Genomic DNA, 144,179 nt, shown 5'->3' with positions numbered 1-144,179 from the left:
GGACTAGGGCACGAACCCGTGCCCCCTGCATCGGCAGGCGGACTCTCAACCACTGTGCCACCAGGGAAGCCCCCCCCCCATAATTTTTAAATTATTGAATGTGGAAGAGAAAATCAACCTTAGTAGTTGAAAATTATTTTCAGAGCTTTAGACGGCCATCATGCAGCAAATGTCAGTCATTTTTATTGTTTATACGTGCCTTCAAAATTTTATTTACAACTTCTTTAATTATCTTTATGCCCATTATTTGATTCTTTTTTTTTTTTTTTTTTTTTTTTGGTCATACGCGGGCCTCTCACTGTTGTGGTCTCTCCCGTTGCGGAGCACAGGCTCCGGACGCGCAAGCTCAGTGGCCATGGCTCACGGGCCCAGCCGCTCTGCGGCATGTGGGATCTTCCCAGACCGGGGCACAAACCCGTGTCCCCTGCATCGGCAGGCGGACTCTCAACCACTGCACCACCAGGGAAGCCCCTGATTCATCTTTTTTTATTCATTTTTAAACTTAAGAATATTTTATATTTGTTGATTTGACTTTGCCCTGACAAATCATGTGTATATTTGTATATATTTATGTAATAGCATATAATACAATAGAAAACGTGCACATATTTACATACAAAAAAAAAGAAAGGATGAGTAGAATAAAACTGTCATTATTTGCGGATAAATGATTGGCTACATAGAAACCCCCTAATGATATGCAAATACAGTGTCTGAACTCATAAAGGAGGTGTACAAGATTGCTGGATACAAAAAGCATTTGCATTTAACTATATACCAGCAAGAATCACTTAGAAAATGTAATTTTATTAAAAAGATACCCATTTCTAAAGGCCACCAAAAAAAATTAAAGTACCTAGGAATAAATCTAGAAAAGATATGTAAACCCTTTGTGGAAAATGATCAAACTTTAAATGTCATTCAAAAAGATCTAAAGAGATGGAAAGAAATACAATGTTCTTAGATAAGAAAAATTTAAATCATAATTCTGTTAATTCCAGCCAAACTCATCTATACCTTTAATCCTTTAATGCAATGTCTATAAAAACTTCTCAACAGTTATTTTCAAGGGACTTGAAAAGCTGCTTCAAAAATGTATGTGGGGGGCTTCCCTGGTGGCACAGGGGTTGAGAGTCCGCCTGCCGATGCAGGGGACACAGGTTCATGCCCCGGTCCGGGAAGATCCCACATGCCTTGGAGCGGCTGGGCCCGTGAGCCATGGCCGCTGAGCCTGCGTGTCCGGAGCCTGTGCTCCGCAATGGGAGAGGCCACAACAGTGAGAGGCCCGCGTTCAGCAAGAAAAAAAAAAAAAAAGTATGTGGGGACTTCCCTGGTGGCGCAGTGGTTAAGAATCCACCTGCCAATGCAGGTGACAGGGGTTCGAGCCCTGGTCCAGGAAGATCCCACATGTCGCGGAGCAACTAAGCCTGTGCGCCACAACTACTGAGCCTGCACTCTAGAGCCCATGAGCCACAACTACTGAAGCCTGAGTGCCTAGAGCCTATGCTCCGCAACAAGAGAAGCCACTGCAATAAGAAGCCTGCTCACTGCAATGAAGAGTAGCCCCCACTTGCCACAATTAGAGAACAGCCTGCGTGCAGCAATGAAGACCCAATGCAGCCAAAAAAAAAAAAAAAAAAAAAAAAAGGCATGTGGTAGAACAACTGTCCAAGACAGCTAAGACACTTCTGAAAAAGAGTTAGTAGGAGCATGGGGTGCAGCAGTGGTGGGGGGAGCTACCCAGCCAGATACTATGACTTACTGTTAAAGCTGTAGTAATGAAGACTGTTCATTGAAACAAAGACAGAAGATGGACCAATGGAACACAATAGAGGACCTTGGACAATATTCATGTATATGCAGAAGTTTGATTTATGACCAAGAGGACATTTCAGATAGTGATTAAAGCCTGAACTCTTTGAGAAATGGTGTCGAGACAGTTGGCGAATTAAATACAAATAGGTGAAATTGCATCCCTGCCTCACACCATATATCAAAAAAAAAAAAAAAAAAAAAGGCCCATCCATTCTGGGACTTAAATATGAAATACAAAAGTGTAAAATTTTGGGACTTCCTTGGTGATGCAGTGCATAGGACTCTGTGCTCCCAATGCAGGGGGCCTGGGTTCGATCTCTGGTCAGGGCACTAGAGCCCACATGCATGCCACAACTAAGAGTTCACATGCCACAACTAAGGAGCCCACCTGCCGCAACTAAGACCCAGCGCAACCAAAAAAAAAAAAAAAGTGTAAAATCTTTATAAGGTGACTAGCGAAATATTTTACATGCTCAAGGATAGGGAGGATTTTGTAATCAAGATGAAAAAGCCTAAATGATAAAGGAAACAACTGATAAATTCAACTACATTTTATAAAGAGTGCAAAAAGACAACTTGCTGGGGAAAGATATTTGGGACATATTTCACTAACAGAGGATTAATATAGAGAATATATAAAGTACTTTCATAAATCAAAAAGAAAAAGTAAAAATAAATTGTAAACATGAGCAAAAGACTTACGGAAGCATTTCACAGAAGAGGAAACACAAAGGGCCCACCGACATGTGAAAAGATGCTCAATCTCATTAGTCATCAGAGAAATGCACACTGAAAACCTTGATGAGATACCCTTTCACACCTAGTCTTAGCACACGTACTCCTTCACACCTACCAGACTGACTATAATTAGAAAGTCGCTCAGCCCAGGGCTTGGAGACGATGTGAAGCAATGGGAACTGCCATTCACCACTGATGGTAACATAACTTGGTACAACCATTTTGAAAAAAGCTAGACCTTTTCTAATAAAGATTAACATGCACACTTTCTACCACCCAGCAATTCCACTCCTGTGCTATGTACCCTAGACAGACTCCTGCCCAAGGGTTCCAGGTGACATGCACAGAGCTTCATTGCAGGGATTTTTAGTAGAGCCAGGACCTGAGGGAGGAAGAGAGGCTCCTGGGGCACAAAAGGTAAGGTGCCATTCACCCCAAGGGTTGTGTAGGTCGTTGACTCTAATATCACACCCTTGGTGTCTACAGTGGGTTGAATGGTAGCTCCCCAAAAGGGGGCCTGAAATATATGAATGTGACCATATTTGGATAAAGGGTCTTTGAAGATGTAATGAAGATAAGGATCTAGAGATGAGATCATTCTGGATAATCTGGGTGGGCCCTAAACTGAATGACAAGTGTCCTTATAAGAGACACAGAGAGGAGAGACACAGAGGGAAGAGGGACAGTCAAGTGAAGGTGGCAGAGATTGGAGTGACGCTGCCACAAGCCATAAACCAAGCAACACTTGGAGCCACCAGAAGCTAGAAGAGGCAAAGGCTCTCTCCTTCAAAGGGAGTGTAGCCCTGCCGACATCATGATGACAGATTCCTGGCCTCCAGAACTGTGAGAGAATACATTTTGTTTGTTTCAAGCCACCCCATGTGTGGTCATTTGTTATGGCAGCCAAGGAAACTAATATAGGGTCTCTCCGCCTCACTGTAGCCCCAGCTCTGTTGCTCAGAAGAGTAAAAAAAAGGAAACCATCCTACTGTCCAACAACAGTAGAATACAGGAATAAATTCTGGTGTTATCTCACAAGGGAACACTACAGCCCAGTGAATGAACTACAGCTACATGGGTCAATTTGAAAGGACCTCCAAACAAAAATGTTGAGTGAAAGAACTCAGGGAAAACTACAAATATATGCTTCCATTTATATAAATTTCAAAAATAGGCAAAAGGAAACAATGTATTGTTTAGGTTTTCATGCACAGGTAGTAAAACTATAGAAAATAGCAAGTGACTGACTAACACAAAATAGTGACTACGATTATTTCTGGGAGGGAAGAGGCACTCACAGCTTGCAAAGTTATGGGATTTCAGCTGGATGCTGGGGGACTTCCCTGCCGGTCCAGTGGTTAAGACTTCACACTTCCACTTCAGGGGGCGTGGGTTTGATCCCTGGCCCTGCATACCACGCAGTGTGGCCAAAAAAAAAAAAAAAAAAAAAAAAGCTGGAGGCTGGGTACAACAGTATTTCTTATTTCTCTCTACACTCTACGTGTACCTTTTATAGACTTTTTGATACCTTTGATATTATTATTATTATTTTTTTTTTTTTTGCGGTATGCGGGCCTCTCACTGTTGTGGCCTCCCCCGTCGCGGAGCACAGGCTCCGGACGCGCAGGCTCAGCGGCCATGGCTCACGGGCCCAGCCGCTCCGCGGCATATGGGATCCTCCCAGACCGGGGCACGAACCCGTATCCCCTGCATCGGCAGGCGGACTCTCAACCACTTGCGCCACCAGGGAGGCCCTGATATTATTTATAACAAAAATGAATTAACAAAGAAAGTATAGGCTTATGGAAATTAATCTTGTCGGTATGCTGAGTGTCTCTCCTCAGATGAAAGATGCCACAGGACATGGGCTAGTTAGATCATAAGTCATTTAGTCCATCACCTGACACATAGGCACAAAGCTCCGAGAAGGGCTGATACTGTGCTAGGCTCTGACCTCCAAAATGAGGGCACAGATTTGCAGGGAAAAGTCTTGGGAGCTTGGAGAAGAGAGAGAAAACACACTGACTTATTTGCAAAATTAATTTGCAAATTGAAACGTGTGTGTGTTCTTTTTAAACATCTTTATTGGAGTATAATTGCTTTACAATAGTGTGTTAGTTTCTGCTTTATAACAAAGTGAATCAGCTATACATATACATATATCCTCATATCTCCTCCCTCTTGTGTCTCCCTCCCTCCCACCCTCCCTTTCCCACCCCTCTAGGTGGTCACAAAGCACCAAGCTGATCTCCCTGTGCTATGCGGCTGCTTCCCACTAGCTATCTATTTTACATTTGGTAGTGTATATACGTCCATGCCACTCTCTCACTTTGTCCCAGCTTACCCTTCCCCCTCCCCATGTCCTCAAGTCCATTCTCTAGTAGGTCTGTGTCTTTATTTCCGTCTTGCCCCTAGGTTCTTCATGACCTTTTTTTTTTTTTTAGATTCCATATATATGTGTTAGCATACGGTATTTGTTTTTCTCTTTCTGACGTACTTCACTCTTTATGATGGACTCTAGGTCCATCCACCTCACTACAAATAACTCAATTTCGTTTCTTGCAAATTGAAATGTGTTTAAGGGTCACGACTTACAACGTTTTCTGTTACCCCAAAGCCTAAAAGCTTTCAGTGTTTTTTTTTTTTTTTTCCTTTTTGCGGTATGTGGGCCTCTCACTGTTGTGGCCTCTCCCGTTGCGGAGCACAGGCTCCGGACGCGCAGGCCCAGCGGCCATGGCTCACGGGCCCAGCCGCTCCGCGGCATATGGGATCCTCCCAGACCGGGGCACGAACCCGTATCCCCTGCATCGGCAGGCGGACTCTCAACCACTGCGCCACCAGGGAGGCCCAAGCTTTCAGTGTTTGATAAAGGGATAAATCTACTGACTGGATAAATTCCATCCAGTTAAAAACGGAAGAAAGAACATACGTACTTAACACCCCAAAGCTCACTAAAATAAGATGAAGGGATTTTTTTTTTTTTAAGAAAGACATAAACCCAGAAGGACAACATGAATAGGAGAAGAAGAGACGGCAAAAAAAAAAGAAAGAAAGAAAACAAAGCAAACCAAAATAAACAAAAAGCCAGCAACAACAAGAAAAAGAAAGCTGGAAAGCAGATGGATGAGTGGTTTCCAATTTAGCAGGCCCCGCAAAGCTGACTCCTAAGCCAGAGCCAGGCAGGCCGAGTTGCCATATAATTTGCACGCAGATCCCTGCAGAGGACTCAGGGTTGACAGCCCCAAGTATCCCTAGAAGTGGGGGCGAAGGTGGAGCCTATGAGCTGGAGAACGCGCTCAAAGGCTGTTTAAGTGGAAGCCGGACTCCTTCCGTCCCGCTCAATGCAGTCCCCGGTCTGCCTCTCCCTGAGGCTGGTGGACCCCGGGAGGTTTATTCTCTGAAGAGGGATACACAGAGGGTCTCTTTCCTGGGGGCAGCAGCTCAATAGACAACAGTGGGATTAAGTGAATGTCTGCCTACAGTGGCAGAGACACCCCAGCCCTCTGCCTCCATCTGTTCCCCAGGAGGTTGGCAGCCAGGGGAGCTAAGGATGGTGACTGGTACCCTGAAGAGCTCAGGGCTTGCCAGCCCTCATCACTGTGTCATCAGTATGTCTCTCTCCCCTGGTTCCACAGCAGAGTGGTGGGACTAGAACCCAGACACCCAACCAAGCCTTCCAAGCCCATGTACTTTCACCTTTTTCTGCTGGCTCCCCCAACTCAGACAGATACTCCCCTCTGACCTCCACCCCCAGCCCACTGTCCCCAACTCCAATATACTTGTAGAAAGAATTAGCTGGCATTCCGTCAGACACGTCGAGGGCCTGGCCACCCTTCCCTGACCTTGGTAAGCTCAGCCCTCACATTCCCACACCCATGGTACCCTGGTCCACAGTGGATTCCTCTGGATTTTCAGGAGGTTTTCTGAAAATCCGGAGGAGATCTGAAGAGTCCCCAAGGGTCCTGGGCCCTGGAGTGAGAGATGATAACAGAGGGCAGAATCTGGTCCTCGAGGGCTGTGCTTGAGAGCTTCCTGGTCAGACTCACAGTCAGTGGGTGAATGGGTGCCCTCTTCCCCAAGTGAGGGAGGGGTTAAACAAGTGCTTCGAGATCATCACATGCAGGGAAAGAGGAGAAGCGGCAGCTTCTGTGCCTTCCAGACCTGCAATGAAAACCCCAGTCTCCCCGCTCCTGCCACCCCACTGCTGCCAGCACTGGCAGAGATGAAGGGTAAATCACAACTGTGTAAGAGCCTTCTGAGAAGGGTGGCAATGAAGCCGTTTCCACACAAAAGGCAGCAGCTTCTAGACTATCGGGAGGACAGGGATCAAGAGTTCAGATGATTCGCAGCCCTGCCCAGGATGGGAAGCTCTCAGGCACAGCTGGCCTGTCTCCAAGGGCTGGCGCTCTTTGGCTCCATCTCTCATTCACAGATCCGCCTGACTGGTCTGCTCCAGAGCGGAGACCCCATAACGAGTCAGGAAAAAGAGCAGAAATACTCGCAAGAAACCCAAGAGGAATTCTGAAAAGATCCTCCACACCCACTCCCTCCCTGCTCCAACCCCAACTGTCACAAAGCCTTCCATCCCTGGGGAGCCCCCAGCGCCATTCCTGCCTGCGGGTACCACACAGCCAGGACAAGAAAGCATTCCTTTCGGTGGGGCGAGGAGGAAGCGGGCCAGGCCCTGCCAGGCGGGAGGGGAAGAGGGATTCCATTCCCATTGTTCTCACTCAGACCAACCAACAATGGGAGAAGGTGCAGGAGGAAGGAGGTGCCTTGGGAGTCTGTCTGACCTGCTGGAGCAGCAACAACCAGGGCATTCCAACCTCCCTACTGGTGTTTTCTCCCCCCTCCCTCCCCTAGAGTTTCCCACACCATCCCTTCTTCTTCCTCTCCCTGCCCCCACCCTCCACTTCACCTTCAATCTGCAGGAACCTCAGGGCAGGGGGCCCAGCCCTGGTGCCAGTCACCTGTTGCCAGCCCCTGCTTGCCTTTAAGCTCTCTGCAACATTCCTTCTTGCAGACCTGCAGCCTCGACCCACAGAGCTAAAACCCAAACATCTCCCCAGTCTGTAGACCCCACACCACAGTCCCAGGGCCACAACCACGTGGGGTAGAGATTGCTAATCAAAATCAGTTTCTTCCATTGTAGTCATCACTGTTTTTCATGAATACGTGCCAGGTACTGGGGATACAGCAGCGAACCAAAGAAAGATTCCCGTCCTTATGAAGCTTATGTCCTCATTTTCTGCTCTCACCTGTGTGCCAGGTCTATGTGGCAAGAAAGTGTCTCCTCAGCAACCTGGCCGGGGGTGTGGCAGTGTGGTGCAGTGGTTAGGGGTAGGGTTTGTTTGTTTTTTTTTTTTTTTTTTTTTTTTTGACGCGAACTAGACCTGGGTTCAAGGCCTGTTTCTACCCATGTGCAAATTATATAACCTTAGGAGGATTTTTCTTAGCCTTCTACGTCTCAATTTCCTCATTTGTAAAGTAGGGGTTTAGTATGGAGATAATAAGCATTATTGTTAAAAAAAAATTTAGTTATCACAGGGGTTGTTGTGAGGATCCAGTGAGGAGATGCATGTCAAGGGCTTGGCCCAGTGTCCGGCATGTAATAAATAAATGCTCAGTTAACATCGGGTGATCTCATGGGACCATTCCTCCATGGGGAAGCTGTCTTAGGGAAGGAATCTTTGCTCTGGTTTACTGTGTACTTGCTAAAGTTCCACTTGCTCTGACTGCTCCCTTTTCTGCAACATCTTATTGTGAGCCAGCTCCCACCCCAGAAATTCACTGGGTTGTTTATTTTCCATTTGTCCATATGCTCACCACAAACACAGAGGAGCTTCTCGGAGAGGCTTACACTGAGGAGTTATAATCGCAACCTTGCAGCCAATGCATGGAGCCAGGGGACAGGATCCAAATGAAAACACTCTCCATATGGTTCAGATTTCTGGGGTCCTTGAGAAGTACAACCCAAGAAGGTTTTTAATTATGTCATTGGGCTGTTTGAGAGAAAAGAGTACCTTCTGAGAGGACCCTTTCTGAGCTACCAAACTGGAAGATGACTCAGTCTCATCAGCTATCTCCTTTGGTGTTGGGACAAAAAGGCAGGTCCCATCCTCCTGAAGACCTTCCTTCCCAAGAGGGTGAACACAAGAAGGTTTGAAATCATTCACTGAACACAGTAGGGGCAGGGCCAGGTTGGGGACTGGTGACCATATTGTCACAAATAAATCTTGCCCACAAATGATGTCTACCTGTTCATGTTTGCAGTGAGGGTGGAAAACCATTCTCAGAGTAGATATAAAACAAGGCCCTGAACTCATGAAACCCAGCTTCCCCAAAGATGTTAAATCCTAGTTTCATTTGGGGGCCATTTATGAAGATATTGAAAGACTCAAGGAAACATCCGAGGAGAGCGTGATCTAATCCTATTGTCTTAGACGAACGTGCTTTCCGAGTTCTTCTCACCATGAACTTGACTTACTGGAGCCTCACACTGCACACAGCCTCCTCATAAGTGTTACCACATTTGCTTGCCTGTTGTCAGTGTGCCTCAGATACCTAAGGAGTTTCCACTGAGCTCTTTGGCTTCTAGACACACAGGGCCGAGAGGAAGTGGGCACAGCCATCATGTCCCTGTTGACCTGAAGATCTGGGATTGGCCAAGGGAATCCCAGGATCCACACTGGATTTCTCTGTGAGCGTGTTAGGGGGTGGAGGTGAATTAGGGGTGCTAGCTTGTCCTTCTGTGTACACTAGTCCATTGGGATAGGGAATCTGGTGTCAGCTCAGAAAACCCCAAGGGGACAGGCCTGAAATGAAGACATTATAAGTGGCAGAAGGGATGGGACTCCGTTTACTAATTGTGACATCCCTCAGGGTCTGCCTGGCAAAGTGGATGGCACGTGGAAGACCCTGCATCAGTCAGAGTTATGGTAGGAAATAGGGGTCCACTCCAACCAGAGGAATGAGAAGTTTCATAAAAGTTCAATTTACAAACTTGAAGGAAAGAAACAAGGGATAGTGCAGTGTCCCAGGGTGAGTCATAGTGGGGGAGCCTGAAGAGGCAGGGGGAGGGGAGAGTGCCCACCAAGGCAACCCAGCTCATTCTCCCTTCTCCCCCCAGCCTCCAGCTGGTGCTCCCATTGGCCAAACCCAACTAGAAACCAGAGGAAAATGAGCCCAAAGTGCAGACCGCCCCAGTCCATCCCCCACGTCACACGGCAAGGTAGAGAAGGGAGACACTGGTTCTGGAGGGGCAAGCAAAAGGACATCCAGCCCAGCCCTCAGTAAGGATTTGCTGGTTGACTGAGAAGTCAGCATCTGACCCAGGATGAAGCTAGAAGGGAAAGAGGCCTCTTGGTGCTCCTTTGTGTTATTGCTGTGTGGGGATAAAGTCAACGCACTGAACACTTATTCACCAAGCACGGTATTAAGGGCATTACGTAAATGGTCTCAATCTTCACAACGGCCCCAGGAGGTGGGTGCTGCTATGATCCCCATTTTACAGGTAAAAAAACTGAGTCTCAAAAGGGTTATGTAATTGGCTTGAGACACATACTTATTAAATGGATTCAAGTTTAATCTCACTGCTTTATTTTTATTTCCCCACTTTTCATTATGAACATTTTTAAATATAGAGAAAAGTGGAAAGAATAAAACAGTGAACATCCTTATATCAACCACCCAGACTCAATAACTGTAAGTACTTTGTCATATTCATTTTGTCTATAAGTATATGTAAATATGTAGATTTTTATTCAGAAAAAATATAAGATAATTTGCAAATATTCCCTCATGCACCTTCTAAAATACTGACACCCTCCTCCTAATCACTCTACTACTATTACACCAGAGAACATTAACACCAATTTCCTAATAACAAGCAAACCAGTTTCGAATCAAATTTCTCTTGCATTCCCTAAAACATCTTTTAACTTATTTCTTTATTTGACCCAGGAGCCAGTTAAAGGTCATGCAGTGCATGCAGTTGTTATTTATTTTTGTTTTCTTATGTTTTTGTTTAATGTCTCTTAGCCCCTTTTAATCTGGAACTGTCCTCTCAACTTTTTAAAAAAATTATATCAGCTTGGTGAAGAGTCCAGGCCTGCTGTCTTATGGAATACTCTGTATTCTTGATTCATCTGATTGTTTCCTCATGGTGTTATTTATCTTATTTCTGTATTCCTTTTATTTCTGTACATAGGAAGTAGAGGCTGGATTAGAGTCAAGTTAAACATTTTTGGTAAGAATCCTTTACAAGTGATGCTGGCCCCTCCTACTGCATCTCCTCAGGAGGGCTGTGATGCCAAGTGACTCTCAGAGCCTGCACTCTGACCTGCCAATCAGAGGCCAGTTCCCCAGCCAGGTAGGAGGGGTGGTGGAGGGCTGGAGACAAGCTCGCTGACCATTAGAAAAATCCAGACTGAGGAATTCCTTACTGAGAGCTGTCTGGTTGGGAGAATGGAAAATCCATGGGAAAGAATAGGGTAAGATGGGGGAGCGACAGATGACCCTGCCTTCAGAGAGCCTTCGGTCTTCTCTAAGCAGTTGTGAAAAAGGCCAACAGCTCCGAGAAAAAGGACAACTCCCCACCGTGAAGCACACAGAGAGACTTGTGCCCCATTCACATTTGAGCTGCCCCAATCTGCAGCGTGACCCTATTTACCACCAAAGATGTTTGCCTTTCTTTTTGTTCCATACATTTATGTATCATTTTATTCTTTTTTTTTTTTTCTTTTTGCGGTATGCGGGCCTCTCACTGTTGTGGCCTCTCCCGTTGCGGAGCACAGGCTCCGGATGCGCAGGCCCAGCGGCCATGGCTCACGGGCCCAGCCGCTCCGCGGCATATGGGATCCTCCCAGACCGGGGCACGAACCCGTATCCCCTGCATCGGCAGGCGGACTCTCAACCACTGCGCCACCAGGGAGGCCCTCATTTTATTCTTTTACAGCCACAATCAAACCTGAAATATGAGGTAACTCTCCAGGGATTCAGTAAAGTTTATATTATCTCCATAGATAGAAAATTATAGAAAGAGTGATTTGGTAAAATTGTACAGTATCCTCACTTCATTTGTTTTCAAAAGTATTAAATTGCTTGTTCTTTTTTTTTTTAATTGAAGTTGATTTACAATGTTATAAAATATCTATTTTATATATAGTGGTGTATAACTGTTAATCCCAAACTCTTGATTTATCCCTCCTTCCCTCCCCTTTCCCCTTTGGTAACCGTAAGTTTTTCTGTCTATGAGTCTGTTTCTGTTTTATAAATAAGTTCATTTGTATCATTTTTTTAGATTCCACATATAAGTGATATATGATATGTGTCTTTCTTTGTCTGATTTACTTCACTTAGTATGATCATCTCTAGGTCCATCTATGCTGCTGCAAATGGCATTATTTCATTCTTTTTAATGGCTGAGTAATATTCCATTGAAAATATGTACCACATTTTCTTTATCCATTCCTCTGTTGATGGACACTTATGTCGCTTGCATATCTTGTCTATTGTAAATACTGCTGGTATGAATATTGGGGTGCGTGTATCTTTTCGAATTAGAGTTTTCATCTTTTCCGGATATATGCCCAGGAGTGGGATTCCTGGATCATACATTAACTCTACTTTTAGTTTTTGGGGGAGCCTCCATATTGTCCTCCATAGTGGCTACAACAATTTACATTCCCACCAACAGTGTAGGAGGGTTCCCTTTTTTCCACACCCTCTCCAGCATTTATTATTTGTAGACTGGATGTTTGTTTTTCTTATGTGGTCCCTTTTGCCCATCAACTTATGTGGGTTTTGTTTTGGTTTGGTTAAGGATTGTCCTGTTGCAAGAAACAAAAATCCACCTCAGGTAACTTAGTGAAAAAGTATATATATTATAAGGAAATGGATATATTTAAAAACAGACAGACTCATAGGGGTCTCAAACCAAGAGCTGTCCTACTCCTCTCAAACCACATCCAGATGAATACTTAGACATGTTTTGGGGTGTCTGGCCAGCACACAATCCCGCATGGGTCCTAAAAGCCCTGGTTTTCAGGACCTCATCCTTTGGTCATTAGATTAGGATCCGTGATCTAATCAGGATCCACCCTGGTCCCATTGGATTTCTGCCTCCCAGGAATTCAGCACTAGAACTAAGACAGGCAGGTCAGTCTCTGCTGGCTGCTGAAATTGAGGACGTGTCACTTTAGTGAAGCTGAGAAAGCCAGCGTGTAGAGAGGGAACAGTGAGGCCAACACAGAGAGGCCGGAGGTGTGTCTCAGGGTCCCGGAGGAAAAAGAGAGGCATCCCCACTGGTTTCTCCACGAGGGAGCCCAGTTCCTTATACTATATGACCCTTTTGGCTTAAGCCAGTTTGTAATGAGTCTGTGTAACCTGCCACTGAATCAATGTGACCAGGCAGTAGCATACCAGGGCAGGGCAGAGGAGCAGGTTGCCCCGTGGGAAGGGACAATTTATCACGGACATTGTTTAGAATTGCTGGTGTATGGCGAGCAGTCCACTGCTTCAGTTTCGTTCTTGACTTTTCATTCTCTGCAGAAAACACAGCCCCTTAGTGCCTGCACCGGCGGCCGCTCCCAACCACCCTGCTCTTTGAACACCACAGAGACTAAGTCGGTGAGGACCAGACCAGAAGGGGTTTGGAAAGGTTTCTTAAAGCCTTTGTTTCCCTCTGCTTTCCCAGCCATAATTCAAATACACTTCTGCAAGGAGCCCCCATGAAAGAATTCCCAAGGGGACTGAAATTTTCCCTCTTGCCAGCCTGTGCAGGGGCAGAGGACAGGTTCTGCCTGTGGGAAACTCAGCCCTGGATGTCAGCGGGCCTGAACCTGAGTCTTCAGCCTGTTGCCAGCTCCAGCTAAGCACCCTGCCCCAGAGGCCGTATTAGTACCCAACATGGATTTCCTCATGCCAGGAAGATGGCGGGTGTCATTCTCCTCTTTCTGTGACATTCCCTCTTCTGTTTACTCAGTGAGATCCAGCTTTTAAGAGGAAGTGAGGGTCAAAGATGGGAGCCCAGAAGGCTTCCTGGTAGAGAAGATGAACTTGTACACAAGACTTCAAGACCCAACCCAACTGTTACTACCTTCTCCAGAAACACTTCAAGAATGCCTGCCTCTTCCCAGGCCTGTGTGAGCTTCCCCCTGCAAGGCCGAGATAAACGCTATCTCAGGGAAGCAACACTGTCCAGTGGTTAAGAATGTGGTCTCTGTAACCCGGCTGCCTGGGTTTGAATTCCGGCTTCACCGTTTCACAGCCAGTCACTTTAGACAGGTTACATGATCTTACTGAGCCTCAATTTTTAAAAAACAAGTTTAGTGAAGTATAATTTACATATCATAAAATTCACAATTTGATGACTGTGCAATTTAATAATTTTTAGTAAATTTACTGAGTTGTGCAACCATCACCATAATGGAGTTTTAGGATATCTCTATGACCCCATAAAATCCCTTGTGCCCCTTTACAGTTAATCCTCATTTCAACCCTCAGCCCCAGGCAACCATTAATCTACTTTCTGTCTCCATAGATTTGCCTTTTCTGGATGTTTCCTATAAATGAAATCATACAACACGTGGCCTTTTGTGTCTAGTTTATTTCACTGAGCATAATGTTTTTGAGGTTTATCTACATTATAATATGTATCAGTACTTCATTCCTTTTTTTTTTTTTTTGTGGTATGCGGGCCTCTCACTGTTGCGGCCTCTCCCGTTGCGGAGCACAGGCTCCGGACGCGCAGGCTCAGCGGCCATGGCTCACGGGCCCAGCCGCTCCGTGGCATGTGGGATCCTCCCAGACCGGGGCACGAACCCGTGTCCCCTGCATCGGCAGGCGGACTCTCAACCACTGCGCCACTAGGGAAGCCCCCTTCATTCCTTTTTATTGCCAAATAATATTCCACTGTATGGAGTAGATAGATTTTTTTTTAATCCATTCATCAACTGATAGATACTTGAATTATTTCCAGCTTTGGGCTATTATAAATAGTGCTGCTATAAACATTAGTGTCTAAGTTTTTGTGTAGACATCTGTTCTCAATTCTCTTGGGTATATAACTAGGAGTGGAATTGCTGGGTTATATGGTAAACTGATGTCTAACTCTCTAAGAAACTGCCACACAGTTTTCCAGAGTGGCTCAGCCTTGATTTTATTATTGCAGACTCAGCATACTGAGTCCCTACCTTGTCTGGGTATAGTGAGTCAATGCATAAATGAGTCAATGCCTCAGGGCCTGGCTCGCAGTAAGCGCTCAGGAAATGCTACTTATTATAGCTGGTGTAATTAGCTCCTGATTACTTGACTCAGGGAGTGTGTCTGATTTGAGTCTTTATCCCCAGACCTAGCAGAGTCTCAGAAACTTGAATACAGGGCCGGTTACAGGCAGAAGAGGGTCGAGCTGTCCCAGAGGCATGCAGTGCCATAGGGATTGAGAGGGAGGGTCCTGCGGAGCGCGTGTGGCAGGACTTCCCGGAGGCAGCGGCCATTGAACTGGAAGGCTGCCTTCTGCAGGGGCACAGGATGGATCCCTAAAGAGATACCCCTCACACCTCAGGTAAAGCATCCAAAATACCTCACCTTAGACTGAATCCTGGAGCCCTCTATTTTCCCTTTTGGCACAGAGGAAGAATAATGGGGGGTACTTTCTGCCTACTTTCTCCGTTGCCCAGCAAAAGTTGGGAGAAGGACTTCCAAAGGCATACAACCTGACAGCTCTCGCCAGCATCAAATTCTTTTCCCCATCCTCCACCCTCGACCACTGAGGCTAGGAGCAGGCTCTGGGGTGCCCTTCCAGGAGGCTGGGCCACGGGCTTTGGAACTCGCTGCTCGCCCCTCCTTAGGATGCCCCTCCAGCTCCTTCCCACCCATCCTCCACAGCCCCAGGTCCCAGCCTCTGTCCCACTCATTGTTGTATGGTGAACTCCCCACACACCCACTCTGTTCCCCAGGTCCCCATTCTAGCCAGGCCTGTGTGCATGACAGTGTGTGCGTGGTGGTGGCGGGTTAGCAAGGAGAATCAGGGTTCATTAGGGCACTTACTCTCTGCCTGCCTCCCCCTCACTTTTCCCCCCGTGCCCCTAACAAGAGCTGGAGGTACAGCAGATTGGTGAGCAGAGATCTGTGCCCCCACCCCTGCCCTGGACAGCCTCCAGCCTGATTTATCTGAGGCTTTGGTTCTAATGCACTGTAGAAGTTCTCCACTGCGGGACCTGCAGCAGTCACACCTGCTGCTCACCTCCACCTCTCACATCTGCCAGAAGCCCCCTCCCCAGAGCCCCACCTGGCCCAGGCAGCTCAGGCTGGGGGAAGGGTGTAAGGGAGGGAACACTTCCCATCCCAGAGGGCAATTTCAAAATCAATGCATTGCGGACCCAACAGCAAGCCAACTGCAGGTTTAAGGAAATCAGTGGAATGTATGCAATTAATTAAAGGGTAGGACTCAAGGCAGACTAAATACTGGAAATCAGGAACTGGAGTCCAAGTCCCTTCATGATCAGAAGGGGGAACTTCCCCATTTGATTGCAGAAAGCAATTTACTTCAATTAGCAGTGACATAAACAGGGTGATTGCTTAATAGGAGTGCCAAATCTCTAAAAAATAAACAGCCTGAATTGTATCCCTTACCATTACATTAGTGGAGTGGGATAGCTTCTCCCCAGACAGGTTGGATTAACCCTTTAGGAGCCACCCCACTCCCAAGCGGAGAGCTGCATGCCTCCACAAGGTCTTTACATGGTGGTCCTAACATTTTTTGTGCATTTAATATGTGTGAATCAATTTGCTTGTTGCTTTCATGTCTTTTAATCCCCTCAGTAATCTTATGAGATATGTATTACTATGCCCATTTTAACAGATGGGGAGAATGAAGCTCAGAAAGTTCAAGGGGGTGAGCTTTTCAAATACAAATCCAATGATGTCATTCCCCTGCTTACCTTAAAATCATCCCATGGCCTGTAAACTCTTGATTGTAGCCTGAAAACCCCACAAGATTGATCTCCTACCTGATTCTCCCACCTCTACTCAAAACACTCTCCCACTAGCTCACTACGTCATACATTTTGTGGCCACTGCCTGTTCCTGAAACATATCAAGATCGATCCCACCTCAAGGCCTTTGCACCTGCTGTTCCCTCTGCCTGGAATGTTCTTCCTCCATTTCTGGGTAGAACTGACTTCTCTCTTCCAGATCTCAGGTCAAACATCACCTCCTCAGAGAGGCCTGCCTCGCTGTTCCCACTCCCTTTTGGCTTTTGACCTGACACTGAGAATTACCCAAAATTATCTTGTGTGTTTATTGTGGATGTATTCCTTGTTTGCTTCCCTCCCTACCCCCTGACCCCCAGCCCCAAGCTCCACGAGGGCAGAGATCCTGTCTCCTGTCTGTCTTATTCACCGCACAGGGTCAAGCACACAGGAGGCACACAGAAGTTACCTACTTAATAAAGGAAGTGTTATCCCTGCTTTTATATAAAGGAAGAAATTGAGGTCCAGCGAAGTTAAGCCACTTCATAACGCTGTCAAACAGCCAGTGAATGGCAGAGCTGGGGTTCAGACACCTTCCTCCCATGTAGTTACACTACACAGCCCTTTGGACTTTTTTTGAGAAGCTTCCCTTCCCCCCATCCACTTTGCTCCGCCACCTTCTCACCCTACCCACCCGAGCCCTAAGAAGCAGGCACCCATCCAACCAGCTGGGAGAGCATTAAAACGCCAGCCCCAGGGCTTCCCTGGTGGCGCAGTGGTTGAGAGTCCGCTTGCCGATGCAGGGGACACGGGTTTGAGCCCCGGTCCGGGAGGATCCCACATGCCGCGGAGCAGCTGGGCCCGTGAGTCATGGCCGCTGAGCCTGCGCGTCCGGAGCCTGTGCTCCGCGACGGGAGAGGCCACAACAGTGAGAGGCCCGCGTACCGCAAAAAAGAAAAAAAAAAAAAAAAAAAAAAGTCAGCCCCAGAGCAAAATCTCTCCTTCCCACTGAACCCCCCTCCATCACGGGTATCGGTGGTACTGTTACTCCTTAGCTGGGCAAGGTCCTCATTCCAAGAATGCAAATTCCGGAAGTTAAATACCTGAAGACCGTCTTCCTTTGGCTCTCCACCTGGAAGAAACTGGGCTCCACTTAGGAAAAGCACCCCTGGCCCCGGGGAATGTGGAAGATGTGGAAAAGCTGTTTGAAGGAGCTTATGCTGCCCAGTGACTGGCACACCACCCACAGCCAAATCCCACCGTTGGCCCAAGCTCCCCATACTGCCAGTTGGGTAGGGGCTGCCTGGCTTATCCTGGGCTGATTAAACTGGAAAGAGAAGGCTGGGGAAGCCATGATCAGTGGCAAGACAGGTGGCCGGGAGAAGATCAGAGAGAGGGTGAAAGTTGTGGAAAATGGGACGCAAGAACCTGAGGTTTGGGTTGCAGGGGAGTGGGACTCTGAGCTTCTCCCTGCAGCCAGGAAGATGGGCTGCGGCTGACCTGAAAGCAAAGCTCTTCCCTGCCTGTGCCTGCTAGATGCTGGCTGGCTGGGCCTCACCATCTTCCTCTGGCCCCTCCACATTGTCACCCTCAGGTCAAGTATGGCTGTCATCACCGTCCCAGATTCACGGTCCTTTCCCTGTGTGACCTTGAGCAGGGCTTTAACCTCTCTGAGGCCACTTCCCAGTTGATAAGGAGATCACAGTACTCACCCAACCTAAAGGCCGGGTTTCAACAACTGTAAATAAGGTAATGAATGGGAAAATGCCCTCGAAAGTGTAAAGTATAAAGAACATCAAGAACACTCTTGTTTCAGCCTAAGTAGGAAAGAGACTTTACCATTTACTAAACATCTACTGCCAAAGGTAGTTTTTTAATGCCCCGTGTTTAGAGGAAACTGAGACTCACAGAGCACCTTGCCTCCAACTACTGAGCACTGAAGCCTAGGCGTCCATCACTGTCTCTGTTGCATGCATCCAGCTGGGATGTGACACTGGCACGCAGACCTGATCTAATCAGACAAAATCCTGGGGAGAGGGGAGCAGCCTAGGTGCAGGCCCTGAATGTAGGTGAAGAGCATTGCAGGGTGAGGGGGCACAGGGTACAAGATGAAGATGGAGAGGGGGCAGGGTCAGATCATGGGGCCTCCCAGGCCGTGGAAAGGGGTTTTCATTATTTGGTTCCAAATTGCATTAAGAAAGAGATTAAAAAAAAAACAAAATCAACATCTTTAAAAGCAACCCTGGCAGCACATGGAGATGGCCCTGTGGACAATAGGGGCCAGGATGGGGTGGGAGGAATGATGGAGCTCGAAACAAGAGATATTTAAGAGATACTTTGAATTTAAGAGATACTTTGGAGGTAGAACCCACAGGACATGTTGGATGTGGGTAGGGATGGTCAAGAGAGAGCACTAGAAGTTGAAAATAGTTTACAAAGGAGTAAAGCAAAAATCCAGAGCTGGGGACTTCCCTGGTAGAGCAGTGGTTAAGAATCTGCCTGCCAGAAAGTAGGCATAGAGGGAACTTTCCTCAACATAATAAAGGCCATATATGACAAACCCACAGCCAGCATCATCCTCAATGGTGAAAAACTGAAACCATTTCCACTAAGATCAGGAACAAGACAAGGTTGCCCACTCTCACCACTCTTATTCAACATAGTTTTGGAAGTTTTAGCCACAGCAATCAGAGAAGAAAAGGAAATAAAAGGAATCCAAATGGGAAAAGAAGAAGTAAAGCTGTCACTGTTTGCAGATGACATGATACTATACATAGAGAATCCTAAAGATGCTACCAGAAAACTACTAGAGCTAATCAATGAATTTGGTAAAGTTGCAGGATACAAAATTAATGCACAGAAATCTCTGGCATTCCTATATACTAATGATGAAAAATCTGAAAGTGAAATCAAGGAAACACTCCCATTTACCATTGCAACAAAAAGAATAAAATATCTAGGAATAAACCTACCTAAGGAGACAAAAGACCTGTATGCAGAAAATTATAAGACACTGATGAAAGAAATTAAAGATGATACAAATAGATGGAGAGATGTACCATGTTCTTGGATTGGAAGAATCAACATTGTGAAAATGACTCTACTACCCAAAGCAATCTACAGATTCAATGCAATACCTATCAAACTACCAATGGCATTTTTCACAGAACTAGAACAAAAAATTTCACAATTTGTATGGAAACACAAAAGACCCCGAATAGCCAAAGCAATCTTGAGAACGAAAAACGGAGCTGGAGGAATCAGGCTCCCTGACTTCAGACTATACTACAAAGCTACAGTAATCAAGACAGTATGGTACTGGCACAAAAACAGAAAGATAGATCAATGGAACAGGATAGAAAGCCCAGAGATAAACCCACGGACATATGGTCACCTTATCTTTGATAAAGGAGGCAGGAATGTACAGTGGAGAAAGGACAGTCTCTTCAATAAGTGGTGCTGGGAAAACTGGACAGGGACATGTAAAAGTATGAGATTAGATCACTCCCTAACACCATACACAAAAATTAGCTCAAAATGGATTAAAGACCTAAATGTAAGGCCAGACACTATCAAACTCCTAGAGGAAAACATAGGCAGAACACTCTATGACATAAATCACAGCAAGATCCTTTTTGACCCACCTCCTAGAGAAATGGAAATAAAGACAAAAATAAACACATGGGACCTAATGAAACTTCAAAGCTTTTGCACAGCAAAGGAAACCATAAACAAGACCAAAAGACAACCCTCAGAATGGGAGAAAATATTTGCAAATGAAGCAACTGACAAAGGATTCATCTCCAAAATTTATAAGCAGCTCATGCAGCTCAATAGCAAAAAAACAAACAACCCAATCCAAAAATGGGCAGAAGACCTAAATAGACATTTCTCCACAGAAGATATACAGACTGCCAACAAACACATGAAACGATGCTCAACATCTTTACTCATTAGAGAAATGCAAATCAAAACTACAATGAGATATCATCTCACACCAGTCAGAATGGCCATCATCAAAAAATCTAGAAACAATAAATGCTGGAGAGGGTGTGGAAAAAAGGGAACACTCTTGCACTGCTGGTGGGAATGTGAATTGGTACAGCCACTATGGAGAACGGTATGGAGGTTCCTTAAAAATCTACAAATAGAACTACCATATGACCCAGCAATCCCACTACTGGGCATATACCCTGAGAAAACCATAATTCAAAAAGAGTCATGTACCAAAATGTTCATTGCAGCTCTATTTACAATAGCCAGGACATGGAAGCAACCTAAGTGTCCATCAACAGATGAATGGATAAAGAAGATGTGGCACATATATACAATGGAATATTACTCAGCCATAAAAAGAAATGAAATTGAGCTATTTGTAATGAGGTGGATGGACCTAGAGTCTGTCATACAGAGTGAAGTAAGTCAGAAAGAGAAAGACAAATACTGTATGCTGACACATATATATGGAATTTAAGAAAAAAATGTCATCAAGAACATAGGGGTAAGACAGGAATAAAGACACAGACCTACTAGAGCATGGACTTGAGGATATGGGGAGGGGGAAGGGTAAGCTGTGACAAAGTGAAAGAGCGGCATGGACATATATACACTACCAAACGTAAGGTAGATAGCTAGTGGGAAGCAGCCGCATAGCACAGGGAGATCAGCTCGGTTCTTTGTGACCACCTGGAGGGGTGGGATAGGGAGGGTGGGAGGGAGACGCAAAAGGGAGGGGATATGGGAACATATGTATATGTATAACTGATTTAATTTGTAAAATAAAATTAAAAAAAAAAAAAAAGAAAAAAAAAAAAAAAAAAAAAGAATCTGCCTGCCAGTGCAGGAGACACTGGTTCAAGCCCTGGTCCGGGAAGATCCCACATGCCGCGGAGCAACTAAGCCTGTGTGCCACAACTACCAAGCCTGCACTCTAGAGCCTGCAAGCCACAAGTACTGAGCCCACGCACTACAACTACTGAAGCCCGTGTGCTCTAGGGCCCACATGCCACAACTACTGAGCCCACGTGCCACAACTACTGAGGCCACACGCCACAACTACTGAAGCCCGCGCGCCTAGAGCCCATGCTCCGCAATAAGAGAAGCCACTGCAATGAGAAGCCCATGCACCGCAACAAAGAGTAGCCCCCGCTCGCCACAACTTGAGAAAGCCCGGCGCAGCAATGAAGACCCAATGCCGCAAAACAACAACAACAACAAAAAAAAAACAAAATCCAGAGCTGCCTTCTTGTTGGGGACACTTAAAACATTTCAGAAGATCCCAAACCTAGTGGATAAACATGGAAAAACTCTTGCAAACCAGCCTCATGTATGCCCTCAGGAAACAGGGATGGCGCCTCTAACCCCAATGGCTAGAGCCATCTGCGCCTTTCTTTAATTAAGCTCCTTTCTGAGCCCCTTCACTGTTAACTATTCCCAGCTCCTGGGTGGGACAGGACCTCTTCTCATGAGACTGTGGCCCAGCACAGCCTTCAGAAACGGCTTAGCGTGGCTTTACTTAGGCTTTGGCGCCAGCTTCGGGCCTCAGAGCCTCAAATTCCCTTGCAACCATGGGGAAAGAAGACTGAGTCCCACTTGAGGTCATAAAATGTTTTCTAAGGAGCTTAAATGTCACCTCCTCCATGAGGCCTGCCCTGACGACTCTGAAAAACGAATTCCACTTCCCTGTTATTCTCTATGTTTGTACATAGGGGCTTTAAAAAAAATTCTTAGTGATTATCATAATTTATAATTACCAGTGACTCATTTGATTACTCTTTGCCATCCTTTCCCCACCAGGCTGTGCCCTCCTGCAGGCAGGGAACATATCTGTCTCTTCAGCTTGCATCTGCAGCCCCTAAGCACACTGCAGTCACCTGGTAGGTGGTTTACATTTACCCATTAAACTCAAGGCACTCAACCAGGGCTTTGAAAGCTCCCATCATGCCTTCCTTCTTGTGGTCTCTCTCAGGCCCCAGAGCTCTGACTGCCACTGCCAACTTCTGTCCCGAGGAGCTGTGTTCCCAGGGGGAACTGATCACTCTAGTGGCTGCTGAGTGCGTCATGTCACGGAGGTCAAAGAGGTTACTGATAACAGAAAGAAAAGCCAGGCTTCACTTGTTAAATGATGGTACTCAAAGGATTATTGCAGATGTAAGTTTTTCAAACAAGGACTCTGAGTGCTGGCCATATGCCAGGCACAGTGCTCAGAGCTAGGACATGGTGGATAAGACCAACATGGTCCCAGACCCTCTTGGAGCTCAAGATCTCATGGGCTCCTCAGGCTTCTCCAAAGCCATTTGTTCCCCAGGGCAGATGTCCATGGCCAAGGAATCCAGCTCTTCTCCCTTCACCCTGCATGGGGCAGCTTTCAAGTTCCCCAAGGAAGGAATCAATGCAGCAAACCCCACCTCTACTGACTTCAGGCCAAGAGGACACTAGGAATGAAGACTTCAAGCTTTCATATCCCAGCCCTGCGGCTCATTAACTACATGACCTTGAGCACGTGACCTCTGTAAACCTCATTTCTTCCCCTGCAAAATGAGATCAAGAGTCCCAACCCCAAAGGGTGGTTATGAGGATTAAGTGGGGTGATGATGACGATAATTGCTAACATTTTTTGGAGTTCTTTACTAATGCCAGACACTGTGCTAAGAGTTTTGTCTGAATTATCACATTTAATCTTCCCAACAACCCCACAAGGAGAGCTGTTATCACCCCTGTTTTTAGAGATGAGGACAGGCAAATTACATCATTGCCCGGTGTCACCTAGCCAGCAAGTGGCAGAGCTGGGATGCAGACCAAGCCATTGTCACTACAGTCTACACTACAACCCATTGCCTTATATGGCCTCCCCCGTGTGAATGCAGGCAAAGTACAGGCTTGGCGCCTGGCATGAAGTAAGTGCTCAATAAATGGTACCTCTTAATTAAGCAACCGGAGGATCCCAATATAAGGCTGCCCCAGCGCTGGCAGTTCTTTGGGACTGGCCTGTGATCTCCCAGCAGTCACACTCTCCCTGACCCGTCCCTGTTCCAAGTCCCCAGTCTGCCTCCTTACAAAAGCTCAGATTGAAACAGACGGTGGCTGGACTTTCCCTGTCATCTCCCTGGCAGCTCAATCACCATGGGCCACCCAGCGCCTCAGCCGTGACTGAAGACCCAGATCTGAGCCTCCCTGAAGAAGCCAAGTTGCCAAGTTGTCTCAAGGGACTAATTTTTGCTCCCCCTGTCCCCTTCACCCTACCTACAGGTAATGGCCTGAATGAAAACAGCAGGGGCCTGGGAGGTAGCTCCGGGTACCACTGGGACAAGCACGACTTGGGTCCAAAGAAAATGATAGTATGAGATCATTCATTATAATATTTAGCTCCTAGAAGAAACCACTGCAAGCTCTATCCAAACCACAGACAGCTTTGGCAGCCCCAGTATCCTCTTACGGTTACATAAGCTTTGCAGGGAAATAAATACCAACTCATCTTGAAGGAATTTTAAGGGCTAATAAACCTTAACCAGTCTGTGCAGAGAGGGCTCCCTTCCGAGGGAGGGATTGTGGTTTTCGGGTGGAAGGATTGAGAGGGCTCTGGGGCAGGGCTTAGAGGAGCCCCCATGGACCTGGCTGCAGGGCCATTCCTCAGAGAGGCTCGGTCCCGCGCAGCCTCACTCATGGGGCATTCATCCCCAAGACCAGCTGCGGCCCTGGCCACCCCCTCCTTGTAAACCACCAGAATCCACTCTCCAGGTGCCTTTCATAGGTACTGAGCTCTCCATCATGGGAGATGTTCAAGCATATTCAAATATAAACTGCCTGGCTCTAAGGGATTCAGTTCCAGGATTTTATTATTATATTATGTTTTTTAGGTATAAGAACTTGCCCTTGGCATCAACAAAAAAGCAAGATGATATGGGAGAAAGAATTTGCATTCAGAAACTGAAGACCTGTAATTTTATACTAGCTGGGTGACCTTGGGCAAGTTGCTTCACCTTTTTGAGCCTCAGTAAAATAGAAATAACAATTACTCTCTTCTGCCTGCCCTGCCTGGTTGCTGGAAGGGGCAGGTAAATTGCAGGTGTGTGAAAAATGCCTTGCAAACAGTTAGATGCTGCAGACACACCAGGCATTAAGCAGAGATGGTGGCTTCCTGCCTGGGGTGATAGGAAAAGCACTAAAAGCCCAGCCTGACCATCACATTCTTCCACTAAGGCACATTCTTCCACTAACTTGTGTCTTCTGGGGGAAGAAGTGTGTCTGTAGATTCTGGAACCAGATTCCTTGGTTCTGAATCCTGGACCTGCCACTCACTAGTTGTGTATCCTCAGCCAACTCAACTTACTTGAGCTCTCTGTGCCTCACTCGTCTCATTTTAAATGGGTATAGTAATAGTACCTATCCTAGAGAGGCCTTAGGAGAATTAAGTCAAAAATAGATATCTAGTGCTTAGAACAGTGTAAGTACTCTAGTGTTATTAATATCTTAACCAGCTAAGTAAGTTAACTTCTACTAGCCACTGTCACTGAGCAGGAAGAACAATCCACACACCAGATGGGTAAATTTGGAAAGGGGTGACAGGAACAACTACTACCATTTAGTGAGCAATTAATATATACCAGGCACTGTGCTAAGCATTTTACATACATTATCTTATCTAATCTTCATGACAGGTGGTAGCATTATTGTTCCCATTACACAGAAGAGGAGGCTAAGCCTCAGCAAGGTCATGTGACTTGTCCAAGATGACAGAGCAGGTAAGTGATGGCGTCAGGACTTGAACTCAGGCAGTCTGGTACCGAGGTCAATTCTCATAGGCTTATTTGAGGTTTGGGTGTTATCATGGCCTCTGGGATCAGAGCCACTGTAGTGAAGGGCTAAAGGAAATAGTCAGGGACTTCTCTGGTGGCTCAGCGGTTAAGATGCTGCGCTCCCAATGCAGGGGTCCTGGGTTCGATCCCTGGTCAGGGAACTAGATCCCACATGCATGCCGCAACTAAGAGTTCGCATACCACAACTAAGGAACACATGTGCCGCAACCAAAGGAGCCTGTGAGCTGCAATTAAGGAGCCCACGAGTCGCATCTAAGACCCCGTGCAACCAAATAAAATAGATAAAATTTTACAATCAATCAATCAATCAATAAATAAAGGAAACAGGCAGATCATGTGTCATGAACACAATGGGTGGCCTGCAGGCCGTACCGCAGTCCCAGGCCATTCTCAGGGATCCTGTCACCTCTGGTTTCCAAGGAAGAGGGGAAGGGCCTCCCTTCAGGGCCAGACAAGACTGCAAGGTTTGGGGAACAAACGTCAGATCTGAGGGACAAGTCAAATGGAAGAAGAGACTGAGTCCCATCCCAGCCTCGGTGGCCTTTTTTCCTCTGTCTGTGGACAGAAGCTGGGGGACACCTCTCCAGAGCAGTGAGTCTGGGTGGGCAGACCAAATACCAGGAGCTGAGGCTGCTGGCTCAGCCAGGCAAAGCCTGTGGGAGAGGTAATAAGTAACTGGGCTCAGTGAGGTTCAGCCTGTGTATCCAGGGCAACTACAAGGTTTAATCATCCAGAGACCATAGCGCTGGAACAGGCCCCCCTGAGCCCCAGAGCTGGCAGGCCACATTCCCCGAGTGCCAGGACCAAGGTGCTTGGACCCCACTGCTCTCTCCCCCCAAAGCAAGGGAGGCCCTGCCACGTTCTCCAGCAAAGATCCGATTGCCCCCCATATTAAAAGCAACAACTTTGATCCCTGCCCCAAAGTTCTTACTGGCCAACTATACCCACAGGAGAAAAAGAACCTGTTCAAGTCTCACTCCCCAGACTTCTGTGTCTCCCAAAACACTCATAGGCTGAGAATGCCCTGGAAAGGTGGTGGCTGCCCCCTCTGTGCCAGGCCTGTGTTAAGTGCTGCCAGGCTTCTGGAGATCTGGGTGCCGTAGGGCAGGCCGGGAGAGGGGTACAGCCACGAGGCAATAGGGGAATGGAAGCCTTGGAGGCCCTTGGAGAACCTCGAATAGACACTGCCATGTAATCCTGCCCATCTCCTCCTCATTTGCTAGCAGGCCCCGAATTGGTAGTTTGGGTCTCCCTCCCCAGCCTGCAGAAGGGCTCCAGGTGGCCGACCAAAAGGCTCACGGGCCAGCTGTGTTGGGCCCTCTCAGCCTACCCAGCTCCCAGCAAGGTACTCTTCCCGCAGAGCCTCACCCACGTGGCAGCCAGGCAGCTGGCAGCTAGTTTTATGAGCATCCAAAATCCAAGGGGAACCACAAAACCACGCTGGGCTGCAGACAACCGATGGAGAAGGAGGCCGATGCTGGGGATGCCCCTGCATCCTCGTGGGCTAGACTCCCACTGGGCTCTGCCTGGTGCAGGGCAGCGGTGGGAATCCACTCCCTGTCCACCAGGCGCCACAGCCTCCCGAGTCTCAGCATCAGCCCTGTGAGCTGGGGACACCTGCTTTCTTGCCAGGTAGACTCGAGAATGGGAAACAGTGGAGGACGGCAGTGGTGGGTGATTCCACGACATAGCTCAGAGGGTCAGTAACCAAAGGAGACTAGTTGGAACCTTCTCAAATATATGGAGCTTTTTCACTGCCCATGACTAACTTCTGACAAAGGGGAAGAAATCAGGAGTTTGGGGAACTCCACTGGCTAAAGGATGGTATGCGGGAGAGGCAGGGGGGCAATGCTACAGAATTTTCTAAAACTGCTTTTTTTCACCAGACAATATGCTGGGGATACTTTTCTGTGTCAGGAGATATAGTTGTACTGTATTCATTTTATATCTTACTTTCAGGTGCCTTTTTCAGCTGTGAGATTTGGAGGGCGTAGAGATGGATGGATCAAAAAAGTGTTAGGGCTTCTCTCCCCTCTTGATCACAGTCACAATGGTATCACAGATCTTTTTTTTTTTTTTTTAAGATGTTTGGGGTAGGAGTTTATTAATTTATATATTTATTTTTGCTGTGTTGGGTCTTCGTTTCTGTGCGTGGGCTTTTTCTAGTTGCGGCAAGTGGGGGCCACTCTTCATCGCGGTGCGCGGGCCTCTCACTATCGCGGCCTCTCTTGTTGCGGAGCACAGGCTCCAGACGCGCAGGCTCAGTAGCTGTGGCTCACGGGCCTAATTGCTCCGCGGCATGTGGGATCTTCCCAGATAAGGGCTCGAACCCGTGTCCCCTGCATTAGCAGGCAGATCCTCAACCACTGCGCCACTAGGGAAGCCCGGTATCACAGATCTTAAGACTGTAAGATCTTAGCTTAGGGCAACCTTCTTCTGAGTGGTCCTCCCTAACCACTTCGGTGGGCCTCTCTCCCCAGTGGTCTTTACCTCTGTAAGGTTTTCTTTTCCTTCTGATCACTTCATCACAATGTTAACTAAATATTTTTTGATTGTGTATCGCCTTTGTCCTCCACTAGATTATAAGCCCCATGAGCACAGGAGCTTATTTTAAGCACCTAGCATAATTCTAGTGAGTTCCTAATAATGAGCACTTCCTGATAATGAGCACATAATGAGTATTCAATTCATGTTTGTTAAATGAATGAATGAATACTAAGTTCAGAGGGAGATGGCAAGAGACATAAGATGTGGTCCCTACTTTCAGTCTCCCTATTTAGGGAGTGAAAAAGATGGTTGTAGCCTTCCCTGGTGGCATAACGGTTAAGAATCTGCCTGCCAATGAAGGGGACACACGTTCGATCCCTGGTCCGGGAAGATCCCACATGCTGCGGAACAACTAAGCCCGAGCGCCACAACTACGGAGCCCATGTGCCATAACTACTGAAGCCCACACACCCTAGAGCCCGTGCTCTGCAACAAGAGAAGCCACTGCAATGAGAAGCCTGCATGAAGAGTAGCCCCTGCTCTCCGCAACTAGAGAAAGCCCACGTGCAGCAACGAAGACCCAATGCAGCCAAAAATAAATAAATAAATAATTTTAAAAAAAGAAAAAGATGGTTGTGTGGAAAACAGTAATCAATTAATGACAGCATTCAATAAACAGTCTTGGAATAATTTAGGCATTCATAAGCAAAAAGAATGAAACAGCTAAATCTCACACTTTATACAATAATTAGTTCAAAATGGATCATCGATCTAAATGTAAAATATAAAACTTTTAGAAGGAAACATGGGAGAAAATCTTCATGAACTAGAGTTAGGTGAAGAGTTCTTAGACCTGACACTAAAATCACAATCCATAAAAGCAAACAATTGATAAACTGGACTTCATCAAAACAAACTTTTCTTTTTGTGGATTATTTTTATTTTTTATTTTTAAATTTTTGGCTGCGTTGGGTCTTCGTTGCTGCGCACGGGCTTTCTCTAGTTGCAGCGAGTGAGGGTTCTCTTCGTTGCGGTGCACAGGCTTCTCATTGCAGTGGCTTCTCTTGTTGTGGAGCACAGGCTCTAGGTGTGCGGGCTTTAGTAGTTGTGGCATGCGGGCTCAGTAGTTGTGGCTCGCAGGCTCTAGAGCACAGGCTCAGTAGTTGTGACACACGGGCTTAGTTGCTCTGCGGCATGTGGGAACTTCCCGGACCAGGGATTGAACCCGTGTCTCCTGCATTGTCAGGCGGATTCTTAACCACTGTGCCACCAGAGAAGTCCCAAAACAAACTTTTTGATATGTGAAAGACTCTATTAAGAAGATGAAAAGACAAGCCACAGATAGGGAGAAAATATTTGGAAATCACATTTCTGACAAAGGAATTGTGTCGAGAATATAAAAAGAACTCGTTAAATAAACTCAACTGTAAGAAGATAAAGGACCCAGTTAGAAAACAGGCAAAGTCTTCAACAAATACTTCACCAAAGAGATTATGCAGATGGAAACAAGCACATGAAAAGGTGTTCAACTGGGAAATGCAAATTAAAATCACAGGGGACCTGGGCAGGTAAAGTGCAGGTAAAAAAATTGGCGAAAATTGAACAAAACCTGTAGTCTAGTTAATGGTATTGCACCAACATCAATTTCCTGGTTTGTTAATGTAATACTATAGCTACGTAAAATGCTACCATTGGGGAAGCTCACTGAGAGGTTATTTTTGCAACTTCTCCAAGTCTGTAATTACTTCAAAATAAAAACTTTAAAAAAATAATAAGGAAGGTCGGTATGGGTTAAAGCTCCAAATGTGAAGAATGAATGTTAAAAGCTTTAAGCTCCAGGGGAGGTATGGAGTAGGCAGTGGTCAAGAAAAGCTTTACAAGAAAAGTAAACTGGTATTTAGTAGGTCCCTACCCCATGATTCATGCCAGGCATCGTGCCAGTTGCTCCGCGGCATGTGGGATCTTTCCGGACCAGGGCTCAAACCCATGTCCTGTGCATTGGCAGGTGGATTCCTAACCACTGTGCCACCAGGGAAGCCCTCCCCCCACTTTATTTATATAATTCTTAAGACTCTACCTGCCTGCCTGGTGGACTTCAAGCTCCTGCATCAGATGAGGAGACTACAGTCTCCCAAAGACTGTTCAACCAGTTCTCCCAATTGTGTAAAGTCAAATCCCCATCACACACACACACGCTCGCACACACACACATACACGCACACCCAGTACCCCCTGGTGGTTCCACTTCTCTAACTAAACTGATAAGAATGCATGAATATACTTCATTCTTTTGAACTATTATGGAAATGCCAGCGTTATTCAACTCTTTCCCTGCAGAAGGACCTTTGGGAAGTTCCTCTTCGTTGCTCTTATAAACCATGCTATAAGAACCACCCTTGGGGGCTTCCCTGGTGGCGCAGTGGTTGAGAGTCCGCCTGCCGATGCAGGGGACGCGAGTTCGTGCCCCAGTCCAGGAAGATCCCACATGCCGCGGAGCGGCTGGGCCCGTGAGCCATGGCCGCTGGGCCTGCGCGTCCGGAGCCTGTGCTCCGCAACGGGAGAGGCAACAACAGTGAGAGGCCCGCGTACCACAAAAAAAAAAAAAAAAAAAAAAAAGAACCACCCTTGGGGCTTCCCTGGTGGTGCAGTGGTTGAGAGTCCGCCTGCCGATGCAGGGGACACGGGTTCGTGCCCCGGTCTGGGAAGATCCCACATGCCCGGAGTGGCTGGGCCCGTGAGCCATGGCCGCTGAGCCTGCGCATCCGGAGCCTGTGCTCCGCAACGGGAGAGGCCACAACAGTGAGAGGCCTGCCTACTGCAAAAAAAAAAAAAAAAAAAAAAAAGATTCATTTAAAGAAGCACCCTTGTTCACGCCCCTTTTTTAAAAATCACATCTGTGATTATTTTCTAGGACAGAGAAATGAAACTGATGACTCCAAAAGTTGGCACATTTTACATTTTAGCAGATACATCCAAACTGCAGGGAGGCCTCCCTTGCCTGGAACCAACATAGGTAGGGAACATTCACAGGGTAGTTTTAGTCTCCTCCTCAACAAGGATAGAAAAACATTCAGCAGCCATTGATCAGTCAGGGGGAGTACCTTCCTGGGATTCAGCAGCGTGGGTGGCACTAACACACCCCAACATGGGGATTCACAGGCCATGTAGTGTGCCTGGAAAAGCGTTAAGGCACATAGTAAGTGTGGGAGGTGGGGTTACTGGTCCACAACAGTAGTAGCACCCACCCAGACCTCCGCCGTGGTTTCATGGAGGGCAGGATGTGCCTTTCCACCCTTGACTCTGGGCCTTGTGACTTGCATTAGCCAATTAGACATTTCAGATAGGAAGTGAGATGAAATCTGAAATATGGTTGTGCATGACTTCCTTTTTGGCCATGAAAAGAATGTGTCTCAGGGACCTGACAATCCAAGGAGGACGAGGGACACATGGTGCAGACCTGGACTCAACCCACAGCCTGGAGCCAAGACCAGAGAGAGCCTGGCTTAGATCAGCTGAACCCCGGTGGCCCAGAGAGAGTTCAGCATCACACATTGACATCACGTCTGGTTAGCCTCCTTCAATTTGGAACAGGTCCTCAGCCTTCACGACCTAGACGCTTTTGAAGATTACTGATCAGTTATTTTGGATAATGTCTTTCAGTGTGGTCCTTATGATTAGATTCTGGTTATGCGTCTTTAGCAAGAATATAGAGAAGTAAGGCTGATTGATATCCTATCGGTGGTGCACGATTTCAGTTTGTCCCCTTGCCAGTGATGCTCACTTTGATCATTTGATTAATGTCATGTCTGCCAGACTTCACTGTACAGTTACTTTTTTCCCTTTTGAAATTAAAAATAGCTTGTGGAGAGAATATTTAAAACTATGTAAATATTCATTTCTAATTTATATTAGTATGGAATCAGGGTTTCCTAACTCAGTCAGCGGGTTATAATTCATCACTATCATTATTTATTTTGCGGTTCAAATTGTCCCAGATTTGGCCAGTAGAAGCCCCTTCAGCTGGCTTCTGTGTCCATTTGACATTTCCCCACCAAGTTCTGAGCACATCCTTGCTTTCTGGCACAAGAAGGTGTTCCAGGCTCTTCTTGTACTTTCCATGCCCTAATCTAGGTATCAACCATTTCTCCGAGGAGCTCTAGTTCCCAATAGTGGAAAATGATATTTAGAAACCAAGATCTGGGCGCTAGGTGTGTTCATTGCTATTGAGGTGTCACTATTCCCAGGCCCTCAGTGGTCAGAGATAGTGGATATTTACATCTATCTATCTATCTATCTATCTATCTACCTACCTACCTATCTATGTGTTGAAAGCCATGAGTTCTGATAGACATCTCCAATTCCAGTCTAATACCACAGGGTTCACTTAAGTTTTATCCCTCTCCATAACTGTAACTCTTTTCTCTGACACTGAGAAACCTGGCTCTCATCAGTCCTAATCATTGACCATTCGATCATTTTCCCTGATGTCACCAATCTGCCATCACCATCCTTTCCCCGGATGCCCCTCTTACCCTCTGATCCCATGCTGGTACAACCTCCACCCACATGGGCACGTTCCTCACTCTGCTTGGACTCTGAACCTTCGTGCCAGGCCCCTCTTCTGCACAGATATCTTCCTCACTCTATTTGGACTCTAAAACCCCATAGCATAGCATACCTATTATGTAGGTATATACCTCCCTGTAGGTACCCTCCTCTCCCACCCAGGTCTGTCTTCCCATCTTTCTACATGAGGGTGCTCCCTGTACCACCTGGACACCTTTTTCACCTTTCAAAGGCTCTGATATGCCTCCTCCTTGAATACCTTATCGTCCCTTTGGGTTTTGATGCCTCAAGCCAGGCAGTCTTTCTACAAAGACCCCCTCCTTACTCTGTTCAGACCCTGACTTCATTCTGGACCACAGCAGCTCTCCCCAGGTGCACCAGGCACCTATCATGCTTTGTGCCACCTAATGGCTTCAGGACCAATCTATTCATAAAAGGATGGGAAAACACAGGAAGGAAGGGGAAGGGAGGGAAGGGAAGGGAAGGACCCTCTGCCCCCTGGCTGCTGGGTGAAGAACAGACTGTGGGGAGGCACGAGTGAAAGGAAGGAGACGGCGGAGAGGCTGCTGCAGCAATCCAAGTGAGATAATGGAGACTCGGTTGTCCTGGGGATGGTGAGAAATGGTCATATTCTAGATATATTCTAGAAGCGAAGCCAAAAAGATGTGCTGATGAAGTAACTTGGGAATTCAACCAAGGATCCCTTATTTTTCATATTGCTTAGTTAAGGTTCTCTGGTTGCAAGAAGTGGAAACCCATTCAAACTTGTTTAAGCACAGAAGATGAATTTATAAGGATTCAGTATATCTCTTAGAACCCAAAGGCAGGAGGAGCATCCAGGTCTCGTGAAGGGCAGGAACCAGGACCTGGAGAGCCAGTGGGAGCCAGGGCAGGCACCCTTCCCCTCTCTTTGATTCTTTGGCCACATAGTCACCTGTCAGTGCTGCTCTCTGCACACCTGCTCCACTCTCCTCTCTTGGCAGACCTCCCCCCTCTGTTCTCCATTCACAGGGCAGAAGATGGCAATGATGATCCCCAGCTCCTGTTTTACATGCCCCATTCAAAAGACCAGAGGAAACCAACTAGTGCCTGGTTCCCAGTCCCAAATTCCCAGGAGAGATAAACTGAGTGGTCAAGCATCAGTCAGGAATCTACCTCTTATAGCCAGGGGAGTAGGGTTACATAGGACAAACTTGGCACCTGCACCCATTTTTGATGGGGGAGAGGGGCACTTTTTAGTAACTAGGGGATCAATGGGCAAGTCAGACCCCCCCCAAGAGTGTCACCTATGCGTCTATTAAAGGCAAAGGATTGAGTAGCTGCTGTGCAGTACACAGAAACATACAAGACACAACCCATATCTTTAAGCCAACAATCTCTAAAGAGAACTAAGATAGGAAGCAGTAAGAAAATGATTTAGGACAGCCAGGGTCATATGGCAGGAGCTCCGAGAAGCACTGGTGGCCTTCAGAAATGGAAAAACCCCACACACCACCAGGCTCTGTCAGCAGCATCTAAGTTTCCAAAACAGAGGCTGGTGGGGGAAGCAGGGGGGAATCTTTGGTTATTTTGCAGTGGACATGACAGGCCCAGCAGAAGCCCCATGGGCTGGGCTGTCTTCTGATTCTGCAGGCACTGGGCCTCTTCAGGGCTCTGGACCCCCTCACCACTGATTTACGGCTTGTGCAGTCAGCAAATTTCTACCCTCTGTGGCTTTGTTTTTATAGCATTGCTTCTCCAAGAGCTGGCTTCATACCTCAGACATATAAATCTGTTAGGGGGTGGTATATAACCCAAGAGGTCTTTCCCAGGTGGGCAAAATTTTGTTCTCATCTATAGAGTCTTTCAGAGCCCTTCCAGCCTGACCCCTCCACCCCCCATCCCAAGCATTCAGGCTGTCTTTATGCACCAGAAAAGCCAACCCAATCTACAGTTCCAGTGTAGCTGGGAGACGGGGCCTAGCTCCTTCCTGAAGCCCTTAAAAAAGTTAACTGAGGGCTTCCCTGGTGGCGCAGTGGTTGAGAGTCCGCCTGCCGATGCAGGGGACGCGGGTTCGTGCTCCGGTCCGGGAAGATCCCACATACCGCGGAGCGGCTGGGCCCGTGAGCCATGGTCGCTGAGCCTGCGCATCTGGAGCCTGCGCTCCGCAACGGGAGAGGCCACAGCAGTGAGAGGCCCGCGAACCGCAAAAAAAGAAAAAGAAAAAAAAAAGTTAACTGAGCCATTCAACTGCTGTTAGCCCACCACCTTGGAGAGTCAACCCAAACTGCTCATTTTGCTAATACCGGCCTGCTCTTGTTAATTCTACCACCTCTAAGACCTTGGCTAAAGAGGCTACATGACAACAAAACAGAGGTGGAATCTTGTTCCAACTAATTCCCGTTGTCATTCAAATCTAACGCGGCTAGGATCGTATTTGCGGTCTAAAGCAATACGGTACTAGGGCAAAGAAGGAAGTGTCAGGCAGATTCTTGCAACTCCTGTTCATTTCCCCTCACCTGTTCCTTTTGGAGTGTTGTTTTGGTTGGAGGAGAGCTATAGTGTTTGATGTAGGGATGGGTGAGGGGAAGGTTGAAGAATATTTACTTCTTGTGACTGAAGAGACCCTCTCCCACCTCCAAGCTAAGCAGAATAACCCCAACACCTTCCTCAGGAGCGACTTGCATCTGTCAGAGGTGGAAGGAAGCTGGTGCTGGTTTGTTTGTGGAAGAGAACTTGCTGGGCCCAAACAATAAAGCACTGTGACCCTCGACTCTGCACTGACCATGAAAACTGTTCGGTCCTGCAGGCTCCCTCTTTGACTCAGGGATCACAGATTGTGTTCAGAAGGAAATACGAAGATAATATGAGTTCCTTGTTTTCCTCTACATGGTTCAGTCTAGGTCAGCACTTTCCAGAGAGGGTTCCATGCAACATTAATCCCACGAAATGCTCATCAAAAAATAAGTTGGTGAAAAGACAACCTACTGAATGGGAGAAAATATTTGCAAATGATATGACCAGTAAGAGATTAATATCCAACATATATAAGTAGCTCATACAACTCAACATCAAGAAAACAAACAAACAACCCTATTAAAAAGTGGATGGAAGAAATGAATAGACATTTTTCCAAAGAGGAAATGTAGATAGCCAACAGGCACATGAAAATATGTTCAACACCACTAACCATCAGGGAAATGCAAATCAAAACCACAATGACGGGGCTTCCCTGGTGGCGCAGTGGTTAAGAGTCCACCTGCCAGCGCAGGGGACATGGGTTTGAGCCCTGGTCCGGGAAGATCCCACATGCCACGGAGCAGCCAGGCCCACGTGCCACAACTACTGAGCCTGCGTTCTAGAGCCCGCGAGCCACGACTACTGACCCCACGTGCCACAACTAATGAAGCCTGTGTGCCTAGAGCCCATGCTCCGCAACAAGAGAAGCCTCCGCAATGAGAAGCCTGCGCACCGCAATGAAGAGTAGCCCCCACTCACCACAACTAGAGAAAGCCCACGTGCAGCAACGAAGACCCAATGCAGCCAAAAATAAATTAATTAATTAAAAAAAAAAACCCAAAACCACAATGAGATATCACCTCACACCTGTCAGAATGTCTATCATCGAAAAGAACACAAATAACAAATGTTGGCGAGTATGTGAAGAAAAGGGAGGCCTTCTGCACTGTTGGTGGGAATATAAACTGGTGCAGCCACTGTGGAAAACAGTGTGGAGGTTTCTCAAAAAACTTCAAAAAGAACTACCAAGAATTCCACTCCTGGGTGTGTATCCCAAAAAAACAAAAGCACTAATTCAAAAAGATACATGCACCCCAATGTTTTTTTTTTTTTTTTTTTTTTTGCTGTACGCGGGCCTCTCACTGCTGTGGCCTCTCCCGCTGCGGAGCACAGGCTCCGGACACACAGGCTCCGCGGCCATGGCTCGCGGGCCCAGCCGCTCCGCGGCACGTGGGATCTTCCGGGACCGGGGCACGAACCCCAGTCCCCTGCATCGGCAGGCGGACTCTCAACCACTGCGCCACCAGGGAAGCCCTACCCCAATGTTAATAGCAGCATTACTTATAACTGGCAAGATATGGAAGCAACCTAAGCTCAACAAATGAATGGATAAAGAAGACGTGGTGTATATATACAACAGAATACTACTCAGCCATAAAAAAGAATGAAATTTGCCATTTGCAGCAACATGGATGGACTTGGGAGGGCCTTACGCTAAGTGAAATAAGTCAGAAAGAGAAAGACAAATACTGTATGATATCACTAATATGTGGAATCTAAAAAATACAACAAACTAGTGAATATAACAAAAAAGAAGCAGACTCACAGATACAGAGAACAAACTAGTGGTTACCAGTGGGGAGATGGGACTGGGGAGAGGAATGTAGGGATAGGGGAAAAAGAGGTACAAACTATTAGGTATAAAATAAGCTACAATGAGGGGCTTCCCTGGTGGCGCAGTGGTTGAGAGTCTGCCTGCCAATGCAGGGGACGTGGGTTCGTGCCCCGGTCTGGGAAGATCCCATATGCCGCGGAGCGGCTGGGCCCGTCCACAGCAGTGAGAGGCCTGCATACCGCAAAAAAAAAAATAAGCTACAACGATATATAGTACAACATGGGGAATATGGCCAATATTTTATAATAACTATAAATGGAGTATATAACTTTAAAAAATTGTGAATCACTGTATTGTACACCTGTAACTTGTGTAACAGGTATACCATACAGCAACAATACTTCAAATTAAAAAAAAATCAGTTTGGGCATACTAATATCTATGATAGTCCCTCCTGGGATTAATACAATGGTGTGTGTGGTGAAAGGTGTGAGAAGTCCAGGGGTTAAGAAGCCTGGTTAACTCCGTTTAACCTGTTTCCCCAACCTCTTTGACCTGAAACACACACCTTCTGCCATTGTGCCTTCTTTACTAACAATGAGCTTAAGGACACATTTCAGGAAGTGGTGCTCCCGGCCGACTTGTCCAGGTGAGGTTGAATTTGGGAGTCAAAGGGGTACCATAAAATACTGACCTACTTAGATCCATCCATGAACCAGGAACATTTTGGTTCTGAAAATACGCCCTCTTCTATAAAAGAGGCCTCTGCATCTCAAAACAGATGAATACAGAAACATTTGACAAATTAAATGATTAAAAAAATTTTTTAATCAACAAAAGCCTACCTATCTAAAGTGAAAATCGAACTTGACAAGCCAAACATCAAACAAACGTGGTAAGTCTGCGGAAGAACAAAAAAATCTAATATTGGAAAAGTTATCTCAATTTCAACATCTACCATGACCTTCTTTTATTAGCTCATCTCATTGTGATCTATTCGAGAACTTAAGCTCTTTAAGCCTCAGTTTACCCATCCACCCTACAGGGAGGTCAAGGGTTCAGAAAGGGTGGTATGGATACACACTCAGTATGCTGCAAGGCTCCAGACACCAGGCGTTAAACATGACTCTGATGTCTTGGTTTTTTCTGAGGTTCTGTGGCCGAGAACAAAATCACTGATGTCAAGGAGGGCACTAACTCACCAATGTAGGAGTGAAAAGGAGGTTGTCAAAAGTGATTTCACAACTCTTGACAAACACCCACTTTAAGGACATAAAAGGAAAAGACTGAAGAAGTTAGAAATGATCATTTCTCTGGAGAAAATGACTGCTGTGCATAGGCATCCCTCGCTGTCGTTGGCCATTAAGACGTAGCCATGAGGTTGGAGTTGGGAAAACAAATAGAATGGAGAGGAAGAAAAGGAGAAGCCGACCCCTTCTCGCCCAAAGGACTGTGGGGAGAGGACGGCAAGCAGAAACATCAAGAGGTTGACGTGTAGGCGTGTATGTCTCAATTTTCTCTCAGAGAGGAGGTGGGAGCTAGGTCAGGTGAGGAACGCACAGTGAGCAGGGGAGGTTCTTGCCCCACTTCTGATGTGGCCTCTGGAAGGGTTTCCAATACAGAACAGCGGGCCAAGCTGCCTGGCCAGAGGAGAGGGTCCGGGGGGCCTGTGGAGCTTTCTCGGTTCCTGCTCGGCGGGCACACTGAGTAAAGAACCAGAGGCCAAGGGTGGAACTCCAGCCCAGGAGAGGGAGGACCACGCAGAAGCACAGGAGGGTCTACTGAGGGTAACACAGGTCAGCAGGATGTCCTAACAGCCGCTATCTGAGCTGAATAGGAATGAACTCAAACGTACAGCAGACACCATGGTGACCCAGCGACGGGAGTGGCCCCAAACAGTCCTCTGTGACACCAGCCAGCTCACACCCAAGGGCAAGCACAAGGACAGAGGAAACCCTCACCCCAGACTGTGAATTCCCCCAAGCCACCCCTGCACAGCCTCTCAGACCAGGGAGAAGAGACTGAGTGAAACCTCAAGAGACTTTTTTTTTTTTTTAAATATTACAATGAGGTATGTACATTTTTTTAAAATTTATTTATTTTTGGCTGTGTTGGGTCTTCGTTTCTGTGCGAGGGCTTTCTCCAGTTGCGGCGAGCGGGGGCCACTCTTCATCGCGGTGCGCGGGCCTCTCACTATCCCGGCCTCTCTTGTTGCGGTGCACGGGCTCCAGACGCGCAGGCTCAGTAGTTGTGGCTCACTGGCTTAGTTGCTCCGTGGCATGTGGGATCTTCCCGGACCAGGGCTCGAACCCGTATCCCCTGCATTGACAGGCAGATTCTCAACCACTGTGCCACCAGGGAAGCCCTCAAGAGAGTATTTAAAAGATCAGACTCTGGGGCTTCCTTGGTGGCGCAGTGGTTGAGAGTCCGCCTGCCGATGTAAGGGATACGGGTTCGAGCCCTGGTCCGGGAAGATCCCACAAGCCGCGGAGTGGCTGGGCCCATGAGCCACGGCTGCTGAGCCTGCGTGTCCAGAGCCTGTGCTCCGCAACAGGAGAGGCCACAACAGTGAGAGGCCCGCGTACCGCAAAAAAAAAAAAAAAAGATCAGACTCTGTAAATTAACTATACTCCAATCAAAAGTAAAAAAAAAAAGTCAGACTCCATCATAAGCTACACTGGGCTGCACTGGCTTTTTTTTTCTGCCACCCAGCAGGTAGGGGTAGGGTGGGGGCTTCTACCAGTTATAACCTTAAACAAAGAAGCTTGGGCTTCCCTGGTGGCACAGTGGTTAAGAGTCCGCCTGCCGATGCAGGGGACACACGGGTTCGTGCCCCAGTCCGGGAAGATCCCACATGCCGCAGAGCGGCTGGGCCCGTGAGCCATGGCTGCTGAGCCTGCGCGTCCGGAGCCTGTGCTCCGCAACGGGAGAGGCCACAGCGGTGGGAGGCCCGCATACCGCAAAAAAAAAAAAAAAAAAAAAAGAAGCTATAACTTTCTCCCATTATTTTGTAACTTTAAATGGACCATAATCTATAAAAAATATTGACTCATGTTGTATGCTTAAACTAATATAACATTGACAATCAACTATATTTCAATAAAAATTTTAATAAAATACATTGTACTATTAAAAAAAAGGTATACTTTCTCTGTACATCTGAAAGTGGTGTGAACAAAATTTATGGCCCTACTACAAACTAATGAAGATGTTTCTTTTTATTAACTAACGATGTTACCTCTTCTTGATAGAACACAAATCGGGCTCCTTAGTATGAATCTATCTACCAGGAATCAAGGTTCTTTTGGAAACAGTTAGTTGTTCACTTTTAAAAATACTTCTATTTCATAACAAATTGCCAAAGGATGGGTCAGACGTGTCACAGTGCCAGGTGGGCAGTGCTTTCTGCACAGGGCCTAAGGCGTGGGCGCAGGAAGCAGAAGGACTGAGTGTGTAACGCTGCTTCCACTGAGCTCCGAATTCACGCCCTGGAGCTCCCATCTCTCTCTGCGGTCAAGTGCTCACCGGTAAAATGAGCGTGACACTCACAGGAGTGCGACCTCACAGGGCTCTTCTGAAACATCAGTGAGATAAGGCTTAGAAGCACTTGGGACAGGGCCTGACCCCTGTGCTCAGCAGTTATTTATTACTATTTCCACATCTCTCTGCTGCTGCACTGTAAGGCACAGGACTACAGAGTGATTTTTTTTTTCCAACAAACAGCAGAACTTTTATGTCTAGAATGAACATCATTCACAGCCATCTCCATGGGACTGAGACCCACATGAGTGATTATGTCACAGCCACGCCCATGCCCACCTCCCGGGACTGCACTAAGTGCTGCTGGGAAACGGGGCTGTGCATCATTCATCACTTTATACCCGGGGCCACACACAAGGCCTGGGACACAGCAGGGGTGACACACGAAAGCTTCCTCAGTGGAGTCTTGCCCTGTTTGCCATGTTTCTTGGCCTCTTCTTTCAGAAGGGCCTTCAGGTTCTGAGCCAGCAACTTTGGTGCAGCCTTGGTGGTGGTGAGTCTTCAACTTTGAGGATGGGCTTTATTTTTGGAAACTGGGGGGTGTTCGGAGCCCAGACAGCAAATAAGGTGGGGGGAGGGGGGGCGGATTTTGTCAAATAATGCTGAGGGAAACCATTTCTTGATCAAACGAGCTAGGAAGCTGTTCAGCGTGCGGCCTGGTGAATGCAGAGCGTTGGGAAGAGAACACGCAGACGTGTGTACACCGCCAGAGGCAGTGTGACAGGAGGTGTGGTGGGATTTTTTTCTCTAACTCTGTGGCCTCAACTCAGGGAGGCGGGGGTGTGGGGAGGGGTGTTTGAAGTCGCTGCTGTGGACAATTCTAGTTGTTTTATTTTAAAGAACAACAAACATAAGTCATCATTCAGTAATGTATATGTGGGACATTTTTCTATGAAAGAAATAGTGTGTGGACTCTCTCAGAAAGGATGCCTCTGGGCCGGTGAGCAGGGCTGCTGGGCCAGAGGGTCTGGGCGATAGACTTTGCCCATAGAGCATTTGGTACCGCTTAGAGCTTATCCTGTTTGCATGCTATTGCCAAGTAGACAACTAACAGCAACAAAGCAGGAGAGGCAGGAGGGAGCAACATTCCTTTCCTCTACAAATAAATATTTAACCTGAATTTTTTCTACAAAACAAAACCAAAAAAGTAAACCATAAAGGGATTAACAGGAGGCTAATAACCCCATCGGGAACTGTTAACACATCCATCCCAGGGTTGTTCACCCAGCCGGGCCAAGAAGGACATTTCACTTCTCCAAACTGTGTAAGTTTGTAGTTGGAGAAAATATAGACCCTTGACCTAAACCCGTATAGACAGTCTGCAATAAAGATAATCAATTTTTACAAATTCTAATCCTGTAACTGGACTCTACCAGCTCCTGCCCTCCTCCCTTCTAGGCCTTTTGTCCACTCAGCCGCCCTCCTTTAGGGCAAGAGGGCTGGAGAAGGGGTCACTTCTAGCCTCGTCCCCACCCGCCCTGAGAAGGCAGAAAAACCAACGATAACCAGTGATGAAACCCAGGCTTTGGGATCATTGGCAATTATTCTTAGTCTACCTGCAGTTTTTTGTTTGCCACTTTGGTCCTGGGATGAAAGGAATTGGCTTTACCTGAGCTGTTGGATCCCCAAATCCCTCCCCTGGTGGATTTTCTATCCTAAATGAATGACCGTGTGATACACACCATGAAGGAAGCAGGGACAATGACTTGGGTCCCTGACATTCCCCATGCCCTTTCCTCTGCCTTCAGGAAAGAGCCTCCAGGGCTGGTTTGGGCTCCACTCCTTCTCCAGGCTTAAGGTGAGGTTCCAGAACACAGGCCTTGGGGTGGAACACACCTCCCAGCCTGAGCCAATCACTGTGCCAGGTCCCCTGGGCCACAGGGCTTGCATCCCGGATGGCAAAATGGCCCTGCGGAGCCAGAGCCAATGGGCCACAGGGGACTTGCTGGGGACCCTGAGCTTGAGACAGGCACTCTGAACCGAAAACCCTGAGGATGAAGGTCCAGGCCACCACCCTCATGCCTCACAAGGAGTCTAAGGAGAGCAGAGGAGATCTGAGAGACAGAGTCCTAGCTTGATGATCGCCATCTTTGAGCCCTGACTCCAATCCATTCCCATCTCCACCCCTAGACATCTTAGTATGTGATCCAATAAATATACATTTTCATTCTCCTGCTTAAGCTAGAGTGAGTGTTGGCTTTTCTGTCTCATAACAGAAACGGTCCTGTATGGCACGCTAGTGAGCAAAGTCCAGGAGATGGGGCTTGGATCTAAAGTGAGAAAATCCAATCCGTGGGAGCAACCTTGACCAGTGAGTGTTTTTGAATTAAACCCTGGACTATTCCATCAAAGCCATGATTGCCAACATCTTCTTATCTTCTTTTTGTGGGAAAGTGGGAATACTAGAAGGAAAAGAGCCTGAAAAGCATGTTAACAAGAGGGCATTAAATAGAGGATTTACTCCCCCAATCTGGCTGCCTGTAGCCCACTCCCTCCTCATTACTAAATGGGCTTTCGCAGCCCAGCCACTGGGCTCAGAGTTCGGAGCTGGCCTTACAATTCCAGTGAAGTGCAGAACATTCTCTTACTAGGAACTACAGAGCCCTCTGAAGACCCATCTAAGTAATGAGGCTGGGTTAATAATTTGCTCACTGACACCATGAAACCCTCTCTCTCAAAGGCAGGTCACAGGCACAGAGCTGTTTGACGAGGCCTCGAATCAGAGTCCTCATATGCGGCGTCTGCCCCCCTCAGGCCCCCAAACCATCACCCTGTTTCCTTGATGGTGCCAGAGGGATAGGATATTTACCGGCACATCCCCAAATTGAACTCTCAAGTAGAAAGGAGAATGAAAATCTAAAAAGATGCTGAATACCACTAATAGTAAAAACAAGATACAATTTTTCACCCATCAGATGGACAAAGATGAAAACAATTGATATCCAGAGCTGGAGAGGAGGACATTCTTGTTCTTTGCTGAGGAGAGCGTGTTTGGGTACAGCTTTGTTGAAGGCAAATTTGCAGTAGCTACCCAGAGCAGAAATGTGCATACCCCTTGAGCCAACAATTCCCTTCTAGGAATTAACCTATAAAACACTCCCACCTATTTACAAAGATACAGGAAGAACAAAGATACACATACACTTACATTCATATATAAATGTGTAGCCAGTCTCCAAAAATGGCCCCCAACAATTTTCCTCCTCCTGCACAGGCATGGATGCTGCTTCCACATCAAGAGGTAGAGCTTGTCTCCCGCCCCTCTGAATCTGGGCTTGCCCCGTGACTGGAGTTGATCAACAGAAGATGGCAGAAGTGACATTCTGGAACCCAGCCCCATGCTGCGAGAAACCCAAGCCATGTGTAGAGACCACTTAGGGGACAGTCAAGGTGCTCCTGTTGACAGCCCAGCTCAGCTCCCAGCCACCAGCCTGCACCAACGGCCAGCCACGTTTTAGACACTCCACCTTTGCCAACACCAAATAAGGTGGAAGAACCACTCAATTCATAGAAACATGAGGAAATCAGAAGTTATTTTAAGCCACTAAGTTTTAAGGGCTTTGTTCCTCAGCAGTAGATAAGAGAAACAATATTCACTGCCGTCTTGTATGAAATAAAGAAAAATTGGAAATAACTTAAAAGGCCATAATAGGAGAATTGTTACATAAGTAATGGTCCAGTATTCCTACACCAGGAATGCTGTGCAGCCATTGAGAAGATTGAGGTCAATCTGAATGTAGTTACAGGGAAAGGTCCCCAATAGAGGCTAATGAAAAAAAGCAAATTTCAGAACATGTCTAGCATAATTTTATGTAAAACGTATATTATTTACATAAATGCATACACACCAAACCATTAATAGTAGTTATTTCTGGAGAGAAAGATGTGTTTGAGGTCAAAGAAGCATCAAAAACTTCTTTTGGTTAAAAGCTTAGGATAAACAGGAAACCCATGTATTATTTCTAATTCTCACAACAACCCAGGCAGGTGGGCCTTATTTTTCCTACTTCAGGTATGTGGAGCCTTGGGTTCAGAATGGACAGGTAGCTTTCCAAGTGTCACCCAACTGAGTGGTAGAACCAGTATTTGAACCCAGGTGGGTCCCACTCCAAAGCCTGGGTGCACTTTCAGGGAAGACCTTGGCCCTGCCTGAAGGAGCTGAAAGTCTGTTTGGGGACAAGGACTCATCCAGCTGAGAGGCACTGCTTCACAGGTTCAAATCTCAGCTTCACTGCTGATGAGTTGGAAGGCTGTGGACAAGTGACAGCCTCCTGCATCTTATTCAACCGTCAAACAAGCCTTTACTGAGTACCTCCTAGGTGCCGGACACTGCTCGTGCCAGGCCCCCAGCACCTCCGAAGGGAAATCCTTGCCCTCATGGAGTTCATGATATAATGTGGGAGCCAGATATGAAACAAGTAACCAAATAAACACATAATGGACCACAGAGGGTGATAAAAGCTAAGAAAGGGGAACACAAAAATGCCTCAGTTTCCATGTCTGTAAAATGGGATACCAAGGGTGCCAACTTCATGGGATTCTTGTGCTGAGTCAATAAAACATTTCGTGTAAGATGCTTACTACCAAGTTGAAGACAGACTGAATTCCAGTAAACGGGAATTATGATAACGATGATGACGATGATGATAATTAGCTAAACTGTGTAGCTATAGGCTGTGATAAGGAATTTTTTTAAAGGATGCATAACAAACGTGTGTGAAATGAATGCAACAAAAAGAGGTAACCCACCTGGGCTAGAGCAGGCAAGGAGGCCTGCCCAGAAGAGGTACCACACAAGCCTGTGCTCAAACCTGGACCAAGCTTTGTTTACAGGACAAAGGACTCCACCCTGCCCGGGAGGCTCTGGAGGAGCCAAACACCAGACAGACGCAAGGCAGCCTAGCCACCCCGGGCTAAAGTGGTTAGTCACGGCCTTATCACAGAGAGGAGCAGGGCCTGCTGAGAAAACAGACTGGAACACGCCTGCCGCTGCCACCCCCAGGAGGGCAGTGTGGGTGGGGGCGCAGGAAGGCCTGGGGAGCGCTGGGTGAAGAGGAAGCTGTAAGCGGTCCTCTGTCCCCCAGTAACAGCAGGATGGAGTCAGGCTGGAGCCTCCGGCTGTGGAATCAGCCTTGTTTTTTAAACACACATGGCTGGTCCAGGCCTTTTAACCCCCAAACACCCCAGGGTTCCTGCAGGAAGAAAACAGTAGCCTTTGGTCTAGAAACTCTACAGCTGGGGTGGAGCTTAGGGCATTTCTGTTCAGCTCAGAAACAAACAGAAGATAAGGATATTGTGACAAAAGGAACTGCATTTTATAATGGAGTATTCAAAGCCAGGGAGTCTGGGCTGGTTATAATTTTTTTTTTTTTTTTTTTTTTTTTTTTTTTTTTTGCGGTACGCGGGCCTCTCACTGCTGTGGCCTCTCCCGTTGCGGAGCACAGGCTCCGGATGCGCAGGCTCAGCGGCCATGGCTCACGGGCCCAGCCGCTCCACGGCATGTGGGATCCTCCCGGACCAGGGCACGAACCCGTGTCCCCTGCATCGGCAGGCGGACTCTCAACCACTGCGCCACCAGGGAAGCCCTGGTTATAATTCTTTATAATGGAGACTCCTCACTGTATATCCTCAAAGCTAAGAGCAAATAATAAAAATGGATTACTCCCGTCTGCAGAGAAATACAAACTACTTATTTCTACCTCATCCACCCTTCTGAGGGGAGGGGACAGGTATCTCATCTGTTAGCAAACGTTTCCTGAAGGTATGAGGTCTAGAAGCATTTAGACCCTGCACCCCTCTGTGCCCCACCCCCCATTGTATTCCTCTGGGACTTTTCTACAGCACTCTTTGGTGAGGTGATTGGTGAAGCGGTGGTGATTAGACCAGTGATGCTTCCCTTTCTGGAGAAGTCCAGACACCTCGGCAAGTTCATGGAGGCCAGGGACCCTCTCCCCAGAAAATGCATGTGTGCTCACCACACAGAACTGTGCAGCATCAGGGGCCCAAGACTCCCCCTCTGCCCCCAAGCACATTCTAAGGCTCCAAGGACCCCAGGTTCTGTTCTTCCCAGATCAGACCGACTGGTAAGCTTCCTCCCAGCTCTCTTCTCCAATTGCTTTGATTCCATTCTCCACATGAGAGAATCCTTAGCAATCAGGGGATAATTACAAAAAAAAAAAAAAAAAAATTCAGGGCTCAGAAACACCCAGGCGAGTGGGGAAGCTCCAGTTAGCAGGAGGAGAATTATTACCACTGGGGAGACCAGGGCGTTTGAGCAAGACCCTGGACAGTGCCTCTGAACCCCAACTCTCATCCATGTTGGGGGGAGGGTCCTTAGGACACTTAAGGCCCAACAGAACTTCCATCTGTCTCATCAGACCCACTGCTTGGCTGAGGAGGCACTGATGAGAAAGCGGAGGGTCCCCAGTCCCCAGAGCCACCCGCCCCTCCTGGGGCCTCCACCCCACACTCCATGATGGGGTCCACAAGGCCATGCTGCTGAGCGGGGGCAGCCCTGCCTGAGAGTCCAGACCAGACTGGCTGAGGCTCGCAAACCTCAGAGAAAGGTCAGGAGGTGAACACTGAATATTCACCACGACTCAGGGACTTCACTGGTGGTTAAGACTCGGTGCTCCCAATGCAGGGGCCTGGGTTCAATCTCTGGTCAAGGAACTAGATCCCTCATGCCGCAACTAAAGATCCCGCATGCCACAACTAAGACCCGGCACAGCCAAATAAATAAACAAATAAATATTTTTAAAAAATTCACCACGACTCGTATCCAGCCTTGACGAAGTACAAAGATCTGGGGCTGCGTTTCAGCCCCCAACCCCACCCAACCGACCACTGATGGGGGCTGTCTTTCCCAGAGCCCTCCATCTTTATCTACCGAACTGGGGTTCCATGCTACCTCCCCACGCCTGCCCCCGCATACACAAGAACCATCCCAGATCCTCCAGAAAGCAATGTGCAAGGCAAAACTGCCCCAAAGGCAGTCCCTTCAGAAACCAGGGGGATCAGGACAAAGGAACTTATGTGAGGCGGGAAGGTTGGGATCCACAAGCCTTTGGTCAGGCTCAGTGGGAAAAAGCCAGCCCCCAAACGCGGGAATGATTACTAACAGACCGTGGCCCAACCTTACACGTGTTCCACATCCACAAACTGGAAAAAATGTCGAATTAAATATGAAACAGGAAACGGAGATAAAGAGCTATGCACACAAACACATACACACACTCTTCTAGTTAGCATGGGAGGAAAGCCAGTGGTGGTGATTTTTAATTAGAAAGGAGGACTAATAGCTGCCTCCCAAGGCCAAGGCCTTCATCACTGAAGCACTGGGCCACAGTTAACCCTTGTAGCCCCAGTGTGGGTGCCTTGCTATCAATGACCCCACTCTAGAGAAAGCTCATCGGGGTTTTCTAAGCCTGGCTCGTCAACTGAAGTATCTTTAAGACAGAGAAGGAGGGAGGGAGGGACGAGAGAAGTGAAGGGTCGGGAGAGCAGTGAGTCAACCCCTCTACCAGGATGGTGTATGGGTGAAGTCACCTGAAGCCTGAGAGAAATGGGCTCAACTCCCAGCTCTTCTATTTACAGCTGTGTGACCGTGGACTGCTTACTTACTCCATCTTTTGGTCTCAATTTTCCTTGTCTGTGAACTGCGGATGACAGTACGAATTGGACAGTGTTGTTGTGAGGATTAAATGAGATAACGTATGAAAAGCATTATATATGAATGTGTGCCTGGAACATTATAAGGACTCAAACATGGTGGCGACTGCTACCATTAAATTAGTTTTGTTATCACTCTTTAGTCTCCTTCACGTGTCTGAGGCAGCCATTTGCTCCAATGAAACACAAGGGGATAAACTCCCTCCTGTAGAGACTGAGTTCAAAACGTGTGGGAGGCGAGGGGAGAGAGAGTAGATGCTCCTTCCGTTAACAGACGGAAACCATCACCCCACTGAGAGTGAAACGTGACAGCCTGGAGGGGGGAGTCCATAGGCTGTCCTTTAGGGAAACCCCCCATCTCTACAGAGAGAGCAAAACAGGAGCTGAGGCCCCTCCTCCTCCAGCCCCTTCCCCACCCATCACTCCCCTGAGAGGCATTTGATTTGAGCACCGACAACAATACAGGTCCACGGGTTTTCCTCCTTTCTCTTCCCAAACTCTGTGAGCTAGAACAGGCAGGGAAAAGTAGGCTTGGTTGTTTCTAAAACAAAAGTGATCATTTAGAGGTAATCATTATGGTCTTGAAACAACTCTTCATAGCTCAAAGACCATTTAAAGAGCTAGTGCATAGAACAGTCCTAGGCACACAGTAGGTGCTCAGTAAGTATCTGCTGAGCAACCAAATGGACAAATGTGATCTGTCCCCACAGTGGCTACTCTTGAGGCATCCACAGTCCAATGAAAGAGACACATAGAAAGAAACTACCCCCCCTCACCAAGTTTCCAGGTACAGGGTCACAAAACGCAGTTAAATTATAGCCTCCAAACAAATTTCTCATTTTATAAAATCAGTTTTGGGAAGAACTGAGGTTTCTTCTTTCTCTCTCTCTCTCTCTCTCTGCCTCCCTGTCACCTATTACCCACATATTCATACTAAGACATCAGACCCAAGACCTGACACATAGTAGGTCTGCAATAAATATTTGTGGAATAAAAAGTAATTAAGAAATGCATTTACTGACATCAAGAGTCACACTGCTGGCCTGATGCAATTGTCAGAGAAAGATGGCAGCAGAGCCTGGAGCAAGCCAGCCCTGTGAGTTTTCTTCCATCAGCATCTCCTACCAGGTAGTATTTGCCTAAATGAAAGCACAAGTCCAGACCTGCTTCTCACTCCAGTGACTCGAGATACGTTTTAGAAAAGAACAGTCCACCTTAATTATTAGCAGTAGAAACAGTGCCAATAATTTACATTTTGTGAGCATTTATATGCCAGGCACCATGCTGGTTGATTTACATCCAATATATCCTTTCATTCTTACAAGAATAAATGCAGGTTATATTATCCCCATTATATAGATAAATAAACTATGGCTGAGAGAAGTGAAATAACTTGCCCAACGCCACACAGCCAGTCTGTGAGACCCCAGAGGGTCTTCCTACCCCACCTCTCAGCACATCTCTCCAACCCGTGTCAGCTTCCAAGCCCGCCCAGCTGCGTCCATTCCTCAGAACACCTCGGACCTGTGTTCAAGCACTTTCCTTGGCCTGGAAAGCCCTTCCCTACTTGCAAGACTGTGCTCAAATGCTGCTCCTTTCTGGAACCTCCCCCACCCCAGCCCAGGCAGAGCACCTGCTCCTTTCTCTGTGCCTTGAGCATCGTGCCACAAACCCAAGACAGTCCAAGCGAGGGTCGGGAGCCAGTGTCACCTGTACTTCCAGCACCTAGCATGGTCACCTGTCTGCCCCACAGCACGAACATAACGCATGTCCTACAATTAAGTAAAATCAAACACATCCTTCCCCAAATAGCAAAATGGAGAAATAACCCCCCGAACCCAGGGATGTGCCCATTCTGGTCCCGTCTGTTCCGCGGGACATGGCCGACCAATGGGGTTGGGGTGCAGTCAGAAGACGATAAGAATTGGGCTGGTGCCCCAGACAGCCCCGGGCAGGGGTCCAGGCCCCGGGAGAGCCAGTGGTGGCTTCCTCTCCTGCCCTGAGCAGGTGCCGGGCTGCGGGGGGCAGGTCCCGGTCGGGCTGAGATGGTTCCAGGCCAGCTGGGCTCTTGGTGGTGGCGACCCTGACCCCGCAGACAGGGTCACAGCTGAAGCCCTGTCACTCCTGAGGTCTCCTGCAGGCCACTCCCTGGCCTCCCCTCTGGGGAACTCCACGAGCTCAATGTTTTTATGCCAAGGAAGCCAGCAGAACAAGTTACTTCCTGGGCTTGTCTTCAAGGCCAAGGGCTTTCTCCCTGTCAGAACAAGAGGCCATTCCCCCAGAAGTCCCAGCTTTTCTTCTCTCTCTCATCAGAGACTTCTGGGCAGAGAGGACAAGGTTGGCGGGTGGTGCTGTACGTGGTGGGGGTGAACCTTCCTGTTGAGACACCTGTAAAGGGCTGGATCCAGGACCTGGGAGGGAGGCATGGGGGTCCCCCTCCGTGGAAGGGCTGGGGGGCTTGCTTGTTGTCTTCCAGCAACAGAACGACCTAAGAGAACCATGGGAAATCCCTTCCAACCCCCAAATTTTGTGTTCTTTCTGGAGGCTAGTCATAGGTATCTACAGTTCAGGTGGCTACAATTTATTGTCCAAACCAAGATACTTTTTTAAATGAAAGGGGTCAAATAGGCATAAACTGGGCCTGCCCTCTGGCAAACTGGGACATCTGGTCCTTCTACCTATGTGGTTGAGGGCAGGGAACACCTTCCCAGAGTGCAAGTTTGCCTGGCTCCAACCCTGGAATCACTGTTCAAACTTTTCCATTTCTCAAAAAGATTTTGTCAGACCACTTCTCTGAGTGACATCGTAAGATACATAATAAATCATGATGTAATCTGTCCTTTGCCTGAAGTCCTCTGGTTTCTCCTGTAGATGCTCTAAACAGAGGTGCATGTCAGGGCCTTCTCTGGGTGGGGCCGACACCCCCAAAAGAGAAGACGGATCATTCCAAGTGGCCTGTGCTACTGAACGACTCTATCAGCACTGCCTCTTCCGAGGGGTGGGTGCGGGGAGACAGGGCCTTTAACCAAATTTCCCAGGTGGCAAAGCGGAGGGAGACTAGCCACTGATGACCAGGTAGAGCCCCTTTGGGTATCGTCCTTTGGGGTGCACCTACATGCTCCAGGGAAGTGAGAGCCGGAATAAGGGGGTGGTACTTGTCTTCGCTCCCCGAGAGCAGAATGTGGGCCCAGGCTCCCCTTTTCTCCGTCCCTCTGGCTCTGCTGTGAGGGCACAATGCAGCCCAGGGTTCAGTTTCAGGACTGTGGGGACTTAGGGGCAGCCCACCCTGATGAACTCAAGCAGACGCAGGGCTCCCCTTCTGGCTCCCCTGCAAGTTAGGTAAGGGAAACTCTGGGATGGGGCCTCAGCAACCTTCCCTTGCATTCCTGCATCCCTTCTGTAACACTGGGGATCAGGGACAAGTGACCATTGGTGACCAAGAATCCTTGACCTTCCAGGATAGTTATCTCAGATGTGTGTGTGTGTGTGTGTGTGTGTGTGAAACTGGAGATCAAATAATCAGATGCTGTGGGAGAGTTCCTATAGGGAAGCCCGTTTCCCCAAACTTCAGTCAGTTTTGCCATGCCCCTGTAGCACCTATACTCTTTTATTTTATGTAGTCCCCCAAAGCAAGTCCATTTTTAAACTTAAATATACAGTTTAGCCTTACAGCAAAAAGAGACATTTGTGAAATAATAGATTTTATAAATGTTTTTACATCAATAAGATATAAGCATTTAATGTGTGTGTGTATTTTAAAACATGACTATTAAACTTTTAAAAATCTTTATCCAGGGACCTCCTAAAGCCATCTCACAATCTGGGAAACGGAGGTGTAGGAGGTCAGGGGTCCAAGCTCAGGGCACCAACAGGAGAGGAGAGGAGGAGAGCGGAATGGAGGTGGGGGGCTTATTCTCCTGGCTTCCCCCCTGCAGTCATCTTGAGCTGGCCAGGTCCCTCCCTCAAAGCCACAGCTCCTGGCAGGGACCCCCTCTGCATATCATCCTTATCGGGGAGTGGTACCTGCTCCCTCTTGGCTTCTTGAGGTGTCAGAGTGGTCGGTCAGGCCGATGCTCTCTCAAACCCTGGGTTCCTCAAACCCTGCTCACACCGTTGGAAACTGTCCCTTTATTACACTCTTTGCAAACTATCCAGCTGAATGTGCCATCTATTTCCTGTCTGGACCTGACTCATATAAGTAAACATCTCATATAAAACATAAAACTATGATAAAGGCCCCAAGAAATGATGAGCAAAGCTTAGGAATAGACAATTCATATAGAAGAAATAAAAAACAGTGAACAAATGGTGGGCAAGTATTCAATGTATTTAATGTATTTACATACATTAAAAAGTCCAGGCTTCCCTGGTGGCGCAGTGGTTAAGAATCTGCCTGCTAATGCAGGGGACATGGGTTCAAGCCCTGGTCCGGGAAGATCCCACGTGCCGCGGAGCAACTAAGCCCGTGCGCCACAACTACTGAGCCTGCACTCTACAGCCGGCGTGCCACAACTACTGAGCCTGTGCGCCTAGAGCCCGAGCTCCACAACAAGCCAAGCCACCGCAATGAGAAACCCGAGCACTGCAATGAAGAGTAGCCCCCGCTTGTCACAGCTAGAGAAAGCCCACGTGCAGCAACGAAGACCCAATGCTGCCAAAAATAAATGAATAAATAAATTTATTAAAAAAAAGAAGTCTAAGGACTATGTTATACCTTTAAAATCAGCAGAAAGTAAAACACAAGCCAAGAGCCTCCCCAGTGCTGTCCAGGCTGGGGAAGAAACGGCACCCCATCTTCTGCTGGTAGCAAGGAATGGTATATAGTCCTGCTGAAGAGCAATTCAGCAAAATATATCAAGTGCCAAAAAAACAAAAATGTTTACATCTGTGAACCAGGTAACCAACTCCTGGGAATTTACTGAGGAAATACATCGTAAAATGATAAAAAGAAAACTGCACAGAGACCCTCCCTTGGGCTTTTTCAGATTAAAAAAAATTAAAAAGTGTCTAGATGAGACCCAAAAGAGTAGATTGGTTAAGTAAGTTATGCTCCATCCCCTCCATGAACTATTACCCAGTCTTAAAATCATAAATATAATGACTTCATAGAAATGTTTATAATGCATATAAAGCCAAACAAAAAACCATTAAATAATATATGCACTATGATTAACACCATGTACAAATACCCATACCCAAGGGCAAGATTGGAAGCACTTATTAAAGTGGTGAGATCATGGACATATTTTTTCCTACAAATATTTTCTTTACGGCTATAATATATTTAATACATTGCTAGCACAATATTATTTTGACAATCACATGTAGAAGGGAAAAATTTAAATTTCCAAAGTAACAAATATCTTGTGGATAATACCTGTAGTTAGTCTCTTACCTTCTCTAAATTCCTGGGTCTTTTAACTGCTGGTAACAGAACACCATGATGTGGTGAGTGGAGCATGGGCTTTCAGACAGAGCTGAGCTCCTGGATTTAAGAGCTGTGAGGCCTTGGGTAAGTTATGTAACCTCTGTGAGCTCCAGTTTCCTCACCGAAATATAGGATGATAACGTTTACCTACCTTCTAGGGATTTTAAAGCTAAGTGCGTAGTATAGAAGAAGTGTTCAATAAATGATGGCTATCAGGCCAATCCACTGGAGCTTATTTCTACAAGTCTATTTGGGCTGACACTGTTTTCTACTCCACTTCCTATGTGTACCTCTTTCCTCCCAAACTAGACAGTGAATTCCTTAAGGGGCACTTCCTCCAGAGTTAGCCAGAGGCTGAAGCCCACAGACCACACTCCATAAATATTAGGTGAACGATGATGGATAGATAACAATTCAGTCCCTTGTTAATCATATGAAGGGGGCAAAAATAAAAGCTAGAAACATTTGACCATTCAGGAAGAGGCTGATGAAATCTATGGTCTCCCACAAGCAGAGAGCCAGGAGGAACCCCCGAGAAATAATGACACTACCCACCCCTCAACTCCAAAGGCCTTCCCAGCTCATTCCAAAAATGGAGCAAACACAGGACCTGGAAATGAAGCACCCCTCCCCGATCCCACCCAGGGAACTAGCCTGGAACGGGAAAATTCCGAGCGGAGGACTCCACTGCTGAGGAAGGGCAGTCGGCCCCATGTGGTGGTTCCAGCCCATTTCTGAAGACTGGAGAGATCACAGTGGAGAAAACAAAGGAAGAGAAAACCTTAACCCCTCATTATATTCAATCTTCAGCCCCTTAAAGGCTAAACACTTCCCCCACTCCTCACTCTGAAAATTGGTCATGATGAGGAAAGAATCTAGCATTTATCCCATCTTTTCAGAAGGCACTGTATTTCAGGGTGATCAGTGCCACGCAAGGAGGGAGAGCTCTTCTTTACAGATTCTAGGTAATAAACGTAGAAGGAACAAAAAATTAGACAATCACCTTTTGGAACACCAGTGACATAACTGATTCAGTCAGGGATCATCAATGGATGCACTGGTTTGCGGTGAACTGGATAGTATTCAACGTGGGACCGAAGTCCACCTCACAAATTGTTTGCCGGTAGCAGCGTGGAAAATGACAGTGGCAGGACCAGGCAAGAATCTCTTACCCCCCAATCAATCTCTGCCCCAGGCACAGAGGGACCCACAGTAGGACCACCAGACAAGATACACCTCCCGATTCTAGGCAATAAGAAGTGTGCAGCGTGGCCACACCTGAACCTAATCAGGTTCCGGGTCTACCTTCAGTTTACGGGAAAAGAGGCCAATGGAAAAGGAGTTAACATCACCACCATCAACAATCAGACCAATCCAGAAGGTGGGACTCTACAGGGAATCTGCCTGGTTTCTTCAACAAGCCAATCTCACAAGGGTGTGGAGAGGTGGGGAGTGAAGTTCTAGAAGAAAAGCATCTTAGAAGCCATAACAACCAGATACAATTTGTGGTCCTAATTTAAATAAACCAGCTGTAAGAGATATTCTTAGGACAACTCGGGAAATTTGAACATTGATTTGGTATTATATGATATTAAAGAATGGATGCAAATTTTATAAGTTGTGATACACGGTCCTAAGGTAACTTAGGAATATATTCTTACTTCCTAGAGACGTATAGGGAAATATTTAGGGAAATGTCACGATGTTTGTAATATACATTAAAATACATCAGTGAAAAAAAGATATGACAAATAGAACCAAATAGTAAGGGTTGTTAAATTTAGGTGGTGAACTTATAAGGTACCTAGTAGAGCTGACTTCATAAAGACAAAGGAGAATAGTGGTGAGGGGAGAGTTGGGAGTGGTTGTTTAACGGATACGGGGTTACAGTACGGGATGATGGAAAAGTTCTGGAGATGGGAGGGTGGCGATGGTTACACAACACTGAGCGCACTTCATGCTGCCGAACTTTACACTTAAAAATGGTTAAAAGGTAAATTTTATGTTACGTATGCTTTATCACAATAAAAAAATTTAGGTGGTGGGTGTTCATTACACCACTGTCATTCCTCCTACTTTTCTGTTAGTTTCTACTTTCTACTTTTCATAATAAAGACTAACTCTCCTCTGGTCACACACTGTCCCTCGGTCTTTACTCCTAGTTAGACCCTATGTCTTCCAAAAAGCCAATAGGAGGTCGAAGCTTTTTTTTTTTTTTTTTAACTCCCCTTTTTTTGTTAAAAGCAAACCTCTAGGATGAATCCCTTTCTGGACCTGCAGAGAATCTGGCTCAGAGCAGAAGGGAGGAGGTAGATCCTAGAAAGAGACAACGCCTGACGAAAGAGACTCAGAGCTGGAGGCCTGAGAAACCGAGCCTGGCCTGGAGTGCCCCACACAGCCGGGCGCAAAACTAAGGCAGCCAGCCCTTCAGGTCGTGTGAGGTCAGCACCATCCTCCACTGACAGTGAGGGAAACAGCCTCAGAGAGGTTAAGTAACTTGCCCAAAGCAGCTCAGCTGATGTGCGATGGATTTTTCAGAAAGCAGAGCCTGAGTTAACCAGCCGTGGAAGCTAATCTGTCTCCTCCGCTAGAGGGACTGCGGGGCTGTCACCTCCAAACAGAGAGAGCGCTGGCCAAAAACTGGATTCGGCCTTTTCCATACCATCTTGCGGAAGAACCCGGATGAACTCTTTGGCCGGCCCAATACATCAGCCCCACCCCCACTCCTGCCACAGGGTTCAAGGTTGGTCGGTCAGTTTGGAAGCACTGACCCCCATTTACCAGGAACTCTAAACTGGGTGAGGCTCACGCAGGAGTCGCAGCAGAAACCTGGCCTCTGGCCTAAAGGCACTTCCGAGCCGTTTGTGGAGACAACACTGAGAAACGCAAGAGAGGGTTCTCTGTCTCTGCAGATTACGGCTACGGACCCCTTAAGCTCAGGATCTTGTCTTATCTTTATGCGCTTAATACCTGCAGTGCTGCACGGCACAGGGAGGGTGTGGGCAACGCCGAATGTGGTGGAAGAGTGTGACGAAGTGCGCAGAGGTGGCCCGAATCCGCCCTCCCTCCCTGCCCTTCCCCCACCCCCGTCATCCCAGAACCCCTCCGAGGGGCCTGGGTTCCCTTGACCTTCCTCCCCAGCTGCTGGAGGGTGTGCTCTCACTTCTGCCAGAGCCCACACAGATGCTAAGGGCCCTTCGGGAATGTGCTCCGACCAAAGGCCACCTCCAGGCCCTGAGCCCCGCCTGGCTGTCCTGTCCTTAGGCTGATGGGTACCTCGTCAGTGCTGGTCCCCATTTTCCCCAGCCCCTGGCTGCTAGGCCATCCAATTTTCTCCATGGGTGACAGGGACTCATGAGGCCGATGGGATCGGCTGCCTCCAATCCAGCCCCGAGACCTGGGCAAGGTGGCAGAGACAGCAGTAGAAGTCCCCACCCCGACCCCCATCAGGATAAAGGCTTGTTTGTGTGCAGAGCGATGCTGCTAAGACCATTTCCAGGGTCAGGCCTGCCCCCCACCCTCAGAAAGTCCTCTGGGCTCCAGCGGGACGAGCGCGTGACACACAGCCAGGCCACAGCTTCCAGGTGCTCAGGCCCCAAGGACGTGGGTTCCCCCAAGAGTCCCTAAGTAGGCAAAGAACCCCTCCCAGACCTGGTGTCACTGTCTTTCTGACGGAGGGGGTGGGTGGGCAAACAAAAACCTTAGCAACAGCAGCTTCTCCCAAGGAAATCTCCCTCCCCACAACGTCCATGCCTCCGTGGGCTGGCATTTCACTCAGTGCCACATTTTCCTCCCTCCTTCCCGGGGATGGCACTGAAAACGCACGATCTCCAAGCTCCCACGTGGCTGTAATGACTCCAGTTTTCCTCACCGTATGCTATTCACTGACAGAGTTTTTAAATGCTGCAACATACACGTACTGCCAAGCACATTCTTGCCTTCCAAAGCCTTTTTTGCATTTTGGTCAAACAGGTCAAAATTATTAGTGTCACAGGCCAGATCTGAAGGCAGAAGAAAACATGGACAAGCACAAACCTGGAATTCTGTCCTTGTTTGTTTTGAAAGCCATATTCCAACTTTTTTGGAATGTGTACTCAAATTTGAGATGGAACAATTCTGAGGTTACATATTTTATACTCAAAAGATATTTGAACTAAAAAATCAGTTCAAAATAGTAAACACTTGAAGTTGCATCCTAGCCCAAGATGCCAACGCTCAGTGAAGCCGCATTATTAGTCCTACTTCCTGTTGTTTATATGACAAGTTCATATAAAACTATTCTGACGAGGATACTTCCAGGACCCGCCCTCCCCGCCTCCAACCCCAGCTTTTTGCGCAAAGCTAGTTGCCTAAATAACCACCGAACAGTGGCACTGTTTACAACTTTATTTTGTCCTGTTAACTATAATTAAGTTATATCTCTAAACCTTCCCAGCTAGAAAGCTTTTGTAAATGCTTCCTAATGAGGCAGCGTGGCAGGATGGTTTGGGGCAGGTTCTGGAGTCTGTCTGACCTGGACTGGAACCCCAGCTCCACCTTTTCAGGTCTATGGCTTTGGGCAAGCAACTCAACATTTCTCCACCTCAAGTTCCTCTCCTGGAAAACGGAGAAGCTAACAGGCCCCAGTCCAACACACAGTAGATGCTCTGTACATGCTCACCGCTCGCTTTGTTCTGCTTGTCCTGACTTGGCAATTTTCCCTAATTGCAATCCCCTGCTGCCTACCTCACAGATAGAAAACACATGGGGGGCAACAAATAGGCAAGCAGTCTGCATAACCTTGGGGGCCAAGTTCCCCGGTGACCCAAGTATGTTTTAGCATCACGACCCTTGGTCTGGCATGGACCCAGAGGAGCACAGCCACCTAGGAAGGGAAGGAAGACTCTTCCTGTTCCTTCAAGCTCTCAAAGCTCTCCATTTCACTGCCCTCAGCAACCCCCCACTCCGCCCCCACTGGGCCTCCGCAGCCAATGTCTCCTTGCACGCGGGAGGGCCTGGTTGGCCCTCATCCCCCTCCTGCAAGGTTGCTCTGTGTTGTCCTCAAGGTGCCTCGAACATGGTCCACCCAGTGAGGGTCCAACTCTCTCTGAGAAACAAAAGTCTCCTTCCCTCCAAAGCGGAGGTAGAGGACGCTGAGCTCACCTGGGAGGACTCAAACCAGCCAACGCTCACCCTTTCAGCCCAAATCCCAGTATTCAGGATGTTTCCACAACATAGCTTGGGGGCGGGGGGGGAGAAGAGGGATGGCAATTGGGACGCAACCTAAACATTCAATAACAAGAGATTATTGAAGTAAATTATGGTACAGTCAGGTGATGGAATACGACCCACACTTAAAATGATGAGATGCAGGCAATGAAAGGAGATGCTCGGGACTGAAACAAAAATCAGGCTAAAAAGAGTTTTCACAGTGTCATGCAGTTTGAAAGTTTTTCAGAAACCTTTCCCACGCCTATGTGTTTATACATTTCACACCTAGATACATACACAAGCACCAAAAACATACTGCAGTCACCGCACGGTGGAATTGGGGGAAATAATTTTCTTCCTCCTTTTGCTTATCAATAGTATTTTCAATAACGGTCATGCATTACCTCTGGAAAGAGGAGGAAATTAACTTCAAAAGACCATGAAGAATCGCCTCACCTCTAGTCTCTGTGGCTGAGTCACAGGCTGGGCGGAGCTCCTCAAACGCACCTTCCCCTCCGGTGCGTGTCACTGACATTCCTTCCCCGTGGCAGAGAATGAGTTTCTCGACAGCAGAGCCGGCCCATCTCAGGGCAGGATGGTGCTGGCAGGAGTCACTTTCTAACACGTCCCGACATGTGTTTCCAGTAACGCTGTTTGTGGCCGCTTTCTTCTCTTATCGCTCCTCCCGTGACCTTTGTTGGTTACAGACTTACTGGCTGGAGCCAGGTGGATTTGTGTGATTTTTGTTGATGGTTATTAGGAAGAGGAAGTGCCAGAAGGGATTACCTCAAGTTTAAACCTATTTCCAGCAGAGTCCCGGGGCCTTTAATTACACATCTCGGGTCTGTTTGGTAAAGAAGTGGTCAAAGATGTGCTTTTTATCTCCCTCGGAATCTCCTGCGACTGGCAGTGCTTCATGTGCGCCTGGTGTTGTGTCAACTCCAGCCACTGGCTCCTGGGGGGAGGAGGGCGGCGGTGGAAGATGGGACGTGAAGAGGGAGGCCGACGAGAGGCATTTTAAACAGCCCCATACCTGGGAATCCTTGGTCAGGCCATGCCATTTTGCGGTACAGACAGTAGAGGAACTGCACCCCCAGAGAGCTGGAATTTTGTTTGCAGGACCAGAACTACTGCAGCTTCCAGAGGAGTAGCCCGACTCAGCTACTGCTGAACTACAAGGATGAGGACAGTCAGAATGTGAAATGCCCGGCCCAATCCAAGCGCAGACTTTTCTTTCTTTCTTCCTTTTTTTGCAGATTTGTTTTCACATCTTGGTACTGAAATATTAACAGCCTGACTCACCGTGAGGCAATCCTTGACTGGAATGATCAAGGTACCAGATCAGCTGTGGGGCAGACCAACGTCACTTCCGCTACAGGTGGGTCTAGTCAGAGAGATCAGAACCAGCTGGTCCTCAGTAAGAACCTTTCCCACTGATGTCTCCAGGCCGGGGAAAGAAGACAGATTCCTGGAATCCACCCCCCAGGCCCTCCTGTGTCTTACTTGCCCGTTGAAGGGACTGCCAAGTGACAAGGTTGCTAAAGGTCCAAGACCGGGAAGTTTAACACGTAAATTGAGACTTCACTGGGGGAAAAAATGAGGATGCTCGGTCACTGAGGGTCTTTGGCATAACAGCGAAGTCAGGAAGTGAGGAATTGTTCTTTAGCTGCTTATATTAAAGACACAGCATTGTAGGTCAGATGCACACACAACTTCAGACAATAGGACTCCAAATTTCCCTTTAATTTACGGCCCAGAGGGGATGGAATCTGGGGAGGAACATTTGGTTAGAATGGAAACGGGGACAAATGGGGTTTACTTAGAGGCCTCTTTCATCCTTCATCTGAGGCTGGGACCCCTGAACCACCCAAATTCTGCCCCTGGCAAGGCTGCTGCTTCCATAATCCCCCGGATCCCAACAGCTCCCTTTCAGGGGGCGCACACAGCACCGAGTGCAGATTCTTGACCCAGTCTCTGGACTCCTGAAACCCCCTCAAGGCAAAGCCAAGTAACACGCTTTGTCTTGGCACTGCTGCCTCATTAGTGCAATGAAAACAGGCCCTGGAAGACACAGCAGAGCTTCTTCCCGGGAGTCAACCCAGCCCACTCTCTGAGGCTCCCAGCACCATGCTCCGTGAGGCGGGCCTGGGTGGGAAAGGCTGCCTGCGGTGGGCGTGTAAAGGCTATTTTAGTTCACCCCCAGTTCTGAAGCCATAGAGACAGCCTTTACATCTTACATCAGGATTGTTCCAAGTGCAGTACCCATACCTTGAGGGTGCCTTAAATGATGTTAGGTGGGGCGTAACATTTTTCATTTTAATGGATATGGATTTATTTTAGTGTGAATTTGAGAACAATGAAATTAGCACATCAGTGGTTATTTCACGGATGTTGTTTAGGATGAGGCTAAGTAATAACAAATTGAATAATAATAAAAAATTTAAACTAAGTAGTAATTTAATAATATAGGTGATATAGAAATAGGACAAAATCCATGAAGCCAATTTTTAGATGACCAAAGTTTGGGACAACTCTGTGCCAGTTAAGACAAATTAACCAATGTATATGCAAAGGCTAGACAAGTATATTAAAACACTAGAGACAGCCTTCCACGGTGCTCAGGACTATGGAATCAGAAAGCCCAGGTTCAGATGCCAGCTCTGTCCTGCAGTTAGATCTGTGACCTTGGACAAATTCCAACTCTTTAAGCTTCAGTTTCTTCATCTGTGAAACAAATGAAAATTCCTATCCCATAACTGTTTGACTGTTCTGAGCATTAAATGAGGTAATATTTATAAAGTCTTTAGCACAGCACCTGGCATATAGCAAGTGCTTCGAAAGTAGGAGTGAGGCTCATAGAGGGAAAGGATTCATTTCTAAAGCAGGCTACTCATCTACCTGTCCTAAAGGGTTCCTTCCAGGAAGACGCAACCCAAATAGTACAGGAACATTTAGCCTTTGGGTCATGGATCTGCTCCCAGAGAAATATGCATGCAGACATGCTTGCAATTGCCAAAATTACATACGACTTTAAGGTGTTCACAGTCGCCACCTCCTTTAACCACTTCCTGAGCTGACTGCAGACCTGGTAAGCTAAGATGGAGAGCCAGGGTCACAAGAGGTATCTCTACTACTTCTGCCCCAGGGAGGCCAGGCGTCATCCCATCTCCTGGATGCATTCCTAAACTAGATTTTGGTTCTCTCAGGCTGCCTCTAAACACAGAGGCTACCACAGCTTTACTCTCTACATGGGCAGAATGCAAATAAGGTCTCAAGGACCGCCCTCGGCACCACCACCACACTCAGTAACCGGCTTGTTCTCCCTGCCCTATCTCAGTGCAGTACAGCCTGGCCTTGCAATTTTTAACTCGGTGCTAATGGAGCTGGGTAAACTCAAGAGACCAGCAAATGTACATGGAAAACCAGGGGCCCCGATAAGCTGCTGATATGGTGTGCCTGTGCTTCCGTCCGTTCTATTTAAACACTGATAGACCCCTGCACAAACAAGAAACTCTTTGTGCTCTGAGCATCCGCAACTGCCATCCGGAGTCCGTTCTGGACATGGCCAAGGCTTGCAGTAGGCGGAGTGGCGGTGGGAGAGAGGCAAACCTTGCCTGCATTTTATCAGACAGATGCACACGGGGAGGGCCAAGCTGATCTTCAGTCCTAAGGGCTCCACATCTTTCTGCCCCCTGCCCCACCTCACAGTGCTCTCTTAACAACTGAGACTGAGAAAATGTCTTCTAGAAAACTGACTGCAGATCCTTCAAGCAGGACACATGGGCTAGTTCAAGCCATGACCCACCCACATCACACCAGTAAGTAAGAGATGACTGACTCAGCTCACAAGGAAGCAAGGAGGCGGAAGCTGGCGAGTTTCCCCGCATGCACTAACATCAACCAAAAAAGGAGTCAAGGTCAAGCCCAAAGAAACTCCAAGAAAGTCAGACTGCTATGGAGCTGGAGGGCAGAGGCTATTTCTCACGACTGTTTGAGTTTTGGTTTATTTAGTAAACAATGTTTGTAAATTCAAATTCCAAATTTGAATTTCTTTCTTGAATATTAAGATGGTAAGAGCCTCACTCCTCAAAGTATGGTTCTTCTGGATGGGTAGTTTGGGCATCATCTGGGAGCTTGTTACAAATGCAGAATCTTGAGGCCCAGATCAGACCTTCTAAACCAGAAACTACATTCTAACAAGATCCCTGGGCAATGCATATGCATGTTACAGTTTGAGAAGCACTGGTTAGAGTATTTATAAAGCTCTTGGAAAGGTCTATTAGAGGCTAATAAAACTATTATGGATTATTTCCTTTCAGGTTTGCCACAGATCTTCACCTAAATATCAAGTATTAAAAAATAAAGTTCAATTTAAAAGAAGGAGACTAATAACAGTAGACTTATAACTTTTGTTTTCAGTAATCAGTTCTCAAATCTAAATGAAGACATATTTCTCACAAATAGCTCAACAGACATGACATCAGTTGGGCAGCTTCAAACACCCTTCTCTGACTTGAAAATAGGACTATTCTTAGCAGTCCAAAGACTACAATACATGCTCTTCCCATGAAGGTTCACAGCTGTACACATGTGAATTAGTGGCACTTTGAGAAGTTAAAAATGTACTTCAGATTTAGCATTATTGACAGAAGGCGAATTTTACAAAATCAGAGAGTAAATGTTTCTATAATCAACATGGATTACCTTTGGGAAAAAAAAAAAGCAGAAGAGGTTGAAGATGTTTCGATTAGTGGTCAACAGTGGCTGGGTTTGGGGCTTCCCTGGTGGCGCAGTGGTTAAGAACCCGCCTGCCAATGCAGGGGACATGGGTTTGAGCCCTGGGCCAGGAAGATTCCATATGCCACGGAGCAACTAAGCCCGTGCGCCACAACTACTGAGCCTGCGCTCTAGAACCAGGAGCCACAGCTACTGAAGCCCGCGTGCCTAGAGCTCGTGCTCTGCAACAAGAGAAGCCAGCGCAATGAGAAGCCCGGGCACTGCCACGAAGAGTAGCCCCCGCTCACCTCAACTAGAGAAAGCCCGTGAGCAGCAACAAAGACCCCGCGCAGACATAAATAAATAAATAAATTTATTTATTTAAAAAAAAAAGAGAGTGGCCAGGTTTGATGTGGAATCTAAAAAAAATGATACAAATGAACTTATTTACAAAACACAAACAGACTCACAGACATAGAAAACAAATTTATGGTTACAAAAGGGGAAAGCGGGGGAGGGAGAAATAAATTAGGAGTTTGGGATTAACAGATACATACTACTATATATAAAATATAAACAACAAGGACCTACTGTATAGCACATGGAACTATACTCAATATCTTGTAATAACCTATAAGGGAAAAGAATCTGAAAAAGAATATATATATATATATATATTGTTATACATATATATTATATATAATATATATATAAAACTGAACCACTTTGCTGTACACATGAAGCTAACACACTGTAAACCAACTATACTTCAAAATAAAAACAAAACTCGTAAGCTAAAAAAGAAAAAAAAAGAGTGCCTGCATTTGGATCCTTGCTTTGTGTGCTGTGTGACTTTACCTAAGTTACTTGACTCCTCTGAGCCAGCTCCCTCAGTGTAAAATGGGGATAACAGAACTTTTACTACTGATTTATTGTAGGATTAAAAGATATTACGCATGAAAAGCACTATAAAAGCATTTGGACTCACTAAGTGCTGAATAAATGTAAGCCATTAATAAGAAATTAGTGTTGAAATACTGTTTCAAGATGTCATTCTGTGTAACTTGAGAGCGAGAGAGTGAAGGACACCTGGGTCTTGTCCTGTCTCTGAGAGCCTGCAGGAATCACTTCATTTGAGCAGTAGCTAGAAAGATCCACATCAGCAGCTAGGCCTGCCTCACTGGCTTAGAGGGGGGATTAAGGAATCCTGGGGTACAAGCTGGGGAGCCTGAGGCCAAGGTCAACGGCTGTGTTAGGGTAGATGTTCTGTGCCTCCAGGCCAGAATCCCCCCACTGCCACTCCAGTGAAGGGGAGTTGGTGGTTGGAAGCCTGGGGGAAGGGAAATAGTGTTTGTGGATCAAGAAGGGGCAGGTGCACTCCCAGGATAGGTGCTGCATCTTTGCTAAGAGTTCATGCTCTGACGACACCAACCAAATCAGTCTCAGCCTCACTACTTAAGAGCTCTAAGGGGCAAGTCAGTTAACCTCTCTGGGCCTCCCTTTTTTAAAGTATAAAATGAGGATAATAGTACTACCCACTTCAAAGGTTTGGGATGATGATTAAATGAGGTAATGTGTATAAAGAATAAAGCAGGGTACTTAGCACATGGTAAATGCTCCATAAATAGTACCCATGACTATGTATTTATGATAGGCGTCTGCAACACAGCAATTTTACTGTAGGTTGAATTCCTGGGGCCAAGGAATTGGATGTAAATTTCAGATGAACAGAGAACTGGAAATGTTTTGGTCATCCTATGAGTGAAAGACTAAGATTATAAGAAGCCTTTGTTATAACTGTTGCAAAAGCCTAGTCATCCTCCTTAGGAATGAAACAGCGGAAAGAAGAGGAATTAGAAGTTGGCTTTAGGGACTTCCCTGGTGGTCCAGCAGTTAAGACTCTGCACTCCCGATGCAGGGGGCCTGGGTTCCTACCCTGGTCAGGGAACTAGATCCCACATGCCTCAACTAAGAGTTCTCATGCCGCAACTAAAGATCCCGCATGCTGCAATGAAGATCTCACACGTAGCAACGAAGATCCCACATGCCGCAGCTAAGACCCAGTGCAGACAATAAATAAATAAATAAATACGTATTAAAAAAAGAAGTACTGGGCTTCCCTGGTGGCGCAGTGGTTGAGAGTCCGCCTGCCGATGCAGGGGACATGGGTTCGTGCCCCGGTCCAGGAAGGTCCCACATGCCACGGAGCGGCTGGGTCCGTGAGCCATGGCTGCTGAGCCTGCGGGTCCGGAGACTGTGCTCCGCAACAGGAGAGGCCACAGCAGTGAGAGGCCCACGTACCACAAAAAAAAAAAAAAAAAAAAAAAGTACTAAAGAAAAGTTGGCTTTAAAAACATAACCATTTAGGACTCATCAGAACTCGTTGAAAAGCAGGACAAAGCAAGATTATCTCCACTGTAGCAAGAAGACTGTAAAAGTTTTTTTTTAATGTCTAACATAACCAGAATGGCTTAATAAGAGACCTCATCTCACCAGACTATACTGGTGGCTAGTACTACACTATGTAAAAATGATAAAGCCACAAAAGCAAGGCTGAAAAAACCGCCCCCAAAACAGTTGCTTTTGGGGGGTAGTGGGATTAGAGTTGATTTTTAGATTTTTTTTTTTTCAAAATCAGGGTATTTTTGAAACCCCTGTAAGATCAAGGGGGGAAAAATGTATGACGATCTGATAGTTTCAGGCACAGTGAGAGATGATTTGGGGCAGTGCTTTTCAAACCTTTTTTTGGCTGTGGAACACTTTTTGTAAACAAAATCTTATTGAGACCCCCCATCTATAAAGCAGATAAAACATTGCTTTTATTGAATAAATTCATTTATAGGTTCAGTTTTAATCCTTGCTCCACGTAGGTCTCTAAATGAGAGCACAAATGTGTATTGGTTGCATACACATTTCAATAAAGACATTCTATTCGATTTTTTAACGGTTAAAGATATTTTTAGAAGATAAAAATCCAAATAAAAACACAGAATCCTAGTATTTCTTGGAAGATGGTTCAGGAACATAGAGAGGATTGTGAAGATTAGGGCTAGCCGACTGCCAGGCACTTTTCCATAGGGACCACGGCTTCCAGAGCTGCATGCAGAAGTCATCTGTGTACATGTAGGGAGAGGAGGAACAGTAAGCGGAGGAAGACACCCCGATGTCTTCTGTTTAATGACCAAACCAAACTAACACAGAGGGGTATGGAGAAGAGGCGAGTCTGGGGACACTGTGACAAAGGCCTCATCTGTGCAAAGCTCCCCAGGTCCCAAATGAAAGGAGAAAACAGGCAGGCGTACCGGATGGGCTTGGATTTGCTGGGAACATCTACCTGGGGGCATTCAGGAATCCTAACTGGGGGGCTCAGGAAGGAAAATAAAGCGTGTGATCTTCTTGTCGGGTGGGGCTAAGCAGGAAGGTAAAGACGGCAGAGAGTAACTAGAGTTGCCGTGGCCCAGGCAAGATGTAGAGAAAGGAAAGGGTAAGGGGACGGCCAAGGAGATGGCCCTCTCTATGGTGGGAGAGAAGAGACAGGTAGGGATTTGGTTCAGGAAAAGGCAAAGCCAAGTAGAGTGATCTAAAGTACTGGAAACCTTGTTAGGGGGAGGTACAGAGTGGCAGGTAAAGAGGATCTGGTGAAGAGCAGGGAAAGTAGCAAAGAATTTAAGGCGAGTGCAGAAAGAAACAAGGTAAAGGATAAGAAGTTCAAAGGACGCTTTGAAGACGTAAATCCACACAAAGATAGTGTACGACAAATCTTGTCATATAATACAAATGGCCCAAGAAAAAAGGAGGCCAGAATTTCAGCCTACAGAACTCAGGAAATGAGAATCAGAGTTTACTGGATTTATAGAGTGTTTTGATGTCACTGAGTGATGAAAAATTATTTGCCGGGGTGGCTTGGTGGTAAAGAACGTGCAATGATCCCTTTTATAGTAATCTGTGAGGATCAAATGAACATGGATATAAATATAAGGGCCTACAGAAACACATGATGGTATTACCAGAAAAGCAAGAGTAGGTCACATTCTCATCTGGGCAGCAGGAATTTAGGTAGAAAAGAGCGGTCTGATTTGTCAGGGATGGTCTAACAACAGCCTTGACGAAGGAAGGAATGAGGAAGGGCAGAATTTATGAAAGCTATGTGGTCCTCAGAAGGAAATGAATGTCTGGGTTTGAATGATAGGTTTGGGTTTTTAACGTCCCGCCCTTGGATCCAGTGCTGTAGCTGGCTGGAGAGCTGTAAAGAGCTGTCTCCTAAGTGCCTGGCCCTTTAACTACATTATCCCATTTAGAACTAAAAGCAGCCCCGTGAGAAAAGATTCTAGAACACAGATTAGAAAACCAACGTTTGGATAGGCCAAGTGAATGACCTAAGACAACAAAGCTGGCAAGTGGGGAGCAAGGGTTCCGGCTCCGTGGGATGGACACATGCGCGCATCTCCCCTCGCAGTGGTTTTCCAGGTCCCGGCCTCACAAGCACCCTGACATGCTTTCCCGACCATCCTTCTAGGCTTTTGGGGGTTGGCTTCTTCAGGTGGTAGGAATCTCTCTTTCCTTGGAGGGTACTGGTTTTAGGAAGACTTTAGTGCTCTTCTGGTGAAAACTAAGTTAGGGGCAGGTCATCACAACTTGAAAAATGCAAAAACCTTCTTACACCTCTATGCAAATAAGGCAGAGAAAATGATGGTGTATTATGATTTCTTGGACAGGAAAGCACTTTGTCTTATGCCCCGCCCTCTCCCTTACCAGAACCTCCTTGTGCTCAGGGGCTCCCTTGCACAAATCTTGCATACCCTATAGCCAGCACAAGGTCATACACATCATAATCAACTAATAGAAATTAATATTTATCAAATGAAGGCCTAAAACATCCATATTCAAGAAGCCGGGGCCTCCCTGGTGGCGCAGTGGTTGAGAGTCCGCCTGCCGATGCAGGGGATACGGGTTCGTGCCCCGGTCTGGGAGGATCCCATATGCCGCGGAGCGGCTGGGCCCGTGAGCCATGGCCGCTGGGCCTGCGCATCCGGAGCCTGTGCTCCGCAACGGGAGAGGCCACAACAGTGAGAGGCCCACATACCGCAAAAAGAAAAAAAAAAAAAAAAAAAGAAGCCGGAGCATTTCTATCAAGAGTAAGTCCCAGCAATCTACTGCACAGCATAGTGCCCGTAATTTAACAACACTACTGTGTACTTAAAAACCTGCTAAAAGGGTAGATCTTATGTTAAGTGTTCTTATCATCAAAAAAAAATGATAATACTAATAATAAAAGAAGAAACTTCTGGAGGTGATGGATATGTTCACGGCACAGACTGTGGCAATGGTTTCACAGATGTATACTTATCTCCAAATTCATCAAGTTGTACACATTAAATATGTACAGCTTTTTGTGTTCAATCATTATCTCAATAAAGTGGTTTACAACAAATAAAAATTAAAAGTCCAGATTAAAAGTATGTATAATATACAGAAACTATATTTTTCAGAAGGTGGACTTTATCACTTCTAACACACAGGTGATTGTCTAAATTTCACCTGTAATTCTTTCTGAGGGGAATAAAATACGTAGATGGAGGCGAAGCCAAGGCCACTCGGGATGTGAAGATGCAGGAAGGTGTCTTGGCTTCCCTTCAGGTGCCTGATGTCACTAAAGCGGTGCTCTAGAGGGCCAGCTTGGGTAAACTTATGACCTCTGTTTTGCCCTGTGTTCCTAAAAGTTTTATGGGAAGGAAGGTCACTAATAAACTAAGTGTGTAAATGCTCCACCATCTAGTTAAAAAATAATAACTGCTACTGGAGCTGACTTGCACTACATATTTTCTGAAAAACACATTTATTTACCTTTCCTTCTAATAAAATACACCCAGCAATAAATAAAAGGCAGTAAAAGTATCCATGCCTTACTATTAAAATTTGATACGTTTTTAATGACAATTTTTAGTATATTGTTTTTGAATGGATCAGGTACTGTTTGAAAATAAGCACCCAATGAAGACACGATTGAGACTGGCACCAAGTTACAAACATAATAATTTGTCCTAAGTATAGTGTCTGTACTCAGAGAATTTAAATGTCTTTCCCTAAAAGATCAAATTGCACTTTAAAATGGTCAACGTACTTCTACCAATGAGCCACTTGTATAAAAATGCCACCAGAAAACACATTAGTCTTTTTATTTTTTAAGTTTAAACTACAGTCTAGTGAATTTAGTTCATCACACGCTTACATAAATCCTACAGTGGAGGTGGGGGGAGTCTTTGGAATTTCAGACTTTTTTTTTAAGAAAACCTCTCAAGAAGGTATCCAACCACTTCTTGGGAGACATAATCACATCTAAAGAAAAGTGACCCGGATAAAGGAGGGATTTAAAAAAAAACCTTTAGTCACTCTTTAAACTTATTCTCCAATTTAGGCCAATCCTCTTTTATAGGGGGCTCCTAGCAATTAGCTGGCAATCTTATCCTGTGAGTCTAAAGGATTAAAGCAGAAGCAAAGAACAAAAGGAACCGATTTGCTACACTCTTCCACAGGTCCCCTCTCTTCTTAACAAATCAGACTTCATTTCCTCCAGGGCCCTCCTTACCCACCTAATCTTCTTTCTTTCTTCCTCCCACGGTCCCTTAGGAAAAAGATTCTTAAATGTAACATTAGGGAATAATGCCATCTAAACCACATTCCTTCAGATTATAACAAAGGTTGAAAATGACTGCAGAAACTAGAGGGTGCTTTTTTGAGTCCTTGTTTTGGGATTCTGACAAAGTGTAACTTTTCTGATAACTGGATCTTAATATAAAAGGTAGCAGTAGGTAATAAGCCACCCAAGTTAGGTTTCCCAGAAGTTTAGACACACTCCCTTCCCTCTTGCAGACTATTTAGGACAGTGCTCCAGGTCACCACATTAAAGAGAGCACAGCCTGGGAATGGCAGACGTGACATCTGTTGAACTTACTGTTCCATCTGTCACTGACATGGGCGACATACAAACCTCTAGAGCTCTGAGGGACTTTAAGGGGCCTGCTAATCCATTCCTTTTCCTTTACCCTTAAACCATTCCAGAGGAGGATCGACCCTATTTTTAAAGACCTCCAAGGAAGAGTCCACAATCACTCTTAGCCAGCCAAATATTTAGAAATCATTTTCCCTATGGCCTTTCCCCATGGCTCTGCAGACACATTCCTTCCCATAGTCTTGCCATAAAAAGAAGAAACTATGGTAGCCACGAGCTTTGAGAAGATCTACATGAAGACAAAATAACTCTTCATTTCACCCAAAAATCGATGCCATGAAAATACCCTAATGAAAAATTAACTCATAATTTTAAGTGTAGGTATACATGCTCTGCAGGTTTCTTCTATGGAAAGTGAACGTTTGAGATGAGTACTTACCCATTATCCTTATTTGGAAGCTCTGTGTAACTGCAGCAGGAACCAAGTCTGACCATTTATAAATTCTACAGGATGGGGATTAGAAAAACATAAGTTTAGTTTCAATACCTAAATCTTGGAAACTGCTGTATCACAGAAGGGCTTATGGTCAAAATTACTTGGGAGACCTACATACAGATTAAAACGCATCTCACACATATAGCCACAGGGAAAATATATACAACTACCCCAAAAGGGGCTTTTCTCATACACATGACCATGATTATAGAGATCTAGGGTTTGAGAGTCATTGAGCCAAACCTAGAAAAAATGGACTGCTACTTTTGCTTCTTTAGCCTACCAGTGCCCACTTTTTAAAAGAACTATATAGTACCAAGTGATGCTAGTGATAAAAGGGTTGGTGAAAATATTGATCCATCCAGTGGCTCGCTTAGTAATTTATCTGCAATCCTAGTTAAAATACTAACTGGAAATAAATCATGAATATAAAAATCCTCAATGTCAATAATCAGAGAAAAAAACAACATACTAAAATGACCAGAATGACATCTAAACCTAGTGACTGCCAAATACGGCCTGAGAAATGTTCTGTCAAAATAAAGATGTGGAATCAGGAAGCAGATGGCAAAATTCTCTCTAAAACCTCACTTTAAGGGAACATTTCAGGCATTTTGGACTGTTGTGCAAATGAAAAAAAGAATGTTTCATCAAGTGTAACTCTAGCCGAGTTATGATGATAGGTTGCTCCAATCCTCTCTCCTTGACTCAGGAAGTAACGGGCTTAAATGGGGGAAGCAGCTCTCAGTAGGGGATGTGACTGCAAACCTTAACTAGCATGGTGAAAAATGAGTGCAGCTTGGGATGAATTTCAGAAAAGAGTCAGGCTGGGTTTCAGAGTCAGAAGGCAGCACTTCCTTAATTCTATAGTTTAGCTGATGATGCTCTGCGGCAAGAAATCACCTTCTCTATTTGAGAGGTTTTTTTTTTAGGTTTTTGACCCAATGGTGAACCTTCCAGTCAACTAATGAATAACAATGAATACCGTCTTCTCAGCACTCCAGCACTAATCTTTGTAAGATTTAAGGAAACCATTTTTCTCTGTTTTGCTGTCTACAAACCTGCAATCACATATGGATGGGGAAAAGCTTATGAAACATTTCATTTCTCACATAAATGATAACAACTATTCACTTGTAGAGCAGGATACACAACATACAAAGCAGGGTTGGGAGATGTCTGTTTCATACAACTACATCTCAGTTTCTGACCTGGATGAAATCCTGCATAAATGCAAGAGAATTCTCTTTATTTCATATATTCTATACTTAGGTTTAATGGATTTGCATTTCAGTTTACATCTTATTAATTTGCCAACTGACTTAAAACTCTCAAAATCAGAACACAATGCTTTTTGGTAAAGAAAAAACAAGACTTTTCAGCAAAACAGGCATCAAACCAAAACTTGAGTGATGTATCTATTCTACAAGTGACAAATTCTGAGAATAACTGGAGGGCTGAGGGGATCAAAATGCCAGGCAGTAGATAGGACTATTTCCAATTTCTAGTCAGGGACACTGTCCTTCAGGAGGACAGCTCTCCATTTAGGTTGTCCAAAGAGCAGTTCTTTCTATAGGCCACAAAGTTGTAAGTAAGAAAGTTGTAAGAAGTAAACTGGGTAATAAAAGAGCCCCTTTTTAGAATGACACAAAATTAGTTTCTGTAACTCTTTTCCTCCTGAAAGTCTTTCACGCTCAACCTGAACTTATCCTCCCCTTCAAGAATTCCTGGTGTCTTTCTTTGAGATGTCCTCCATTTTAGCAGCAGAGCCTACAGAGAACCAATACACAGAAGTTCCCTGTCACAGAGCACTTTCTGTGGGTGCTCTAAATGAAGACAACCATACACTGTACAAAAGCATACAGTATATGCGAAGGGAAAGTTAAACCTCAAGTACCTACCTTTAGTATTGGTGGTTTAGCAAACGCTCCCACTCCATCCACCTTATCGGCCTTACAGACTGTAAATGCTATTTAGGCTTAAAGATATGCGAAACAAGATTTTTTTAAACCCACAAACCATCTACAGAAACATATTTGCATTTTGTTACGCCTCTCATCACCCTTCAAATCATCTTCAGAAAGCCTGAAAAGGTGAAAATCTAAATAGCTAAAAAACATCAGCAGAACCTGAAAATTATTAAGCTACATCTTGCACATGGTTTTCCTGTATTCATCACTGAGGTTTCACCAAGAACCAGATTCAGGTAAGTAGTAGGGGCCACATTACTTTTTCATAAATTATTCCCTCATACTGTACATAACGTACAGTTCTATGTCTGTTCTTGGTATGTTTTAAGTTAAAATTTGATCATCGGTGTTTACCAGCATCATCAGGACCAAGTGATTTTTCAACATCTACTATTCCAACCCTTCAAGAAGGTCAGACATCCAGAAGAGGTGGTGGGGTTGGACTCAAAGCTGAGGCCAGCACTCCATTTGCTGCGTGTATTTTTCCTGATTCTCACCTAGAACCCTGCCACCTCAGGCAACCACTTAACTTGAACTATCACTTGGCCCTGAAACTTCCTTTCAGGAGTTATTTCTTCCTTTAAACATAGTATAAGAATATAATGAAGGCGAAAATAAATTTCATCCGGGTTACAAATGACTCACAGTGGGACACAGCGCAAGTCAGATTACTTAGTTTGTATCATTCCAAATGGCAGCAACAAGTAAGAGACATGAGGGACCTCTGTAGTCATGGATGAGCCCTAATTATCCCCTAGCCCAAGGTCAAAGCCAGTTTATTCCATAACCTTACGCAAATAACAGTGGTTCCTCAGTATCCCCTTTCAAATAATTTAAACACTCCTCCTTTATCTGAAAGGGTTATTCTTAATAATGAACCTACCAAAGGGAGACAGAAAAGAATGAAAGACAAAAATAAAAAGTAACAGTGCAGGATAAACATTTCCACCCTAACAGTAAGGACTCTAAGTAACATATGGTACCAACTTTATATATCTACAAAGACTTTAATCTTTAGAACATTAAAATGAGAGAAATCACCTTCCTAATTAATTTTAAAGCAAAGCAAACTGTAGGTTTACATATGACAGAGTCTTAAGGACCACCAAATATGCAGAAATAAGAATTCCAAATATTTCAGTCCTCAAATATACAAAGCCAAATAAGGCACAGGACCTAAAGAATAAACACAAAGTGAGACTACAATGTTTTAGTTCATGTGATTTAGGGCCCCTCTATTTGGTCCTGTAAGATAATTTAAATAGTTCTCTCTGTTGCACATGTCCAAATTTATTCAGACTGTTTAGAGATATATTCGTTCTGAAACATAGAACACGATAGGCTATAAACTCCTCCAAACTATATTGTTGGTATAATCTAATTCAAAATATAAAAAGTCTTCAGAGACTTTCAAACCCCGCCCCACTAATCTATCGTAAAATATAACTTTTAAACAGAAACATACTATACTATTACTTATAGTAATCAATAAACGAGTTAGAATGAATGATCACTGAAACGTTGATCCAGAAGGCACTGTTTTCCTGCCTGGTTTTCAAATAACGTACACTTCTGTGTACTACATACTGACACCCCTGAACAGGCTTTCTAAGCTGATCCTGGATGTTCACGTGCAGCAGATAAATGAATATCTGCAGCTATCATACCAAGCTAGTGCTGGTTTGTGTAGTTATTGGACCATCTTGCTACATTTTTTTCTTTATATTTTGAATAAGTGGAAGAGGGGAAAAATATCAAATGACTGATATTGTAAGAACCACTGGTCTCAATTTAACACAATTGAGACAAAAATAGAAATCAGGAGGAATGAGACATTTTTAGCTTCAACTGGATGCTCATAGGACTTAAACCAGTTGGCTGTGTTCACCTGAGAAAAAGGGCAAATGCAGGGAACACGCAGAAAACATTGGAAATAAATTATCTGAGATTATGTCTAAAAAATGAAGCATAACTGGGAATTCCAGAATGATTTAAGAGCACTACAATTCCTCCCTATTTTAACCCATTATCTTTTGAAGAACTAATATATTTTAAGGAATATATTGAGTATGATATGAAAGAAACTTCCCCTGCTGAAAAAGAAGAAAAAAATTGGCCCAAGACCAATTTCTTTTTTGTTTACTGAATGACTCTGTATGAGTCTATATGAAGATTAAAAAAAACTGCCTTAGCAATTAACAAGTGCAAAGCAAGATATTAAACACTAATCCACAGCAAAAGTTGCTACACAAGAGACGTTTATTAATGTTCTGTTGTATTTACAGCTTTAACATAGCAAACCAGGGTGAATACCACTTGGCAGAAAGCACATCACTCTACATTATAACACATTGGTCTCTGCTAACACATTGTAAAAGCAAGTAGTACAGTATGTTAGGGATCATCTCAAAAGTTCCAAGCTAATTCTTTTTTGCTCCTATTACCTAATCCCCTCCCTACTCCTAGCCCCTGGCCTAATCATCAGGAGACAAAAGAAAAAGAAGAAAAAGGGGTAGGGATTCTAATCACAGAAAGTATCACGAATTGCATTTTATTAGTAATTATGCTGCATTTGTCCTTGTCCTTTCTATTTTAAACAGTGATAACACCTTGACAATCCCTTAGGTACACAACAGAATAAGGTACAGCAAAATTAGAATATAGACTATAAAAAATTAATGCTTATCATTTACCAATTAAGAACATATTCTTGACCACAGCTTAAATGTATTTTGCACTATGATTTTGTTTCTAGGTGCTCACAGTACAATTAAATTTCTAGATTAATTTTAACAGCAAAATGGATTATGTGCAGAAATGCAGTCATAACAAAAGTTATACTTTTGAGAAAACCCCTTTTTTAAATGGCCAGCATTGTACATATCTTACACTAAAATATTGAATTCCAAATTCATTTTGAGATGGAGGATGAATAAAGCAAGATTGCCCCCTACTGACTACAGGGACAAGGCTCATGCTACTTAAAATGACTACAAATAGATAAGGCAATATTAGTACATCACAGACTTGATTGCGAGAGCTTTTTCAAACATTAACCACTAATGATTCAATGATTCGCATTAACTATTAAAATTTTACATCTAGGAACAAATAGAGAGAAATGATCTTTGTCAACAGTACTTTATTTTTTTAAAGCAGGTGATTATTCCTCTGTGTTCCGCCTCTTGATTCACTTCCTGCAGGTGTTCTCTTGCTTCTTGGGAGAGAATTCATAAATGCAGGAAGGCCTCTGCCAGAAAACATCTGCCAGAGAAGGATATTGAATATTGAAACTCTGGTTAAGTTGTTATTTTGGCTAAAAGAAGGATGTAGTCACAAAAGAAGGCAGGATGTTTGGAGACACAAGAAGTACATTTTTACATAGCTTTAAGATTACTATACACTGACATCACAGTATTCAATAAACGTTACATTTTTGGTTCTTAAAGTTATAAAGGACTGTACAACTAGAGAGAACTTGAATGCTTTCTCTAAAACCCATGAGGTCAGGGGTCTCTCTCTCTCTCTAAACCTCCTAACAAAAGAACAGAATTCAAGTAGCACTTCATCCTACACTTAACCTCAACAACAATGACTGAAACTTGGGGACAAAGAGACAGTAGAATCCAAATGCATAGGTAATTTTCCATACACACTCAAAGCTGTTTACCCTGCCAATTCTGCCAAATCTCACACAAGGAAGATTTCCAACAAGGATGCCAGTGATATCAGTCTATACTTGAAGCAGGGCAAAGTTAGGAAACAACTATAAACTCACAGGTACCACAAGTACTTTTTCCAATCAATTAGAAAAAAAAGTGACTGTATTTTGGGGCATGTATCTCGGAGTGGGGGGACTGTATATAGCCCCAATTTTAAAAAAGCAATATACATGACTAAAACAAATACTCTCAAAATGATGTACATCTATTTTGTTAAATGCAGTTTTCATCTAATACTCTGAGGCACTTTTGTTTTGGCATATAAATTGGTTTGGTTCTCATGGAAATAATGGAAAAAATACAAATAACTCCCTATATTACTGCTAAAAAAATACTCTAAAGAGATACATTAACAACTTAACAAATATTTATTGAGAAACTATGCTGTGATACCCTACACCGAATGAGAGCTGGATGGGCTCATACACAGGCCCTTAGCTCACTTTTCCATCTTTCCAAATTACTGTAAAAGCCCCAAGCAGCCCTTCTGTATCTTTTCTGATTAGACTACTGTATACATCTTTAAAAGGCTGGCAAGATGCAGAGAAGCTACAACACCGGAGGAAATCAACACGTTCTTTTTGAACACTTAATATTTCCCAAACCCCAAATTCACTGACACTGGTGTTTTGATTTGAAATAAACCAATGATATTGACGTAAGAGCAACTTTTCTTTATGGAGACTTCAGAATGTGCAGGGACAAAGACACAAGAATATAAGGAATCCTGAAGGCCAAGTAGAACCAAAAAGAAAATTGGTAGACAGATGTCAAATAGAGATTTTTGCAATGAGGCTGGCTAGACTCATTACAAGCCTAAGTAAATTCAGTTTTATCACTTTCCATTAACAGATAAAAACGGATAGAATGATTACTATAAGGTCAAAACACTAGAGTTTTGCAAGAATATGAGATACAGTTCACCTGGCCACTTTCTTTAGTTCATGCTGCTTCCACGGAGGCAAATTAGTTTTAATAGATCCCTCAAAGTCAGAGCCACCCAACAAACATTAAAAATGCATTAAGAGGTCCTACCTACTGTATAGCACAGGGAACACTACTCAATATTCTGTAATAACCTATATGGGAAAAGAATCTGAAAAAGAATAGATATATGAATATTTATAACTGAATCACTTTGCTGTATACCTGAAACTAACACAACATTGTAAATCAACTATAATATTAAAAAAAATCCATTAAGAGGTCCTAGATAGGTTACTCATGAGTGATCTCAATCACCATACAAATTCCAAATGAAAAAGATTGCTAGAGAGGCAATCACTGCTCTCTAAGACCCAGAGGCCTGTTCAGATCAACTTGACTCACAAGCTGTTACAAAAACAGTGATGGAATGCCACATTTTAGGGACTGTGGATATCATTACTAAACTTTAGATGAGATCACTTCAGAAACAAAAGGAATCCAACAGTCTACAGATCACTTAATTTCAAGAGGAAGACAACAATTTCTTCTAGGACACTGTGTAATTTTTTTTTTTTTTAAGCAAAAATTCCTCTGGAAACATTTTCTACTGTCTTGTTACTTTACAACACAGTCCAAATAAGTCAAACTAACTTGAGGTGAATTAAAAATAAAGACGTATTAAGAAGGAGGGGGAAGGTTATAGAAAAAAGGTAATGAAAACATTTATCATTATATGGAAAAAAGTTAAGAAGATATCTGATGCCTCATATGTATAGCTCACCAGGTCACAGCAATCACTATTTAATTATGAAGGGCTCTATCTCATTAATGCCGCGAGGGCTTACGAATTTTCTTCCCTCCTATTTCAGATGTGGTTAAAGTAACAAATTTAAGATCCATTATACTTCGCATATACAAGTGCTTTTGCGGTAGTGTCAGATATCAGTTAATTGTGTTACCACCTTGCAGTTACTATAACTAGCTCCTCAGTTACCTGGCAGCATCAAAAGAAGTGGTACTCCATAAAAATTTATTGTCCAGTTAATTGGTAAATAAGATAAAGACGTTTCTAAAAGGTACCTGTTTCTTTTTAAACAACATAGAAGGAACATTTTGTTTCTCCTGCTTCCTCACAGTCACACACTTCTTGGGGCCACTGTGCCCAGCTCTAGCAGTACCTTCTGGCTTTTCTTGCTGTGAGGCACTCGTTTATAAGCTTATAAGCTCTGAAAGGGAACCTGAGAGTTGCCCTATGATAGTAGTATGTGAGCTTTAGTGTTCAACTCTTGTAATATCTACTTTGGCTGGTTAGAAAGAAGGCCTTCTGAGGTCATTTCAGAGAGAGAGAGAGAGAGAGAGAGAGAGAGAGAGAGAGAGAGAGTGTGTGTGTGTGTGAGTGTGTGTGTGTGTGTGAGTGTGTGTGAGTGTGTGTGTGTGTGTATGTGTGTGTGTGTGTGTTTTATATTTTGGGCAGCCTAAATAGAAAAGTCACTATTCTTATACTTTTTTCTACTACAGTGCCAGATCTTAGCATGGGAATTCAGCTATTTTTCTCTATGGCAAAGGTATTTTACAAATTCTCTACCTGTGGCTTTCTGGCAAAAAGTAAGCCCACAGCTACCTTTTAACTAGTGATACCTCCAGTAAAGAAAGTAAGAGGTCTCAGTGAAAGAAAAGAAAATCTTCACACCTTACATGATGGTTTTCTAGTACATCTTCAAACTAAATTAAACTAAATTTCCTCTGAACTAGAGAAAGAAAACATTCTACTTTTGGATCTGGATGGACAGTTCTTACCCCTGTCAAATGGACAAAGGAAATTCAGTCCCATGGGATATTACAGCTTTTTGGGTTCCCTCTGGGGATACTGAAAATTAGTAAGGAAGTTATTAAAATTCTGAATGCTGCTGTAAGTCCCTAAACCCCTAATTTGGAGCTCTGAATCCTCTGGGCATGTCTGGGACAATTTCAAATCAACTAGGATATCAAAGTCAGACAAGAAAGCAAAGAAACCCTACTATGCCCTCCACTGGGGAACTTTATTCATATACCTCTAAGTTTCTGACAATGCCTAAAGCACTGTAAGGCCTCTGACTCCAAAATACAGAGAATACCAGGTCTTTAATATCCCTTTACCCCTCCAACAGCATTATTACTTAACTAAGGGCTGTCTACTTCAAATCATAACCCTAAAGATGCTTTGTTTTACATTTAGAATATACCCATAAAGCATTTCAGAAGTTTTAGAAAATCAAAACAATAATAACAAATTTTATAAACAAAAAAAACCCCTCCAAGTCCCTAACAATACAGGAAAACTGAGAAGTTCAGGCTTTCTCTCAACCTGTATTGTCGTGTCAACCTGTCATGTATTAGAAGCAAGATGAAGAGTGTATGCATCCTCTAATAAAGCCTAAAATTGCCTTCTAACTGAAGAATGAAGAGAACAGACAGAGGTGTGGCCTCATTCCATTTAGAAATTCAAAGCCACCATTAGACTAGACCTATAGAATCTGTGAAGGAAGGAAGAAAGGGAGGGAGGGAGGGCAGGAGGAATCTGTCCCCTCAGGATATGTTGGGCACCAATGGATTAGGGGAAATCTGCAGGCGATTTCAAGCGTTCATCCTAAGAAGAACTGTGGCGACCCCAGAGAATTAACTTTTGAATCTACGGTAGGTAAGAGTTAAACCTAGGGCTTAGAAGTAACTACAAATTATAATCAGATATGCAGAGGAAGAAAAACGATGACAATGGTTAACTACAATAAAACCACACAAAACATCTGACAAGCCTCTTAAAGTTAGGATGTCCCAGACACAGACACAGGCACATCACAGGCATTAGGGCCCAGGCCAGTGGTGTCGGTGTCCATCTGTGCCCAGACTGTGAAACTGAATTCAGATTCAGGACACACCGCTCGGCACATTGTAAACATGCAACAAAACATTCCCTCTCTTTAAAAAAAAAAAAAAAGCCATAAACACAAGTGGTATTCTTAATGGCTAAAATTCTCTCTCAAATAAAAGTGCACGCTCCTTTGAAGAAACTGACTTTAACCAACAGAACCTAAGTTCTTTCCATGCTTTCTTTAACTTTTATAAGAAATGCCTTATGAATATACTCTACCATGCATGTATCTAGCTTATCTGTCACTGTAGCCTTTGTTACTTATGTAAGAACATTATACATGTAAAGTGCTTAGTACAGTATCTGATATATCAAAAAGTTGACAAACATTAGTAATTACTATTACGCCATGATTGAAAACATTTTTGTTTCATTTAAAAAGTTCTCATCATATTATTCTGTTGCTTAAAAACGTTCAATACCATCTCACCACCTGGCAAATTAAATACAGTACTTTCTTTTCTAGAAGCATATATTCTGAGACCACCACGAATCTTCAAAACTGAGAACTCTACTCTGCATGCTAAGATCACCACAATCTTCAAAATTGAGAACTACACTCTTAGCATATGATTACTTACAGAAACTATGATAACCCAACAGCAAATACAGAACAAACTGATGCTCACATGGAGTCAGCCTTGTGTTGAGCCAACACATCACTGGGTTTAAAGGGCTGCTCTATGAGTTCAATACTTCCACTGCAAACGGGCTTAGTGCTCAAGACATTTGAGAACACTGTCTCAGCCTGGCTTTCCAGCCTTAATCCTCAACACTCCTTTATGCTACAATCACACTGCTGTCCCTTAAGCCAGCTCCGTAACTTCTCTGCCTCTATTCCTATTCAACACTTGGCCTTAGGTGACTCTGAAATGCTTCCCCACCCAACAATTTCCACGATCATTTACACTTCCTACATATCATTTCAAGTTTATCTCAACTGCTACAACCTTCACAAATCCTTGCTCGAGGGCTTCAACCAGTCTGGTCCCACCTGTCCTCAACAGTCTTAAGGAACAAAGAGTCAATTCCACGGAAGGTTAGATCTTGTAACCAGAGGCCTCTCTCTGGTGTACTCTTTCCCAAGATTCCCTATCTCCTCCTTTTTGTAGCTAGTGATGTAAGATGGAGTCAGCCTCTGGGGAAAACCACGGGTGAACCAAAGAGCCTTGGCAAGGCTTAGTCCTCCTGTTCTAGGCAAGGGAAAAGGCCCTTTCCTCCCCTTCCTTTCCTGGGGTTTGATCCTACCACCAGAATGGTAACTTCAGGATGGGAACCTGAAGAAAAGGGATCAGGAAAGCCTCTCTGACTAATTTGAGAAGACAGAAGCCTTGATGGGTTTGTCAGTGGCCAGGCAAAAGGAGTTCCTAAAGTACTCGTGGTCCTGCCAGCTCTGGGGTTTAGGGCCCCACATAACTGAGCTGAGTGATCAGGCCTGAAAGGCCCCTTCTTGCTACAGTCCTCTGGAACAGGTAAAACTGCAGCAGTGGCTTCAGGATTCACGATTCAAAGATCTAGGACCCTGAGTCCCAGTCGAGACTCTTCTGCATTGTCCGAACATGAGATAATGTTTTCTCCTTTGGCAGTTTTTCTAACTTGCCTTTTTAAGTAGTTTTTTTCATAGAAACACCGTTTACTAAACTAGAAACTAAAAGACAAGGCTTCCCTACCTTCTCCATATCCCCTACCACAGGGTGTACACTCTACTCTAAACCTGAATAGTCATCTGCAATGCATCACATGATTACACTGGGACTAGAATAAAGTTTTTTTCTTTAATACCTTTAATAAATAAAGAGAACTCTGGTCCTGGGGAGATTTGAGAAAGTTTCTGGCATCTTCCGGACTTTTGCATAATTGATAAATCCTCTGAGAAACAGGAGAAAGCCTAATTTAAAAAAGAAAAGTCAAGAATGAGTTTATAATTCCCATATTAAGTCCACTCCCCAGAAATATCCCTCCTGATACCAATACTTCATCATTTTTCTGCTAAAAGCTATCAAAACACAATTGCCTCTAAAATTTCCAAAGGATTTCCACACCAAATTTTCCACTTCTCAATGAGAATACATAATCTCAAGAGCCAAAACAAAGTCTCTTTTGCACATTCAGAATCTAATTGGTCTAGAAAGGAAACAAAAATAAGATGGGGCCAAACATTTACATTTGGAAGCCTCACTGAGAAGCATTATCAAAACCTACCTTCTCCCCCTCTGCCCCGACTCCAGCCTCGCCCCACGTCTCCAGGGATCTTAGTTCCCCAACCAGGGACGGAACCTGCAACCTCAGCAGTGAAAGGGCGGAGTCCTAACCACTGGACCACCAGGCAATTCCCAAAAGCTACCTTCTGAGTTCCAAAAAAGTATTCCAAGATAATATACTCTTTTTAGAGAGGTTATGAACTGTTTTTCTCAAAAAAAAAAAAAAAAAAAAAAATTCCATCCTTTCTTGCCCTGGGCTTCTTTTTTTCCCGTAGACAGTACATAATGTTGTCCACTAGATGTCAGGCTCCCCTTACCTTTACAGCAATTCTCATATTCTCAACTGTACTTCTCTACTCTTAATTTAGGAGTCAGCGGGGAAGGTGATGAGCCCCCTCCCATGGTAGCTCACACACTCCTGGCCCTCCTCCTCCAGAGATGGTCCCTGAGTCTTAGACACATTTTTTTAAACACCTTTATGGAGATATAATTTACATACCATAAAGTTTACCCATTTAATGTGTACGATTCACTGGCTTTTAGTCAGTTGAAACTATAATCCAATTTTAGAACTCTGTCGTCCCTAAAAATATCTTGTACCCACTAAGCAGCCATTCCCCATTTCCTACCCTCCTCCCATCTCCCCAGCTCTAGGCAATCACTTTCTTTTGGACACATTTTAAAATCTACTCAAGGAGTAGAAGACTCTTTGTACTCAAATAGAACTGATTTTTGGCAGTAACCAGAGTCATCAGCACTGAGCACAACATCATCCTGTTTGGCACCAAAATCAACAAGCCAGCTCCAGTCAAACGATGGGTGCCATGTGGGAATATAGGTCAGTTTTGTTAGACATTTCAATTTTGAAAATATAAAAAATTCAGGTATTTTATATGAAAATTCTTGATTTTCATACAAAGACAACTAAAAAAAAAAAAAAAACTTCTGGGGCTTCCCTGGTGGCGCAGTGGTTGAGAGTCCGCCTGCCGATGCAGGGGACACAGGTTCGTGCCCCGGTCCGGGAGGATCCCACATGCCACGGAGCGGCTGGGCCCGTGAGCCATGGCCACTGAGCCTGTGCATCCGGAGCCTGTGCTCCGCAACGGGAGAGGCCACAGCAGTGAGAGGCCCGCATACCACAAAAACAAAAACAAAAACAAACTTCTGAAAATAACTGTGGAACATACAAACCACAACTGCAGGCTAGCTATAGCTTATGAGCTGCCAGCTTGAGAACTTTGTACAGACCTGTTCTTTGAAGGAAAAACTCAAAAAAAAAAAAAAAAGGTTCTCTCTGTAAGAGGTTCCAAAAATGACCCAAACACTGGATCCAAATACACTAAGTACATCCAAAGTCTCACTATTTTTTGCTTATCAGTAAGCAGTAAGATAGCAAGAATGATCAATTACAAACTATTATAAATTCATCTCCCATGAAACTTTAATATATGAAGGAAATCAGCCCATTAAATTTCTTTAAATTATCAACACTGTCAACAATCAACCTAAAATTATGCTTAATGACTCTTCTTTGGTCTATTCAGGATTTGCCTGGACTTCAGGCGGCTTGGGGGAAGATGAGGAGTCAGACTTTCTCTTAAAGATACAGTTTAGAGAATAAGCAAGTCAAGGAACTACTCCTCTAAAGTAATTCTCCTGTAGGTCATTTTTAAAAAAAGTTTCTCAGTAATCAAGGGAAGGGGTAAAAATCACTCTCTCTCTTTCCTTGGAATGCCAGTAGAGCAGATGATGCTACTGGGGAGGTGGGGGATGGCATCATGGATGACTTGTATTTTCTAAGTAAAATTTAGGGTCAGCAATACATGGCTCTATTACCCTAGGTAAAACAGGTAGGTCCTGAATATATTAAGCACCTGTTGGGCATGGGTTCTACACTGTCCTAGCCAGACCCATTAGCAGCCCTGGAACCAAGGATCCTAATCAAGGAGACAACAAAAAGGCCTGAAACAGGAGAAATGTTAGGATAGGAGAAAATGATGTCACAGAAGCAGAGTGAGGCAATTATACCATCTTTAACAGCTACAGGATGTCCCCGCTATTGTAGAAATGACAGCAGTGATGATGGTCTGTTACTGTATCATATGTATTTTCTCTACAATGAAGAAGCCAACAGTATTCACCACACTGCTCATTTCTTTGCTTTAAGATGTCTTGGAAGAAAAGATTTTAAAATAAAAATTTAGAGTAATAAGTATAATCTTAAGACCAACAACCTGAAATGGCTGGTATATATATATTTTTAAATTCCTCCCTCTCATCACAAAATAATTCTTATTCTCAACAACGGCAAACTAAAGAATTCTGGAACCCCAATTCTTACTAGACATAACTTCTGGCGGTTCTTCCAGAAGTTATATCTAGTAAGGCTATACATTTTCTGTTTTCTACTGACAGATCCAACTGAATGTAGGCCACATACACTCATGAGTAGTTCAGCTGGTTACAATATACCTATAAGCAATTTGGGGTTGAGCTTGTGAACGCTTTGTGGCAATAACTCACAAGGGGAAAAAAGATCTATGGACTATAAAGTCATCTTATCAGTGTGCCCCTCTGGCCACACAGGAAATGTGAGAAGTGTGTATGGACGGGTTAGGAGAAATTTATCACCACTAAGAGACGTTCTATGAACATGTATGTTACTCTGATGGTGACAAGAGCCTAATCCTTGAAATATTTTAAAAATTATATTTATTATTGCTAATATACTACTGTATAGTAAGTGAGATGAGGGTTTACTAAAAGTAATTTTACTGCTAAAATTTAACATAATCTTTCCTCTCCTTTATCTTTGTTAAGAGCACTTACCTAAAACCAGGAACACCCACCAGAGCCAGTACTGACCATCAAAATATCCAGGGAAGTAAGTGGAAAACTGAAAAATAAAGCAAAATACTTCAGAGCACCTCAGCAGATATAATTTCACATTTTAGCTTAAGAGTTTACAAAACACAAGATTTTATCTTGTATACTAATGCTATTCATTTAGTTCTTACAAAAATTTCTAAAAAGTTAGTGACAGTATCTTATATAATACAGATTTGAAATGATTACGATATACGCAAATATATTTTCTTTCACGGAAAAGCAATCTTGAAATATGATAGCTTTTGGCTTTACATACGCCTTGTTTTGAAAGTGCTCAAACCTGTTTTTAAAAAAAAATTTTTTTTTTGCCCATATGTTATTTTCCCTTGTAGAAATATGTCTTGATGATAACTTTCATTTTGTTTACCCAGTGCCAAACCCAACTATCTGACCTGTTTTCTAATGATCCCTGATTTTGTTCCTATGCCTCCAGCCATGTCTTGACCTTGGAAACTTTTATCACGTATATCATGATAATCACATTCCTTTGCCAGGGACTAGCACATAATGTTATTCTGGCCAATGGAAATGAGGGCTGCTGAGAAGGTTTCCTAGCTCTTAAAAAAAAAAGGAGGAGAAGAAATAGTCCCCTTTCTTCTGTTGAACACTGTTGTATTTCTGATGTGATGCCTGAAACTGCCTTGGCCATCTTAACCCTGAGGGTGGAGCAGCTATACCAACATGTTGAGCAGACCATCAGCTGTCCTCGATGATGTCAGTGAAACATTTAACTAACCTCCATGTCAGGACTTATTTTCACTGGAAATAAAGTTTCCCCATTGTTTTCTAAGCCTTTTTTATTTATTTATTTATTTATTTATTTATTTATTTATTTGTTTGTTTTGCGGTACTTGGGCCTCTCACTGTTGTGGCCTCTCCCGTAGCGGAGCACAGGCTCCGGACACGCAGGCTCAGCGGCCATGGCTCACGGGCCCAGCCGCTCCGCGGCATGTGGGATCTTCCCAGGCCGGGGCACGAACCCGTGTCCCCTGCATCGGCAGGTGGACTCTCAACCACAGTGCCACCAGGGAAGCCCTCTAAGCCATTTTGAGCTAGGTTTTCTGTTACTCAAAAAGCCATCCTAACTAATACAAGCTGATTCATTCAATTCAGTTAAAAATTTAGTAAAAATAAAAAGATTGGTAACTAATTTGATCTTTTTTCTATTGGAGGCTTTAACACAGTCTGGACTTTAGCTCAGTTTGAGCATTAAATACAGTATTTTATTTCTTAATAAAGTAACAAGGTTTATAGAGAAGGAATGAAAAACCTCTTAAGGGCTTGAGTTGTTAACTTAAAGTCCATGTTTTAGGTGAGTATACATTAGCCATCTACGAGAAAAGCCTGTAACTTTTATCAGATTCTCAAAGGAACCTGGAATTTAAAAATGTTAACAATTCCTTTAGAATAAATAACTTTGAAAAACTCCAATGCTTAGTCAACACCCATTAATTAGTTAATGTCAATTTATGATAAACACACTGGTTTTATATATAAAGTTAACAATGGCAGTAAACCTATCTGAAATCAGAGGACACTTTAAGAGATTGATATTTTACAACTTTAAATTACTTCATGCAATTCTAACTAACTGGTAACTCCTACATCACTGAAGATCTCTCTCTAATTTACTTTAGAGATAAGGGCCCCTAATGGAGTAGGGCTTGTTAAACAGTTAAACAGTTTTGGCTCTCCAAACATTTTGGCATAACCAATGATGTTACTGATAACCAATCCTGGAAGGGAGGAATGATGGGAGGGAGGAAGGAGGGAGAAAAGAAGAGAGGGAAGGAGAGAAGAAAGACTAAAACTTCGGTAGCATTAATGAGAGGAATGTCTGCTTTTGATGAGAGGTGACAGAGTCTTTCTTTTATTATAAAAACAACTAATTTCAGAACAAATACATGTACTATCACATTACAAACATTAAAAACAGAGAAAGCAGCCGGTGAACAAGGATAGATGGATGCCCTTGGACCACCAATATTCACTAGCTCTGACTACAAAACTTGGGTGCATGAACCAACTGCAACTGATCTAGGTTCAATTTCAAGAAACCAGAACAAAGACAAACCAAAAATCATTTTTAAATGATTCCAAAAAGCAGATGAAAAAGAAATAGAATATTCAAAATTATTCTACTTATTGCTTCTCTACAGACTATCATTACTGTTGCACAACTTACCCGGACAATCAGGATCCACTTAATGAGAGAGAGACCAAATCCTGAAATGGCCCCATACCTTCCTGCAGCTGAAGTGGTCAGGCAAAAAGACAGGAAAAACCCAATCCAGTTAAAGAGGAATGCCACTGTAAAAGCCAAGAGAAAAAAACAGGTCAGACATGTCCTGTTACCCAAGGAGCAAAAGTGCCCTAAGGGTGCCCTCTGTACTTGCTTCTGCTTAAATGGCTTAGCCCACCCTCCAAAACCCTTATCCCACTTCCCCAAAACATCCATCCTCTGTCTTCCTCCCAAAAGCAAACAAGAAAACACAGTCTCTGAATATCAGGTGTTATATTATTACATCTACTGCTATACGCTTACAAAAATGCCTTAATATCACCACACTGTATACTTATGACTTGTGCCCTTTACTGTATGTGTTACACCTGAGTAAATAAACATTATTTGAACATTAAATTAGTGTCCCCAAATAATCTGGTTCAAGTCATTCATCTCCTGCTTCTATGAATTTTGACAGCTTATGTAACACGTCACCTCTAAAAGCACTGCATTTGCTTCATATCTTTTTAATACAGCAAATTAAAGAAATTGTTGCTCACTTCCAAGTCAGGCATATGGAAACCTAAATGCAGAATAACATCAAGGGGGAAAAATCGGGCTGACTTTGATGTATTAGAAAATAGAAGTTTGCAAAATAAAGTTCATCAAAGGCATTTAATTCCTATTCCACGGTCAGGGATGAGTAGGAGGAATGCTAAGGGGCCTTGAAGATTGCAAAAATGAAGCTTATTAGATCATGTAAAAATGAAGCATCCCTCAAAACTGCTTTAATTATATTTTGCATAGGTATTCACAGAAATAAAAGACAAAGAGAAAGGATATTAAGATAAAAGCGTACTAAGCTCTGAACATCTCAGTAAAAGGCATCAAATAAATATAATGTAATGCATTAAATAAAATGTATTAAAATAAATATAATGTATTAAATATATGTAATAAATATAATGTATTAGCTCAACTAGTTCTTTTTTTTTTTTTTTTGCTGTACGCGGGCCCCTCACTGTCGTGGCCTCTCCCGTTGCGGAGCACAGGCTCCGGACGCGTAGGCTCAGCGGCCATGGCTCACAGGCCCAGCCCCTCCACGGCATGTGGGATCCTCCCGGACCGGGGCATGAACCTGTGTCCCCTGCATCGGCAGACGGACTCTCAACCACTGCGCCACCAGGGAAGCCCTCAACTAGTTCTTTTAATTCAGTCATATTCACTCATAATCCAAAGCACTCTGGTTTGTGGGAAGTGGCTCTGCTGTGTGTATATACTTACTGAAAAAAGTTAACATGAAAATCCCATCGTTTCCTATCCTCATCTGGTCAGGATCATCAAAATCATCCCGACCCACAAAATCCTCATCCTAAATGAAAAGAAAAGGTAGATTCACAATAAATTATTTCAAGGCAAAGGAAAGACATCAAGAAAAACAGAGAAAGGGACAAAAGTGAGTTCCAATGAGAAAATATACTGCTTTGGCTCAATTCAAAATTAGGAGCATTAAGGCTTTAGCTATATGTTAAAATTTTCATTTGTCTTATAAGATATATTTTTTTCTCAGTGAAAGGAATTTTTCACTTTATAACCCACAAGTTCTTTAACAATACACTTCAAATATTATGAAGTTCACAAAGAACTATTCACTTTTCCTTTTATATATATACAAATATAAAGAAAAGAAATATATACATAAAGAAAAGAAAAAGAAAATTTTCTTACACATTTGGCTTAAATTCTAGAATATCAATAAGCCAGGGCCTGTTTAGCCCAGAATATTAGTAATCCTGGGCCTATTAAGAAGATACCATTGACTAGCTCAAGTGCTTTATGAGACTGACTTGGGGTGGGGTGGGGTGGGGTGGAGGGGTGGAAGAAGATAGTGTAATCATATGTGAAGAGTCTAACAGCGCTGCCCACTGCTCCATAACCATTTGTTTATATCGGTACACAGGTCTGAAACAGCCTCACTTCCAGTCTTGTCAGCAGATAGGATCCTTTCCATCCTAACCTGAAAACATAGTGTTGCAACTCTAGAAGGAAGACGATCTTCACCAACAATGACACCAACATATGCAGCTTACCTTTTCAACTAATTGTAGGTATGTGTTGAGATATTGAAAAATAAATGAATATACACTTAAAAGTGGTAGACTTGTACACAGTACAATGAGGGTTCCTCAAATGAAAAATAAATAAATAAATAAAACTTTAGGGAGAACCAAAACTTGCCCTACACAGAAAAGGGACTGGGAAATTCATAACAAGCTGCCAACTGGTTCCCCTGGGGAATGGGAACTAAAGAAGAAGTGGCAGTGGCAGCTTCCATCTAATTTAACACCGTTCCTCTATTGTTTGAAATTTATATAAGAATGTGTTTGGTTTATATTTTTTAAAATACAAAATAGCTAGTATTATGAATTCATACTAGTAGGATAAATAGGCTTTGCCAAATTAGAAAGTAATTCTGTTTTTTGCATAACTACTCAAAGATGTACTACAAAAATATATGGAAGTAATGCCTAATAATATTACAAATGTCTTCTAGCTGTTCTTTCTGTCCTTGGTATCTCTACTACCAGGATTCCTCCTACAAACTGTTGCCAGGTTAATGTTTCTAAAACACCATACTTGTCTTATCACACTCATGCTTAAAAACTCTGAAAGACTGTGTGTGACCTACATATAAGTCTAAATGCCTCAGCCTAGCATTCAGAAGATTCTACAACCTACAGTTCTGGTCACATACTCTTTGCTCAAGCAAAACCAATTACTACAACCATAGAACCTGCCCTGCACCTGGCTGATTCACATCTGCTTTCTGAGTTCTTATCCATCAAAACTCGGGGCCCACTTCAAATCCCATCTACCCTGTGATCACAAAGTTAAAGTCACAGTTCTTAACGCTCACTGCTCTTGTGCTGTTCCTTAGATATAGGTCTTCGTGGGCCTTTTCCCCAGCTGGATTTTAAGCTCTTGTATGGCAGGAGCACTGCTTTATACAAAGCCTTCCACCTATCCACTGCAAAATACATAGCACATTATATAAAAAAGTGTTCTATACATGTTGGCTGAATAAAAGAACCCCTTAAGAAGTTCTTAAATGTGTACACTGGTCAAGTAAAAGTATTCTAAAGAGCTCTGTGATTAATCAGAGCTAATCTCCTGGTCTATTTCATGGGACAGTTACCATAATCCAAGAGGTCTAGAGAGTACATACAAGGACTTTGGAGTCTAGAATATCTGGGTTTGACTCACCTATGCTATTTATTAGCTATATGACTTTGGGCAAATTATTTAATCTCTCTGGGCCTCAATTTTTGCATTTTTAAAATAGGGATAATATAATCTCTACCTTGCAAAGTTATTGTGAAGACTGGAAACAACATACAAAATTTATGTAAGCATCAAGCACAGTACCAACCATGTTGTTTGCTTCCAATACATGGTAACTATATTAAGATTGTTTTGTCTTTAGACAGTGAGCTGCATGAGGGTTCTTAGTTTCTCCCTAGCACCTACAAGAAGTGAATGCATTTCACCAGGTAGAATCAGCCTAGACTAGGCTTATAAACTATTACTTCTGCCAAGCAGTGGTTTTAGGAGTTTCACCCCTCATAGTAAATGTGATCTGCAAACAGTCTACTATCCTAAGGCCTGAATTTCTGGGGCTTGTGTCATTGCACTGCCCAGACCGAACTTCTGTTCCTGTTCTTATCTTTTAGTTTCCTGCCAGGCCTAGGGTCTGGAGCCCTGATTGCCCCACATTTCTGGAGACTGGATCCTGCTCTCCTTTCTCTCAATATCTCACCCAAGGCCCCACCTGCATCAGCTTCAACCTGGATGAATATTTATGAAAACACAACTGTATCACTTATAGGTCTGACATCACGAACCAAGAGTGTCCAAAATTCTCCACTGGCTTTCATCACACCCCACCCCCACTCCCATGAATTAACATCAGGCCAGATGGGATCTGAATTCACTGTGCCTCCACAAATGGTATGATCTGGACCGCTGGTGGCATGGGGTTCATCTAGATGATTGTTAGAGCCCTTCTGAGTTTAATTCTATGAAGTCCAACTTATTTATTCTCTCCATAGACTCCCTAGCAGCTATCTACCTAACACCAAAATATTAAGTGTGCAGAATCAAGGCAAAGTTGGTGTATTTCCTAAATCAGCTCCTGCTCCAAGATGTTTCAGCCATGTCAGGAGACTTGAGAAAATGATAGTAGTAGGAGAGATACAGGGAAAATGAGCTGGTTTGACTAGTGATTTTTCTGCTCATGTGTATCTTTTACCTCATCATTTTCAGGAAAAGATAAGAGTTTATTATCCCAAAAGAAAATGCATCTGCTTTTAAACACTAGCTGTACTTTTACTAACCAATTTAATCATAAGAAATATCACAAAGTGGATAATGCAAAGAACTTAACTCCCATAAACCAGCACCAAGTAACATGGTAAGTTGGACTTACTCTTCCAGGAACCAAAGGGATAGTAGCTTCAGCTTTGGTTCTCTCAGCTTCATCATAACTGGGCAGTGTGGTAGCCACATTGTAAGATGGGGGCTTTGGAAACCCAGACTCATCTTTGTAGTCAAAATATGCTGCAGAATGAAAAGGAAGTCACAATAATCTGAAGATTAGTTGAAATGAGGAAAAAGAGGATTTCTGCTAACTCTGGCAAACAAAAACCAGCCATTCCTCTAACAGTACATATAGAATAATTGAATCAAAAGATGTTTAAAGATGAATATAAGACTGGGAATGATTTTTAAATGTATCCACTTTTCAATTATTTAAATTCCACATTCACTTTGCCCTCCCAAGTGCTTTTTTTTTTTTTTGCGGTATGTGGGCCTCTCACTGTTGTGGCCTCTCCTGTTGCGGAGCACAGGCTCCGGATGCGCAGGCCCAGCGGCCATGGCTCACGGGCCCAGCCGCTCCGCGGCATATGGGATCCTCCCAGACCGGGGCACGAACCCATATCCCCTGCATCGGCAGGCGGACTCTTAACCACTTGCGCCACCAGGGAGGCCCCCAAGTGCTTTTGAACACTTTTTTTTTGGCTGTTTATGTGGTGTGTTCACAAAAGGCATGTAATATTAATAATGGCATAAGGTAAAATTTAAGCTAAAAATAATTCACCTGTGTGTTTGAAAATCTGTACCATGGTGTCCTCCCATTTATAAACATGAAAATAAACTTGAAAAAAAGTTAAAAGTCATTTCTCACAGATTTTGGCTCTTTTGATTCTTTCACATTATTTTTGCCATGTATTGTTTTCTGTGACATGCCTAAGGTAATTACAGATTCAGTTACAGAACCATTATTTATTTGTGTGAAATCTTGCATTCCCTCTTTTTTTTTTTTTTTTTTGTGGTACGCGGGCCTCTCACTGTTGTGGCCTCTCCCGTTGCGGAGCACAGGCTCCAGATGCGCAGGCTCAGCAGCCATGGCTCACGGGCCCAGCCTCTCCGCTGCATGTGGGATCTTCCCGGACCAGGGCACGAACCCGTGTCCCCTGCATCGGCAGGCGGACTCTCAACCACTGCACCACCAGGGAAGCCCAACATTCCCTCTTTTTAATACTGCATCTTCCTTCTCACTGACTTCTATTATAAAAGATTCAATATGTATTATTAGAAAAGATGTATTTACAAATGGATTAAATTTCTACGCAATTTTTGAAAACACTTAAGAATTTTGAAAAAAAATTCCTATACTTCTTCAAGATTAACATTTTTCTTTCTTTTCTCTTTGGTTAATTAAAACTAACTTCCAATTTTACTGTAGTATATTACTGAAATTATCAATCAATAGAATTCACCTCATTAACAGAAAAAAGGAGAAAAATTCTACTGTCTTCACATGGGCAGAAAAAGCATTGATAACATACTTATTAATAACAAAAAAACTTAGCAAATTAGGAATACTGTAAAAGAAAACTATGATTCCTTAACCTTCTCACAAATCTCTATGAAAAATCTAGAGTAAATATCGTAATTAATGGTAATTAAAAGCTTTCTCCTCTAAGATTAGAGAATCAGACAAAAATGGCCCACCATTACCACTTCTAATCAAACATTATCTTAGAGGTACTGCTAGTTGATACAATATGGAAAGAAAAGAAGATATAAGACATAAGGATTGAAAAAGAATAAATCTATCCTTAATCATGGATGACATAATTACATATGTAGAAAATCCAAGAGTATCTATAAACTATTAGAATTAATATATGAATTTAGGAAAGTCTCTGAACATATAGTTAATATAAACATCAACTGTATTTTCACATGCCAGCAACAAACAGAAAATAAAATTTACACGGACCTTTTATAACAGCACCAAAATACACCAAATACCTAGGAATAAATCTAATTATCTCTATATTGAAACTCACAAAATATTATTGAGAGAAATTAAAGAAGATCTTAATAAATGGGAGGGATTTAACATAGACTGGAAGATGCAACATTATAAAGATGTTAATTATCTTCAAATTGATACACAGATTCAATGCTATCCCAACTAAACTTCCAGCAGAATTTTTGTTTGTTTCATCCCATTTTATGGAAATTGGCAAACTGATTCTAAAATGTAAATGAAAATACAAAAAGCCAAGAAGTCTCAAGGAAATCTTGAAGAACACAAAGGCTAAAGGACCTAATTACCAGATATCAAGATTATAAAGTTCTGGAATTAAGAAAGTTAAGCACAGGCACAAAGATGAATAAATAGACCTAAGAACAGAATATTTAGTCCAGAAAACAGACACACACACACACACACACACACACACACACATCGAGTCACTTGATTTACGACAAAGGTGACATTACAGCAGTGGAAGAAGAATGAATGGTCTTTTCAATAAATGGTGTGGGACCAAATGGATATCCATATGGAAGAACAACCTTGACCACTACCTCACACTACACAGAAAAAACAATTCCAGATGGAACGCCCATCTATGTAAATGGGAAAAATAAAATATCAAAGGTTTTAGAAGAAAATTAGGAAAATGTTATTGAAACTAAAGCTGCCACCTAATCCAATTCAAGAAATTTGTTTTTCTCTATGTCAAAATGACTATTTTACATACATTACACACACACATACATATATACATGCATGTATGTGTATATAAAACATTGTATATGTAATTTCCTTAAAATTTTCTTTTACTTTTAATTTAAAAGTTATTTACAAATTGAAGGGTACAATCTGAATTCGCCCATAGCCACAGTAATTCTGAATATATGAACAAAACTGATACCTACTACCTTAAGGGAAACTTTTTTTTTGGTTGCACCACGCAGCTTCCATAATCTTAGTTACCCGACCAGAGAAGGAGCCCAGGCCACGACAGTGAAAGCCCAGAATCCTAACTACTAGGCCACCAGGGAATTCCCCTTACTACCTTAAGTTGAGGGAAATCAAGAACATTTTTATTTCCCTATTTCAACGAATTTTTAAAAAATGGGATCCATCAATATAGACACCTCACATAATTTTAAGTTTCCATGAAAAGTTTAATGACAATCTTTTCCATTTTATTTAGTACATTCAAAACAAACAAAAATCCAATATTTGTTAGACTGTCCAAATTTATACACCACAAATTAAAACAGGTAAAGTGAGTATACAAAATAGTGACTTGTGCCTTTTTTCCCCCTACCAACATGTGTGCACCACTCTTATTTCTAACCATCGGCCATGTACTTGCCACTCTGCCACAGTTCTGTTTCAGAGAATATGGAAGAGGTTCCATCAAAACTGGTCAATTTTCAGTAATTAAAGCAGAACTGGTTATCACAAAGATCTAATTACCAAAAGTCCTGAACTACTGCAGTTCTGTTTCTTCTCCCCCATCCCTTCTAAACATGCGTGTGCAAATTATAATCTGGCATAAGATGGGAAGATGAAAGGTTAATTAAGGATGGTTTAAACTATGAGAAACAAAATGAAAGAGTTGGGAGACTTCTAGTTTTCTTATTAAGAATTTATTAGCATAAAAGAAATCTAACATACTATATTCCAGGTCACAGGTACTAGAATCAAAGAGCAAAACAACTAATGAGGAAACTACGAAAAGAACAGTAACAGAAAAAACAGGTGATCACCTGGTTCCTGAATTCTACCTCCTTTATATTAAGAGTCTGTTGGAATGAAACTGAGTTCCATAAAAAAGCCACATTGGAATGGGGTTTTATCTGTTTTTCAGAACAGTGACTTTTTTTCACCTCAGACTACAAACTAAAAATAATGTCAAAGACTTCTTAAGGAAAGCTGAAGCAAACACAAACACCAACAAATACATAGCAGACAAAAGCCTCTGGCTAATGCATTTCAAGAGCTCAGCAGTCACCTCACTCTGTTACCTACCTGCACTCTCTGCAGAGATGCTGCTATAAGGTGGAGGAGCGTCTCCTGCAGCTTGTTCCGGCTCTCCGGGCTCTTCTTCATTCTGCAACTAAATAAAAATTTCATATTTTAATGCAATCATAAAGCCAATTAGACAGAGAAAAACCTGAAAACTGGAATAGCCTTTCTGGAAAGCTATTTTGTTTCAAAAGCCTTAAAATGAGCAAATCCTTTGCGAAGTATTCTACTCCCAGGAGTTTATCCTGAGGAAGTAATCAGACAGAGGCAAAAAAGGTAGCCATAAATGCTACTGCAGCAAAAATTAGGAACAATCTAAATACCAATCATTGGGGACATTAAATAAACTACAGTTCATCTCACAAAGGATTACTAAGTAACCACAAAAATGAAAATGAAGAAAATTCGATGACTTGAACAGATATTCGTGCTGTACTGTTACATGAAAAAAGCTAAGTTTACCAAACCGTATGAATCATATAATTTGGTTTTGAAAGACAGGTATGTGATGGAAGGCAGGTCTATAAAGATAAACATCTACAGTTTACACTGGTTATCTCAGGAGATGCAATTAGAAGGGATTTTTTCCTTGTGTATATGTATGTTCTAATTTCTTGTAATGAACATTTATCACTTAATTTTTTCCGTTAGAAAAATAATCTAATAATAACAGTCTGTTAAGGCAAAGAGAAATCACAGTAAAACCAAAGTTTACCATTATATCCAGTTTGTGCATAGAAATTATATCTTAAATAATTGAGATATTTACAAAAACATAAAATTCCACCTAATTCTACATATAACCTGTCAATACATCTTCCTCTTCCATATCTCAGTAACTTTCTCACTAGTCAAATCTACAGCTCCAGTTACTTTAGATAACTGACACTGAAAGTGTCTTCCTGCCACTGCCAGGCTAGATAGTCTATGCAACTCATCTTCATAAACAGATATGTGATTTAATTTTTCCACTGTCACGACAGACTACAGCTCATTTAAAAGATGAACTGGATAAGGCTTCCCTGGTGGTGCAGTTGTTGAGAGTCCGCCTGCCGATGCAGGGGACACGGGTTCGTGCCCCGGTCCAGGAAGATCCCACAGGCTGCGGAGAGGCTGAGCCTGTGCTCCGCAACGGGAGAGGCCACAACAGTGAGAGGCCCACGTACCACAAAAAAAAACAAAAAAACAAAAACAAAAAGATGAACTGGCTAAGAGTCAGTCTATTGGTGGGCAGATGGGAATATGCTTCAGAGGTGATGGAAGTATTGTTACCTGATCTGGGTGTTGGTTTTGTGAATGTCAACTCCATTAATGTTTAGTAAATGTTATATAAATATATATGACTTATGTAGCTTTCTGTGTCTATATTTTACAAAGGAATTTTAAAGAAAAAATTAAAAACATTAAAAAAAATCTGAAGTGGCTGAGAATGGGACTCAATCTGTAAAGTACTAACAGAGCATTTATCAGTGTAACTGACTTGGGGGTCTGGGTCCCAGCTGTGTACCATCAAGATATATAGAGCCAATTGAGCCAGTTGTAAAATACAAACCCCTCTAAACCAACTGCTTCAAAGAACTCTATCTTGAATTTAAACAGAAAAAGAGAAAAGCCTGACCTGTCCTAACATGAAGTAGATATTAAAGTAATATCTCAGTCTCCAATCTCTATGCTATTCAAAATCGGAAGCCAACAAAACCTTTCTGATTAATACTGCAAAGCATTCAACTTCAAATGAATTCTCCCAAATTTTCATCAACATCTACCATCTGGGCACATTTTTTTGAACCCTAGTTATCTAATGTTAAACCTAAGGCATTCCCAAAATAACTGCATTGTAACAAAAGATGAATTTTCCTTTCAAAAGAAAGGAAAGGACAAAATAGCTACAGTAAATCCAAATCTTCCTGGGAGACCAAATCAGTAAATTATTTGAACAGAGTTCCTGGGGCCATGTTCACTTGGAATACTTTTAACAGCATCTGTAGCTCTCTAGACTGGGTATTCTCAGCCTACTCCTACCTAACCACTCTTGTATGCTGCAAAAAGTACAAAAAAGCAGCAAAAAAAAAGTTGCAAAAAGCAGCAAAAAGAGTCAGCAGCAAAAGCAGAGGCAAATACAGACTCACTTTCAAGAATGTTGCCTTAACTTACTGTAGCCAGTCATGTTCTTTATTTAAACCCAGCTTGATATTTTTTTTCCACCTTGATATTTTTGATTTGATAATTCTTTTATTTCCTGAGCTTAGTCAAATAATCATGTTACCTCTGCATAATTTAGGTTTTAGAAAGAAAGCATGAGAATTCTAAGAAATACAGAATTCTAAGAAATAAAGCATAAAGGAGTTTTAATGCCTGTATCTACAAGATAGGTTGCCTGTCTCCTAGCAACCTGGAAAGTGAAATTTGATCATTCCACACCAGGGTAACAGATAACAAAGCAAAGAAATTCCAATTGGCTCAGAAACCTCCATTTTCTCTTTGATGAGGAAAAAAGAAACATTTCCAGATGAAAATTTTTACTCCATTAAAATTCACCACTTCAGAATCATATTATTAATTAATAATTAGTAATTAATCATACTAATATTATTTCTAACTGAGAAAACATAACCAACAAAAAACACCCACTATGATTATGGAGGCTCCACATACTGGGATGATCCCAGGACCTCACTCTACAGGGTTCCCAACTCTGGCGTTTTCTATAATGCTGGTGATAAATTTAGGCTCCGCCAAGAAAGGTATTTAAAATGAAACACTACGATGTGGGAGGGAAAGAGGCAATCACCTTCAAGAAGTATTTAGTGACCACCATCTGTGTGAATAATAACTTGTTATACAACAGAAGCCCTCACTATACATCTTTTTACACTTTGGGGGCATCTATTGCCATTAATTTGGCTCTGCCAGCCAAACAAGCCAGGCACTCACTAACAGGGGTGATGGGGAGGGTAAAGGTGGGGGGGACTAGAACTAGAGTGGGCCTTACCTATAAGGCTATGAAATTGGTTACTTGGTTCCAAAATGTATTTTTTAAAATATTTCTTTATTTTTTAAATTTACTTAGGCTGCACCAGGTCTCAATTGTGGCATGCAGGATCTTTTAGTTGCAGCATGCAGGCTTCTTTAGTTGCAGCATGCGAACTCTTAGTTGCGGCGTGCATGCGGGATCTAGTTCCCTGACCAGGGATCAAACCTGGGCCCCCTGCATTGGGACCACGGAGTCCTACCCAATGGACCACCAGGGAAGTCCCCCCAAATGTATTTTTAAGGTTCTCCTTTTCTGTCCTTGGGAACCTTTCCTGTGAGGCCCTCCCTGCCATATCCCTGGGGTTCAGGGATCCTCAGGCTCTCCCAAGGCTACAAGAATAAGTGTCACTGTCAATTTGGGGCTGGCGTTGGAAAGATGCCCAGTCTCTTCTAGCAACTGGGTCAGTGGAAGCCTGAGTGCAATCTACCTGTTACAGATTCCTGGTTGTAGGGGATACTGAGAGACAAGTCTGAAAAGTGGTGGTGGGACTTTCTGCTCTCTCCCTACTGCGGGGGGTGGGGGGGGTGGTCCTTTGATTGTGTAATTGTGACAGATAATAAATACCTTCGCGGCTCTGGATTCTTCTCGGTCACATAATTTTTTTTTTAACAATTCTCATCAATTTTACTTATCTCCAAGTAAGATTTAAACTATGGTTTTTCCAAACAGAATCATACAATTACCTATACATGCCATATAAAATACTGAGTTTAATACAAAACCATGTCTCCATTGCTGACAAAGGAATAATTCAATCATGTGAAAATTCAGATGGTCTTTCTCTTTACCACTCCCCAGACAGTGCCCTTACTCCCACTTTCCTGATTACCTGCGTCCCTCCTTATACTCTGAGCAGACTGTTATGGCTCCCCAGAAGAACCCTAAAACTCTTCCACATTCCCATTTTATAAATATGTCACAATCTCCTATGGTACTTCTTAGCCTTGATCGCCCTCGGGTTGAAAAAAAAAAATTACCTACAGATAGGTGCTAAAATGCTTTGTCCTCTAGATTTAGCCTGTGAAATACAGCACATCTAAAATAAAGGATGGGGCCTCCCTGGTGGCGCAAGTGGTTGAGAGTCCGCCTGCCGATGCAGGGGATACGGGTTCGTGCCCCGGTCTGGGAGGATCCCATATGCCGCGGAGCGGCTGGGCCCATGAGCCATGGCCGCTGAGCCTGCGCGTCCGGAGCCTGTGCTCCGCAACGGGGGAGGCCACAGCAGTGAGAGGCCCGCATACCGCAAAAAAAAAAAAAAATAAAAAAAATAAAATAAAATAAAGGATGTTTTTCCTTCCTCTGTATCCTATCCATACTGTTGCTATTAGAAATAAGTATATGGTGTTTTAGTTGGACAACAGAATCTCCCATATAGAAATCATACATAGCTCCAGTTCTAATAGAAGCAAACTTGAATTAACAAGTTTAAAGACATGTAAACCCTACAGGTTTAAATTCTTATTTGAGCTCCCACCCCAGTAAGAAGGCTTCCTCACTGCCCTCCCATAAGTAGTTCTAAAGATGTTCTTCAATTTAGAAATAAGCTGTTTTTAAGCAACAGAAGAGCAAGGGCTAGGATTAAGCCTAAGTAAGGGTCAACATTTACAACTGTACAGGATGACAGTACCTAAAGGCACTTATGTAAAAGTCATTCTTGGATTCTATTTACTAAGAATGGGAGAACAACAAAAAAACCTACTAAACAACAAAGAGAAAAACCAAAACCTCATAAATCCACAAGAAGAGGTATCAAAATATGCCTCATAATTCACACAAATATGTGGAAAATAATGCTGAACTTATTCAATAAGTCCATAAAGTTACAAGTATTTTCACCACGCATTTTTTTCTTGGGTGAGTCCTATTTAAATGGCAAGAAAATTCTGGTAAGTTTTAAATCCCTTCTTTAAGTTAGTAACAGTCTCAGAAAAGCCTAAACTTTAGCTTTAAATGCTATTTACCACTTCTAATTTTAGAGTTAATTTCTAAAACTTTTACTTAAAATGAAGTTTTTTAAACCTCTCACTACCAACCCACTATTTCTGTGAACTCTTTAAATCCCACCAAATGAGACAGTATAATTACCAGAAAGTAAACAAGCACATTTCTTTAGGTAAACAACTGAGTATGCTCTTTTACTGTGTTGTTCAGAAACAGCTGAAGTTTGTGAGGACTATAAATTTTCTATTGTATATAGACTATAGTTTTTTTTTTTTTTGTAATTGAAGTATAATTGACATTCAATATCATATCATATTACTTTCAGGTATACATTGTAGTAATTTGATATTCATATACACTTCAAAATGATCATCACCATATCTAGTTACCATCTGTCACCATACAAAGTTGTTACAGCACTACTTACTGTTTTCCCTATGCTATACATTACAACCCCGTGACTTACTTATTATATTTTAAAACTGGAACTCTGTACCCCTTAATCCCCTTCACCTATTTCACCTGCCCCCCAACCCACCTTCCCTCTGGCAACTACCTGGTTGTAGATTTTTAATTGTATATAGTATACTGACTATAAAATATTCTACCACCACCAAATTCTTTACATTCAAGAATAGTTCTCCTGGGACTTCCCTGGTGGTGCAGTGGTTAAGAATCCACCTCCCAATGCAGGGGGCCCAGGTTCGATCCCTGGCCAGGGAACTAGATCCCACATGCATGCCACAACTAAGAGTTCACATGTCACAACTAACGAGCATGTGTGCCGCAACTAAAGGAGTTGGTGAGCTGCAACTAAGAAACCCGCCTATCTCAACTAAGACCCGGCACAACCAGAAATAAATTTAAAAAAAAAGAATAGTTCTCTGCTAAATTACAATTAATTAGGGGATGACATTTATATAAGGTAATTTTGACAAAGAGAAGTTCAACAATAAAAAGACAATCTAATTTTAATAGACATTTCTCCAAAGAAGATATACAAATGGTCAGTATACATGAGACGCTCAACATCATTAGTCATCAAGAAATACAAATCAGGGGCTTCCCTGGTGGTGTAGTGGTTAAGAATCCGCCTGCCAATGCAGGGGACACGGGTTCAAGCCCTGGTCCGGGAAGATCCCACATGCCACAGAGCAGCTAAGCCCATGCACCACAACTACTGAGCCTGTGCTCTAGAGCCCGTGAGCCACAACTACTGAGCCCATGCGCCACAACTACTGAAGCCCGCGTGCCTAGAGCCCATGCTCTGCAACAAGAGAAACCACCAGAGTGAGAAGCCCATGCACCGCAACGAAGAGTAGCCCCCGCTCGCCGCAACTAGAGAAAGCCCATGCACAGCAATGAAGACCCAACACAGCCAAAAATAAATAAATTTTTTAAAAAAAGAAAAGAAAAGAAATGCAAATCAAAACCACAAGCTACCTCGTCACACGGATGAATATGGCCATAAAAAAAGGAAAAAAGGAAAAAAATCAAATGTTGAATATGTGGAGCAATTAGAACCCTCATACACTGCTGGTAGGAATGTCAAGTAGTACAGCCACTGCGGAAAACAGTTTGGCTGTTTCTCAAAAAAAGTTAAACACAGGGCTTCCCTGGTGGCAAAGTGGTTGAGAGTCTGCCTGCCGATGCAGGGGACGCGGGTTCGTGCCCCGGTCCGGGAGGATCCCACATGCCGCAGAGCGGCTGGGCCAGTGAGCCATGGCCGCTGAGCCTGCGCGTCAGGAGCCTGTGCTCCACAATGGGAGAGGCCACAACAGTGAGAGGCCCGTGAACCGCAAACCGCCCCCCCCACAAAAAGTTAAACATAGAGTTATAAAAGGATCCAGCAATTCCACTCCTAGACATATACTCAAGAGAAATGAAAACAAATTTTCACAGAAAAATTTATATATGAATGTTCATAGCAGCATTATTTATAATAGTCAAATGGTTCATCAAATGATGAATGGATAGATAAAATATGATATATCCATACAAAAGGATGGATAGGAATAAATCAACCTAACCCCCCCCCAAAAAAAGGCGGTAAAGTACTGATACATGCTAAAACCTGGGTCAACCTTGAAAACATTATTATGCTAAGCAAAGGAGCCAGTCACAAAACGCCACATATTGTATGATTCCATTTATATAATGTCTCCAGAAAAGGCAAATCCAAGAGAGACAGAAAGTAGACTGGTGGTTGCCAGGTGCTGGGGAAGGGAAGAAAGGGGAGTAACAGACTGCTAATAGGGTCATGTTTCTTTTGGGAGTGATTCAAATGTTCTGGAATTAGACAGTGGCAATGGTTGCAAAACCGAGTGAACACAGTAAAAATCACTGAATTGTACACTTTAAAAAGATGAATTTTATGGTATGTGGCTTACATCTCAAAAAAAGAGTATTTTCTAAAACTGCAAATCTACATAATGCACATTTCATTTAAAATGACACTAAAAATTGACTATTCCAAATCAGTATTTCCTTGCTAAATCAATGTCTATGTCCTTTAATGGGAGGGGATAGGTCCTGATCCCACCAATATCTCCAGAGCTTAACACAGAACACATATATATGAATGGATAAAAATAAAAAAGAAAAATAACACACTGAATTGTAACCTCATCATGATTTTTAAAAAATTCCTTAATATTCTCCTTTCCTGAAAAGAAAAATTAGGATCAAGAAATTAAAAGATAGTTTGGGGCCTCCCTGGTGGCGCAAGTGGTTGAGAGTCCGCCTGCCGATGCAGGGGATACGGGTTCGTGCCCCGGTCTGGGAGGATCCCATATGCCGCGGAGCGGCTGGGCCCGTGAGCCATGGCCGCTGAGCCTGCGCGTCCGGAGCCTGCGCGTCTGGAGCCTGTGCTCCGCAACGGGGGAGGCCACAACAGTGAGAGGCCCGCATACCGCAAAAAAAAAAAAAAAAAAAAAAAAAAAAAAAAGATAGTTTGACTAACAATCTGTTTTAAGAGCTGAGAATAAACATCATGATTTTTTTCTACTTTGTTTACCTAAGGATAACTTTAAAAACAAACAACCACCGGATTTAGACTATCCCCAACAGCAGCTCTCATGGCAGAGGGAAAAGATAAATGCAAATCCTCTTAACAGCAAAATGAAAACACAATTAAAAATCAAAATTCACCAAAGCAAAGTAATTAGAATAATGCTTTAAAAAGACAATGGCAATAAGAGATGAAAAGTATACTACGGTAAATTTCCTCAGAAAGGCCAGCAGTTCGTAAAGCTTTCTATTTAAAGATGTTTGTGGTTATCACCGTTAACATACATAAATACAACTGATAAATATAATCTGGTTTGGAAGGAGAGAAAATATTCTAACTCAGTATTTATGTTAGTCCTTAGAAATGAGAGCAAATGCTACAAACTATGATCACCAATTTGATGGCTTTTCTTCTTTTTTTCACCTGAGGTCCAAATAACAAGTGAAGGCGTACCATCCAGAGAGAAAAGAGGAAGGCAAGATAGTAGCCACTCATCACCAACTCCAACTTTATTAACAAGCCAAGGCACTAGGAGAAATAACTCCTCATCCATGAAGGCACTAAACTAGCCAATTATGGCTATGATAGTGGCATTGTGAGATTTTTGGGTGGCACCAGAAAACTGCCATCAACCTGCCAACCCCTGGGATCCACATCTTACATACAAGTATTTTCACCACTGATGGCTTCACCAAGGCACTGTCAAGTAAATGGTGCCCAGTGTTTTCTGTCACCTAGCTTCAGCAAAATCTACAGCCAAGAACCTTCCAGGTTAATGATAAGTGCCCCCCCACCCCTTGCCATGCTTCATGATTTTATAAAGATTGGGGAAATAAGGAACAATCACATGGTTTTCAAATAGGTAAGTCTCTCTGCCCCTGAACGTAATATCTTTTAACAAGTAGCATCCAACTATGTATGTACTAACCAATCCATGACTTGAGTCTTAGCTCTTCTCCACTTCTTGGTTCCATAAGAAAACTCAGTTCTTAGTTCAGCGCTCCAGAACCTACTTGGAGAACGAATTAAACGTCCTAGCAAAGACAAGTTGAACTGGAGACTAAACACCTGGCTTGTTCCCCTTGCCTTTGACAGGACAGTTCATCTTTTGTTTACAGAATAAACAATATGAAAATAGGAGCTAGACCAGATTCATTTTAAAATAGTTTACATAAAATCTAGTCCATGAATGGTAAATACTGTTTGTGTTTTTAAAACCCTATATGTTGTCTTCTTCTAAGATACGTTAAAGCTCTAAAATATCATCATGAAAGCAAAAATGAACTCCTAATTATTCACCACTTAAAATGATACATTAAGCAACACTTTATGAAAAAAAAAATTGTCCCAAGAGAACGTGGACTACAACTGGCATCTATTCAATGGTTCCTTTAAATTTCAAGAACAATTTTTTACAATTATCTGTTCCTATTTATAAACTCACAACAGAACTGAAAGGATTTTGGACTTCGCATGCAGAACATTTCTAGTCTCCATTAAGATTTTATACACACATATACACACTAATACACACATATACATGTATGTGTAAATGTATACATATAAAGACATATATATAAAGATACATATATTTAAGATACATATATACCATACATACATATATATGTCTCTCCTAAAATCCTGACTGGTAAAACAATTATATAATGCAATATTAAAATTACAAAAGAAGTCAACCCTTTTATATCAGTACAATGCAAGGCTATCATCAAACTACATGCCTATCTAGCAATATATTTAAATTAGTTTGATTTGTACAACTTTTCTGAAAAACAGCTGTACTGCAGAAAGAGTACTTAGAATGCAAATGCAGGGACTTCCCTGGTGGTCCAGTGGTTAAGACTCCATGCTCCCAATGCAGGGGGCCTGGGTTCAATCCCTGGTCAGGGAACTAGATCCCGCATGCCACAACTAAGACCCGGTGCAGCCAAAAAAAAAAAGGTAAATGATATTAATGTAGATACATAACCTACAGGAGTAGAATTAGATGTAAATATGTTGTGATTCATGCTTTCCATTCTCTCCACTGCCTTTTCTTCTGCAATAGCCCACAACAGCCTTCCTCATGGATAGTCAGAAATTTGAATGATTTCATTCAATGACATTTTACCAGGCACTATTACATGCCACAATCACACCAATTTGACTATTTCCCCTCAATATTCCTGAAAGAACACTTCCATTTTTTCATTAATTTACTAGAAAGACTGGTTGCTATTTTAAGCCATAATAGTATTATTGAGGCTGATAATTTGGGATATTAAAAAGTTAACTTTATGAAATTTGTTAAATGATGCTTTATTGTACAATTATTAAGATCAACATTTGTCAACATGGACAAAATAACTTTTCCATTAAATCTATTGACAGAAGCATTATTCCTATATACCATTATAATAAAATGCCAAAGGAAATTCTTTCTTAGGTACAGTTACTGGTTTCTTCTGGGCTCTACTTGTTTTTCATATGTCAGTATTTTCTATTCTGTGGTCAGCTTAGTGTTTGGGTCATCACAAGGGATGGCGTATTTTTATCAGCAAGTTCCTGCAGAAGTAGTACATATCCATCTTACAGATTTCAAAAGTGAACTATCAATTTCTTCATTTATTGTTAGCTTTTTTGTGCACAAGGACATGAAGATGTTCACCCACATGTGCTTCTCAAATTAAGAACTTTTATTCATTCAAAAGACCATACTGAGAGAATGAAAAGACAACCCAGAATAGAAGACATATTTTCTGGACAAAGGACTCATATCCAGAATATATTTTTAAAAAACTTCTAAAAAGCCATAACAAAAAGGAAAACACCGAACTGAAAAATGGGCAAAAGTCTTGAATAGACACTTCACAAAAGAAGATAGCCAAATGGCTGATAAACATATTTAAAAAGTGCTGCATTTCAATAGTCATCACAGAAATGCAAATTAAAACCACAGATAATAGTTAAAATAAAAAAGCAGAAAACACAAAATGTTGTTGAGGGTACATAACAACCAGAACTCTCAAACTGGGAATGTAAATTTGCAGAACCACTTTAGAAAACTGTTTAGCAACATCTACTAAAGATGAATTCATACATACTGTATGACCCAGAAATTCTACTCTAGTTATATATCCTGACAGAAACACACATGTTCACCAAAAGACATAGCAGGATGTTCAAAGCAACAGTATTCATAAAAGTGGAAACTACCTAAATGCCCATCAACAGCAGAATGGGTAACTAAATTATAACTTCACACAATGGAATATTATACAGCCATGTGAATGAATAAACTGTAACAACAGCAAGGGTGAACCTCATAAACATAATGCCGAGCAACAGAAACCAGACACAATAGCATTTACTGTACGATTACACTTATGTAAAGAGCAAAACCAGGCAAACCTAGTCTGCCAGCTGAGTGGTTACCCAGGGTAGGGACACAATTGGAAAGGCACATGAAGGGAGCTTTTGGAGTGCTGGTAATGCTGTTGCTTGATCTGGGTACTAGTTAACGTGCATGTTCAGCTTGTGAAAATTCACTGAACTACAATACACATTTATGATTTGTGCATGTTTCTGTATGTAAATCATACTCACTAACAGTCCCAGAAGGGGAGAAAAGGAGACTGGCAGAGGATTCGTGAAACCGAGTCCCCCTAAAACTGAGTTCCCCTGCTCAGTTTATGATTAATCTCTCTCCAAAACTTTATTTCGTTTCTGGTTCTGCCCCTGTTCGTCTCAGGATTGAGGGCTATCAAAGAAAACGGGGGAATGAAACCAAACAGGACCCTGTGGGGCCTTCCCAGGAACAAAAGCCCCTTCTTGTCCTTTGTTTCTTTTTTTTTAAATTTTATTTATTTATTTTTGGCTGTGTTGGGTCTTCGTTGTTGTGCGCGGGCTTTCTCTAGTTGCGGTGAGCGGGGGCTATGAGCGGGGGCTACTCTTCGTTGCGGTGCGCGGGTTTCTCACTGCGGTGGCTTCTCTTGTTGCAGAGCACAGGCCCTAGGCGCACAGGCTTCAGTAGTTGTGGCTCGCGGGCCCTTGAGCACAGGCTCAGTAGCTGTGGCACAAGGGATTAGCTGCTCTGCAGCATGTGGGATCTTCCTGGACCAGGGCTCAAACCTGGTGTCCCCTGCATTGGTAGGCAGATTCTTAACCACTGCGCCACCAGGGAAGCCTGTCCTTTGTTTCTTGTTTGCAGAAAGAAAGGCTTTAGTCTCCAAGGCCATCTTGGAAGTTTCAAAGAGCAGGCTCAAGCCGTTAATGATTAGGACAATAGAGTCACAGGACTCCTAGTTCCTCCTGAAGGGATATAGATAACAATCTGATGCATATCTTTTGAGCTGTTCAGCAGCAACTAAGACCCTCACCTGTGGAGCACAGTGACTATGAGCTTTTGGCAGTAGAGCCCAAATTGGTTGTAACAAAAGGTTGAGATTCCAAAAGTATCACTGTTACCTCACCACCAACCAGTCAGAAGAAGGTCCAGGAGCTGATCACATATCCTACGACCCTCTTCCCTAACACCTGTCTTTAAAAACCCTTGCCTGGGACTTCCCTGGTGGCACAGTGGTTGAGAATCTGCCTGCTAGTGCAAGGGACACAATCCCTGGTCTGGGAAGATCCCACATGCTGTGGAGCAACTAAGCCCGTGCACCACAACTACTGAGCCTGTGCTCTAGAGCCCACAAGCCACAACCACTGAGCCCACACGCCACAACTACTGGAGCCTGCACACCACAACTACTGACCCCATGTGCCGCAACTACTGAAGCCCGCATGCTCTAGCGCCCGTGTGCCGCAACTACTGAGCCCACGTGCTGCAACTACTGAAGCCTGTGCACATAGAGCCCGTGCTCCACAAGAGAAGCCGCCACAATGAGAAGCCCATGCATGGCAACGAAGAGTAACCCCTGCTCTCCACAACTGGAGAAAGCCCGTGCGCAGCAACAAAGACCCAATGCAGCCAAAAAAAAAAAAAAAAAAAAACAACACCCTTGCCTGAAAGCCATCAGACAGTTTGGGTCTTTTGAGCATAAGCTGCCCAGTTCTCCTTGCTTGGCACCTTCAAATAAACCCTTATTTTGCTGCAAATACCCGCTGGCAGAGTTTGGCTTTCTGTGCCACAGGCACACGAGCCCTTGCTGGGTTAACAGTGTAGACTGTGAGCCCTCTGCAGACTGGGACCTTCACATGGTTCACTGCTGTATTCACCCCAGCACTTAACAGTGAGTGGCATATCATGGATACCTTATTAGCACATGTTGACTAAAGCAAGCATGGAGGTGTAGCTTTAACAGAAACCTACCTGAAGAAATGGCAGCTAATCTTAATGCCATCTTGACTTACTAGTTCACATTTATCTAAAGTATTCATATTACTTTACAAATCACCAAATAATATAAGGCTAGGTATGGAGCCACATGTAGATGACTGCTGTATCTGTGGAAGGGACAGTGATGATGATTCCATGAGTGATCAACAGCAGGTGGCATCCCCATCACTACTTCATGCTTCATAAAGTACTATGCATTACATGCATCAACACTATGGTTCCAGGCGGCAGCGCGCGGACCGGGCGGGGCAGGGCACGCGCAGCGGCTGTTGAGGGACCGTTGGGGCAGGCGGCGGCGGTGCGCGCTGCGGGCAGTGAGTGTGGAGGCGTGGACGTGTGGCGGAGCTCAAGCTGCTGCAGCTGCTGCCACCGCTGGAGGAACCTTGATCCCTACGCTCCGGACACCCCGGGTCTCGCCATGGGTGACCAGTTGACTGAGGAGCAGATCACAGAATTCAAGGAGGCATTCTCCCTGTTTGACAAGGATGGAGATGACACCATCACCACCAAGGAGTTGGGGACAGTGATGAGATCCCTGGGACAGAACCCCACTGAAGCCGAGCTGCAGGACATGATCAATGAGGTGGACGCGGATGGGAACGGGACCATTGACTTCCCGGAGTTCCTGACCATGATGGCCAGAAAGATGAAGGATACAGACAGCGAGGAGGAGATCCGAGAGGCCTTCCCTGTCTTTGACAAGGATGGCAATGGCTACATCAGCGCCGCAGAGCCGTGCCATGTCATGACGAACCTGGGTGAGAAGCTGACCGATGAGGAAGTGGATGAGACGATCAGAGAGGCTGACATCGATGGAGACGGCCAGGTCAATTACGAAGAGTTTGTACAGATGATGACTACAAAGTGAAGGCCCCCGGGGCAGCTGGTGATGCCCGTTCTCTTGATCTCTCTCTTCCGGAGTGCGCACTCTCTTCAACACTCCCCTGTGTACCCCGGTTCTAGCAAACACCAATTGATTGACTGAGAATCTGATAAAGTAACAAAAGATTTATCCCAAGCTGCATGACTGCTCTTTCTCTTCCTCCCGAGTCTCCTTCCATGCCCCTGCCATCTCTTCCTTTTGCCCTTCCCCCTTCCATTCACATCTTCCAAGGCCTGAATGCATTCATAAGATGAGCCCCCCAGTCCCCTTGAGGGGGGGGCCCTGCCCTCCTTCTCCAGCCCAGGTGGCTCTCGTCTGTCTCGGTTTGTTTCTTTTCATATGTCCTCTTATATTTTGGGTGCCGGGTGTCTGCCAGCCCTGTCCCGGGACCTGCTGGGGAGGGGCCGAGGCCCTCCGGAGGGCGGGGCAGGAGAGCCCGCCTTTCGTCTTTCGCTGTTGCATTCGACCAGCCCTGTGCTGGTCCCAGCATCCTGTTGGGGCAGGGGTGTTGAGAGAGGCATTCCAGAAGGACTGAGGGGCGGGGGGAGGTTCGAGTTGTGGTGTTGACTGGATGTGGCCCAGGAGGGGGTCAAGGGGTGAGGGAGGCTTGGAAGCCGGCATTCTTTTACCACTTGAGGAGGCCGGCTCATAGAAGGGGCCCGAGAGAGTGGACAAGGCTCAGATCCCATTGGCTGCTCTTCTGAAATCATCTGATTGGCTTCCTGAGGAGGGGCTGAGTGGGGCTGCTCCCCGGACCCCCCTGCACATTGTCCAGCCCGTGCTCCTGACGCGATCTCAAGCTGTTCTGTAAATACCTGGTGCTAACATCCCGTGCCGCTCCCTCGTGACGCCCCTGCGCACCCGCATCAAGGTCCCCTCGTCGGAATGGACGTGGGGATGGCCGCTTTGTAATATGCTGGTTATCCTTTCTTTTTCTTCATGCCCCTTAAAGCTTTAATTTTGTCCAACACCATGCTGGGCTAGCTAAGGGGTGGAGAGAGGGAAGATGTGCCCCACCACACTCTGAAGAGAACACGCCTGCAGTAAAACAGTTCCATCGGCCAGCTGCCCTGGAGGGCCAGCGGCCACGGGCAGCTCTGCTTCCTGCTCCGCCCGGCCCCTCCCGCTCCCCTGTGGTGACTTGGCTGGCTCCGCGACCTTTGTGCTGTCTCTGTGCCCGCCTCTCCCCTCGCCCACCTGCCTGCCCTCACACTCCCCAGCCGAGAGCATGATCCGTGACCTTGCTTCTGATTTTCGCCTCTGGGACAATTCAGTCAACAGTGGGCAGTTTGGTCATCTGGAATTTTTTTTTTTTCTCCCTGTTCATTTCATCTGCCCTCCGCTCCCCCTCCCCAGCCCCAGGTTGATCAAATGGCTTTTCCTGGGACCTGCCCAGCTTTGAGAATCTCTTCTCATCCCCACCCTCGGGCACCCAACCTCCGGGGGAGGGAAGGGGAGGGATGGGGCGGGATGGGGCATAGTGGGAGACCCAGCCGAGAGCTGAGGGTAAGGGCAGGTAAGCATGAGGCTGTGGATGTTTTCAGAGTGTTTTGTTTTTTTTTTTTTAAACTGGGAAATATTGTGTTCAGTTCAAGCTGTGAAGAAAAATATGTATCAATGTTTTCCAATAAAATACAGTGACTACCTGAAAAAAAAAAAAACACTATGGTTCCAGAGTTACCTATTTTAAAACGAAATGGTAACAAGAGTATAAGAAACACCAAAGAGAAACAGACCTCTCCAACCTTCAGCTCTTAGGAAATAAAACATTTAGCATAGTGTATTGGGTACAAATAGGTATTCAGTAAATGTTTGTGGTACATACGAAGGAAAATTGGTATTTTGATTGATCACACTAATTCCTAGAAAGTTTTCCCTTCTAGAAACTACCAATTGGCATATCCAAAAAATGGAATATTCTACATTAAAATGATAGTAAAGGGACTTCTCGGGTGGTCCAGTGGTTAAGAATCTGCCTTCCAATGCAGGAGACATGGGTTCAATCCCTGGTCAGGGAACTAAGATCTCACATGCCACACGGCAACTAAGGCCACATGCCACAACTACTGAGCTCACGTGCCACAACTAGACAGAAGCCCGCGCACCGCAACTAAGACCCGACGCAGACAAAAATAAATATTTTTGAAAAATAAGCATGATCATAATTTCAAAAATAATAAGATAGTAAAGTCAAATGTACAGCCCCAGAAAGTGACAGACATGCCTAGAATCCAGAGACTCATGCTGACTGCAGCTTGCTTGGCTCTGCTAGCCCCATGAGCTACCAGAGCTCTCTCAGCTATGCTTGCTTATTATTATTATTATTATATGATGATGATGATGATGATGCCTGGAATACAGTATACTGGGACAGAGATTACGGATGGGGAAAGGTATTCTATTCAAGAGGCTGCCTTAACTTGGGCCTGGTCATGAGGTCCCCTTCTCCTGCAAGAACAAGAACCAAGAGGGAGATGCATTAAGTATTTTATATCCGTCCCTTCACCCCATCAGAGAATGTTCCAATATGCAAGTGTATAATTGCTTGCATTTTATAATTAACACCACTCAAAGAACATGTCAGGCCATGACTGATGTTTTTTACCTCACTAAGTCTAAAGCTTACCAAAGAAAAGACCATCAAAAGAAGTAATTACAATCATAATTTTCCAGTTGAAGATTAAACACACATATTTGCCTCTTATACCTTCCAAAATCCTCTCAAATGTAAATGTTACTAAAGTTTTATTAAATTTGAAGCAAAAAAAAATTCAAAATCGATTAACAGGAGATGAAGCAGCAATAAATCCTGCAAGTTAGAAGCAGGAAGACAGGAAACAATGTACACAGCAGACCCAAGAAACCTGAATCCTAACCCAGAAAGCAGAAAATCAACCTGTCTTGCACTATACCCTCCAAAGGCTCAAGAATCAGTGGTAGCAGGTACCAGCGGAAATAAGAGTGAAAATAAGATTTAAAAGCAGAAAGGGAAGTTGGAGATCCAGTTATTCATTCATTCATTCATTCATTTATGGCTGAGTTGGGTCTCTGTTGCTACGCGCGAGGTTTCTCTAGTTGCAGCGAGCGGGGGCTACTCTTGGTTGCAGTGTGTGGGCTTCTCATTGCGGTGGCTTCTCTTGTTGCGGAGCACGGGCTCTAGGTGCGTAGGCTTCAGAAGCTGTGGCACGTGGGCTCAGTAGTTGTGTCTCATGGGCTCTAGAGCGCAGGCTCACTAGTTGTGGCGCACGGGCTTAGTTGCTCTGCGGCATGTGGGATCTTCCCGGACCAGGGCTCGAACCAGTGTCCCCTGCGTTGGCAGGCAGATTCTTAACCACTGCACCACCAGGGAAGCCCGGAGACCCAGTTAAACAAACATAGCTCCCGGAATCCCCATTAGAAGACTCTCTCTGGAGAGACTGAGGTGGAGAGGTCTGGACTGGAGACACCAGATCTTAGGAGAAAGAACAGCATATCAGAAAAGAGTGATTAAGTGAGAGGTTTATGTACTAAACCTTGAGATATCCCAGTCTTCCTCCGCCAATCAGCTCCCAGAACAGTAACAGCCAGGCCTATCCTCTGGGGAAACTGACCAGCCCAAGAAGAAAGATCTAAAAACACTGTCACTCAAAGAAACAACCTAGTTAGATTAGAAGGCAAGAAGCTCCCCCCCCCCCCCCCCCCCCCCGCAAGAAGTTCCATCAAGCATACTGAGCTTCCAAACTGCTTTACTGATTGTGCACTCTTAACCAAGCAGGCAAAGATCACCACATACTTCTAACTAAAAGGTCATAAAAGACCAAAGCAAAGAGAATAAATGCAACACGGAGGAAAGAACTATGCAGGAAGGTGTAAACTTTAAAAGGAAAGAAAAAAACTTTCTGTAATCTCAGAGAAATAAGAGAAAAAAAATTAAAACCATAAAACGAGGACAGTGTGCTACTAAAATAGGGGGTAGGGATAATTAAAGAGTTTTTGAAAATTAAAAATAACAGATTATTAAAATTTTATCAAAGAGTTAGAATATAAAATTGAGAATCTCTCATAGAAAGTAGAGAAAAACAGGTGAAAATTGAAAAGAGGTTAAAAAAAATTTTAAGGGACTTCCCTGGTGGTCCAATGGTTAAGACTCCGTGCTCCCAATGTATGGAGCCTGGGTTCGATCCCTGGTGGGGGAACTAGATCCCACGTGCTGCAATTCAGACACAGCGCAGCCAAATAAATAAATAATTAATTAATTAAAAATTAAATAAATAATAAATAATTTTAAAGAATCAGTACAAAAGATCCAAGATCCAAGGAGAGAAGGAAAAAAAAATTAAAGCAGAGAAAAAAAAATCAAACAAACACTTTTTAAAATTTCCCAGAACTAATGGACATGAGCTTCTAGACCGAAAGGACCCACTGAGTGTCTAGCACAACAGATGTAAACAGATCTGCACCAAGGTACAACATAGTGAAATTTAACAACACTGGGGACATAAAGAAGCTCCTAAAGGTTTCCAGAGAAACAGAGAAAGTAGGCCACATTTAAAGAATCAGACATCACAATTGGCTTCAGTCTTCCTAATAGTGGAACCTAGAAGGCAATGCAACAAATGGCTTTCAGAATTCTAAAGGAAAATGTTTCCAACCCAGAAGTCGAAGTAAGGGTGAAGATTAAAAAAAAAAAAAAAAAAGTTTAACCCCCATGCATTCTTCCTCAGAAAGATACTGGAGTGTATGTTCCATGGATATGAGACAATAAACCAAGAAAAAAAGAGATGTGAATCAAAGGAAAGGGCTTCAATTTAAAAAGTTGGAAAAGGAAATCCCTAGGATAACAACTAAACAGCAGACCTTGAGAACAGCCTTCGAGAACAAGTCAAAAAACCAGGAAAGAGCCACACACACCACCCCAACAATGAAATCAATAAAATATCTGATGTGTTTGAACATATCAAAAAACTATTAAGAGGGGCTTCTCTGGTGGTGCAGTGGTTAAGAATCCGCCTGCCAATGCAGGGGACACGGGTTCGAGCCCTGGTCCGGGAAGATCCCACATGTCACGGTGCAACTAAGCCTGTGCACCACAACTACTGAGCCTGAGCTCTAGAGACTGCGAGCCACAACTACTGAGCCCACGAGCCACAACTACTGAAGCCCGCGCCCCTAGAGCCCGTGCTTCGCAACGAGAAGCCACCGCAATGAGAAGCCCACGCACCACAACAAAGAGTAGACCCCGCTCACCGCAACTAGAGAAAGCCCGCGCACAGCAACGAAGACCCAGCGCAGCCAATAAATAAATAAATTAATTAAATAAATCTAAAACAAAAACAAAAACCATTAAGATTATTAAGTGAGAGTCTGAGGATGAATTCATGTTACTAAGCAATTTATGATACATACTTAGAAAATTAGGCAAACAAAAAAATTTGTTGTTAACTTTAGGGAAAATAAGGTACTGTCAGGCAAGGAAAAGTAACCACAGCATACAACATATTACTGTAAATACTGAATACTGATCTAACTACACTGTGGATATAACTATACTAGAAAAATGGACAGACAGGAAATGGGAGTACATGCAGTTGTGGGAGGGTGGTAAAAGAGAGCTAAATCCTTAAATCTCCTAGTGGTAAGTCAATTAAAAAATTTTTTTAAACCCTGAAAACTGAAAAATCAAGAAGTAACACCCTATAAATGTTTTTTACCTTCACAGATAACAGCGAAACAGCAAAAGAAAGAGCTAAGAAGCAGGCAAGTAAGCAGGAGACTGCTGTTTTGGGTAATAAGCCTGTAAGATCTATCTGACTCTAACCTATGTGTAAGTATAACTATATGTAAGATATGAAAATAAATAAAAAAAGATTAAAATGTGATTACAAAATATGTCATGAAAGAGTAATCTCGTATTCATGGGAAACTAACCTTACTGGGGGAGAGGGGAGGTACTCAAACTCCCCTTAGGACAGACTACCTAAACTGAGAGGGGAGCTGGGAAGAAGGGAGCATTCCAGGTAGAGGAAGCAGAGCAACAGGAGACCTCCTGGCCAGAGAAGGTGATGTATTCCACGAAGTGGAACAAGTTCCCCAGGGAAACAACAAATCATGAGAGCCCATCTCCACCCCTTCTCCCAAGTCCTGCTCTCCCCCATCTACCTCTTACCTATCCTTCAAGGCCAGGCTCAAGTTACATCTTCTCAGAAGCTTCCTAAGAAGTCTCTGGAAGTAGGTGATCTCTTCCATCTCCAGATAATGCCTTTTATCTACTATCTTATTTTCTGAATTAATATAATTAATATTGTATCAATACCATAATACATTCTCATGGATTGAAGTCACTCAACAGGTATTTAGTGAATACTTACTATATGCATCAAATTGTGCTGGGTACTAAAAGTAAGGGAGGGCTTCCCTGGTGGCACAGTGGTTGAAAGTCCGCCTGCCGATGCAGGGGACACAGGTTCGAGCCCCGGTCCGGGAAGATCCCACATGCCGTGGAGTGGCTGGGCCCATGAGCCCTGGCCACTGAGCCTGCACATCCAGAGCCTGTGCTCCGCAACAGGAGAGGCCACAACAGTGAGAGGCCCGCATACCGCAAAAAATTATAATAATAATTTAAAAATAAATAAATAAAAATAAAAGTAAGGGAAAGAAGAAAAGGAAGGGAAGATGCGAAGGAACAAGGACAAACAAAGCAGCAGTCTACAGGCACTTAGTAAACTTTTAATTAGGAAGGCCCGTGGCACATCCTTTTGCATTCCATAATATTTAAACATGCAAGCTGGCACTTCATAAATGCCTTATTACGTAGATTACAAATGGCTCATAAGATGAAAAGTCTTTGATGAATGGAAGCTTGACACTTTAAAAACCAAGATACAAATTTGGGGGGAGAAAAGTATACTCTATACATAAGACAAGCATAAAAGTAACATTTTCATAAGAATAAACAGCACAGAGCGATTTTTAAAAATTATTTTTTCTAAGATTCCTAGGCTCACAAGGAGAAAACTTGACAAAAATACAGAGAAGAAAATAAAAACCACCACAATCCCATCTTTCAGATATCCTTCCAGCCTTCTGGGGGAATACAAATCATCTTATAACCTTTTTCACTCACTACATGGTAGAATTTTCCTTCATCATTAAATATTCTTTTGTAATATCACTGTAGTATTTGAAAGTCAGTCTATATTTTTCTCGTGGGAAAAAAAGTTCACTTCTTAGAAATAACTACAGCATTAACTAGGTACAGCTAAATAATAGTTAGAGCAACCTGCTAAGAGAAATACAAAATCAGTGTTAAAAAGGTATACCCTGGAAATTGTTGAGATCCTTTCAAACACAATTACAGATTCTCACTTAAATATTTTCACTAAAATGTGAAGTCCTAAATATAAAATGGCATTTGGATTACCTTAAACCTAACTGATACATAAAAAATAATATATTTTAACCTTCCAAATAATGGTGAAGCTAATATAATAAGCCAATGATTACCTTTCATGCCCAGCATAATTTGCCTTTTCTCCACCTCGACTCAGCTAGTCATTTTGACCAGAGCTGAATGGTGACAAGATGGCTGTAAAGCTTACAACACCACATAACTGTGATCACCTCAATTAACTCTCTCACCTAAAATGAAATTGGACCAATGTGTTTGACAGCATTAATGCTACCCACCCTCACATGCATGACTGAGTAGAACCGATTTTAAGTATGTACACTCTAAAATATTACATCTGAAAAAGCAATTCTGCTTCACAAGGACAACTGTTGAAAAGAATCTCGTATCAACAATCAATCATGTGTAAGATCCCCAAGGCTGCAGATAACCCTCAATTCATACTTCTTATACTATTTCTATAATAACATGAGATTTTCCAAACTTCTGAAAATGCAACTACTAAAAGCAGTGAATAAGAATACTAGAAATCAAGAGCCAGTTTCTTTTAAAAAAGCTAAAAAAACGTTTTAAATTGGTATTTTCTTCCTTTAAAAAGATTATTGATTTTATTGTGAACCTAAAATTGCTCTTAAAAATAGTTTATTTGAAAAAATTTTAAATTACTGATTAACTTTCCTGATTTCTAAAAGCATCATTAACTTTTTAAAAAAATTTATTTATTTATCTATTTTTGGCTGCGTTGGGTCTTCGTTGCTACGCGTGGGCTTTCTCTAGTTGCAGCGAGCGGGGCTACTCTTTGTTTCGGTGTGTGGGCTTCTCATTGTGGTGGCCTCTCTTTGTTGTGGAGCACGGGCTCTAGGTGCGCGGTCTTTGGTAGTTCTGGCACGTGGGCTCAGTAGTTGTGGCTCACGGGCTCTAGAGTGCAGGCTCAGTAGTTGCGGCACATGGGCTTAGTTGCTCTGTGACATGTGGGATCTTTCTGGACCAGGGCTCGAACCCGTGTCCCCTGAATTGGCAGGCGGATTCTTAACCACTGCGCCACCAGGGAAGTCCCGCATCATTAACTTTTTGTCATAATATACCATGTTTGTTTGAAGCTAACCAGAAGGGAAAGACCTATAAACAGAATGTTTTAACTAGTGGGAAATTACAAAACAGTACTCTGTACTCACCAGTGACTTACTCTTTTAAAACATGATATTAAAGAGATTTTTCTATTTTTTTAAACCATGCATAATTTTTAAAAAATCTACTGGGCATATATATTTACTGACATCATTTTCAAAAATAATTATTCATCATGAAAGAAATTTGCTAAATCATCAATAGAATGCTGTCTCTTTGGATCAAAGCCACCAACTTCTACAAACAAAAACAATCAATCATAAAGCTGGAAGGAGATAAAATGATTTAATCTAACTACTACTTCATTTTATGAAAGGAAAAATAAAGCTAGAAAGAGATTGAAGTTCTAGCCCACAGTCATATGACAACTACATACTTCATTGCAGAAGTCAGGCAATATATTACTGATTAATGTTTTGATAAAGTCCTTTTTTGTTCTCCTGAATCAGCCTCTACTTAATGTCCAAATTGAGCCTTCCAGATACTGAAGATACCCTTCTAAAACTGCTTTTTAACACAAAGTTATATGTGTTAAAGTTTGGATGTTATATCATAAAGCTCCTAAAATGAAAGCTTCAAAATACTAAAAACACTATATTCCTGACTACATAGTCCACAAAATTTCACCTAAATTTAACAAGGACAAAACAAATTTTTAAAATTTAATAACAAAGTAAACAGCAAAATAAGCACTGAGTTCCATGGAGAAAGAATTGGTGGTGGCTAAAAGGACTTGAGTTTTACCTGTAGTACTTTCAATTTTTATAGGATTGTAGCCATTGCTAATCAAATCTTAATGTTTATGATGAATCTGGGCAATACATACTATATGGGTATTATTTTACACTATTCCTGCAGCTTTTATTTACTTCCAAATAAAAAAATTTTTAAGGAATTTTTTAAAAAGAAGCAAAACATGATCATTAGTGGAAAATTTGGAAAATAAGAATGAGAAATCACTCATCATTTTTCTTTAAAAGTACTGTTTGAAAAACAAAAACCAAAACCAAAAAGGATGCTATACATTTGTCAAAACTTATATTTGTCTAAACCTACGGAACTTTATAACACAAGGGGTGAACTTTAATGTATGTGAAATACAATAAAAAAATTTAATGTATGTGAAATAATGTATGAACTTTAATGTATGTGAAAAAAAAATGTTAGGTGGTTGGTGGTTCCCAGGATGGTACGCAGAATGTGACAAAACAATGTAACTGTATTATAAATTTATGAAACCACCTCATTAAAGAGAGTGAGAAGAAAAGGTGGTGACATAAGTACCTAAGTAACTTTGGAAATGAGTAGTCTTTATTAAGACTAAAGGCAAAAGAAACTGTACATATATATGCCCTGTCCTCTAGTTGACAAAACTGTTTCCCACAGGGGTGTAAGTTAACAATTCTGATACTGCTACACATGTACATTAGAAGTGAAGTTAACTTAAGTAAATGGATGGCAGGTGGGAGGAGCCAGGTCTCTGATTGCTGGAGTAGAAGTTGAAAGATGAGAGGGGAGGAGGCTACAGTGATCCATGTAGTAATGGATTAGAGTCAGTTTATTACAGATAGGTGGTTACATATGAAATGTTTATGGATGTACACACACACATATATTTCTTTACTCTGTCAGCCTAGAAGGCCTAGAAGCAATGACACACCAGCAGCAATGAGCACAGATCTTGGTTTCTAACATCATTCTCCAATAAAAGGAACCAGGGTTCCTTGGAGAAATGGCTGATTCCAGGATGGCACAGAAAATATACATTGTGAGCCTGGTGCCAAAAAGTAAGGAAGTGCTTTAAAAAACCACAAAGATGGAGCTCTGTCAAAGGGATACAAGTGCCAACTGAAAGAGATCCCAATGGCCTAAGCTGGAACAATGTGAGCAACAAAATAAAATAGTGTTGGCTTATAACCCAAAGAATAAAATTAATGAGTTCATACTAGTATCACTGAATAAATAAATTAACGGAGAAGAGACAAATGTCCCATGCAGAAAAATTCCAAATAATTTACGTAGATACACTGCCCCCAATGAGGTGGTGGAACTTAACTCCCCAAACCTTAAGTATAGGCTGTGCATAGTGACCACAGTGACTTCCTTCCAAAGAGCACAGTACAAAAGGGGGGAAAGAGTCATTTTACGTAGAGAGATCTGACAAACACTACTTCAGCCAGATGATCAAGGTCAACATCAACAGTGGTAAGTCATGGGGACAGTATACATTCTTGATATGACATGATGTAAAATGGCACTTTACCTCTGTGGTCTTCCTCCCTCCAACCCACAACTCCAGTCTAATCATGAGAAAAGCAACGAACAAATCCCAATTCAGGGACATCTTTCAAATAACTGACTAATACTGCTCAAAACTGTAAAGGTCATCAAAAACATGGAAAACTTGAGAAACTGTCACAGTCAAGAGGAGCCTATGGAGATACGATGACCAAATGTAATGTGGAACAGAAAAAACACATAGATAAAAACTGAAAATCTGAATAAAGTATGGACTTTAGTTAATAACAACATATCAATACTGGTTCATTAATTGTCACAAATGTACCACACTAATATAAGATGTTAAAGGGGAAACTGGGTCTGGGGTATACAGAAACTACTATCTTCAATGTTTCTGAAAATCTAAAAATGTTACAAAAAGTAAAGTTTACTTTTAAATATTTAACACTTTTAACATTTTTTTTTTAAAGGAAAGGAAGAAAGCCTGAAGAACGCACACCAAACTTAAGAAGCAGTTACACCTCTGGGGAGAGACTAGAAGGGAAGTCAAGTTTTCCTTTACAAGTTACTGTTTGACTCCAGTATATAAAGAATGTATCTGTGTACTATTTTATCACAAGAAATGTTTAACATTTAATGCCACATTTAAACATTGAATGACAAATAAAATGAAATTGTTATTAAACAGAAACCCTCCCTAAACCTTTGTATGTCTATTCATAAATATCCAATCTCCAGAAAGACCTCCAAATCACATTGAAGCCTCTGATTTACTACTAACTGATATTATTGCAATACACAAATTTAAAAGAAAAACTGTCAAAGATTATACTAAATTGCTAGGGGAGAATAAATATATAATACACGTGAAAGAAACTGCTTTAATCAGTAAGAAAATATTTCACTAGAAATGTTCTTAAATTGGATCAATATTTAGAGCTGGTATTTAGAAGTTTTAATATAAATTGTGGTATTCAGAAAAAATGAGACTAACTGTAACAGAAGGATGTGCAAGGTGATGTCTGATAACACTTGCTTTATTACTACACTTGGAGAAAGCAACAACATACACTGTACTTCTTTCTAGACAGCCACGAGAAGCAATGACAACTGGAATGTATAAAATTCAACAGATTCAATACATGATATTCACCAACTGCCTGGCATACTGGCAAAAATGACTTGAGAATAAAGATAAGATCACCAAGTTGATTCTCAGCAGTAATCTCTAATTAAAATGTTAAAAGCTGCTTTAACTAAATGGGCATTATCCACTACTACAAGAATATGATTCCACTAAACAGTTGTACTTGTTCAAAGATAATGTAAGAATAAATGATTAAGAAACCAAAGTAATTATTTTAAAGCCCTAAGAACAAGTAAATCAAAGAATGTCACTTCAATTTCTTCAAGTCTTCCTTTTTTTTTTAATTAACAAAATACAAAATTACTCTCATGGTAGGATTTATTTTATAATCTAATTTAATGTAATGTAATGTAATTGGTGTCCAGGATAAAGTAATTTGAAGTTATATGCAGGCAAACCAGTGGGTGGCATCAGTTTAGATGATGCCAGGATTTCCTAGAGCACCTCACAGAGACTGAGTCAAATACAATGGATAGCTGCAGATCTGCAGCTCCTGACACTCACAAATCCTGGTTCCACATTCATAACAAGTTACAAAAGTGCTCTCATGACATATTTCCTCATGTGATAATATCTGCTTAAAATATCACACCATTAGAGTTACACACAGAAATATTTATGGACGAAATGATATGATTTCTAGGATTTGCTCCAAAATAATGGTAGAGAGTATAAATGAAAAAGATTAGCCATTTGTTTTGTTTGTTTGTTTGTTTATTTGGCTGTGTCGGTTCTTACTTGTGGCACGTGGGATCTTTGTTGTGGCATGTGAGATCTTTCATTGAGACGCGTGGGCTTCTCTCTAGTTGTGGTGTGTGGGCTTAGTTGCCCCGTGGCATGTGGGACCTTAGCTCCCCAACCAGGGATCGAACCTGCATTGCCTGCATTGGAAGGTGGATTCTTTTTTTTTTTTTAACGTCTTTATTGCAGTATAATTGCTTTACAATGTTGTGTTAGTTTCTGCTGTATAACAAAGTAAATCAGCTATATGCATACATATATCCCTATATCCCCTTCCTCTTGCGTCTCCCTCCCACCCTCCCTATCCCACCCCTCTAGGTGGACACAAAGCACTGAGCTGATCTCCCTATGCCATGCGGCTGCTTCCCACTAGCTATCTATTTTACATTTGGTAGTATATATATGTCCATGCCACTCTCTCACTTAGTCCCAGCTTACCCTTCCCCCTCCCCGTGTCTTCAAGTCCATTCTCTACGTCTGCATCTTTATTCCTGTCCTGCCCCTAGGTTCTTCAGAACCTTTTTTTTTTTTTTAGATTCCATATATGTGTTAGCATGCAGTATTTGTTTTTCTCTTTCTGACTTACTTCACTCTGTATGACAGTCTCTAGGTCCATCGACCTCACTGCAAATAACTCAATTTCGTTTCTTTTTTTGGCTGAGTGATACTCCATTGTATATGTGGAAGGCAGATTCTTAACCACTGGACCACCAGGGAAGTCCCAAGATTAGCCATTTGTTGATAATTGTTGAAGCTGAGTGATGGGTACGTAAGATTTATTACACTAAATTTTTGTATATGCTTGAAATTTTCATAGTAAAAAGTTGAAAATGTACATAAAGAAGATGTGAGATACACACACACAAACACACACACCATTATCTTCTTAATATATACATACAATGGAATATTACTCAGCCACAAAAAAGAATGAAATACTGCCATCTGCAGCAAGTGGGTGGACCTAGAGAATATTATGCTTAGTGAAATAAGTCAGAGAAAGACAAATACTGTATGATATCACTTATATGTGGAATCTAAAAAATAATACAAATGAATGTATATGCAAAACAAACAGACTCACAGATATAGAAAACAAATTTGTGGTTACCAAAGGGGAGAGGGAAGGAGGGAGGGACAAACTAGGGGTATGAGATTAACAGATACAAGCTACTACATATAAAATAGATAAGCAACAAGAATATACACATAAAGGGAATTATACCCAGTATCTTGTAATAACCTATAATGGAGTATAATCTGCGAAAATACTGAATCACTATGTTGTACACCTGAAACTAACACAATATTGTAAATCAACTATACTTCAATTAAAAAAAAAAAGAAATTATGCCTACAACTCAACAACAAAAAGCAAACAATTCAAAAATTTGAATTTTTGAATTTGCCCAATTCAAAAATTGGCAAAGGACTTGAATACACATTTTTCCAACGATATTCAAATGGCCAACAAGCACATAAAAAGATGGTCAATATCACTAATCATTAGGGAAATGCAAACCAAAACCATTATGAGATGCCACTTCACACCCATTAAGATGGCTTTGTCAAAAACAAAACAGAAAATAACAAGTGTTGATGAGGATGTGACAAAATTGGAATACCTATGCACTGCTGGTTGGAATATAAAACAGTGCACTGCTATGGAAAACAGTATGGCAGTTCCTCAAAAAAATTAAAAATAACAATACCATATGAACGAACAATTCTACAAATTGTTGGTTCATATGGTAAAACCTACAAATTGTACAAATTCAACAATATATCCAAAAGAATTGAAAGCTGGGACTCTTTTGATACTTGTTCAGCCATATTCACAGCAGCATTATTCACAATGGCCAAAAAGTAGATAAACAAAATATAGTATACACATACAATGGAATATTATTTAGCCTTAAAATGGAAGGAAATTCTGACATATGCCACAACATGGAAGAACCTGGAGGACATTATACTGAGTGAAATAAGCCAGTCAGAAGGAACAAATACTATATGATTCCACTTATATGAGGTACTTAGAGTAATCAAATTCATGGACAAAAAGCAGAATGTTGGCTGTCAGAGGCTTGGGAGGGGGAAACAGAGTTATTGTTTAAGGGGTATGGAGTTTCTGGAAATGGATGGTGGTGAAGACTGCCCAACAATGTGAATGTACTTAATAACACTGAACTGGGACTTCCCTCGTAGACAGTGGTTGGTTAAGAATCCGCCTGCCAGGGCTTCCCTGGTGGCACAGTGGTTGACAGTCCGCTTGCCGATGCAGGGGACGCGGGTTCGTGCCCCGGTCCGGGAAGATCCCACGTGCCATGGAGCGGCTGGGCCCGTGAGCCATGGCCGCTGAGCCTGCGCGTCCGGAGCCTGTGCTCTCCAACAGGAGAGGCCACAACAGTGAGAGGCCCGCGTACCGCAAAAAAAAAAAAAAAAAAAAAAAAAAGAATCCGCCTGCCAATACAGGGGACACGGGTTCGATCCCTGGTCCAGGAAGATCTCACATGCCACGGAGCAACTAAGCCCGTGAGCCACAACGACTGAGCCTGCACTCTAGAGCCCACGAGCCACAACTACTGCAGCCCGCCGCCTAGAGCCTGTGCTCTGCAATGAGATGCCACCGCAATTAGAAGCCCGCGCACTGCCACGAACAGTAGTCCCCGCTCGCTGCAACTAAAGAAAGCCCGAGCGCAGCAGTGAAGACCCAATGCAGCCAAAAAACAAAAAACAAAAACTACTGAACTAACTGTACACTTACTTAAAAACAGTGTACAGTTAAAATGGTAAAACTTCATATATATTTTATATATAAAATATATATTTTACCACAACTAAAAAAATTCTTCTAAGAAATAATTCTACCCATCTTCTCAGTATTTTTATAAAAGTTTTCTTTGATCATTGGCAATACAGGCCACAAATACACCAAATAACCTCAAAATCTTGACATGACATCCTAAGGGGCATTCCATGATATTTCTGTAACTAAAAAAAATAAAAATAAAAAAATAAAACCACATGGGCACCACTCACTCCTTCCTCTAGGATCATAACATCATATAACACTTGAACATGAAAAAGTTTGGCCTGCCGGAGATGAAATTCTTTCCTTCATCTATCAAAACCTTCCTTCACAATCCTGAAAGAACTTACCCAAAACTGCTTTACAATGTCACCAGACTACAATACAAACTTATTAGTGATGCCCACAAGCGAGCAACTTCTTTAGCAGACAGGGAGTCAGATCTAAAAGTAAACATTCTGCAGACTTTTTTTTTTTTTTTTTTTTTTTGGCTGCACTGGGTCTTCTTTGCAGCGCACGGGCTTCTTCTAGTTGTGGCAAGTGGGGGCTACTCTTTGTTGCGGTGCACAGGCTTCTCATCGCGGTGGCTTCTCTTGTGGAACACGGGCTCTAGGTGTGCGGGCTTCAGTAGTTGTGGCACGTGGGCTCAGTAGTTGTGGCTCGTGGGCTCTAGAGCACAGGCTCAGTCGCTGTGGCACACGGGCTTAGTTGTTCCCCGGCATGTGGGATCTTCCCAGACCAGGGCTCGAACCCGTGTCCCCTGCACTGGCAGGCGGATTCTTAACCATTGTGCCACCAGGGAAGCCCTCCGCAGTCTATTTTTAAGCCTATATGGCAGTGTCATCATTGCCTACTTTCAATGGATTGAAATCCAAATATCTCAAAACATTTCAGGAAGTATTTGGCTAAATGCATGATATAGCCAAAGATCTATTACAGTGAGGCAAAGAAGGCTTGGAATGGATGAACAGGGTAAACATCCTCAGACAGACGAAAACACAACAGGTTTCTCAACACTGGGCCTACCTAGAGCTTCCTGAAACAGTGCTTCAGAATGTTTGGACACACAACCTCAGTTTCAAAATGCAAAAAGGGAAAAATAAAGCGACAGGAAACCTATGAGCCCAGCCTATCTGTATAGTCTGTGGTAATGCTAAGTTGTGCACATATTGCTCTACCAATCAAAAGACCATAAAGGCAAAACCACTGTTTGCATTTATGAATGAATCATAGTTTTCCATTACACTTACTTCACTAGAGGACCAGCTCAATTTGACTAACCAGATCAAATAGAAGTCAGAACGGCCCTTTGTGACAACCAAAGAGTATCATGCTCCTATCAAGTTGCCTGGACAATTCATCAACATTCCATAATTCAAAAGCCTTTTAAATATGTATATTCTCTGACCAAGCATTTACACGCCGAGAAATTTATACTAAGGAAATGGTTGAAGATGTATATAAAAGAAACTTCAGTGACAGAAAAAAATTATAAACACCCGTAGAGACCAACAATAGCCAATTGATTAAATTATGGTTCAACTATACAACTGCATGCTCTGCAGACATTAAAATATGAACCCATTTTATTATATAGCTATATTGTGTGCCTTTGTACATATATGTGCACACGTGCAAATTTGTGAATGCACATGTATTTGAGAACATGTGGGTATGTAAACATACATGTGCACATATGCACAAAGTGTGTGCAAGTATAATCAGGGGCCCATGGAACTGCACGTATGTACAAAGATGTGCCTGTATATGTATGTATGGGTACATAAGAGAATACATATGCACATGTATATATCTGCTAATGCATATGCTTATATTTGGGTCATAAGCCTGTGTTTTAAGTAGATGAGCATGTATTTATCCTTGTAATCACTACTTAGAAGCTGTGACCTTGAGCAAGTTACTGAGCCTCTAGGGAGTCTTGACTTGTCCTCTATACAATACCAAACGCTGCCTCGAAGGGGTTTTGTGAGGATTAAGTGAAATAATAGATATAAAGCACTTAGTACCATGACTGGCACATAATAAATGCTCAATCAATATTAACTTTCCTTATCTGTACATGTACACTTATATACACTCATGTATACTTACACAGCTATGAGTCCACAAGAATACACAAAATATTAACTTTGGTTATCTATATGTGATAGGTTTTTGGTGTGGGGTTTTGGGTTTTTTTGGCTTTCATATTTTGCAATTTTTCTGGGAAGATTAGGCCTTTCATTCTTTTTTTTTTTTTGAAGATTTCTTCAAAATAATAAGTTTTGAAAAATAAAAAAGATGGCCTGTCCTTAACATACCTCTGTTCTGCATATTAAAAGCTATTAAACACTACGCTGAGAAATACGTAATTTTGTTACTCCATCAAATTTTTTGTATTCTAGCGTTATGTCAGCATTACCTAATAGCTCAAGAAGATGGCAGTACAAAGAAAAGCCACAGCTTTTTGCTTCTTTGCCTTATCCAAGGCAGGATGAAAAGAATGAATTAAATCATACGATGGGGTACATGTGATTTGTGAACACCTTGGTGACAGTTAAGTGATACCTGTCAATCATATTTTACTAAAGCAGGGAGGAACCCAGGGCCTTGCCCAAGGTCATACAAAAAAGCATGTACCCCAGGCTGTGAGAGATCTAAGAACTAGACTGCACTGCCACAATTTGGGCGTGCTTATGAAACCAAAAAGCTAAATTCTTAAAATCAGTCATATCAGGAGTTGGGCTGTAGGAGGGAGGAAATTACAACAGAGGGCTGACGACAGCAGAACAACCCAGTAACTGGCCCCACCAGGATTAATCTACATGTTTTAATCATACTGGTTTTCCTCACTTCTAAAATATAAAACTGTAGATCATCTATGACAGGACATTTAATTTCATAAAAGCACGATTGCCATTTGTATGCAAATTATAGTGAGAGCATCTGAAATAAAATGTAAGCAGTTACCTGCGGTTCCAATCAACATCAGTTACCACCTGGCTCAGTTCCCACAATTACGATGTCTTAGATTGAATACCTCTAAAAACCCTGCAAAATGTCTTCCCGAATTTCCGAGGGAAACCCGGCTACAGACAGGCGAGTAAAACAAGCAGCTGTTTTCCCTAGGGTCTCAATTTAGAAATCGTACCCGAGATAATAATCTAATCATCTCCTATACATTTTCTCCCCAGCTATGCTATTCAATCTCCTTAAACGTCATTTCCAATCTCTGAAAACATACACTCAGGCACACGCCCTGCAGCCTGCAACGTAGCTCGACATTTTAGGGACATCGCCAGTTAATCGCCTTTCCCAAATCTACTGCGAACTGCGGACTTGTTCCTCGTCTCATTTTGACTTTTGTCTTAAAACGCAAGCGAGGGGGATGGGTTTCGACGAGCAGACTAGGCTCTGAAACCCTGAGTAATCGCATCTCGCTGCGGAGAGCCGTCGGCAGCAGTAGCAGCGATTTTAATCTTTCCTCTCCACCCAGTTTCCTTTTCCATCTCACGCTTTTTTTTCTTTCTTTCCAGTGACATCAAATTCAAGGTGGAAAAAGGAAAACTGAATGTCCCCTGGTCGACGCCTCCGGAGGGTCGCGGGTTCCGACCCGGGGACCCGCCCGCCGTGGGCAATGCGAGAAACACTGCGGGGCGGAGGTTTTTCCACCGCCCAAGTCCCGGCCCGGGTGGCGGAGGGACAGGCCCAGCTCGCGGCCGCCTCGAATTCGAGCCCGGGGCCCGCCCGACCCGCCCAGGCCCAGCGCGGCCTGCCAAGCCGCGGCATCGAGTTGGCCACAGGCGGGGCCGGAGAGGAGGCCTGAAGCGGCCAGCGGGTAGGGCAGGGCCGGGGAGACACTGGGCGCTGCTTACCTGTTGGTACCGGCTGCCGCAGGCCGGCTCCACCGCCGCCAGCGCCGCCAACGCCAACGCCATGGCGCAGCCGGCCGCAGGGAAGGAGGGCGAGCGAGCGAGCTGAAGGTGCGCGGGCGCTGCGGCCTGGGGGCGCCGGGAGGCCGACGGGGAGGTGCCTCGGGTGGGTCTCGGTGGCCACCGCCGCTGCCAGGCCCGCCGCTCTCCTCGGGCTGTACGCGCCGCGGCTACCGAGGTTCCGACGCGGCCCCTGGGGAGGAGGCGGGGACGACGACGACGACGCTGCGCCGCCGCCCCGCCCCCGACTCGCGCCGCCCGGCCCGCCCGGCCCGGCCTCGCCCCGCGGTGCCGCCGCCCCGGGTGGGCTCCGCCCCTCCTCCCACACCCCGAGGCTGAGGCTTCGGAGTCGGTTCCGCCCGAAACCCGGTTGCTCCCAGGTTACCGCAGAGAGGGCGACGCTGTTAATGGGCCCCTCGTTCCAAGCACCGAGCTTCCCCTGCGTGTCACTTCTAACCCTCATCACAAACCCCAGACACGGGGGCCACAGCCCCATTGTAGATGTCGTTGGCGCCCAGGGAGGTTGAGACAGCCTCACGCAGCAGCCATCTGGTCGCTAACATCTGGCTGCAGAATCTCGGTTCTTCTCCACTCCCTTCTCGTCTGCCATCCTCATAGAGACTAGGGGTCAGTCCGCTACAGGGCAGAGGCCAAATCCGGTTCAGTGACTGTGGAAAGCAACGTGAAAGTCAAATTTCTGTGTCCATAAATTGTTTTATTTGGAACACAACCGCTCCCATTTGTTTAGTATGGCCTGCAAATCCTAAATGACTTGCTATCTGGCCATTTAGAGAAAAAATTTGCTGACCCTAAATCCCGGAGAACTCCTTGATCTCAAAGCCTATTTCGGGTGGCTGATAATAATAGCATCCGTATTTTTATGTAGTCCTTTTAGTGTTTTAACAGCCTCATCCGTGGATATAGACACGATATTTTCTGAACTAAAGCTCTCTGACATGAAAGGCAAAACTTCAAAGATGTAGCCATGCTAAGAGCTTTCCAGGTAACAGGAACATATATGCAAAGGGGGTGAGGGAAGTGAAAGCTTGCCTTGTGGAAGAATGGAAAGGAGGCAGCATAACTGCCATATAGGAGATACGAGTATTGATGTTCCACGGATGAGGGAGTAATGCCTGAAGACATTAAGTATTTTACTCAAGAACACAGTGCTGGTAAGGGTTAAAGCTGGACTGTAAACCCATCAAATTGGCTTTCTAAACCATTATCATGCAACTAAATTAGGAACTTTGTGAAGATGAAACTATTTGCCTTTTAAATATTTTTATATCTCCCAAAGCATCTAGCACAGTATAGCTATCTATACTAGAGCAGGCATTTGAGGTCTGCTGTTGCTATCATACCCAGACATCTGGAATTGCTTCTACTCACATGACCAACACAGAAAAACACTTGATCTCTGAAGCCTGTCACCATTCCCATTTCTTCTTGATTGCCTTTCCAAGTTGGTAGTCCAGAATTGCCACTAATCTCATTATTGTTTTATCTTCTAATTTTCAAGTTATTTAACTACATATTTTAAACCTCAGCTGTACGTTTTGAACCAACCCTGAGGTCTCTGTACGTAGGAGCCAACTGTAATCAACAAAAATTCTAGGGGCTTCCCTGGTGGCGCAGTGGTTGAGAGTCCGCCTGCCGATGCAGGGGACACCGGTTCGTGTCCCGGTCCAGGAAGATCCCACATGGCGCGGAGCGGCTGGGCCCGTGAGCCATAGCCTCTGAGCCTGTGCGTCCAGAGCCTGTGCTCCGCAACGGGAGAGGCCACAACAGTGAGAGGCCCGTACCGCAAAAAAAAAAAAAAAAAAAAAAAAAAAATCTATATATTTCTCTTCCTCACTTTGAGTTCTCTACCAGTATCCAAACTCCAACATGTCTGTCCCTATTTCCAAGCACTGGCCTCACATATGTCCACTGTGGGACAGTGAACAAATCCAGCAACATGCCAATCCGAGAGTTTCCAAGGGGTCTGCTCCTTAGTCTGTCCCACAATTGTTCTTTTTAATCCGGAAAAACAACCTTCAAATGTAACGATGTACAGTGAGTCATTCCAAACATCATCTCCTACATTGTGGTTTTATATAAGGGAAAAAAAGTCTAATTTGAAATTTTAAGAAATCTCATCCTTGGAAAGTAGAAATCCAGACTTCTTTGCTCAGATTTTCTAAATTTACGGGTAAGAAGAAATAAAAAAAGATGTGTCTGTGCTGACACGTATGGCTATTGGAGCAGCTGCTGCCACCTTCATGCGTGTCTGCAGCACTTTTGTGGCTTCTGTGGAAAAGAAGTTGCTGTCCTTCTCATCTACTTCTTTCCTAAATTACTTTCTTCCTCAATAGCTATACACTCCCTGCATGTGGACATACATACATCATACATACATATTTATCGTAGGCTTTCTCACAGGAATATTTTCTCTCAAAAGAAAAAAAAAGTTGATCTCCAGCTTCCAATCTCCCTTTCCTGCTCCTTTTCTGATGTCCTGAACCAGTATGTTTTCTGTTAACGGTGAGGACTTTTTTTTCCCTCTGGGTTCCCCCAAAGCCTTTGGTAAGTAGATTGGGAGTTCCCTGGTGGTCCAGTGGTTAGGACTCCATGTTCTCACTGCCGAGGACCCAGGTTCAATCCCTGGTTGGAGAACTAAAATCCCATAAGCTGCGCGGAGTGCCCCCCCCAAAAAAAGCCTTTTGTAAGTAAATTGAGGTGATGTGTGTGTTGATTCAATGGCTGTGTGAACTAGGGAATTGAGAAATTGAGTCACTGCTGTATAAGGTCTCCAGTTGGTGAGCAAACTGTACAGTGAAGGGGCAAACTCTGAATTTCTGACTCACGGATCCGTGCCTGCTGCAAGCCAAGCAGACAGAGAAGATAATCCAAGGCTGGAAAAATTGCACTCTTTGGCTTCATCTTGAGATGTTGTCAAGAGAGTTTCCACAGAGAAAGTTATTAATTTCAGATTGCTGTACTTAGAAGCTTATTTCCCCACAGAATAGCAGTAATACTTTCCATGTGCAGTTCTTTTTATGTGAATTGCTGGCTCTGAATCATCCATCCTGAGAGAGAAGAGAAAAATTACGGACAAGTAAGAACATAGCTCATGTCTGTTTCCCCACTCCTACCCCGATTTAAACAAAAATCTCCTCCAGGATAGATGTGGTCTTCTTTCACATCACCTGAGGCCAGTCCAAGGCAGTACTGAGCTCAGTAAGTAACCAAGAAAGGCTTGTTAAATTTTAAACAAAGTCTCATTGGTCTAATATCTCATTTCAGGCCTTGAATGTCTCCAGCTAATCTTTACAGGGCTCCAGCTGAACCATGCAGCTCCATTTCTACTGACTTACTACTTCTTTGAATTCTCACTCCATCACTATGAGTTTCATTAAAGGCAAAGGTAATGTCTTGCTATTGCAAATAAAGAAATTATCTGCTGATAATTCCTACTGTTTGTGGAGCACCTCCTGGGTCTTGGACCCTTTCATAATCATCTCCTTATTCTTCATAACAAAACCCTTCTGCAGATGAAGAGATTCAGGAAATGTACATCACTTGCTCAGCTAGTGAGTGGTGGAACCAAAATGTGAACCTGTCTGACAACAAAACTTGGGCACTGCCCTGTGTATGGAGGGAAATATAGGACATAGAAGAACCTTGGAGTCTTCACAATGAAGTAGAGAAGATAGGAAACACATATTCAAGATGTATTTTTAAATATAAACATTGCAAGTTAATTATATTTGTGTTGGCCTATATTAAGTAATGCCAAGAGGTGGTGAAGAGAATTATGTGACCAGGTGTGATAATCAGGTAAGGACTGAGGAGAAAGGGTTTTGAATGAGAGTAAGGGTTTGTCATGATGGAAAGAGGGAAAGGCATAGCAAGTCATGAATATGGTTGTACAAAAGCTTAGAACAGGAGTCCACAAACTTTTACTTAAAGGGATAGATAGTAAATATTTTGGGCTTTGTGGACCACAAAAGCTTTGTGACAAGCTTTCTGTCACAGCTACTTCACTTTGCCATTGTATCATGAACACAGCCATAGAAAATAGTAGACAGATTGGTGTGGCTGTGTTCCACTAAAGCTTTATTTATGGACACTGAAATTTGAATTTCCTATCATTTTCATGTCATGAAATATTATTCTTCTTTTGATTTTTTTAACTATTGAAAAATGTAAAAACTATTCTTAATGCAGGTCATACGAAAACAGGTGGTGGGCTGGATTCGGCCCCCAGGCAGTAAGTAGTTTGCCAATACCTAGCTTCACAGCAGAACAAAAAAAGTTTATGTGCTAAGAGCTTGAGTACGTAGTTTAAACCACAGATTGATGCAGAAGGCCTAATGGAGAAGAAAGGGAAAGAGTTAAGAGGATGGGAATTTATAAAAACTCTTAAAACATAAATGGCTTGTGCAAAAAAGTAAGAGGAAAAGTGTTAGTCAAGTAGGAATCCAACATGAGACTCCTGATTCCTTAGTTTACCTTCTTGCCACTGGAACGCAACTGATTCATTCATTCAACAAATATTAATTTAGCACCAATATGGGCAAGTACTGAGGCTTTCTGCCTAGAACCTGAAACTATAAAAGAATAGTTTCTCATTTATTCTCTGAAATGAAATTAAGTAGTGCTAAGAGTGGTTATCTACTTATTTTAGTTAACAGATAATAAGTTTTGGTATGTTATGGCTTTATTTTCATTCATCTCTAAGGATTTTCTAATTTCCCTTGTGATTTCTTGGACTCGTTGATTATGTAGCAGTGTGTGGTTTACTTTCCTTATATTTGTGCATTCCCCAAATTTCTTCCTATTATCGACTGCTAATTTCATTCCATTGTGGTTGAAGAACATACTTTGCATTATTTCAATCCTTTTAAATTTATTGAGGTTTGCCTTTTGCTATAGCATATGGTCTATCCTGGAGAATGTTACATGTTTACTGGAAAAGAATGTATATTCTGCTGCTGTTGGGTAGAGTGTTCTACAGGTGTCTATTAGGTCTAGCTGGCTTATAGTTAACTCAGATCCTCTATTTCCTTGTTAATCTTCAGCCTAGTTGTTCTAGCTATTATTGAAAGTGGATTGTTGAAGTCTCCAACTATTATTGCTGAATTGTCTATTTCTCTTTTCAGTTGTGTCAGTTTTGCTTCATATATTTTAGTGCTTTATTGTTAGGTACATATATATTTACAGCATTTACTTATTTTTTACACTTTCTTGATCCAAAAAGGATATAAGTGCTTACAGTATAGCAAGAAATCATAGATTAGAGTAGATGAGAAAGAAAAAGCAAAACAAGAGTAGCAACATGAAATAGACTTTGCCTTCTTGTTCACTGTTGTCTCTATGTGAACAGAGCCTGACACATAGTAGGCCCCTGTAGGATTGAAATAACATCAGGAATGAGGTTAACACAAAAACGAAGTAATACATATTACAGGCACACCATAAATTTGGCATCCAATCATAGTGAAGACTTCATAGGTTATACAATTGATAGTGAACCTGAGCTAAATAAAACGAGAAGGACTTCCCTGGTGGCGCAGTGGTTGAGAGTCCACCTGCCGATGCGGGGGACACGGGTTCGTGACCCGGTCCGGGAACATCCCACATGCCGCGGAGCGGCTGGGCCCATGAGCCATGGCCGCTGAGCCTGCGCGTCCGGAGTCTGTGCTCCGCAACGGGAGAGGCTACAGCAATGAGAGGCCCGCATACCAAAAAAAAAAAAAAAAAAAAAAAAAGAATCTGCCTGCTAATGCAGGGGACACGGGTTCGAGCCCTGGTCCGGGAAGATCCTACGTGCCACGGAGCAACTAAGCCTGTGCACCACAACTACTGAGCCTGTGCTGTAGAGCCCGGGAGCCACAACTAATGAGGCTGCGTGCCACAACTACTGAAGCCCACAGGCCTAGAGCCCATGCTCCGAAACAAGAGAAGCCACTGCAATGAGAAGCCTGTGCACCGCAACGAAGAGTAGCCCTGCTCGCCACGACTAGAGAAAGCCTGTGAGCAGCAACAAAGACCCAGCGCAGCCAAAAATAAAAAGATAATTAAATAAATAAATTTACTAAAAATAAATAAATAAATAAATAAAACTAGAAGATACCGAAAACAATGGAGAAATTTCTTCCAAGAGTCTTCACTAACATTTAATTATAAAGATGCTAAACTGACCCCTCTGTCCTGAACAGAACATATACTTTAAGTTTTGGGAATCTTCCCTGCCAGGAATGATGCTACAGCTTGTCCACATATTTACTGCCATATATGATTGTGCAAGTTGTGCGTTGCCCCACTGCAGGAATGGTCATCCCATTGTAGTCTACGCAAATGACACCCACCACCCTGAATTTGGGCAATATACAATCTGTGCAACCATAGGAGGTGAACCCACAAAATCTTTGAGTGATCCTTCCCCTGACAAATGGCTCCCAGTTTATTTAGGGGCATTGTGGGTGGCAAAGGAATGAGGAACAGCAAAGCGTCCACAAGGAAATCAAGTGACTGATCCTCATCTTTGGACAAAACATACCGACCAATTGTATTAAATAGTTCTTTGAAAAAAAGAACAAGGTGGTGGGCTTCCCCGGTGGTGCAGTCGTTGAGAGTCCGCCTGCCGATGCAGGAGACACCGGTTCGTGCCCCGGTCTGGGAAGATCCCACGTGCCGCGGAGCGGCTGGGCCCGTGAGCCATGGCCGCTGAGCCTGCGCGTCCGGAGCCTGTGCTACGCAATGGGAGAGGCCACAACAGTGAGAGGCCCGCGTACCGCAAAAAAAAAAAAAAAAGAACAAGGTGATTAGGGAAATGCTTAAATCTCCAACCCTCAGGCTGACTGGAAGGGTAAGAAAAGGGTTTGTCACATTTCCCAGGCTAGTAGTTTTCTTACTGTGTTTAGGGAGTATAATAAGTAACACAATTACACAAGGGAAATACTAAAGCTCATATTTATGCCTGTGGTGTGTCAGGGGAGAAACGATGTGCACTAATTATGACACAAAAGAGAAGCGACCTGCAGGGGGCCCCCACTGGAAGAAGCTGAGGTTGGCTTAAACTGAGCAGCAGCTTGTGGGAATGCATGCTGGTTCCTACAGGTCTTCAGGGAGCTCTTCCCAGGTGACTTAGAGCAGGCCTCAGGCAAAGTAAAAGAGAGAATCTCGAGTTCTAAATGAGATTACATACGGACCTGGAAATTACACCTTAGTTTTTAAGCAGTGTTGACATCCCGGCCAAATTATTCAGGAACTCCTCTATAACATTATTCCTGTGTGGGTCTCGCCATCCTCACCACATCTTCAGTAACTAAAGCCCGTAGATGGAACAAAGAGAAGCCCCCTTGTATGCCAAATTCCTCTCCTTGAGTCAGCAGTGCTCTACTAGGGTAGTGGTGCAAGGTGGGGTGGCACCCTGGGAACGCAGCCTTTCCAGAGTTGATTGTGACAAAACAGGTCACAAAATCTCACATTTCAATTTTAAGTGGTATAATTGGCTACCCTCTTGGTGGTGGGAATGGAAGCTGTTAGCTCTTGAAACACCAAACATCCTCTTGCCTTGTCTTTCCTTTACCTGTTAAGCCAGTGTCATTCCAGTGGCAAACATGGTCAGTATACTCATCTGTAGGTCATCCAGAATACCAGCTTAATTCCCACTGATGTTTGTCACGCTTTTCATTGTCCACCGCCCTAACAAAGCTTCCTCTGATGTCACTGGCCACATGAACAGTGCTTTAATAACTCACATGTCTTGAGCACTTACTTTATGCTGGGGACTGTGCCAAGCAGTTTACATTTATTATCTTTCTACCACTCACAGTAAATACATGGGGTAGAGTCTGTTTCTATCTCTGTTCTATGGATGAGGGAACAAGTTGCATGAAAGTTAATTATCTTGCGTGTGTGTGTGTGTGTGTGTGTGTGTATGTGTCATCGAAGACTGGGGCTAAAAGGACCTTAGAAATCATTTGATTTGATCCTTCACTTTACAGATGAGGAAAGTGAGCTCAGAGAGGTTAAGTCACATGCCCATGATCACACAGCCAGGAAGTGGCAGAGCTGATCCCTAACACAAGGTTCCTTCCACCTCGGAACTATACTATCTACCATTTTAGGTTAACACACATCACCCTGGCCTCCTCTCTGTGAGTCTGAGGCCCAATCTTTTATGATTTGAGAATTTGTGCCATCCCCAAGTGTGCTGTCATCATGCAACCAAATGTGATTCAAAACAAGGCCGGGGCGGGGTGCGTGGGGGGCGTTTTGTGCTCTCTCTGCATCAGATTGATGATGAAGTCAAACTTCATGACTCAGAATACGCAGAAGCTCTCCAGCCCTTAACAACTTTCCCCACAGGAAACCTTGTGCCAGGTGCTTGGTTACCTTTTGAGGTCTTCGTGGGTGGCAGAGAATGCTTCCAAAAATAGATCTGTCCTCAGCGCTGTCAGAAGAGGCTTGCAGCCTAAAAATGTCACTCCCTTCTCCCTTCCAAAACACAGACATCACTGCCCAGGGCGTAGCCCTTTCTTACTAACCCAGCAGGTGCCTAAAGATAAGCCTTCCTCCCACCTGGAGTCTAGACTTCTTTTATTGGGGAAGGTAGAAAAGTGTCTCTTGCCAGCAGGAAAAAAACACCTTTCATATGAATTTTGGCAAAAATTGCTCTTCTAAAGCAGATAGATTTCAAGGAAAAAGATGAGGGTCTCTGACTTAGTCTTTTACCTCCTGAAGATCAACTAAAATGGATAATGTATGTAAAAGTACTTTGTAAACTGCAAATACCAGGAACTATCACGTGTTTCTGCCTGTGGTCCCTGCATCTCCAAAACTGCAGTGAGTGGAAGGGATGACTTCTCTAGCGATACCTCTGGTGACACAGATTTTCCAGCCACAGAGACCCAGGGAGTTTTCGTGGCCTGGGCTTTCTGTGGGTAACTCCTTACTTGCTGAGATGAGATTAGGACCATTGCAAAAAGCAGTCCTGAGGCTGGACTGATGCCGGCTAAAACGGGGTGCAGGGTGCTAGAATGAGCAGAAGTGAATTCAACCAGACAGCAGAATTGAGGAGACTGGGAGAGAGCATTGTTCAGCCGTGGGCAGACCTTCCAATTGAGTCTCTTCTGCTGTGTTAACCTGGAGTTGGTCTTAATACAGAGACCAGTTTGCTAGCTTCTTGCCAGGGGCATGCGATGCTTGAGCTCCGTGGAACACCTTGTTATGTCAGAGCTGTTTTCAGTTCTTTTATTTTATTCATGTATTCATTCATTCAGTAAATAGATTGTTAATTCTTACTCCATGGGCAGCTTTCTCTGTTTCAACAAACCCTTCCATTTTCTGCCCACATACAAAGCCCACATGCAGTGAGTATACTTTGAAGGTAAACAGGTTTTGTTTGAATAAAAAAGTAAAGATGTGCCTCCTTCTAGTGCACCCAGTCCCTGCCACCCTCCTGCCTCCACACCATAAACTAGAGGTCACTTTGGGGATATTTTCTGGGTTTGGGAACCATTCGGCTCCTGGAAAGCACTAGTTTCAGAATGCCAGGTACTCTTTTCAGAGTATTTTTTATAGCATTATTACAGTATTTATTGGGCACTCTTGTACATAGCTCCATGAGAGATTCTGAGGGAATATAAAAAGCAATAACAACAGTAGCAACACATAGATATATCATTAAGAACAAGAAGTGTAAGATGTGGTCCCTGGGCTTTAGGTACTTAGAATGGGATGCCCAAAGGCAGAGGAAACGCATGTGACTCGTGCCACCTATCCCAGGCCCCAGATAGATACCAATAATTGATCACAACACTCCCACCGAGGTCAATGCAGCTCAGAATCCTTCTCAACACAGTGCTCTGAATCACCACTGCCAGTTGTCTGGAGTTGGCAGGTAAAATACAATCCATCCACCTCCTCTTTCCATCCCTGTATTTTTGACCAAGGTCAACAGAAGTTCAGGAAAGGAAGAAATGATCATATGTGCTACAGTGGCTGGGAAAGATGCCACAGGGGAGGGCAATTTTAGCTCTACCCTGAAGGACCGATCAAATTTGAGTAGAGTGAGTAACTAGAAAAGAGGAGAGAGGAAGGCTATTTGCGGTACTGAAGTTTCTTGCATTTTTTAAAAAAGGAGTCAAATCTATGTCTCCTTTTTTTTTTAACTTCTTGCTTTAATTTAGGAAGATCTTTCTCATCCCCAAGATCATGAAAACATTCACCTATATTTTCTTCCAATACTTTTACGGTTTTCTTTTTCACATGGACATGTTTGATCCAGTTCAATTTATTTGGGGACAAGGAATATGATAGGAATCCTTTTTTTTTTTAATGGCTAGCTAGATCTCATACCATTTGTTGAACAATCATTTAAAAAGTCTCCTTTATCATATACAAAATATCCTTATATACATGTGCTTATTTCTGAACCCCTGATTCTTTTTTTTTTTTTTTTTTTTTGCGGTACGCGGGCCTCTCACTGTTGTGGCCTCTCCCGTTGCAGAGCACAGGCTCCAGACACGCAGGCTCAGTGGCCATGGCTCACAGGCCCAGCCGCTCCGCGGCATGTGGGATCTTCCTGGACTGGGGCACGAACCCGTGTCCCCTGCATTGGCAGGCGGACTCTCAACCACTGCGCCACCAGGGAAGCCCTGAACCCCTGATTCTTTTTTCAGTCATCTGTTCATAAGTTTATTGTGAGTTCTGAATTTTAGAAAACTCAATTCACAAACTCAACATACAAATTAGATAAACTAAGGAGATAGGATTCTTCAGGCTGCAGGTAGTAAGCTATGCTAACCACCCCTGAAATGATTCAACTTTTCAAAAGCTTAAATGTATACATCTCTTTTATTATGTAACAGCTTTATTGACATACAACTCTCATACCATACACTTCTTCCATTTAATATGTACAATTCAATGGTTTTAAGGGTATTTGCAGTGTGGAACAATTTTAGAACATTCCCATTCCCCCCAGATCCCCAGTCCTGTGCAGCCATTATATATTTTCTGTCTCTATGGATTTGCCTATTCTGGATATTTCATTACCAATTGAATCATATAATATGTGGCCCTTTGTGTCTGGCATCTTTCACTTAGCACGATGTTTTCAAAGTTCATCCATATTTTAGCATGTATCTGTACTTAATTTCTTTTTTTTAATTGAGATATGATTTATATAACATGAAATTAACTCTTTTAAAATGTACATCTAGTACACTCATTATGTTGTGCAACCATCACCTTTATCTAGTTCCAAAACATTTTCATGACCCCAAAAGGAAATCCTGCACTCATTAATCAGTCATTCCTCACTTGTCCCCCTCCCCCGACAGCCTCTGGCAACCACTGATCAACTTTCTGTCTCTATGGATTTGCCTAGTCTGGACATTTCATATAAATAGAATCATATAACATGTGACATTTTGTGACTGGCTTCTTTCACTTAGCATAATGTTTTTAAAGTTCATCCATATTACAGCATGTGTATCCATACTTCTTTTATTGTTATTGTTGAATATACCACACTTGGTTTATCTGTTCATCAGTTGATGGACATTTTTGTCATCTCCATTTTTTGGCTATTATGCCTAATTTTGCTATGAACATTTGTGTACGTGTTTTTGGGTGAACTCTGCACTTCCTTTAAAAGGGGCGTTATCTTTTGCATAAAGTCATGTAATTCCTTGTAATACCAATCCTGTGAGTCATCTTTTCAGGATATCAAAAAGTTTATTTCGGGACTTCCCTGGTGGTCCAGTGGGTAAGACTCCGTGCTCCCACTGCAGGGGGCCCAGGTTCGATCCCTGGTCGGGGAACTAGATCCCACATGCATGCCACAACTAAGAGTCCGTGTGCTGCAAGCAACGAAGATCCCGCATGCCACAACTAAGACCTGGCACAACCTAAATAAATAAATAAATATTTTAAAAATTTTATTTGCTCCTAGCTTTGTTTCTTTTCTTTTTCTTTCTTTCTCTTTTTTTTTTGGCTGCGTGGCTTACAGGATCTTAGTTCCCTGATCAGGGACTGAACGCGGCCCCCCCGCAGTGGTAGCGCAGAGTCCTAACCACTAGACCGCCAGGGAATTCCCTAGTCTTATTTCTTTAAAGCCAAATGTAATTTCATTTGCGGAGGTCTTGATCCTGTCACTCTATGCTAATTTGAACCACCACTAAGTAAAGTAAATTAAGAAATTAATTAAGAAAACTGCAGTCTGGTGAAGGACACGGCTAGGTGGGTGTACAAAAAGATCTGGTGATAAAGATGAGGGTGACACTGAAGTATAGTGTCCAGACTCACTAACGCTACCCCTTTTAAGTCCTTTTCTTTGCAGGAACAGGATCCAGGTAACTTCATTCATTTATTTATGTACCAGAGGTTCAAATTTTAAACTAGCTTAAACATTTAATAGGTTTTGCCCGTTAATCCTGCCGTGAACAGGATTGCCGCAGAAAGGTTCAGTGAAATAAACTGAAGAAGCAAAACAAAGTCAGACTCAGTTTTTTTACAGACCCAACTCCTCCACCAGACTCTAAGCTCTTGAAAACAAGGCCTGCATCTTTGTGGTGGGAGCACCATAAAACTACTCTATTTGTTAAATGAGAGAATGAGGGAAGGCGTGTCTAGAATCAGATTTCTAGCCTTTGCCCCACTCACCTACTCCCACCCTGTTGTTTATTCTCCCCTGGAGACCCCGGTTTCACCCAATTCTAAGAGACAAATCATGGTCTATCTGAGGCAGGGGAGCTGGAAGACTGTCTTTAGCATTTTGCGGAAAGGAGGGGGCATCCACAGTAGAAAACCAAACAAACCTGTTCGGTCATAATCCTTCATCTGCCAATTTTGAGAGGAGAGTGATTTTTTTTTTTAGCCTTTGCAGTTTGTACTGAGAAACAAAAATGAAAACAAAAGCAAACGAAAAAGTCTTTAAATACTTAATCAAAGCGACTTGACCAAACCCCAAGGGTGCCTGTGGAGGTGAACAGACCTAGCATTGTAAGCCCCCAATCCTCCTTCCAGGGCTCCCTGACCCCTCAGTGCTGGCTAATTGCAGCTCTGGGAGAAACAGAACAAACAGATGGTTCAATGCTGCTATTTTAAGCAGCACCAAGTCCAGTTAGTCAATGCTGGCAACAGACAGTGCAAGAAGCACCTTCATGGCCTGGACGGCCATGTACTCTGCAATACATACTGAAGACAAGTTGCAGGGAAGCCCAAAAAGTCCCTTTCAGGAAAACACCTCTTTGCCCTTTGTTAGTGAAACCTTGGCAGACATGCCAGGCCAGAGGTGACATGTCTATCTGGAAGCGCCTGAAAAATCCCACAGTGCCTTGACTTGAAGCAGCAGTCTCCATGTGCCAGTGGCTGGCTCCTTTGTATTACTTGGCCATCAGTTCAGATGTCACCTCCTCGGGGGGGCTACCCTGGTGCCTCACACAGCCCTTGAGACCGTAGAGATGAAATCGCTTGTCTCAGCCCGCACAGTGCCCTAGTTCTGTCTCCTTGGCCACAGGAGCTCACTAACGGTGAGGGGTGGCAGGGCCACCATCTGAAAGGGGGGTGGCGGCCCTTTTGATTAGTGGGTACTCAGTTTTTCTCTGGCTTTAGCTTCTATTCAGATGAAATAATGGTGATTTTTCCCCCTGTTCCAGAACAAACAGAGCTGTGACTTATGCTTGTTTCCCAGTGTTCACTGCTAATTTCCTGCACCATCAGGTTTCCTGTTCTCTCGCATTTCCATTAAACCTAGACTCCCCCACCCTGGGATTTTGGCACATTGTGGGGAGCACATTGTGATGGGCTGGCTTGCTGGGGGTTGGGAAGAGGCTGGAAATAACTTCAGGAGAACTTGTCCCTCGGCGACACCCACCCATGGGAGACTTGTTCTTCTGACTCTCACCCTCAACCCCCAAGGGCAGCCACAGCTCACCAATCACAGCCAAGCCTGGAAACAGCCTCTGGTTCTTCCGCATAGCACTCCAGGCAGCCACCACCACTGAACTTAACTGGCAGTATTTGGCTTGATTTATTACAATAATTGGAAAAGAAAAAATAAATCTGTCCCCCAAACTGGATTCAGTTACACTGTTGCTCAGATCGTGTTCTCTTGCACTGTTTCATGAATTTTCCCATCACCAAAGTCCGTAAGGTGAGAGGGCCCCTTGCTCTTTTAAGGAGGAAGGAAAATCTCTCTGAAAACTTCTTTTAAAAATAAGTTTGAATATTTTTTAAGCATGGAGAAGTACAGAGGAGAAAGCATTTAATGGCCCCTGTTCTCACTGCCCAGATCACTCCTGTTGATATTAGATAATTATTATAATGTTAGAATAGTAATGCATGTATAAGTTTTGAAATTTTAAGCATTAAAGTATAAAAGAATATAAAAGTATGAAAATATAAAATAAAGTATAGAATAACAAGTGATAACTTCTGTTCCTGTCCTTCTTATGGTAACAACTATTATTTATTAATTATTTTTTAGGAATCCTTCCAGAAAAAGTATATGTATATATATACACATTTAAAAAAAAATTACCAAAAACAGGAGAGAGATAATGCTCTACATTATGTTCTGCACCTTGTTCTTTTTTTCCTTCTTATTAAATAATACATCTTGGCATT

At 43.4% G+C, this 144,179-nt stretch overlaps 2 protein-coding genes across 2 annotated transcripts; one reads left to right on the top strand and one right to left on the bottom strand.

Annotated features, from left to right (window-relative positions):
- Positions 1–74,929: 74,929 nt before the first annotated feature.
- NDFIP1 (Nedd4 family interacting protein 1) lies at positions 74,930–129,771 on the bottom strand. The gene is made up of 8 exons (XM_060093538.1): positions 129,498–129,771; positions 95,961–96,048; positions 92,046–92,176; positions 88,844–88,931; positions 87,521–87,645; positions 85,276–85,342; positions 82,028–82,133; positions 74,930–75,952 (listed from the first exon to the last, which is right to left on the bottom strand). The coding sequence occupies exons 1-7, from the start codon at positions 129,558–129,560 to the stop codon at positions 82,030–82,032; spliced, it is 666 nt and encodes a 221-aa protein (XP_059949521.1). The 5' UTR covers positions 129,561–129,771; the 3' UTR covers positions 74,930–75,952; positions 82,028–82,029.
- On the top strand, positions 109,702–110,194 carry LOC132485492 (calmodulin-A-like). Its single transcript, XM_060092029.1, has one exon. It carries the CDS (start codon positions 109,702–109,704, stop codon positions 110,149–110,151), a length of 450 nt encoding a protein of 149 aa, XP_059948012.1. The 3' UTR covers positions 110,152–110,194.
- Positions 129,772–144,179: the final 14,408 nt, after the last annotated feature.

This window comes from Mesoplodon densirostris, chromosome 3 (assembly GCF_025265405.1).
Source record: "Mesoplodon densirostris isolate mMesDen1 chromosome 3, mMesDen1 primary haplotype, whole genome shotgun sequence".
In the NCBI taxonomy this organism is placed as follows: Eukaryota; Metazoa; Chordata; class Mammalia; order Artiodactyla; family Ziphiidae; genus Mesoplodon; species Mesoplodon densirostris.
Note: the sequence above shows the minus strand (reverse complement) of the source record. Positions and strands in the feature narration are given on the sequence as shown.

What these genes read in the sequence shown, in the direction of transcription:
- LOC132485492 (XM_060092029.1), top strand. Translation starts at nt 109,702, where the DNA reads ATGGGTGACCAGTTGACTGAGGAGCAGATCACAGAATTCAAGGAGGCA.
- NDFIP1 (XM_060093538.1), bottom strand. Translation starts at nt 129,560, where the DNA reads ATGGCGTTGGCGTTGGCGGCGCTGGCGGCGGTGGAGCCGGCCTGCGGC. An exon ending in TCCCTTTGGTTCCTGGAAGA is followed by an intron (nt 88,932 to 92,045) that starts GTAAGTCCAACT and finishes CTTTTCATTTAG; the next exon opens with GATGAGGATTTTGTGGGTCG. An exon ending in GTGGGTGTTCCTGGTTTTAG is followed by an intron (nt 82,134 to 85,275) that starts GTAAGTGCTCTT and finishes TTTTTAAATTAG; the next exon opens with GCTTTCTCCTGTTTCTCAGA.